The sequence below is a fragment of the Mesoplodon mirus genome, assembly GCF_964341445.2.
Source record: "Mesoplodon mirus genome assembly, chromosome: 7".
In the NCBI taxonomy this organism is placed as follows: Eukaryota; Metazoa; Chordata; class Mammalia; order Artiodactyla; family Ziphiidae; genus Mesoplodon; species Mesoplodon mirus.
The window spans coordinates 103838402-103980856 of record NC_138983.1 but is presented as its reverse complement, the minus strand read 5'-3'; the positions used below and the strand labels follow the sequence as shown (position 1 = coordinate 103980856).

The window sequence follows — 142455 nt, the reverse complement described above, 5'->3', positions numbered from 1 at the left end:
CTAGAAATGGCTGTTGAATTAATTAATTATAAATACCTAGATTGGTCTTATGTCTTCCACTATAACATCCTTAACTTCTAAGAAAATATTGACTTATACATGTGTAATATCTTATACGTATTTACTGGAGACAAGAAAGGGAGAAAAACAGTAGTTTTTTGTTTTGTTTTGTTTTGGTCTGCTTCTCCACTAGAATACAAACCTCATGGGAACAGACTTTGTCTTTCTTTGTTACTAATATATGCCCAAATCCCATACCAGTGCCTGGGCCATACTAAGTAATCAATAAATATTTACTGAATGAATGAATGAAAGATAATTTGAGATCAATGGTATTTCCTACCACTGTGGCTCATTCCATACAACATCATTGAGGGGTTAAAAAAAATGCTTGCTGAGTGGCAGTGAAAGGACAAATGAGGCTGGAGGGGATAAATACATCCACACAGTTAAGCTCTTTCTCTAAGAATACACCTAAGCCTTTTGTTTTCTGACAAACAAAAGAGAAGTCTGCACTTACCCAAGACGAAGGAAATTGCTAAATCACGTGAAAGGGACTCCGAGACAGGTACCGCAGGCCCCGCGGCTTCGCCTTCACCTTGGCCTTCACACCCACCACGCTGCCCGCGCCGCCCTCGCAGGTGCGCCAGAGCTACCACGCCGACTGCGAGGCCGCCGTCAACAGCCATTTCACCCTGCAGCTCCACGCCTCTTTCGTGTGCCTGGCCGTGGCCTTTTACCTCCACCGCGACGACGTGGCCTTGAAGCACTTCAGCCGGTTCTTCCTCCGCCACTGTGGGCCCAGGGCCTGAAGCGCCTGCAGAACCAGCGCGGGGGGCCGCCTCAACTTCCAAGACATCAGGAAGCCAGTCAGTGACGAGTGCAAGAGCGGCCTCAAGGCCATGAAGTGCGCCTTGTTCCTGGAGAAGCTAGCGACCCGGAGCCTGCTCCACTGCACCAGCTGGCCACCGACAAGTAAGACCCCCACCTGCTCCACTTCCTGGCAACTCACTACCTCAGCCAGTAGGTGGCGCTCATCAGACAGCTGGAGGGTCATGTCACCACCCTGAGCATGATGGGGGCCCCAGACATCGAGCTGGCAGGGTAACTCTTTGACAAGCTCACCCTGGGCGACAGCGACAAGAAGAAATGAGCCTGGACTGGACTTCCCCAGAGCCACGGGGTGACCAGAGCCCTGGTCACCATGCCTGCCATGCAGACGGCAAGAGTGCCCTTGCAGAAGAAGTTCACTTAAGTTTTGGTTTTGTTTTTTTTTTGGCAACAAGGGCAGGACTCTCTTTTCCTGGACTTTATTTTATCACTTAAGTTTTTTTCTTCCAGTTTTTCCGTTTCTTCCAATAAAGTTATTGGTTCATAAATAAATAAAGGTCTCTGGTTGATTCATGTGGGCAAATCTCTCATTTTTTAAGTTTTAAAACAGGTATCCAGGAGTTTCTGAACACAGCCATACCCCAACCAGATGCAGCTCAGGATCTCCACAGTGGGAGGGAGAAGGTGTTCCATGGGGCCCTGGAAAACACAAAATCAGTCTTCCCCTTATAAATAATGTAGGTATATGGGGGTAGACTGGGGTGGGGTGGGGTGAGGTAGGGGTACCTGGTGAACGTGGGTGCATGTGCATAGTGAAAGTATAGAACCATAGCCTGAAAATCATGATTGCAGTTGCCTCTGGGGAACAAGTGAAGGGAATGGGATTGGGCAGGGATTAAAATAAAGGGTGTCTGCAGTTTCACCTGAAATGTTTATGTGCATTAATTATGCAAATACTAATGGTTAAGTATGAGTAGCAAGATGGGGGGTGGAGGGGTTTGGAAGTCTGAATGGTGGAGTATCTCTTTGACAAGTTCACTCTGGGCAACAGTGATAATGGAAAAATGAGTGTTAGGCTGTCTTGCTCAGAAACACGGAGGTGACCTCCCATGGTCACCAATGCCTGGCATGCATGTTGTAATAACAAAACATCCACTTATATATGTTTTCTTTCTTTGTATCATATGTATATATGCATGCTTGTGTGTGTGTGTATACGTATATATATGTATAAACATATATATATATAGATATATATATATATATTTTAACTCCAACAAGCAGCAGAGCTCATTTTGAAGTTCCTTAGGAAGACGCCCTTTGTTGAAAAGCAGTTCGGCGATCACATTACTGGAAATGATATAGCTGCTTCCTAGACCTTTCCTGAGCCTGGCTGTATTTCTGCCCTTGGGTTTCACATATCCAACTTTGATTTAGTTTTTGTTATTTGCTACCAAGAGAACCTAAGCTAATATGTCTTATTATCAACACACTTTTACCAGCCTCCACTGTATTTACACTAGAGTAAATAGCTCTTCTAGGGTAGTAAATGACATTCTCCCCTTTATCCCTACTACAGAGTCCACTGAAAGGAAAAAGGATCAAGGGTGGAAGGGATCAAATAAGAACAATTTCCCGAATGGAAATACAGAATACTGAAGCCTGCTACCATATGCATCTCTTCTCACCTAAAAGTGTTTTCCTCATAATTTACAGAATTTTAATTCCTTAGATCAACCTTCCCAAGACTGTGTTCAGTATCAGCCAGTGCCTCAAAAACATTCACAAGTGTTCAGTGGAAAACTTGTATTAATCGAATTAGCAGGATTTTTTGGTTTGTTTTTTCAGTTTTTGTTTATTCTAGGAATTTTAGGTCTGATGTAAAAAATATACATTTTGAATGTATAACGTGGGGATAAAATATTCAGTGTTTCCCAAACATTCTGATCATGGGATTCTTTTTCTACCAAATCTCACAGAACAGTATTCCAAAGAAAATAGCTTTGGAACAACGTTAAAAGGTCCCACTGTGGGCTTCTCTGGTGGCGCAGCGGTTAAGAATCCATCTGCCAATGCAGGGGACATGGGTTTGATCCTTGATCTGGGAAGATCCCACATGCCGCGGAGCAACTAAGCCCATGTGCCACACTACTGAGCCTGTGCTCTAGAGCCCGCAAGCCACAACTACTGAAGCCTGTGCACCTAGAGCCCATGATCCGCAACAAGAGAAGCCAGCGAAATGAAAAGCCCATGCACCACAATGAAGAATAGCCCCCACTTGCCGCAACTGGAGAAAGCCCGCATGCAGCAACAAAGTCCCAACGCAGCCAAAAAATAAAATAATATAAAAATAAAATAAAATTAAAAAATAGGGCCCTTCGTGTGTTGTTCCAGAAGCACACACCTGGTAGCTAAACCTCATTCACTTTCACTTAGAGGTCATTATGAGGAACGGGAACCTTTGCTGTGAAGGTTTCAGCACAGTAAGCTTTAGACAGTAAGTGTAATGCAGGGCCCTCACCATGACAGTGGGTAGATATCACACACATCCATTTTGTTTCCTGATAGGTAACTCCCAACACTGTATTTTTCCATCTGTTCTAATTTCCATTTCTAAATGAATGGTCTCTGGGAATGATAACATTGATGTTTCTCCAGCACTTATATCAAAGTCAAGAGAAACTTTAAGGCTGCTAAGTAGTTTATATTCTTCACCTCCCTCTACCTATGCATTCATCTCACCAGCAGCAGAATTCTTCATTTATTTTCCAGACTAGATGGCTGAATTTTGGTCAGTAATACACCTTTTGGTCAAAAACAGTCTGTGCCTGCATCTTTTTGAAAATAAGATGACTGTTCCTCTCACCAAAGCATGCTGAAATTTCTCAGAATTCAGACATTTAACTATAAGAAAAGAAATAAGGCATACATACTACAAAACACTGTAGTAATAAAGTCCAAGATTGTTAAATAAATATATAATAAGTAATGTGTTTAATGTGTAGCATGTTTTTCCTCCAGCAGAGATGATCAACATTATTCACATCATTATTTGATTTTTGAATGAGCACCTTATGGCAATGCATTCCTCTTTAGGTTCAATGCAGGACTTATCAAGTTTCTCTCCAGCCCTAAAATACATGATGCAATTCTATAAATTGAAACTGCATGATTCCCAAACAATATAGTGGGCATGAGACAATATCAAAAATCTTGTATATTTTTAAAATTTAAATGTGTTCCCACAACAACCCTTAGGTATCAATTCTCATGACACCTCCACTGAATTTGATAAGGTGTCTATTTTATTCCCAGGCAGATTCAGCGTAATACAAAACTATTATTTTCTCAATATGAGAAATATTCTATCACATTAATACATGATTATATAAGGCTGGAAAATAAGAAGGTGATTAAAGCAAGCTTCTCAACAAGAATACTATTTCAGTCTGGCCCATCTTATTAGCCACAACTTTCATTTGTCTACTGTTTGGCTGATTAATTCGATTCAACAGGCATTCACTTTTTTTAAAATAAAGACCAATATTCTCGACTGTTTATTCTATTTTATTTTATTTTATTTATTTATTGGCTGCGTTGGGTCTTCATTGTTGCGCATGGGCTTTCTCTAGTGGTGGCGAGCGGGGGCTACTCTTCGTTGCACTGTGCAGGCTTCTCATTGTGGTGGCTTCTCGTTGCAGAGCAGGGGCTCTATGCATGTGGGCTTCAGTAGTTGCAGCACATGGGCCCTAGAGGGAACGGGCTTCATTAGTTGCAGCATGTGGGCTCAGTAGTTGCGGTGCACGGGCTCTAAGGTGTGTGAGCTTCAGCAATTGTGACTCACGGGCTCTAGAGCGCAGGCTCAGTAGTGTGGCGCCCAGGCTTAGCAGCTTCGCGGCATGTGGGATCTTTCCAGACCAGGGCTCAAACCCGTGTCCCTGCACTGGCAGGTGGATTCTTAACCACAGCACCACCAGGGAAGTCCCAAGCAGTTATTCTTAATAAATGAGTTTGTGCTGGGGAATCAAAGTTAAATAAGACATGTACTTGGTCCAGTTAAACTAAATAGATTAGCACTTTGCCAATTTTCTAAGAGGAAAATACAAGTCCAATATGAGGTTATTTTAATAAACAATTAAATCAATAGTATAGCTAGGGAGTGTTTTCATTTATTACTCTCCATTTTAGCTTTATAAAGAGGTATGCTACCCAGTCGTTCAACAAACTCACAAATGGGAATGCAGCAATTTTTAATAAGTATGATAAATAATGTAGGCCAGCTATTCTTCCTCTCTGAATGGTGGACTCTAAATGAATCTAAAGCATCATCAAAAAAAGTAAAATAAATCAAAAACAAATGAAGCATCATCATAATGACCATCATCTGGGTAAATTATGCTGTCGAAATAACATGTTAAGGAACTTCCTCTTCCTAATAATAAGGAATGTTACCTGATGGAGAGAGAGAATTTGGGGAAGAGCAATAATACAACATGATCAACAGACTAAATTTTAGCAAACAAGGACACTCATTTGTTTACATATTTTACACTGCTGTTCCCTACAGACAGAGGAGGCACCTGAAGGTATATTTTACTAGTGTGGGTCACATAGGAGTCTTCTAAGGAACTGGTTTAAAAACATCATTCCAAAACTAGTAAAAAAAAAAAAAAGTTATTTCCACTGTAGATTTGAACCTGTAAGTAATCTATAGGTAAATGTAATCTAAAAAATATTAGGGCAGCCTTAATGGCAGTTCTTTATATAAGAAAGAAACACATACTTGCTGAAAGCTTTTACAGCATCACTAGCTTGCATCCAATAATAAAAACAGCTTACACTTTTTATTTTTACATCTTTATTGGAGTATAATTGCTTTACAATTTGGTGTTAGTTTCTGCTTTATAACAAAGTGAATCAGTTATACATATACATATGTTCCAATACCTCTTCCCTCTTGCGTCTCCCTCCCTCCCACACTCCCTATCCCACCCCTCTAGGTGGTCCCAAAGCACCGAGCTGATCTCCCTGTGCTATGCGGCTGCTTCCCACTAGCTATCTATTTTACGTTTGGTAATGTATATATGTCCATGCCACTCTCTCACCTTGTCACAGCTTACCCTTCCCCCTCCCCATATCCTCAAGTCCATTCTCTAGTAGGTCTGTGTCTTTATTCCTGTCTTACCCCTAGGTTCTTCATGACATTTTTTTTCTTAGATTCCATATATATCTGTTAGCATACGGTATTTGTCTTTCTGACTTACTTCACTCTGCATGACAGACTCTAGGTCCATCCGCCTCACTACAAACAATTCAATTTCGTTTCTCTTTATGGCTGAGTAATATTCCATTGTATATATGTGTCACATCTTCTTTATCCATTCATCCGATGATGGAAACTTAGGTTGTTTCCATCTCCTGGCTATTGTAAATAGAGCTGCAATGAACATTTAGGTACATGACTCTTTTTGAATTTATGGTTTTTGAATTATGGTCTATGGTATATACCCAATAGTGGGATTGCTGGGTCATATGGTAGTTCTATTTGTAGTTTTTTAAGGAACCTCCATACTGCTCTCCATAGTGGCTGTACCAATTCACATTCCCACCAGCAGTGCAAGAGTGTTCCCTTTTCTCCACACCCTCTCCAGCATTTATTGTTTCTAGATTTTTTGATGATGGCCATTCTGACTGGTGTCAGATGGTATCTCATTGTAGTTTTGATTTGCATTTCTCTAATGATTAAAGATGTGGAGCATTCTTTCATGTGTTTGTTGGAAGTCTGTATATCTTCTGTGGAGAAATGTCTATTTAGGTCTTCTGCCCATTTTTGGATTGGGTTGTTTGTTTTTTTGGTATTGAGCTCCATGAGCTGCTTGTAAATTTTGTAGATTAATCCTCTGTCAGTTGCTTCATTTGCAAATATTTTCTCCCATTCTGAGGGTTGTCTTTTGGTCTTATTTATGGTTTCCTTTGCTGTGCAAAAGCTTTGAAGTTTCATTAGGTCCCATGTGTTCATTTTTGTTTTGATTTCCATTTCTGTAGGAGGTGGGTCCAAAAGGATCTTGCTGTGATTTATGTCATAGAGTGTTCTGCCTATGTTTTCCTCTAAGAGTTTGATAGTTCCTGGCCTTACATTTAGGTCTTTAATCCATTTTGAGCTTATTTTTGTGTATGGTGTTAGGGAGTGATCGAATCTCATACTTTTACATGCATGTACCTGTCCAGTTTTCCCAGCACCACTTATTGAAGAGACTGTCCTTTCTCCACTGTACATTCCTGCCCCCTTTATCAAAGAAAAGGTGACCATATGTGTGTTGGTTTATCTCTGGGCTTTCTATTCTGTTCCATTGACCTATCTTTCTGTTTTTGTGCCAATACAATACTGTCTTGATTACTGTAGCTTTGTAGTATAGTCTAAAGTCAGGGAGCCTGATTCCTCCAGCTCCATTTTTCGTTCTCAAGATTGATTCGGCTATTCGGGGTCTTTTGTGTTTCCATACAAATTGTGAAATTTTTTCTTGTAGTTCTGTGAAAAATGCCAGTGGTAGTTTGATAGGGATTGCACTGAATCTGTAGATAGCTTTGGGTAGTAGAGTCATTTTCACAGTGTTGATTCTTCCAATCCAAGAACATGGTATATCTCTCCATCTATTTGTATCATCTTTAATTTTTGACTCTTAATGGACATTTCGTTTGTTTTCAGTTTGTGCTAATGCAAATCATGGACAGGAATCCTGCTGTACCCGTTATTCTGGTGCATTTACACAGGGCAGGGGTGAGGGCTGCTGGCTCACAGGCTATTTATATACCTTCAGTTGATGGAGAGGGCTAAATGCTTTCCAAAGTAGTTGTGTCGATTTATACTCCAGTATAAGTAGGGTAGAAGATTCCCATAGTACTCGAGGTCTACAATACCTGATACTACCAGATTGTATGTATTTGTCCATCTCATTGGCATGTAGTTTCCTTGGTTTTGACTCACTTGTCTCTTATTACTTAACGAAGTCGTACGCTTTTCTCTGTTTACTGGCTGTTTGGATTTCCTTTTTTATGAGGTTTACATCAACTATTGTTATTTTTTATTATTATTTTTATTATTTTTATTATTTTATTATTTATTTATTTGTGGCTGTGTTGAGTCTTCATTGTTGCGTGCAGGCTTTCTCTAGTTGCGGCGAGCGAGGGCTACTCTTCATTGAGGTTGCTTCTCTTGTTAGGGAGCACAGGATCTAGGCGCACGGGCTTCAGTACTTGTGGCACGTGCGCTCAGTAGTTGTGGTTCGCAGGCTGTAGAGCGCCGGGTCCGTAGTTGTGGAGCATGGGCTTCGCTGCTCCGCGGCATGAGGGATCTTTCCGGACCAGGACTCGAACCCATGTCCCCTGCCTTGGCAGGCAGTTTCTTAACCACTGCGTCACCAGGGAAGTCCAACTATTGTTATTTTGAATTCTTCTCCATTTCCAAGTAATACTCTTACATGACTATTTTCTCACTAAATTGGAGGCATTATCTCTTCATTTTCTAACTTACTAATAAGTAAGGGTTTAGTTCCTTTACACTCTTTCCTATGTCCACACTGCTCAGTAAAGTTATGTCATCATGAGTTATTCCACTGCTCATGATCTCTTTGACTTGTAGTCATATACTTAAAAACCTACATTGTTGATCAACTAGAAACTCTCTCAACGTCACGCTTTGTAAAATGAGGACATTCATACCATCTTCCCTTTTTTCTACCTCCTGTCTACCTTCCAAACCTAGCTTTTACGTTGTCAAAGTTGAAATTTATATTCTGTTCTATGTGCAGTTAAGTCTTCTGTTATTTGAGAGTCAGTACGGAGTAAGGTTTAAGAGAACAAGCGGAGAGCCTGAACTCAAAGGCTCGATCCAACCTTAAATTAGGTACAGCCTGGGCAAGTTCCTTCCCTGACTTAGCTTCCTGTTCTCAAAAGTGGGAATGATATTAGCACCAACCTCATAAGGCAATTCAGAGAATTAAATGAGTTAATATATGCAAAAACACTTACAGCCTAATATATACTAAGTACATACCAGTATACAATACATTTCAGTACATACCAAGTTAATACTAATACATACTAAGTATAGTTTACTTTAGTTATTTGTGTTTACATGCAAATTGACAATAAAAGCTGAAAACCAAGACACTATTGCCATTATTACAATGAAATTAATATTGCCCACTGCAGATGTACTGTGTCTCTGTGTATAGACTACACCTCGTTCCGTACTGTGCCAGTGTCACTGCCCTTGTGCAGGGTGACCACATACCCCAAGCCGCCTTGGGCTGTTCCAGTTTATACCTGTTGTCCTGATGTTACAGCATTCGAGTGCCTCCTTACACTATTGAAGTGTAAGGAGTTTGGACAAGTTCCGGTTTGGACAACCAATTAGATAGGTGGTCATTACCCCTGTGTGTCACTGAAAAGGGGGACATCTATAGTGTCAGGTTGAAGTGGATTCTTCCCTTCCTCACCAATACTAGGTTAAAAATCAACCATAGTTTAGTGTGCTTCAAGTCTATGTCCGTATAGCCTTTTCTCCTCTGGAGTTCAAGTTCCTTCTCCTCTTCCTCTCCCTCCTCCCTTCCAACAGTGCCTAATACCTAGTAAGTACAATATGCCTCAAGGTGTTTCTATGCTCTCAATCACACAATCAATAGAAGCCTCTCCACTCTAGACTAGCTGCAATCTGCACTGAATCCCCTATTACCTTCCTTCTTGGTTTATTGCCTCATTTTGCTGGATTATTTCTATAAATAGCTTCAGGTGTAGCACAGGAGGTCAATTTTTCAAATTTCTTTCTGTACAAAATATCTTCTTCAGCCTCCACTTATGACTCATAGTTTGGCTGGATACAAACCCCTAGGGTGAAAAGTATGTGCCTGAAAAACTTTGGAGGTATCTTTCTAATGCCTTCCAGGATCCATGGTGCTCATGACAAGTATGATAAAGTCAGATTTAAAATTTTCTTTTTAGGTAGCCAGTATTTTTCTCTCTGGAATGGATGTATCCTCTCAGTATTTTATTCTATTTTAATTTATTTTTTCAGTATTTTAAAGTTTCACAAGGAAGGGTGCCTAGGTATGAGGCTATTCTTGCTCGTCTTGTATAACTATTTTCAGTCTGAGGCCTGATGTCTACTTTCAGCTGTGGGGAATTTTGTTGCCCTTTGATAGCTTCCCTCCAGTTTTTTTCTGGGTCTGGAGTTTCTAATAGTAACATGTGGGATCTCCCAGATGCAGCCTCTCTAACATATTTCTATCACATTTTCCATTGTGTCTTTCTTTTTTATACACTGAGAAATTTTTTAAATTCCTACTGAATTTATTTCAGCAACCATATTTTCATTTCCAGGAGACCTCTCTTGATTTCTGACCATTCTCTTTTTAATTAACTCCCTAGTCTTATTTTATAGTTTCTAGCTGTTTTTAAACCTCTCTCAGGATATTAATTAAGGTTTTTCCTTAAATTATTTTGTTCCCTAAATTGTCCCTGGTCCTACTAGGATATGTTTTCACTCTTTTTCCCCCTCTCTGATGTTGTAAGCTTTACTCAGCTATCAGGCAAATGACAGTTATTTTCTATTTAAGAATGAGTGCAGAGAGCTTCCCTGGTGGCGCAGTGGTTGAGAGTCCGCCTGCCGATGCAGGGGACACGGGTTTGTTCCCTGGTCTGGGAGGATCCCACATGCCGCGGAGCGGCTGGGTCCGTGCGCCATGGCCACTGAGCCTGCGCATCCGGAGCCTGTGCTCCGCGACGGGAGAGGCCACAGCAGTGAGAAGCCCCCGTACAGAAAAAAAAAAAAAAAAAGAATGAGTGCAGAAAGCTCCCTGAAGTCAACGATTGATTGGCTTCTTATGCAGGAAGAAGCGGGGAGTAACTGTAACAGGATCCCCCCCAAACACAATTTTCTCGGGTGTAAAAACTCACACTAGCTGCCCTAGATCTCGCCAGTTTCACTGTTTTCAAAATGAAATCATCTCATTTCAGGAGGGTGAGGGCGGGGCTGGGTGTCCACTCCTCCAAACACAACCCTTCAATGAGCTCCCCTATTTCAGTCACACTTTTAACTAATTCCACCCTCTCTCATACATGCGCATCAAAGCACAGAGATACTTCTGCAGGTGGGGTCAGAATCCTCCTCAGTTGCACGTGGTCCCTGTGCATGTTCTAGGTGATGCTTTTCCTCTGTTCTACTGCTTCAGTTTCACACTCTTCCACCTGTCTTCCGTCTTCCCAAACTATGTTGAAATCTCTTGATTGTTGTGGGCTTATATACTTAAATACTTTGATACCATCATTTTTGTGTCTTGTCAAAATGGAGAAGAGCTAAAAGGGTTCTCATGCATTCTGAATCTGCTATTCTGTGGTCCCAGTGTTTAAACTTCTTGGTCTTCCCCAGTGTCTATCACTGCTTTTAGAAATACAATCTCCTGGTCTACTCGTGAAGGAAATGAATACACCACATCTAAAATGACAAGGAATGCGGGTTACATGCTCTAGGGTCTTGTCGTACTCTGCCATTTACTAATAAACCACTTACGTGCTACAAATTGTAGGTGCTCATTTATAAAACAAAAGGGGGTAACTCTACATGAACTAAAGATTTCTCCTGCTCTAAATCATAATTTTCTAAGTTCTTTTCTTAAAATTTCTCTATATTATCATTAATTTTCATTAAAAAAATAAAAATCGGGCTTCCCTGGTGGCACAGTGGTTGAGAGTCTGCCTGCCGATGCAGGGGACACGGGTTCGTGCCCCGGTCCAGGAGGATCCCACATGCGGTCGAGCGGCTGGGCCCATGAGCCATGGCTGCTGAGCCTGCGCGTCCGGAGCCTGTGCTCCGCAACGGGAGAGGCCACAACAATGAGAGGCCCGCGTACTGCAAAAAAAAAATAAAATAAAATAAAAAAATAAAAATCTAACTTTCTCTTTTGAAAATCAAAGAGTAATTCCCATAGTCCTACAATAATGGGATAATTAGTTCTGAAACCTGTCAAGTTTCATGTTTCATATGAAAAGAAAATCACATTAAATAATTTTTAAATTTAAATAATTAAATTTAAATAATTTTTTAAAATTAAACATGGACTTTGTAGCACAAAGACAAGGTCCCCCCAAATGGTGTTGCTTTATTTACTAGAAGTGTTCAGCTCTGCATTGAAGTTGAAATAAAATAAATATATTATTTTTGAGGTGCAAAAATTTCTTATGAAAATCAATTTTTCTTTTCTGTCCATACAAACAAAAGTATGGAATGACATTAGAGGTCAGGTTTATTTGGTAATAGAATGTAGCTTCTTGATATTTTTGATTTTAGGAAAGGAGAATATCAACATCAAAACTTTTTTCAACTTTACTTTTATTTAAAATGAGGCCATATTTTCCTCTTACAAAAAGAGAGTTCAACTAGAACTGTCAATTTTCTCATCTGTAAAACAAGAGCACTGAATCAGCTGACTGTATTCATTCAGAACTCAATTTCCTTATCTTATGATCACTAAGGTTCTCCCTAAATCTAATATACTAAGGTTCTAAGCAAAGGAAAATATATTACTAATGACATGTTTTGATTTTCGTTTCTTAGAGTTCAAATGTCCACCATTCACCTTGGTCTAAGCTTAAGGAACCATTCAAGGGGATACAATGCAGGTGGGAGGAGAAAACAGAACCCTCACACAAGCTGTGCTGTGTTGCGATCAGCCTTCCGTTTGAAAAATCATCTTCTCTATAGCTTTAAAGTGATAACTTTGTACCTGCAATGCTTCTTGTTTCAAACGGATTTTCTCTGGCTCCTCCTGAACACGTTCTGAGGAATCGTCGACCTCTTCGATTTCTGAGGAGGAAGGACTCTCTACTGTCACAGTCACAGGAAATTCTGATGGACCTGAGTGTCACAAGAAGAAGATAGGAAACCACAGAGTTGTTAAACTAAAGTGCAAAGAAAGAAGACAAGATTGTATAAAAGACAACACAAGCCAGATACCAAATATCCAAATATTAGAGGATATTTAACAAAAGTGATCTGAGGTATCATTATTTATAAATGTCTCTCACTGCTCTTTAGTGTAAAACAGGCAATGACTAAGTAAAAGTACAGGAACTTATTTTTGCTATGTTACTGTACAGACCTCTGTTGTACGTGGTTAGGATTAGTAATGGGAATTGCCCATATTATTTTATTAAGCTTCTTTCACAGAAGCCAAGTGAAGATCCAAGGTAAACATTTCTTCTCAGATCAACTTTATACTGCAAATGAAAAATTTATTCTTCACCATCAGACAAAAACAGTCTGGAAGAAAATGTAGTTTTTCAGAGGAAAATACATCAGTAAAGGGACTGATGAATAATCAGGAAGTCAACATATCTAAGCTGTGAATAATAGACATTAGAATTTTAAAAGATAAATCACATACACACACACAACTAAAACTGACCCATCAAAAACTTCATCTTCTCACCACCCTTAAGCCAAAACTAGGGCAACAATTCTCCCAGCAAGCTTCACTGCCACTGCAGTGTTGTTCAAGAGGACATTTCCAAACATTTAAAACTGACCTGGCCACAACCCCATAAAAGTCTACAGATCATAAAGAACTGTGCTGGGATTATATAACCACGCAGAAGACAAGTCACTAGGACATCATGTTGACAACAAGCAGCAAACCCTGCAGCCTAGGAAAACCTTAACAGGAGAACGAGGTGCACACCCCTCTCTCCGGGAACGCAAGGCCAGGACTGACACCCAAGATGCTCTTCTCTCAACCTCAGCAGTGGTGCCTTTCACAGAGCAACTAGGCAGTCTCCCAAGACCACTGGGAAGGAGAATCTGATACTGACAGTATTCGCTTGCCACGAGGCCATAAGCGAGGGAACGTGTGTGGCCTTGGTGAGAGAGCAGAGGTTCAGGAGATGTTGCTTTATACTGGCTTTCAGATCAGGAATTTGTATATATAGCCCAGAAACAACGTTTCTTGAAAACATGTGAACATTCTTGAGTATGACAGCTCCATGTGAGGGGTCAGAAATGGCAGTCAAGTTCGTTTCACTGGGTAACAGCTGATTTACGGACTGGAAAACAGGCTTCCTTGTTTACAGACATAGCCACAAGGCTGCCCGTTGTGTGCCAAATCCACACAACTACACAGTTGCATTGGGAGAGCGATCAAACATGTTTTACATGGATTTATTTCAGAGAGGGAAATGCTTCTTGTAAGGCTCTGTCAGTTTAAAAAGCAAGAAGAATGACCATCCACCTTTCCCAATTCAAGCCCTATATATCATAAATGTGATAGCTACACACCAGCAACTGATTACATACATCACAAGCTTTGATGAATGGAAAGCCCCTAAAAAGATAGCAACAAGACGAAGTTAGATCTTCATGTAAATACATCACCAGTTAAACCCAGTTAATACAACTATTTAGTAGTATGAACAGTATCCATACAGAATTGTGTATAAAAATAAATAAGCTCAAAACAAGGACCTGGAGGGCTCTGCTACGGAGAAAACACAACAGAATTCAGCCTACTGGCTTGCTAATAACTCTCTGAACTGCTGAGAGGCCCCTTCAGCTCCTATGTTCAGGATGGTTGAGATTTCAGTCTCTCTTCTTTAAATGGTGATATTAATCGTTCTCTAATTTACCCCCCTGTGTGACGAGGATGGACCTGCGATTAAGTGTCTCAGGAAGAAGACAGGAAACCACAGAGCTGTGAAACTCAAGTGCAAACACTGGGGATTCAACACTATAGTTTATGCAACAGCAATTCACATTACCATTTGCAAAAAAGTAGTCGGTTGTCCAGTGGGGAGTAGAAACATCCATTTAACATGAGCAACTGAACAGATATTTTACACAGGAACTACTTCAAGTACTATTTAAAATCAATTCTCTTTGTTTTCTTAAGCAATTGTTAATCCCCAATTTCCTGATTACTACCAAGTAAGTCACCTGAAGATCATCTAGAGCCATCTATTTCACTTAGCAAGCCTAAAGCTATAATTCAACCATTTTATTTACTGTTCTGTGACAAAAATTACTATGAACAGCTATCCCCTGGATAAGAAATCAGGTAATGCTAGTTTGACTCACTAAATCTGATTTACTGAGTTAATAAGCCAGTTCATTTAGAATAGCTCTAATGCATATTTTTCATCCATTCTGCATTAAACTATTTCCCATGCCTAAAATGTCTTTTTTCCCATTCGTACGTATCCAAATTCCTACTTCTGTGCTGTAGGGCTTCGCTCAACTACACCTGCCTTTAATCAAACTTTTCTCACATGCACAATTGGTGATCATTTTAGTCTCCTCAAGACTCCCACGGAGTTACCTCTGTTGTGACACTTGAGAAACAACTTGAAACTCCCAATTACTTTTAATTTTTCTTCCTTAGAGGGCTCATTAGGCAGAAGCCAAGCCATGTGTGAGTTACCTTTTTTCCTCTACACAAAGCACCAGAGACCACCCACATAATACAAGTTCCAAAATAAAGAACTCTAAATGACTGAAAAAGACAGGGAATGCAAACAGCTTACCTGTTGCTTTTTGCACTTTCTGCAGGACACAATGGCCGGAAACCAGACACTCCAGGTGGTAGCGCTTCAGGAGGGTAGCATTCTTTACCAGCAGAGTGTTTCCTTCCATTACTTACAGGCTTCTTTGCGGCCAAGACTACGTTTGACAAAGCATGAAAAGAAGGAATCAAGATGCACCAAAGGTCTACAGAGCAACTGTCACACGTGCACACGTCGAAAGGAATCAAAAAGGCACTTGACAATGATGCCAAGCCCATTTAAAAAGAGGATCGGTTTTGTACAAAGGTTTTACATAAGCCAGCATTTTTTTTTTTTTTTTTTTTTTTTTTTTGCGGTACGCGGGCTTCTCACTGTTGTGGCCTCTCCCGTTGCGGAGCACAGGCTCCGGACGCGCAGGCTCAGCGGCCATGGCTCACGGGCCCAGCCGCTCCGCGGCATGTGGGATCTTCCCAGACCAGGGCACGAACCTGTGTCCCCTGCATCAGCAGGCGGACTCTCAACCACTGCGCCACCAGGGAAGCCCTAAGCCAGCATTTTTAAAAAATATAAGTTCTCTACAGTAACAAGTTATTTTAACTAAAACAAAAGTATTGACATGTGCAGAAATGCAAAAATAAAGTTTAAAAAAAGATCCCAAAGTATGATACATTTTATGTATCATGCAGAAACACTCAAGTTTCCTGAATCGTAGAACACCTTTGGCATTTCTGAATCTCAAGGACACAGAAACACAGATATACCCATGACTTCTGCCAAACAGAATCTTCAGAAGTAGACCAAAAGTTAAATTTAAGATGAATTTTTCTATGTAAAAACAATACAAGTTATAAGGCTGCAAGTTGCTGGGGGGTAGGTGAGTCAATTTTACCTTCCTATAAGCCTGTCAACCTTCACTGCTCCTTTGATTTCATATAGAAAACACAAAAAAACCAAATGAAACCCACTGGATGAAAGAGTGAAATGTGGAGACTTACCCTATATTTCAGTAGTAAAGAGGCAAGTATCTTTATATGAAACATTTGGTTGCAGAAACTAGACCTACGTGTTAATATTTTACTTAGAACAAGCCATATATTAAAATTCACATTTAAATATTTAATTTGAATTTACTGAAAACAAACATCATAGGTTAAAATGGTTATATTTATCCTTCAAAGCTACTATATTTTATTTTATTTATTTATTTTAATAGATCTTGATTGGAGTATAATTGCTTCACAATTCTGTGTTAGTTTCTGTTACACAACAAAGCGAATCAGCCATATATGCATACACATGTCCCCATATCCCACCCTCTTGAGCCTCCCTCCCACCCTCCCTATCCCACCCCTCTAGGTCATCGCAAAGCACCAAGCTGATCTCCCTGTGCTATGCTGCTGCTTTCTACTATATTTTAGCAGCATTAGGATGCAGGGTAAAATGGAGTGTATGTGGTAATATAGGACAAATATTTCATAGAGTGTAGCTTATTGATAATCACCACATGATCCTGTGTGATTTACATGCCTCTTAAAAATATATAGGAGCTCAGTTCATTTTGTGCTATTTTATTGTGTTTTTTAACTTCATTGCCATCAAAAAAAATGTTTGTATGCATATGGTTTGTATGTGTATACCCTTCCTTTACTTTCAGAAACTAATGCAAATACATTTGTATTAAAATTTTTTTAAATTACACTTTTCTTGTTAGGAGATTAAAAAATTTCTAATAAAAGTTCCCATCTTTTATTAGGCATACATAAGTACAATACAAATGTGACACAATTCACACCATTATTTCACTCCTATACTCACCTGGATCTAGGTATATACCCAGATACTGATTTGGCTTACCTCTATGTCTCCAAATAACTGAGGCAAATACAAAAAAAAGCCCAAGAAATAAAATTACTCTTAAAAGAGCTCAATGAGCTTGTATACTTCAGTTACATTTCCACTTTGTTTAATCATGCTAACTAAAAAAAAATGTTTAACTGTTCTCATTCCATGATGCCCTATTATTCTGTACTAATTTTACAGAATTCCTAATATGTTTTACATATACATGTTTTATTTATATATCTTTCCATTTCTAATATCATAGCAAAAGTCAGTGTAGCTATTTTAAGAATGCTTTACATAGGATATAAATTTTTAATAATAATATCTAATTAGTGTGATATCACAAATCTTAATTTCTTTGAATGTACTATTTGATTATTAAAATATCACTCTCTTGAAATAACAATTGGCAGACGATCGTAAGTTTTTTGACTTCATAAACACTCTTAACAACTTATTTAATACACTATTGTCCAAGCAAGTTAATAGAGAATCAAAAACATACAACTTGAAGTATAAAAAAAAAAAAGCTGTATTTATGAAGATGTTTACAATAGTTTATTTGAGGTTATTTCCAATTTTTCACCAATTTAAGAAACTGACCTACTCAATGAAACCTTGTGAATGCAATGTTAAAAAGTATAACTATGAATCACAGAATTTAAATTTAGTATGAAAAGAATGGCAAATTATATTGAAGCTATGTGGAATTATGTTTATAGACAGCAGGAAGAGAAAATTAAAATGTAAATATTGCTTGATAGGATAATGGGATTAGAGGTGGTCTTTTAAATTTTTCATTTTTATGCTAATACAATACCTTTATAAAACTCAAAAATCTTCAAACAACACATTTTTTTAAAATTGTGGTAGACTACACAAAACAGAAAATTTATAATTTTAACCATTTTAAAGTGGACCGTTCTGTGATATGAAGTCAACAAATTTTTAAAACTTTCAGAGGGCACCTGAATAAAAGATGTGCTGTCCACTGGTGATTTTAATGTATCTGGTATATAACTAAAGTCACCACAAAACTCTTTCTGGGAAATTGGCAGATCATAAAAATAAAAAATTTATTTTGCTTTTTATTAAACCTTATTGTTTTGCTGTTTCAAAATTCAAATTTACTCACAAGAAACAGTTTCATATTAGATTTGGTTTCACAAATGCTGCTCCTGCTATTCATTCTTATCACCAAAAAAAAAAGGCTATTTGTGACTAACGATAATATGTTACAGAAAATAAAAAGTTAAAAGGTTTTCAATCTGCATATCTGGGAACCTAAATTAAAGCATCACACAACATTTTCAAAAACAGAAAAGCCATTTGATTTGACTCAAATCTTAGTTTTAAGATGGCAGAAAGTACCTTGATAATTTTCTTTTAAGAAAGAAAGAAAACCAAGCCATTAAAGAGAAATTCTTCCGAGAGAACTGAAACATGTTATATAACTCTGACTTGGCACTCCTTCCATCTGGAGAACTTGTTTGGTAACTGTTTTCATCACAGAATGATCTAAAGTAAAATGAATTGAAATTAGAGTAATTATTTTCCAGTGAGTAGCTATTTCCATTTAAAACCAAAAGCCAACTAATTATTGCTTTTCCCATACATTTAAATATGAAATCTACATTATATAATTATACACTTATTTCCCTTTGTGTATTCTAATTTCTTCCTCAGAAACCTAAGATGCCATCTTGCAGACTGCCCACAGTGGCTACTATTTTGGCAGCAGCAAAGGTCAACTTGAAACATTTTGCATCTAAAGTGGCTTTGGCTACCTTTGGATACAAAGTACAGTCTGAGCACCGTCCAGACGCTTAGATACCTAAAGAGCATCTAAGATATCAAACCAGGGCATCCAAGATAACAAACCAAGTCCTGATATTCCCTCAAAAGCTGCTCCTCCCATCAGCCCCCTTCTTCTAAGGGATACTACCCAGTTGCACACATAATCATCAACGACTTGTCTCCTTGTTACTATTTCTTTCATACCTCACATCTATCTGCAGGTCTTGATAGCTACACCCTCAAAACACAACCTGAATTCAACCACTTTTCACTTGCTGCAAACTTCCAACCTAACCTAGGCCATAAACATCTCTTATTTGGAGCACTGGGATAGTCTCCTAACTGGTCACCCTGTTCCTCTTTTTTTTTTTTTTTGAGGTACACGGGCCTCTCACTGTTGTGGCCTCTCCCGTTGCGGAGCACAGGCTCAGGATGCGCAGGCTCAGCGGCCATGGCTCACGGGCCTAGCCGTTCCGCGGCACGTGGGATCTTCCCGGACCGGGGCACGAACCCGCGTCCCATGCATCGGCAGGCGGATTCTCAACCACTGCGCCACCAGGAAAGCCCCCTGTTCCTCTTCTTTATCCTCCCAAGTCCCTTCTCTATACCAGGTCACCTTATTCAGATACGATTTGCATCATGCCTTTTTCCAGTTCAAACCCCTCTACTCATTTAGAATAATCCACATCTTTACTCTGGCCTTCAAGACTTTACAAGAGCAGACCCCTGCCTAGCTCCTTGACCTCATGTCATACCACACTCTTCTTCACTCGGTACTCTGCCCAGATTGGCCTCCTTGCTTTTCCTTAAATACTCCACCCACCTACATGCCTACATACTCATTGCCTCCTTGTCCTGGAATGTGCTTACTCCACATCTTCCATGGCTTGCTCCTCTCTTCATTCAGGTCTCCGTTCAAATGCCACTTCTCCAGTGAAGCTGTCCCCTAACAAATCTATCCAATGGAGTCCTACCTGCTCTCCCTCACTCTCCTTACATTAAGATAGTTTTGCACTTCCTACTCTCTAAAATTATATGACTTATCTATTTACTCATTTCTATCTGATCTCCTTCACTAGAATGTAAGCTACATGAGGGCAAGACTTTTGTCTGTCTGGTTCACTGCTTTATCCCTAGTCCCTAAACCCGTCTCTGGCACACAGAAGATGATTACAAAATTACTTGTGAATCTGACAAATGAATAAAGTACTCCTGGCAAGAATTCAGAGGTTGCACAGGAAAGAAAGAATGCTCTTGGTGGAAGCAGGCTTAGTATCTAGGTTCACCTCTATTCAGAGTAGAGATAAGAAAAATTGACAAGTATAATTCACTTTAATTAGTACCTTAGCTGCTAAAAACATAAGGGAAGTGCAACACTAGAAAAGTACAGTTGAAACTTGAACAACATGGGTTTGAACCTCACGGGTCCACTGACACACGCATAGTTTTCAATACATATGTACTATCGTCCTACATGATCCAAGGTTGGTTGAATCCACACATGTGGAACCACTGACTATAAACTTATACCCAGATCTTCAACTGCGTAGGGGTCGACACCCCTAAGCCCACGTTGTTCAAGGGCCCACTGTATATGATGAGGAAAGATAAACACATTAAGTTTTAAAAAACTGTCAATACCTGAACAAATTTTTTGTTTTGCTATGTGTTTATCAATTTAAAAAAAGTGACCACATACCAACAAGCAGATTTTTTCTTATATCCAGAACGAGCAGAGTTCTGTTGGTTTCAAGGGCCTTTAGGAAAGTCTTTGCTCCTTCACTGGTGAGGCCGCACTGCTGCAGGTCAAGTGCTTTTCGATGAAAGACAAAAGGTCACTTGCTAACTCTACAGATTTAACATATAGAAAACTCTCATTTTCTCACGTGTGGAAGAGTCCTGCACAAGACAAGTCATGGCAGGTTTGTAATTTTGGGTATGGAAAAAAACAGAAACATATACGCACACACATAATGCATAATCCAATTTAAAAACCTCTTCTTGGATGTGCAATGATAACCCTGGCTTTAGTAACAATAAATCAGACAACATATTTTACAATTACAGAACTGAAGAATAACTGTATATAACCTATGAGCAAAAAGCATCACAAAATGAATCTCAGTTCATAATTAGCAAGGGCGGCAGGGGCGTGTAAACCTCACAAGCAAAACCTGGTGGAGCTCAGAAATGCACTGCATTCTTCTGATCATGATCTTCAGCTCCAAATCACACTTGAAACTAGTTCAAAGGGGAAAACAAAATAGAAGAAATGTAATAACTGTTAGTTTTAGAGGAAAAAAAGACAAGTCTAAGAGGATACAAATAATAAAAACTTTCAACAATGTGTGAATACAGAATACATACTAAAAACCTATCATGAAAGTATGATGGTCAAGAACCCTCGCAGTAAAAGGTCAGACAAAAACCAGAAAAACGGATCATGAATTCTAGTAGTTCTGGGGCTGAACAACCTACTCATTTAAACCAAAGGGATCATCACTAAAGCCCAGGGATTAAAAAATATTACATGAAAGGAAACTATCATGAGTCTTTTGTTTAAGTGTTGTGTGGACCATCACATTAAAATAACTGGAGTCTTTCAACACCCCCATGACACACAGAAATAGCAAGTCAGACATATGGATCTGACAGGATATGATACAACCCTTACAAGCTCTCACTACAGAAGAATGGACACAGGGTATAATTAACCAAATAGCCAAATTAATACAAACAGCCAGTAAACCTCACCAGTCAATCAAATGAATACAAAATAAAACACAATGTGGTTATTCTCCTATCAGATGAAGCCAAGATTCTGTAAGAAAAGCCTTTAAATAATGTCTATACCCTTTGGATCCAACAACTCTCTTTCTAAGAATTTAACCAAAAGAAATAGTCAGAGATATAGGTAAGGATATATATCAGAGTACTATTTGTAACTGAAAAACTGGGCAAAGCTTATATACAAGAATGGATAAGCTATGTGCACTGTGGCATATTCATATAATGGAATACTGAACAATCACAAAAAATGATGTAGGAGATGCAAATTTACTGACTTGCTAAAATGCTCATACTAAATTAATTGAAAAAAGTTATAAAATTGGGAGTAATCCCACTTGCATAGAAAATGGAGAGGTACTCATTTTTGTAGTTTTACATTTTTTTACAAGTGCTACAGGCCAGTGTTTGTGAGAGGCAGGCTTCGCATCTACTGTTGGGGTGGACTACAAATTGGCATAGCCTTTCTGGGTGGTAATTTGGCCATGTGTATCAAATGTCTTAAAAATAGGTCACACTTAGTCATTCCACTTGTAGTACCTTATTTTACAGAAGTAATCCCGATGGACACAGAGATGTATATACAACGTATTCACATTGTTTCTGACAGGGAAAAGCAAACTGTCTAAATAGAATTGCAAAGAATCGATTAAACTATGGGACATCAATACGACACAATACTACATGATACATCATTAAGTGAAAAAAGCAGGAATATGAAATAGCAGGTATACTACAATTCTATTTTTGTAATCCCTAAGTGTACATGTATATTTGTAGAAAAAAAAAGACTGAAAGTATATACGTCAAAATGAACAGTGATTATATCTGGGTATTAAAATTATAGGTAATTGTTCTCTTGTTACTCTGTATTTTCTATAAAGGATATATGCAACTCTTAGAGAAAGTTTAAAAGCAAAATAAAAGCTATCAGTACAATGAGGCTTTAAAAAATCCTATCACAATAGTATCATGCCAAAAGCTAAGCATATTTCATATTAAAAATTCAATATTTTCAATTTTAGAATTTCCCTCTAAGCCATAAATCCTCACTAAGAGATTCTGCCAAAGCACTTGCACCCAGGTCACCAATGAGCATGTTGCAGTTCAGAGTGATGCGCCTCAAACCAGTCATGCAGTCAAGATCACGTCTCCTGGAATGAAGACTCTCAGCCCAGGTTTCTTCATGCCTTCTGGTAGTCTGATACTTCAAAGATTTAATGGGATGAAATTAAGATGCTTGAATAAGGAAACAGGGTGTGCCTGAGTATGGCTTATTCTGTCAGAGATTTACACACACACACAGATCAAGCATATATGCCAGGAGCATCAACCTGAGAAATTCAACAGTCACTTCTGGTTTACGAGTCCAGTGACCCAGATTCTGCTCGGTCAGTGATTAGATTCTAGCCACTGCATTTCCTGTTTCTGAACACTTATGTAAAGTTGGACAACTCAATTACAGTCTATGAAATATTTTCCTTATCTTCTAAGTCAGGGAATTGGTTCTAAATCCTATCTTTGCTGAGGCCCTATATTTCATCATCCTGTCCTCCAATAGCCTCCAAACACCTGACTGGGCAAACCATAAGAAAACTTTTTAATATGCATCTTATTATATATAATATCTTATTATATATAATATGCATCAAATTATATACACAAAGTTCCATACATAGAATTTATGTACATGATAAACTACACAGATTTTTAAAAATAATACAAAGGTAAAAATGTTCTCATATTTTCTTTTCCTAACTCCTAAGGCATTATTTTATTTTATTTATTTTTTTATAAAGATTTATGTATTTATTTATTTGTTTGTTTGTTTGGCTGTGCCGGGTCTTTAGTTGCAGCATGCCGGATCTTTTAGTTGTGGCATGTGGGCTCTTAGTTATGGCAGGCACGTGGGATCTAGTTCCTCGAGCAGGGATCGAACCCAAGCCCCCTACATTGGGAGCACATAGTGTTAACTGCTGGACCGCCAGGGAAGTCTCAAGCATTATTTAAAAAACTATATTTACAAAATGTATCTCACATGCTACCTTGGGTGTGCACACAAGCTTTAGAGGCCTGGACTATGCAGAGCCAGTTTGATGTGCCTTGGGAAAATAATGGTTTGACATTTAAGCAAAAGTACTGTCTTGAAGACATTCAATTCTTTATGTTCATAAAGTAAATTTTGGTAACAGGGAACACTGACTGTCAATGAAAAAAGTCTTATTACATTCCTGAAAAAGTAAAAGACTCAAAGTGCCTTTGTTACTCTAAAAGGAAAATCATTAGTGTCATTTTTCTATTAACAATAACTTATTAAAGCTCCAAGCAGAAACAACAGCAATCACTTACACAGTGCTTAGTATGTGCCAGGCACTATTTATACAAATAAGTGCATTTAAACCTCATAATGAGGCATAGAGGTTAAGTGATTTGCCCATGGTCACTAGCTATGAAATGGGAGAAAGGAATTCACTCTGTCTACAAGAGGCGGGCAGGTCAGGCGTGGATCAAGGCCGGAGAGGACGACACCTCTAGGCCACAGCAAGTAAGGGCTGAGCGCGACGCCCCAACCGAAGAAAACTGCCCCACACCGAGCGGTCTCCTGACACCCCGAGCAGGTGCTGGCCTCCGAAAACACGTGTGGGAGCAGTGGGGACAGAGCTCCTGAAGCAAAAAGGAACCGCAGTTGATTATGGAAGATTCTCACAAGAATAACGCTTCAGAGACAGCACCTCAGTCTGGTTCAACAGTTCAGGGAGCTCATATTTCTCATATTCCTCAACAGATGTCATTAAGAGGATCTGCGCCAGTGACAATTGTACCTCTTCCTGGAGAGCAAGTACAGGTTCAGGGGGTCATCCAGACAGCTCAGTCTTCTGTAACTCACCCACCACACGTGCAAACGGTATCATCTTTATCAGAAAGTGAAGAGTCTCAGGACTCATCTGACAGCATAGGCTCCTCACAGAAAACCCACGGGATCCTAGCACGGCGCCCATCTTACAGAAAAATTTTGAAAGACCTATCTTCTGAAGATACACGGGGCAGAAAAGGAGACGGAGAAAATCCTGGAGTTTCTGCTGTCACTTCTATGTCTGTTCCAACTCCCATCTATCAGACTAGCACCGGACAGTACATTGCCGTTGCCCCAAATGGAGCCTTACAGCTGGCCAGTCCAGGCACAGATGGAGTACAGGGGCTTCAGACATTAACCATGACAAATTCAGGCAGTACTCAACAAGGTACAACAATTCTCCAGTATGCACAGACCTCTGATGGACAGCAAATACTTGTGCCCAGCAACCAGGTGGTTGTACAAACTGCATCAGGAGATATGCAGACATATCAGATCCGTACCACACCTTCAGCTACTTCGCTACCACAAACCGTGGTGATGACATCTCCCATAACCCTTACATCTCAGACAACTAAGACAGATGACCCCCAACTGAAAAGAGAAATAAGGTTGATGAAAAATAGAGATCCTGTAATGTGGAGAGCTGTGATTGGAACTAATAACATAGATGGGCGTCAGCCACACTCCAAGATGATGAAAGTTAAAGCGATCATTATCCATCCAGACTTCGATGTGGAATCTTATGAAAATGATATTGCGCTTTTTCATTTAAAGAAAGCAGTGAGATATAATGATTATATTCAGCCTATCTGTCTACCTTTTGGTGTTTTCCAAAGACTGAACCGAAACACGAAGTGTTTTATAAGTGGATGGGGAAGAACAAAAGAAGAAGGTAATATTACAAAAAAATTACACGAAGCAGAAGTGCATTATACTTCTCGAAGTTTTTGTAATTCTGACAAGAGCTATGGGGATATAATTCCTTACACTTCATTTTGTGCAGGTGATGGAGATGGAGTTTTTGATACTTGCAGGGGTGATAGTGGTGGACCATTAATGTGCTACTTACCAGAACGTAAACGATATTTTGTAATGGGAATTACCAGTTACGGATATGGCTGTGGTCGAAAAAATTTTCCTGGTGTCTACAGTGGGCCATCCTCCTACCAAAAGTGGCTGACAGATCACTTCTACCAGAACTGGAAGCAGGCTCTCGAAGAGATATTTGCACAGTCATGCTCATGGCAGCATTATTCACAATAGCCAAAATGCAAAAGCAACCCAAGTGTCCATCAACAGATGAATGGATAAACAAAATGTGGTATACACATACAATGGAACATTATTCAGCCTTAAAAAGTAAAGATATTGTGTCACATGATACAACATGGATGAACCTTGAGGACATTATGTAAAGAGAAATAAGCCAGTCACAAAAGAACAAATATTGTATGATTCCAATTATATGAGGATCTAGAGTAGTTAAATTCATAGAGACAAAAAGAATGGTAGTTGTCAGGTGCTGGGAAAGGGGGAGAAATGGAGAATTACTGTTTAATTGGTACAGAGTTTTGCATGATTAAAAGAGTCTGTGGATGGCTGGTGGTGATGGTAGCACAACACTATGCATGTACTTAATGTCCCTGAACTGCATACTTAAAAATGGTTGATTGTAAATTTCAAAAAAAAAAAAAAAAAAAAAGAAATGGGAGAAAGGAGATTTGAACCTAGGCCATTTGGCTTCCGCACCCAAGTTCCTGACTGTTTTCTACCTCAGGGGTCAATGGACTTGCCCTGTATAGGCTCAAAGAAGTTTTCAATTTTTAAAATCTAAATTTAAACATTTCCAGATTTGTGGGCTATACAGTTTCTGTTGCAACTACTCTGCCCCACTGGTGTAGGGTGAAAGGAGCCACAACTACCATGTAAACAATGGGTGCGACTCTGTTCCAGAAACACTTCCTTTACAAAGCCAGGCGACGGGCTGGATCTGGCCCACCAGCCAGAGTTTACCTATCCCTGATCTGCACCATCAAACTATTAAAAAGCCTTCATGTCAAATTATTAACTAACTTTAGGCCTAAATACAGTCATTATAACCACTGTAAAGTTGTTAAGGCATTATTTTAAAAACTGTATTTACAAATTGCTGATGTACTGACTTTTATTAGTCTAAAAACTACAACAGCTAATAAACACTTGATTCATTTAAGTCTTGAAGACTAGAATGGCATAGTTTCTTCACAGTATTACAATAAAAGTTTTCAGTAAAAAAACATACATAAAAGTATTATTAGGTATTATATATTAAATCTCTTATTTCTAAAATTAAGTGGACTATCTTTACTAAATGGTAGAATCCCAAACTGAAAACTGGTCATATTCTTTCAGCAAAATGAAAGCTGCGCTCACATGTATTAAAAGACAAAAATTAGGGCCTTCCTGGTGGCGCAGTGGTTGAGAGTCCACCTGCCAATGCAGGGGACGTGGGTTTGTGCCCCGGGCTGGGAAGATCCCACATGCCGCAGAGCGGCTAGGCCCGTGAGCCATGGCCGCTGAGCCTGCGCGTCCAGAGCCTGTGCTCTGCAACGGGAGAGGCCACAACAGTACCACACACACACAAAAAAAAAAGACAAAAATTAACTGCCCTCTGTATCAATATATTAATGTGCTTCAATCACATATGTTTTCATGAAAGTTTAAACATAAAATCACCTTTAAGATCTAGGCCATGGGATCTGCTCCATGCCATGTCAGAATACACCCCGTGAAGTTTACTTAACTTGTCTTAAGTGTGATAGAATTCTTTATACCTTGACAAATAACTAAAAGGAAAAAAAAAAAACCCACACACACAATAAGATGAAGAGCCTATACATTTGTCAATCTTGACTTATTTGCTTTTCTTGAGTCAGTTGGAGGTTTATAGCCACATTCTCAAAATCATTAACTACAATCTTCCCAAACAGGTAATTGACGAACAGATGCATTCTAAAACTTGTCAGTAACAAAGCGCTATTCCAGTTTACAGCAACAGTTTAATTCTACTTAGATACTAAAACTGAATACACTGAATACTGCAAACTTTATTCCCAACCACTCAGCAAAGTACTACATACCTTTTCAGATATAGGGAAAAAAAGAAAAAGCATACGATTCTTCCTATTTTCATTTCCAAAGATACATCCCAATCTTAATGATCAATCAGCGATTTAAACGTCAACTATAAACCCAGTATACTGCTGCTATGCAGTGTACTAGAGCAGTAGAAGAGAGAGGACCTCAAACCCTCTGTTCCCTCAAATTCAAAGGCAGGCTTCCTGACGCCTCCAGACCACTACTGGACACAGGGAAGGCACACTAATGTTTCAGGACCCCAACCAACAGTCACCTGCTTTGTGATTACTTCCATGACACACCCTCACCAACACCACTGAGTTTGCTGCTCCTACGGGACGTTACATGTATTTCCTATTTTAACACATACCACAGTGCATCATAATTATGATTGCAGATAGATGTTCTAACAATTGAAAGAGAATGATGACTTTTTTGCTCTTTACATCTTGCTATTTCCCGTCCCATAATATTTCTTGAAGCGAAACCATAAAATATAGACAAACACAGAAAACAGAAAATATACAAAACGTGTGCTTTGCACCTTAACGCAAACTTAAGTAAAATTAGTTCTGACAGTATCCAGCATGACAAACTTCCATGGTACAAACGAGAATGGACCAAGGTTTGAGCAGGTACAGGAGACAATCCAGGCATGAACAACACCAAGGCAAGGTAGACAGGAAGTAACATGGTGTGTAGGAAATCACGAGACCAGTCTGATGGGAAGAGACTTAAACAAGACTGAAACTCACTTTCTAAACCTCCATCTCCAACTGGACAATTCGCAGGACACAGGTGCACCAAAGTGGCCAATTTATTCAATCCCTTTAATATGGAGGAAGAGTTTAAAATTTTACTGGTTTAATTTGCCCCAAAAGCAACTCTCAACAGTTATGGCCTCTGTCGTCGGAGCTTTGTATGAAATTAAGTCAAAGTGTGGAGCTCCTTTGCCTTTTTTTTTTCTCCTTAAAAAAGAAAAGAAACAATTGTTCCGAGTAAAAACAAACATATTCCGAAGCATGTGTACATTGAAAAGTAAAGAAACTTTATTAACAACTTCATAAAAACTGACTTAAAATTTTAAAAAGAAAAAAACATGTTTTGAAGTCCTTCCGACTGGAGTCGTGTCTCATAGTGTCCTTTCTTTACAGAAATAGTCGTATTAGGACACATATGCACAAGGATTAACACCATGACACACTGTACACGGCGGGCCCCGGCGAGCTCACCAGTCGTCGTCTGAGTCCAGGTCTCTGGGGAGGATCCACTCCACGGATGAGCCCAGCAGAGTCTGAAGCTCGTTCGTGAACTCCACCAGATCTAAGAGCTCCTTACTTTCTGGATTACAGGACTCCAGGTCTTTGGGGCAAGAGAATAAGAGACTTGCTGACACTTGCCGGCAGAACTCGGCCTCCGCGATGGTGACGATTTTCACATTTGGGAAATTGCAGCGGAATATGCAGGAGGACATTTGCAGTTTCTTGAGCAGGTCTGAGAGCAACAGCCAGTTACGAGGCCTACACAAGAGAAAGGACAGTGGTTTGAGTTTCCGGCAAAATTAGAGGCGCTCCCAACTATGAACTACCCGTCTCCTGGCGGTGAAAGGGCCTGCTACTTCCACTTTGATTACCCCACCCCCACCCCACTTCTCACTGTCCTTAGAAGGTCTACTTCTTCTTCTTTTTCTTTTTTAATTTTATTTATTTATTTATTTTTGGCTGCGTTGGGCCTGTTGCTGCGCACAGGCTTTCTCTAGTTGTGGCTCGCGGGCTCTAGAGCGCAGGCTCAGTAGCTGTGGCGCATGGGCTTAGTTGCTCCGTGGCATGTGGGATCTTCCAAGACCAGGGCTCGAACCTGTGTCCCCTGCACTGGCAGGCGGATTCTTAACCACTGTGCCACCAGGGAAGCCCGGAAGATCTACTTCTAGCGGGGGAACTCTGGACTCATGTGCATGTGTTAAGAGGCCACCTAGGGCGGATCAGCCAACTTAGACAAAAGCAGGAGCAGCGCCCCTGAATGAGCCTCGTTGCAGGCCACCCCAGTGCTGCCTTGGCTCTGGTCACAACTCAGGTCACCCCTCTCCAAGTAAGTGCACCCCGTTCTAGTCACTAGGGAAAACCAGTCTGTATGCCAACCCAAGGGAGATGGCAAACACCTCTTTGACCTCTCCTCTCCTCCGGCCCTCACGGAGAGAGCATGAGAAACACTCGAGGTCACCTGGCTTTCCTTTCCTTTCCCACACCTCCAACCCGCCCCTCAATGCTGCCGGGAGTGAGGCTTTTTCGAGAAGGGAGGTGGTACAATCCTTCCTGATACCCTGCCACGCTTTATCATCTCTATCCCGAATAGAATGTCACCACAAAGGCAGACACATTCCCAGCCTCAGAGTCCAAGGAGGATGCTACTCCTTAAGCACCGGGGTCAAAACACAGCAGAGCAAGGTCTCCTGATGTGTTCACTCCGAAGGGTTGGTCATGGGGCACAGTGGCCCGACCGTGGGGACAAGACTCGATCTAAGCAAATCTGAAGACACATAAGATCCCAGGTGCCACATACGGCTTTCTCTAATCTTATACGAGAAGAGGGTACACATCAGTATCGTCCCGTGGACCTCACGCGCCTTGGAAGGCCCCTATGGTAGCCGTTTGGGGAGGATCCCTTCCCCAAGAGTTTACTGACTGAAACTGCAATTGCAGTCGCTGACTCCCGTGTCCTTTGGGCTCTAGGGGTGTGTTCCAATGAGGGCAGTTGGCTGGGGAGCCCTCCCACCCCCCAAACTTTTCTGGAAAAGTTCCACTGCATTATGTGAGGTCGGTGGACACTTGGTGAGGAATTCACTCACCCCCCAACCCAGCCACCCTCATCTGCTGAAGGGGATTTCTAACTCCTGCCACCCCACAGAGCAGCTGGGCTGGCTCTAGACCACACGCTGGCCACGCTCACCCCTGAGCGACGGACACCTGGACGTTATAACACGGCAAAAGGGGGTCTTGGGAAAATTCAGATTCCAATAGGTCACCATAGGCCTCGTTGCTGTCATCCTGGTCCTCTGGTCGTGGGGGATTTGCTAAAACATCGTAACCACTTTCATCATCTGGTTCTAAACGGGGGGGCAAACAAGAGAGAGGTCAGTAAGCTGGAGCAAGATTCCAGCTGTTCGCCAAAAAGGACTCTGGAAAAATTCTTTCCCAAGCAAGTCCTGCTCACAGCACCACCCCCACCCCCACAAGCCCAACTGAAACGAACAAGGCTGCTCAGCACACACACAGCTGCCAGAGAACTCCGAAGAGCAACCGGGGCTACCGTCGTCAGGAGCCTGCAGGTTATTTCAACAGTCTGGAGAGAGAAGGGGAGAGAGAGAGAGAAAGAGAAACAAGATAACGCCTGGTGGTAAGAGGCAAATGCTGCTGGAGTTCGGGAACATCTCACGCTGGGGCTGGTGTCACCTCCTGAGAAGTCCCACTGCACACGCCTCCAGGTATCTGACTGAAACCTCCCCACGCGTCCACCCGCCTTCCTGAGGGACTGCCCGCCTCACCGCCCCAGCCTGCCAAACAAAAGCTAGCCTGGCTAGCTAAGAGTTTTCCAGCCCCCCACCTTGCAAAACTCAAAGTATGTATCTCTTCTTTGACAGACTAACGTTGGGCCGCTTTTCCCAGTAAAGGGTCACTTAGAGTAAACGGGGGGTGGGGGTAGGGGGAACCCAGGTGAAAGGCTGTGAAGTCACCGTCTAGATGCTTGAACAAGACCGTGTCTTGACCTCTGCTGTACCTGTTAAGAACTTCTCCAGAAGTTCGCTGTGGCTCACTTTCTTGATGGTTCTACCTGAGTACGTAGCCAGGGTAGGATCGGCACCGTAGGAGAGGAGCAAGCAGACAATTTCGAGATGATCATTCTTGACAGCATCGTGGAGAGGCCTAGGAGAGGTGCGGGGGATTACACCTGTGCACGCGACGCTTGCTTCTAAGGACACGGGGCAAAATCGAGCGTGTGTGGCCAAGCCTCGTAGGCGCGCTATTTCACCGAGGAGGTGAGTGTACGGTCGCTGCGACAAATTACTCTGTTATTTCAACACATAACCCTTTACGGGACAGGTGAAGGGACCATCTCAGGCCTAATTCTTCAATGCAAATCTCTCTTAATGCATGGCCCAAGGAGGAACTCAGGCCACGATGAAAACGTTTCCAATGAACTAAATAGTGACAGACTGTAAGAAGGTAACATACGGCGGGGTGGGGGGGAAGAACCCCAGCATCACGGAAGCAGATACGACAAGCCATTGTTACACCATTACAAACAAAACCCAAAAAGTGCAGTTTGTAAAAGAAACTAGGGGCAAAGTGGAACCTCTCCTGAAACCAACTTGGAGATGAGTGATCAACCCTCTCGCCCAGAAGCAGTCGACAGGCAGGGTGAGTTCTCAGGAGGATACAGAGTCCTCCTGCTCGTGTCCGCTGGGGTCAGGAACACTGTTCACAGTCCCATCCAGAAAGGATGCTATTTGGAAACCATGAACCACCAAATACCTTACGGTTTTGCTCATTTTATGACCGTCAGGAAAGCCCCAGTGCCCTGCCTCGTGGTGGCATCCCAGGTACAACCAGGAAGATGCTTGGGCTGACTCAGACCTGGGCCTCTGGCCAATAAACCGAGGTCAAGGACAGAGTGGGGGCCAGGCCCGGGGATGTGGGTGGACGCGGCAGGTCCTATCAAGCCAGTTGCCACTGGACCTGTCTGTACTCCTGCAACTTTCAACTCACATATATGTTCAAGATTGAGATTCAACAGACGCTGGTGAAGAGTCCAGGGTCTTAAAAGAGAACACCCCTGATTATTCATGCAGGCTCAACATTTTCAGGGACTTCTGTCCATAAGAGCATCACAGACTTTTAAAGTTCTATGTAAATTTGCCAGAAAGATCTGTCCGATTCCATTCTAGAGGACTCCGCCACCAGTGTGCTTACATGGCACTCACTCTCCATCTTTCCTTCTGGGGTTCCCCGCACACCCTGAGAACCACTGCCTATGCCCCAGCAGGGCCAGGCCAAGAGCAAGACCGCCACTGACCCGGTTCCATCCTGGGCACTGCAGTTGACATCGGCGCCATATTCAAGGAGGTGTCGTACGATGTTGAGCCAACCTCTTGCACAAGCCTCGTGCAGGGCACAGTAACCTGCGTTGTCGCGGTGGTTCACATCACAAATCTTGTTCTCCAGGCAGTACAAGACCACTTCCTACGGGGAGAGGAGAGGAGAGGAGATACCATCAGACCACGATACAGTGAACCTTGTAAGCGTGAGCTCCCCATAGCTTGGCGGTGCCCACTTTCAAAGGCATACATCCTCGGGGCCAAAAGCCCACCATGGCGCGGGCAGGCGGCAGGCATCCTGCTGGGGGGCGAGAGTGCGTGAGAAGGGCTTGGAGATGCAGACAGTGTTGTCTAAGGCTCTGCTGCACCAGTGGCCTGGCCATGGGCAAGTTACCCTTGAACTTCTCCAAGCTTCCACAGGGCTGCTGAGAGGACGCATTCGGATAGCGATGAGAGCCCTCAGCCCAGGGGCCGACGTGACCAGTACAGAGGTGTCACGGCTGCTAACATCTTAGATGACACATTGCCAAGCACAGACCATTCTCACTTTGATGGGTCTGTTCGGTCAGTGGCAGTGGACGATAACACAAGTTTAGATAAAAGTATGGATGACCAACACTTAAAGAGAGCTTAAATCAGCCGGAGAACATTCCCCAGCTTAGAGAAGCAGGGACACCCAGGTCAGCTACATCCTCGCGCCCCTTGTTAAGACCCCAAATCAGAACCTGGGCCTCAGATGCTCTTGTCTGTACGTTAAGTAGAGTTAAAGAGAAGCTCTCTCCCTCCATCCTCGAGGAATGACACAAAATGCCTCCAATAACCCCACCCTCTATTTTGCCTCACTCCACCCTCTCGAGTAAATATGAAAATTTTAGACTGATTCTGCCCCAAGTTAATGACAGGAACCTGATACACCACAGGCTGCAACCTCCACATTTCAAGAATCAAATAAAACGGTCACCGCCCCACCCCCCACCCCGGAGATGTTCTGTGTCAACACTGTGCATTAGAATCACTGTTATTAACCTTCTTTCTTTGGCTTGTTAAAATATTAATATGAACCACTCCCAGTAAGCAGAGCAGGAACTTATTCAATGTTTTATTACCTTAAGAAAGTTTTCAGACACATCGAAAGCATTTGCCACCAGAAAACACGTTATACTGTTTATACTGGGTAAGTCGTGCCCAGCAGAGAGCCGGCAGGTTCTGAGAGCTGGGAGTAGGCAGAACGTGCATGTGGCCCAACACATGGTCTGCAGGGTAAGGGGGGATGCGATGGGGTCAGAACAGGCCTCCTTGTGACATCTCTCAGGTAACTCATCTGTTAAACCCAAAAAGGGCGTCATTCTAGCCGCCCATAAGTGCAAGATGGGTTCTGTAAAACCTTTTATGCCCTTTGGAGGACACGCCAATCAAAGGTGACCACTCACTTGGGAGAGAACTAGAATGTTCCATTTGCTTACCACGTGAACCCAATGGGGCATGCTGGTAAACCTGGCCATCAGTGCCCTGTTACTTCAGGTCACTGCAGCAGCTCCCTTCCAAAACAAGAGGAGGAAGACAAAAGGCACGCCCACGAATGCGTTTCTCCGTTTACATCCCAACCTGCCAGAAAGCCCACAATCCTCTGGGCTCCCAGGCCACCTGCCCCGAGCCCTGGTATCCAGGATACCGCATGAAGCTGCTGCTCTTTTAGCAGGCCCTCACTAGCCAGACTTGAGTGGACGGCTGCAAGCTAATGAGTTGTGTGCCCCAGCCAGGGAGAGGCCCTGTCACGTGGCTCTGGGATCAGGTCTGAACGCCACCAACTGCTGTGCACACATCAATTTACTCAACCCAGGGTTTATTTGCTGTGACAATCATGGCCTTCGCCTGGAAACCTTCATCACTACTAGGGCAGATTCAAGGGTACCTAGAAATGAAAGGCCGTCCAAGCTGGTGGGTAAGTCAACTCTCTTCTCCTGGAAGATGGCAGCAAAGGCAGCAGTAGCCCCACGGCCAGGTCAGACTTTTTGCCACGGGCTGTCCTAACTCAACCACGTTGATCCCACTATTTACACAGTGCTTCCCATTCCCCCAGATGAGGACGTCTTCTGTCACCCACAGGAACCCAGGAGATAGCAGGAAAGGAAGGTAGTACTATCCTCATTCAACACTTGGAAACTGAGGCCCAGAGATATTAAACCCCAAGTTCAATTAACATGAAGTACTAGACCTATAACTCAGGTCTTTGGTACCTGGTCAGCTGGGAAGATTCAAAAGGCCCAAGAGGGCCCCAGTTAGAGGGATGCAATCCAGCTGTGACGAGCATCCCACAGGCCTTCTCTGTTGGGGGTCAAGTGGGCTAACTACACTCTCCTAGCTAGGAGGGTGATGGCCTCTAAATGGATGGCAACCGTCGCCACCAACACTTTTTCTAACTGACAGTGAAGAGGCGGGGCGAGTCTGTCGACGCAACACATTCCTTGGTTTATTTTCTCCGCTAGAAATAAACGGGAGTGTCTGAAGGGCAGCCCAGCCATTCCCGAGCAAAGTCAAACTGCTTTTGTCTGACAGCTCTCTGTTTAGCGGCTATAAGCCGAATGCCATTACCCGCAAAATGTAACCATAAAGGCCATAAGCCCGACGTTGTTAGTTAATTAAATGCCTCATTAACTTTTTAAAAAACATGACTTATTCAATTCATAGAAAATTTAACCATCACCACTAAAGGCACAAGCATGTGGTTGCACACTGGCGTTTTAGCCTAAGAAATAGAAGCCTTTTTCCCAGGAGGGAAAGGTTTGAGGTCTTTGGCCACGCAAGTGATCTATTTAACGCGGATCTGAAGCCAGAGTGTGTTTCTAAACTTCCAGAACCACATTATAATGACATAAAGCTCAGACAGCCTTTGTACTGCACATGGTATCTTTGGCTAAGCAGAAGAAAATAACCAAGAATGCTAAAGACAAAACTTCAGGAAAACCCTCCCAAACCACACCCTTATCTGCTTAAGCAAACTGTCCTTCAATTTTAAAAGGTTTAAGCTGCCACATCTCCCAACTGGGCCATCATCCCAACATTTAAAATTCTGCCCAGAGAAATCCCAGAAAGTTGGATTCAAAGTTGAAAGCGTTCATCCACTTGTCACAATGTTCAGCATCAACACTGGTGATCTGTGGAATCTACATATTGAAATTTACATTTGAAGAAAAAAACAAATCCCACCGTAAACATTCCCAAGGCTTCCTGTGCAATCAAAGGCCAGGTAGCCTAAAAAAGTATGGATCAAGTGCCCCTTGGTCCAGGCCTCAGAGCCACCAAACCAAAATGGCAACTGTCTTAGAGGACCAACGAGGGTCTTTTGACGTCTCTGGTCCCAAAGGGAGGCTGCTGGAAATGATGCCAAGTTCACAGGTGGGGCTCGGAGCCCCGCCCTCCACGGCGGGTGCAGCAGCACCCCGCCACCCCCATCTCCAGCATTTGCTGGAAGCGGGAGTCTACTTTCTCAACCCTAACCCAAAAGTTGGGGTTAGGGGTCTCCCCCCCACCTCCAGCGTTTGCTGGAAGCAAGGAGACTATTTTCTCAACCACAGGGGGTCTAGCTCAACACTATGTGCAACATCTGCTCTGTCCTCCTAGGCGCCCGCTCTCAGCTCTTGGGAAACCAACCGGGTGCTCCTTGGACTTCACCTGCAAGTAACTGCGCTAACTACCAGAAAGTGCTCTCTAGCTAATGGAGAGGTCTCCAAGAGACGTGTAGATATAAACAACAGCACATTCAACCCACAACAACAACAAAACACCCCCAAACTAAGCATAGCCCTAGTGCTTCCAACTTCCCACCCACAGTCAGGCCTTAGGGCCAAGGCAGGCACACTTCCAAGGGCTCACGGCACTATGGACCGGGGTGGGGGGACACGACGGGAGACGGGGGACAGGGGCACAGAGCTGGCTGAGGGTGTGGGCGCCAGGGCTCCGGGCCAGCCTGGGTCCTGCCACCCCAGTGCTCAGCCACACCTCCACGCTCAGCCTGCTGAACCGCGTTTTACTGTCACCATTCAACTCCCAGAGGGCTGATGCCAGCACAGAAAAATGCCTTTGCCCTGTGGGCTATCACATCACAATTGCTACTGACGAGTATGGTGGGGGAACTGCACAGGGCATGGAGAGGCATCTGTCTCACAGAGGTTTTGAACTGTAAAAAGGGCAATTCCAGTGTGAGCCAGTCTTGCTGAGGAGCGTGGTGGGCTGTGGAGCACTGCTGGATTGCTACCTGTACGGGGATCAGCTAACCCCTCTGAGGCTCAGTTTCCTCATCCGAGAGTGGGCTAGTACTCGTTACTCCCAAGTGAAGATGTAAACAGGGTGAAAGGAGTTACTACAGATCACACGGGCTTAGGCAGATATCAGCTCTCTTTCTGTGTTGCTCTAGCAATAGAGGCTGTCACTGTCATCAGCCGTGCTGGGTTGGGATACAGCAGTGTGGACAGGGAGTTTTGTGCAAGGCTCAACCCCTGCTCCCCGCCCATCAGCCCTCGGCTCCCGTGCCCTCTCAGAAAGAGACTGCTCAGGTCTGCCCCACTCCCACCCCTACTCTGCACAGACACGTCCCACCCGCTACCCCACAGGGGCATCACTCTGCCCCAAACAGCACAAGTTAGTAGAGCTAATAACTACTCTCCTTCTTGCTATTCAGAATCCAAAAAGGGCTCATTAAAATTCCCCTGGTCGCCAAGCCCTGGGTTAGGTCAGATTTTATATCAGAGATAAGTGAGCCAGACTGGCCGAAGCAGCCTACCTGCCTGAACGGGAACAGAACATCAGAGAGGCCTGCCTTTCTTTTCACACCACGACTGAACAAGCCACCAAAGAGCCCGCAGTGTGAGCGGGGCCAACGCAAACACCCTGCTGGAACACCCAGCCCAGCCCGCCACGTGGAGGGGGCTGGGCTCTGAGACCCGCCCCCCATCCCCAGCCAGTGTGTCCCCCACCCAAGGAGCAGCAGCCGGCGGATCCTGATCCGGGGCACCCACAAGGATGCTCACCTCGTAGCCAAGCCAGGAGGCCTGCTGTAGGAGGGTCTCGCCCGCGTTCTTATTGACAATAAGTCTCCGCGCTTCCGGTGGCATCGGGTGGGACTGGGTGGTCTCTGGAGGGGAGCTTGAGCATGTCAGCTGCGAGGCCTGGGAAGCTGGTAACAATTGCTGCAAACGGTCCAAGGGCTTCTGGTCCTGCTTGGCTGGCGAAAGATCATAGTCGGAACTGGGCTCAGGCCGCTTTCAAAATCTCCGGACGGCCACCTATCACGAAACCAGGCAGCGCACACATTTCAGGCTGTCCTTCCAACACCCGCCTGGTTCGCCTCCTCCCTGAGTTACAAACCTGAGTGGAGGAAAGCACTTTTCCTCCTCTCTGTCTGGGGGAGGCGGGGCGCGAGGAAGGGGTTGCATTTTTACTAGCTGGAAACTTCACCACCACCCAGGAGACAGGTCCCCTAGGAAGGGGCAGGGACGTTTTGTGGGGAGGGGTTCAGGAAAAGGAAAGCTTTGTCCCCAGAAGCAGAGAAGTAAGCAGGCGGGATGTGCCTGCACAGGCCCGGGGAGCGGGGGAGAGCCAGGGGCAAGAGGTACCTTGCCATCCGCATTGTCCACGTAGGAGTCCCCTGGCAGCGGCAAGCCCCGCCTGGGCTCCTGAGGGATCAAATGCTTGGTTTTGCACGGTCGCTTCCCGGATGGTTTCTCGCTGTTGTCGGTGTATTTCTGCGGCAGGGGCGAAGGCTGCCGATCCATTTCTCCGTCCGTGCACAGCACATCTGTCAGGGGGAGAAGCAGCGGGCGTTACACAGTTGTAGCCGGTGAGGAAAGAAAAGCCCATTGTTAGCACTGATCGTTGGAGCAGCTTCAGTTTTTAAAGATATACTAATTATGTTTTCAAAGCACTAATATTTTAATCATCCCACATTCAACCGGCAAATAGGCTAACCCACGAAACGCCAAATGGCAAGTCGCTTCAAAGGGCCGCAAGAGAGGGCAGAAGCCAGCCCTTCTTGCGCTCCCGTCCCCACCCGTGGGGGGCCTGGGTGCTCGGGACAGGGCGACTGGCGACAGCCTGAGGCTGGAATGAGGGCACTGACAAGCGCCCGGGGTCACCCAAGACTTCCCTTCCTGCCCAGCCGCGGGCTGGGTGATGAGGAGCAGCCCAGGAAGTCGAGCTCCCGCCTCACTGTCCATTCCATAAGGAAGTGTGCAGGCTGAAAGGACCTCATGAAGAAAACTCCCCGCTCGCCACACGCTACTCTTGTCAACTTGGATGGCGCTCAGGTCCCCTCCAGGGCCGTTTCCCACAGAGGGCGAGTGATCCACCCTCCAGGAGCGCCCCCCGCCCCGTGTGTACCTTGTTCATTGTCACTGCATTTAAGGGACTCCTCCAACCAGCTGCTGTTGCTTTTGGCCTCTGCCCTTTTCCTGCCAGGTTTCTCTTCGGAGATGCTATTGCCCTGGGGGGTGACCGCAGGCTGAACCGCCTGGGTCACTTCCTTCCTGCCCTGCCGGCCAGGTTTGCTCTCTGCTCCCCCCGTTCTCTAAGGTGCAGCAAGCGGCGCTGCTTTCTGGGATGGAGCCCTGTTAATTCAATGCACACCTCAGGTTGGTCAGCTCACTATAATGTGGCTCTTCTAAGTGGTTAGAGGAACTGTTTGTCATTTCCCTCTCAGACCAGTCAGCTAATGGAGAAGTAACTACAAATTAATGAAGAAGCCCCCCGGGGCAGGGGTGGGGAACAAACTGTCTTACACATCACTAACAGGGGTGGGGGAGGGGACGGGTGTGGTCACTGTGTTGGCTGGAACTTGTCACCAAGTCTCGGGAGGGGGCCTATTTGCCTTTGGCCACCTTTGGGCTCCAGCCCCTGCACCTGGCTTTGGGGGGGTGGGGGGTGGGATGGGGGTGGGGGGTGGGGAGGTGTGAGTGGCTCCCCCCAGGGCTCCAGGGTGGGACTGGAACTTTCCACTGCTCCGCTCCAGGACTTCCGTAGGGTGCCCTGCGGGCCCGAAGCCAAACCAAGCTCACCTTTGGAGACCCGTCTCCGCTTGGCTTTCAGCAGAGAGTCCTCCGGGAGCCCAGTGGTCTCAGTGTGGTTCCTATCGCCAGACACCTTGCGCTTTCTGTTCAGCCGGAGGGTGGGGCTGCGTGACGCGTCCGGGGCCGCCTGGTCGGCGGGGGACTCTCTGGGGGGCTCCGTGTCCATGTCCTCAGGAAGATCACTGTCTTCTGGGGCTTCAAAGCGGTCAGCTTTGCTTCCATCATAACACTCCCCTAGGGGAGGGGAGACAACCCGGAAAGGAGGGAACAAAGGTCACCAGGAGCAGGCAGGACCCCCATGCCCAAGGCAATCTGCTACCAACAGACCGCCCCCCTTTGGAGACCAGGGGCCTCACACGCCGGAAGCACAAAACCCTCAGAAAGACATCCCGAAGGAAGGACAGCTGAACACAACCAGCAAAGAAAGCAGAAAATGAGGCGCGTAGTCCACTCACAATCCATCCTTCAAGGGTCAAGGTGAGGCATCTACACCATCCGTCTATAGGCATGTGAGATCACTCCCTAACTGCTTAACTCTCCAAGGTGGCTTACTTTTAAAGGGGGGTGAGTGACCTCACAGTAAGATCCAACCAATCAGGGCAGAGCTACAAATGACTATGGAAACAGCTGCTAGTAAACAAAAAAGGCTGATGTCATCAACAGACCAAATAGCCCCCAACTGCCATCTACACAGACATAGCACCAATGTTCACTTGGGTCAGCAGGGGCGAGGGTGAAGAAAAAGGGTAGGGAAAGAATGGTGGGAGGCTGGGAAGCTGGGGAGACCAAGGGAAGAGGAGCCTGGCAAAGGGAAAGGAAAGGCTTCCTGGTGCACACACAAGGGTCAACGGCAATTTCAAAGAACTCAACCAGATTGCTACAAGTCCGTCTGTCCTCTTTCCACACCCGTGGGGGGAAAAGCATTTCACTGCCATCGAGGGGCTGCTCCTATTTCCTGTCTAGGAAGAAGGCCCTCAGTGACACCAGTCACCCACCTGGCACGTCTCCACGCCTTCCTTCCCAGGCAACAAGCATCTAAGGACATTTCAAAGACAAGACTCCAACCCCCTTCATGGGGGTGGGGTGGGGGGGGTGCGGCGGGCAGGGCTGAACTGCTTACACCTCAGCTCCGCCTGTGTTGCTCCTGGCCCCTCTGCTCAATCTAGCATCCACTTGGGGCTTTTCCTCCAATCACCCCAGCCTAACATCACTCCTCACTTTTGCTCTAGCCAAAGAAACAGTTCAACTGCTTTGCTAGTCACATTGTTTCTAACACACAAAGAATTCCATAATGATCACTGTGCTGTTAAAGAGTTCCCCGAAGATGACCCTGTGTCCATCACCGGCCGGGGGTGGGGGTGGGTGTATGAGTTTGGTATTTCGTTAACACCTGAGCTAAGCTCCCACAGCCCGTTTTTCTAGATGAAATCATGGACACACCCCTCACATGCTGCTCGCATTTCTCCTCCTCTCCCTAGACCACTTCAAGTATCACTCCCACTTCTGCCCAGCCGGCTGGTCCCCTGATCAGCCTCTCTTGGGGGCATTCCCAGCATTTAATGGCAGCCAGTTGTGGGGATGAACCTCACCCTGGCCTGGGCTAGCCTGACCTGTGCTCTCAATGGTGGAACACACTTAGCTTTTCTCCAAGGGTATCCCAAGGTGGGGCAGATCCCCATCTACTCTTGCTGGAATGGTGGAATCACCCCAACCGCGAGGGTCTCCTGCCCCAAACTCCTGGCCTGTGCTTACGGGTGATGCAGCCCACGCTACCGCAGGCCCGGTGAAGACGGCGTGCTGCAACTCTCACTCCGGCTGCTCTGTGACCCTCTTAAACACTCGGGCAGGAATGGCGCCACTTTACAACTCGGCCCCCCTCACTTGTAAAGTGGGAATGTTACTGCTAGCCTCCCTCCAGGGGTGGGCTTCATAATCACGGGCCAGGCTCAGCACAGAGAAAGGCTGGAAAAATCCCTTTAACCAAAAGATGCCAAGACTTTCAGACCAGCCTGAATCTCAGGCCTGAAATGTAGGAAATTTTAAGAGGTGAGCCCTGCTGGTTACACCATTGGACTTCTCGGGTCCAATCTGGTCCAATCAGCCTTCCCTAAAAGCTCCGTGGGAGGGGATCCATGAAGGAATGGAAGGGCTACCTTAAGAACCCCCATGTCCAATTTGAAAGTTTCTTTTTCCAAACTAGGTCCATCCACCCTTCCCCCAACCCCGGAGCCTTTTAGGGCAAAGATCTCAATTCCCCTCAGCTAAGGCCCCCCAAGACCTTACGCTAGTGTGACCTTACCCAGGCCAGTAATAACCCTGAAGGACACCCACCCCGACTGCCCAAGATGCCCATGGTCACCAGCTATGGGGTAGAGGCTCCGTGTCACTTGGAGCTTCTCAAAGACTGTTCTAACCACGACCCACAGGAGGATGACCCTTGAGGGCAAAGGAGATGGGGAGATAAATAGATACACGGGGATCCTAACCATCAGGCTTTGCCATCATTGCTACTTTTGGCCCTTCTAAAAGTGGGAAGCCATGTGCCCTTGGTCACCCAGTCTAAGCAAGATGTGAACGTGGTCCCTGCAGCATGGTCCTATGACTCACAGCACCTATATCCCAAATGCATTATGGTTGTACCACAGCATCACCTCACAGAAGCATCACCACAGCAACATTTACAAGTCACTGTGGCAGCAAAGCACCCTCACCACTGTTGAGCCATGCCCAGTGAGGCCTAAACAAGGTGAGAGGGTTCTGAGTCGCTGGAAGGCTCCCCAGGATTAAAATCCCCTTCTCTGTAGCTTAACTATAGCACCTCCAGTCAGGGCTAACCTTGTTCAAAGTTACACCCGCTACACAAGGAGTGCAGGGGGTCTCTGTTCCAGAGTAGTTTACACACGTGCAGGTGCTCAGCTGGAAGAGAAGTTCCCTGAGCAAAGAAGTTTCATGAAGCCCCTCGACTGAGGCTTCCTCCAGCTCCTGGCCAGGCACTGCCACTGAGCAGGTCCTAGGCCTGTCCCAGCCAAGTGGTTGGCAAGGGAGATGGTTACTCCAAGTTTGAGAAGGAAGGGACCAATGCCTCCTTGCCCCGCCCCATCTTCAAATGCCACTGAGGGTTCCTAGTGATGAACTTCCAAGTCTGAGGAACCTCCCAACTCATTTGGTGAACTTCCAAAATAAAAATTTCACTCAGCCACCCATGTGATCATAAAGAATAAATGAGTATCTCGGCCACTGTGTTTTCAAGTTAATTTCTTTTTTAAACAAGCCCCTAGCAACAAGATGCACCCGCACCAGGACAACCAGGGCCACGCAAACAGCACCCACCACCTTGGAAGCTCCTGGTCCCTCCATGGGTAGGGGCTGCCTCAGAAGGGGGAAGGCATCTTGAAGGCATCCTGGACCCTCTCTGTGACCCGTGCCCGCCCCAAATCCCCGCCCCAGCTCCCATGTGCTCACAGCTCGGCTCTCGGCCACACCGACACCCATGAGAAGGACCTGAGCCCGTATCAGCTCAAGACATGATGGCCCAAGAACAAGAAGGCCCGTTCATATCCAGCTGAATGGAATGAACACCTGCTGTGCCTTGGATGTGGAGGCCGTGGTAAGAACAGTGGCCCCTTCAGGTGACCTTTCCTGACCAGCTAGTTACAAACCCCACGTCTCTACAAGACAGAGGGTGGGTGGGGAACCCACCTCCATTGCCCCAATCTTTCAAACGGAGCCCCTCACCTTCCCCAACCCTTCTCCTGCCCTCCCATGGTGGCGATTCATGGCTCACTGGGCCATGTCCCGGGTGCTCCAGGAAGAGACCTGTCGGTCGGTCTGAGATTGGAGGCAGGCGGTGGGGGGAGGGGGCTTTCGGAATCATCTGGGGCTCAGGCCCTGCTCCCCATCAGCCACACCGAGTTCTCATCTCCAAGCTCAGCAGGAAAGACTGGGAAGGACGCACACAAACGTCTCTGGGAAGAAGGGCGGGTGAGGCCACTGAGACGTGAAGGGCAGCGGCCACCCTGGGTTTGGCCACGTTGCTGGAGAAAAGGGCGAGAAGACTCGAGGCCGGTTAACTGCCCGCTCCCTTCCTCCAGCCTCCCTCACCGTCCACCCAGAACAGGCAGGTCCCCTCCTCAGAAAAGTGCATCCCCGTGAACTTGGCCTTGCCCACTTTTACCACGTCTCTCTGAGAAACTTCCCCAAGAGCTGAGTTATGAGGCCACTCAGGAGAGTAAGGGCTGCGTGTCAGCTGTGAGCACAGGCAAGGAGGGAGGCCTTCTTGCTGCTTCACTCCAGGGTGGCCTGGACCCTCCGTTTTTCATTCCAATCCCGAGGGGGAGGAGCTCGGAATCGTCTACTCCAGGCACATCAAGAGCCCCATCCCTCGGGTAAGGCCGCCACTGACTAGCCCCAGAAATCCCCTTCTACGGGAGCCACGTAGGACAAACCGGTCCCGGTGTGGCTTACCCAGAACCCTGGCCACAGGCCTTTGTCTGACCCCAAAGATGAGCTGGGGCAGGGCAGTGCTCCAAGCAGCACAGAGAAGCACACGCTGTTGCTGACCACAATTTTCCCGAACTGCATCAGGCACCCACGACCTAAGCATGCGGGCGAACGCCGACCCTACGACTGGGTCCAAGGGCCTGGGCCTCCCAAACGTGCCCACCACCCCCGACTGTCCCGTCTCAGGAGGATTTCACGCCCACCCTGTCCTCGACGTTCACCTAGGTGCCCTCACTCACCATCACCGGTGAGGTTTCTGGGGTCCGGAGCAGGCTGCAGGCCACAGGCCACAAGCACGCACACTGAAGAAAGCGGGAGAAAGACCTCCACTTGCTGCCAACACATCTCATTAGCCCAGGAAGTCTCGAGGGCAAAGCCCGAAGTCAACCCCAGTGGGGGAGCAGCTGATGGGACCGCAGAGTGTGACTCGAGGCAAACACTAGCTTTCTCTCCAATTTGGCCTCCAAAACAGAATACACCCCGTCTGGTAGGAAGAACGCCCTCGTTGATCCCACGCCCTTGGAGCGTGCTGTCAACTCCTAATGACTGCAAACAAGCCTGCCACAGAAAATAATTATGCTCATCTTTCTGGTGCCTTCATCAGCCCTCATCTCATTTGAACGAAACCTCTGCCTTTGGAGGGAGAATCCGAGTACTCTCCACTCCCTCCCATAGGAGACTGTCACTCTGGAGGGTCTGGCTCTGGCTGCGTCATTCCACTGCTACCAAAAACCCGTATCTGTACCTGCTACAAAACAGAACACATACCTGCTACGCTGGAGGTCTTGCACCGCCATTCCTCTGCTCTACTGTATCAGACTATTACTAACTACAGGACTAGCATTGCTCCGGAAAAAGGAGATGCGTGCCAGGAAACAACATTTCATAGGTGCTTCACTCCTGGATGCCGCAACGCTCAAAAGGACAACCAGCCTTGCAATCCACAGCTGGGAAGGGTGGCCAGAGCAGCCCGTTCTCCGAACAGCCAGCACCCAGACGCTGGGCCGTCGGAAGCGTATTGTTTCCTCTCACCTCCCTCGGCACTGGGGGAGGAACCGCCCCGTTCCCACCGACATGGTACCACACGCGAGCCGCCTGGGTTCACTTACATCTCTCACTGTCGTTCTGGTCGGCAATGGCCTCCTCCAGGGCGACCGACTTTGGCTTTTTGTCCTGACTTCCTTTCAGCCTTTCCCAGTCAGCGGGGCTGAATTTGCGCACCTCGGAGTCTTTGGTCGTCGGGTGGCCACCTTCTCGCTCTTTCATCTCCAACTCTGAGAAGCGCATCACTGCACGCTACAAAGAGAACGGAGATGGAAAAAAGACACACCTTACCACCAAAGCTATTTCACTGCCCTTACCTTAAAGGAAAGTATCTGCAAAGAAAAGTTTGCCCAAAACCAACCACAATTTATGATACAACTGAGATATTTTAAAATTGAACGATAAAAACGTAAGAGTGTCTATGTGTAACTAGTCACACACTCTTTATTCGTAAAGCCCTATGTATGTAGAGATATATGTGGTGTGTATGTATAGCCATACATACACTGTGGCATACAGACAGACATTCTCTTTCGAAGGTAAATAAAACAAAACAAAAATACAACGCAAAGAAAGCGAAACAAAAACACAACAGAAAAGAAAACAAATGCACAATGAATAAAGATGACCATGGCCCACAAACTTCCCTTTGTATATTTGGAAATGAAATTTAACTCAAAAGGTTTATGGAAGATTCTAGTAATAAAAATTTGAAGAACTGACCTCACAGTAAGCAGCGGGTAGACATAAAATACTGTCCTCTTGTAATCCTTCCATCTATGTCATTAAAATCGGCACTCAATGGATCATTTAGATAACTTCATTCATTTTTATAAGCATGAACCAATTTTTTTCTTAACATTGCAAAACAATTTGGCTTTATTTGTCTTTTAATTAAAAGTAAAATACCTTAAGGAAATTCCTATACAGCATCTATCATTCACTAGCAAGTTAAATACATACTCTATCCCTTTAAGCAAGGTTTGTGTTTTTGGTTTTTTTTGTTTGTTTGTTTTTTGGGTGGAAAAACAAAATTGCACGAATCTCACAGACATGCGGCCGCTACACACCTCCACCAAGTATCACGTAAGGCATTCTGAGCAGCGCTTTTAGGTATATTTGTTAACGTACAGTAACGGCAGAGAAATCAAAGCGACTGATAGGTAAACGTCACGCAGTCTTTTAGACATCCTTCGCAATAATTAAAACTTCCGTTATCAGCATTCGAGTGGAGTTCGCTTAAAATCTACAGAATAACTTCAAGTATCCACTTACGTCCCCTTACTGGACACATTTCAAACATTTAAATTATCCTAAGCTTCATTAACCAAATCAGCCCGGTGTCCTGCCCTATCATACCCCCGGCCCCCTCCTCTTCACACATTAAAAAAACCTGACAACTGGTCAGGCTCCTGAAATTCGGGTGGGGGGGGCTCACCTGCAATGCCCGCTGCTCCCGGCCGAGCTGACTGGAGTCTGCGTACAGTCCGGTAGCGACACACTTGAACCGGGCACCCACGTAACCAGCGGAGTTTGCGATTCTCTTTGCCAGCTTAGATGGCTTTGGTTTCAGAACTTTGCCATCGGTTGATCCTGCCTCGTCAGCTCCGTCTTTGGTGTAGGTGGGGGTGACGTCCACACTCGGTGGGGCACTGCCCACGCAAAATGGTTTGGGATCCTCTTGGGTTTTCCCGAAAGTGACCGCAGAGCCGTCGCTCCCCAGGGTCGGCTCCAGGAATGGAGTCGAGACCGGCGTCGCCAGGTTCTCCTTGTTGGTTACCGCTGGAACATTCTCCTTGCTTAAGCCGGAAACTGGCTGGCCCGGAGCCTGTTTGAAAGTATAGGCTTCGTGGAAGTCACTGATGCGCCCCAACTCCTCTCTCAGGGCAATGAAATCCCGCTGTGGCTGTAGGGCCACATTTTACTTTTTTATTTTTAATATATGTTCACATGTTTCCATAAAGGATCCAAGGTGCCCCATAACGTAAGGACACACAATATTAGCTTTAAAAAAACATGAAAAAAAAAAAAAAGGGAAATCATGATCCTGGAAATGGGTTGTATCCTTTTAAGGGGTGAGAATAACAGAATGAGTGAGCCAAAGATTTGGGAAAGGATCTCACATTTCCAAATGTCCAAATCTTAAAATTGCACCAAGTGGGAATGTAGCTGTGGCAGTATTAACCTGAGAGAGCTCTATGATCGTTGTCTTGACTCATCACTTGCTTGCAAGGTTATAAATGACAGGGTAAGTGAAGGAGGGCAAGTAGACAGATAAGAGTCATTTCCTCATTCTCAAAAGAAGGGGCATCACCTAGGGAAGGGGACTCCAAAATCCTACAGGAATCCTCTGGATATACTAAATTTTCTAGGTGGCAAAAGTATCTCATTTGACCCTAGCAGCCAGATGGAACTTAGAAAAGTAGTGAAAAGCTACTCAACTGAATGCACGTCATGTGACTACGAGCACGTCAGTGAAAAGTTCAAGGGAAGATGCTGTGGAAGAGCAGTTCACCTTGTGCTTGAGCGTCCTCAGAACGTGCAATGGGAGGTGCAGTACCTGCTCTGTCTCACAGGGACCCTCCAACCTCTAAACGCATCTTTCCTGGGAAGCTGAATTCAAAAAGTCAATTTAAAAACAAGATAGGGCTTCCCTGGTGGTGCAGTGGTTGAGAGTCCGCCTGCCGATGCAGGGGACACGGGTTCGTGCCCCGGTCCGGGAAGATCCCACATGCCGCGGAGCGGCTGGGCCCGTGAGCCATGGCCACCGAGCCTGCACGTCCAGAGCCTGTGCTCCGCAATGGGAGAGGCCACAACAGTGAGAGGCCCGCGTACCACAAAAAATTAATTAATTAATTAATTAATTTAAAAAGATAAAAGTCTCTAGTAGAGAAATTGTATCAGAGCCTAGTATTAAGAGCTGTAGAGCCACAAGTTTCCCATGATACAGCCTTAGCAGAGGCTGTTAAGGCAGTGACAGAAAATTTGTACCGAGGGAAGTAGCAGAAGAGTTTGCCTACAATTCACGAAAAGGATCCCTGCACTTGGCCTGAAGGAAATCAGCAAAATTTGTAACAGCTTGTGTATTTGTATGTGGGATTGAGAATGAATTTAATTTTTTAATTTCTCTGAATTATCACATAAGATTCAGAAGATGCTCTCTCTGCCTAGAAGCCACCCCACTGGGATAACTATGCCTACGGAGTTCCTTTGCCTATGACTCCTACTTGCTAACAGACTGGCAGCCTGGCCCCAGGGCCTGGTCGCTGCTCCCAGTGCAATGGTGGATATGGTGTCAACGGTTGCAAAATCAAAGCCCCTTACATCCTCTCCATGCCTCGGTCCCACCCCCCACCCCACTCACCATTGACGTTCAGGAAGGGGAAGGCGTCCTGGATGGGAACGTGGTGCTGTGACTGGTCCAGCTCATCTTCCTCATCTTCTTCATCCACATCATTATCTTTCTCATCCCAAGGAGCAGATCCAGTGGATCCTACCCGAGAAACACACACACACACACACAAAGGTCAAAAGTGAGGCGCTCACGTTGCACTGTCATCCCTGCAGCTGACCCACTGTTCAAGCTAGGCACTGCCAGCACAGAGGTTCCTTGGGTTCAGTGTGCACCCTCAATGCCAAAGAGTGGGAACCAAGGGTGTTCACCCCACTCCCAGCTCCTCCTACGGAGCCCCAGTGCAAGCTCTCATCCCCTCCCCTATCCAGGAGCTGCAGACCCTACTCCCTTCTCCTAGAAATCTTTTAATTCCTACTCTAAACCCCTTTCTACACATTCGCATCCCTTCTAAGGACCCAAGGAGCACAGCTTCTCTCCTTTATAAGCTTACTGTGAAGACAGACCCTTCCCTCATGGCAGAGCCTCACTAGATGCACTGGAGGTCAAGTCTAAATTATCTGGCTCTTAGTCGGAACTGGCTCAACATTGAGTAAATATAGGGATCAGGTGGTATTCTCCTAGGAAAAATACCATACAAATTAAATGATCACTTACCCATCATTTATAAAGAGAACTTAACAGCCTTCATAATGTCATGGCAATTGATTCTTAGAACAGCCTTTGAAATACGCAGGAAAGATGAGAACCCAGATTTTATAGTGGAAGAAGGTGAGGCTCAAAACGTTGAATGACTTGATTCAATGTCCCACAAGTAGTGAAATGGAAAGACCGAGGTTTATAACTCAGACCTTCTAAGTTTTAAGCCCTCCTTCTTCTAAACTACCTGGCCTCTCTTCTCAGTGTTGAGTCCCAAGAGAAGTTATTTTTTATAGAACTCAATACCCCCTCTTCTTTCTAATGCTTTACTGTTCCACTGGGTGGGCAGGAAGACTGTGCTGAGTTTATATCTTTTGTTCTCTGGGTTCTTTCTAGGGACAGGATTTCTTGCTTTATTTACCAGTCTTCAACATTGTAAGCGAGGCGACTTTCAAGTCGACTATCGCTTTAAGGGTCCAGCCCGGAACCTGGCACACTGTCCACCTTCTCCCCAGCAGCTGGGGCCTCACCTGGGTTAATGATAGAGCCCTGGGGCTGGGGGATGTCACACACTTGATATATCTTCACTGGGTTCATGGGCACCTCCTTGGTGCCGTCGTACATCAGGTTGAATTCCCTGCTCTTGTTGAGCGCACAGCGGAGCTGGGCCTTCCATTTAGCTGGGTCGGGGTCGTCCACCCCTTCCTGGTACTTCCCCTGTCTCCACAGCCCAGGCCTGAGGGATAGGAAACCGCAGTGCGTGCCTGCTTGTTGCCCAGAAACACTGGAAAGTGTGCCCGCCCTCCCTCATACAGACACAGATACACACAGCCCTGCCTGACCGCCCCATCACCCCAACTCCAATTTACAGAGACTGCAGCAGAAAACACCACGCTGGGGACCAGGCAAGGCAGGGCCTGAGACAAATTAAGCCAAATGCAAATACAGTATTTTAAAAAGAGGAGCCTCATCTCAAGTGCTTGTGCCAGCATCATCTGTCAACACTACAATGGCCTTAATGAAGGGTTGAAAATAAAGAAAAATCTGGAACAAGTATACACCAAAATACTAATGGTAACTTTTGGATAGCAAGACTTCAGGTAATTTTGTTTTGTTTTGCTTGCCTTATTTTTTTTTCACATGAATTGCTTATATAATAAGAAGAGAAAGGGAGGTGGCGTATGATATGAAGAATTTAGGCTTGCTGTTCCCTCTCCCTTCAGTCTTTAATCTGATGCACAAATAACTGTTGAAACCAAGTACCTTTAGGAGTAGCAGCCCATAGGAGGGCAGGAAGCACGCTCTGGGGGTTCAGCTGGCCTCAGTGCGAGGCTGAGGGCCTCAAGTCCTAATGAACTCACACCACCTGCCTTTCCCTGCTTCCTCAAACTCCCACATTGGGAACATTTTGCTGGGAACACCAGGGGCTGGTGGCCTGGGCCAAAACCAGTGGGGCCCCGCCTCTCTGGTTTTCAATTTCCAGGTCTAGCAGGCATTTATGTGTCTGTTCACGGGATATCAGCCCTCCCCCACTGTTAACGTATCTCAGATGTCTACACTTTCTTCAGGGCTGTGACGTACGTGCTGGTGCAGAAAAGGGGGATGTCTTTTGCAGAGGACTCAAGATCAAGAGAACGAGATGGACCGGCCAGACTGCTCCCACTTGATGTTAGGAAGATAAGGTGGCCGTGTAGTTAGAATTCTGCAGGGGAACATAGCCTATAGAGTCTATGGGTTTGCGGATCCACAACTTTTATTTTTTCAGTAATGCCAACCAAGCTCATAAGAGACTGACATATAATCCAGAATGCCAGTCTACTCGTTTTCAAAGGGGGATAAAGCTGGTCAGTGATCAGCATGGTTAAGTCCAATAACCTGGACATAACCATGTATGATCTCAACCAGTAACTCCTGTATCTGGTTTCTAATGATAATTCCAAGAACATAAGACCCACTCAACATTTAAATCCAAATTTTCAGATGACTCCAAAGCTAAATGGAAATGATTTGATATTGAACTCTAAATCTGCATTATCTAGACTATCTCTTACCCAGTTGGGTAACCCAGAATCGACAGTAAAAGGCTCCTGCTTTCCCAAAAATCACAGGGCGTAAGAATGAAAAGCACTGGAAAGGCAAGACCCCCAGTGAATTTGCAAAGCTGCTCTTGTGTCTTTTTCTTTTTGACCTTGAAGCCAGGAGAAATTCTAAAAATACAAATGTATTCATTTTTAAAACTTGACTTTACTATTGTTCAGATCCCCAAGCCTACAAAAATAATTTTATTTTTTAAAAAATGCTCCCTGCCCCAAAGGAGTTTACAATCCCTTAAAGGAGACAGATGAGTCCACAGATCAGAAATACAGATACTATGTGAACACCAGTAAAACTGCCTAATCCATAAAGAGTCGGGGGGTAGGTATGGTTGGCCAAGTTTATCAGAATTTATGATTCTAGGGCTGCATCTTGAACATGGGTAGAAGTTAACCAGGTGAGAAGCGTGGGTCACGATACTCTAAGCAGAAGAAGCTTTATGGGCAAAGGCAGAGGCTGAAAAGCACAGTGCTTAGGGGACCTACAAGCAGTTCAGCTTGCGTGGAGGCAGCATGAGATCAAAGTCTGGGCTTGTAAGTAGGAACCATGCCAAGGGGTTTGGACCTGATTCTTAGAACACTGAGAACCACTGAGAGATTTAAGCAGGTTGTGATGGGATCAGATTTAAGTTTTAGAAAGAACCCTCTAGCTGCAGGACTGAAAAGGGTTTGAAGGGAGGCAAGGCATGAAGATAACACATAGTCTCTATATAATCCATATAATAGTGTCACTAGGGTCTGAACTAAGGAGGTGGCAGTAGGGATAGAGGATACAGGTAACGAATGAGCCGTTAAAGACGCTGACTTGACAAAGCTTGATGATGAACTGATTCCTTGAAGAAGGTGAGAGAGAAATCAAGGATGATTCCCTGGTTTAGGGTTTGGGAGACTGGGTGGGTGGTGATGCTGGCCACTGAGATAGGAGCAGGTTTAGAAAGATGATTTCCCTTTGGAAATGTCGGATTTCAAATGCCTGTGGAAGGCCTAGGGGAGAATGCCCAGCATGCCCAGGGCAGTTTTTTATCCCCACTCACCTCTCACATCACCTGAGGGACTCTCCCTGCCTGCCTCCAGCCTGGAAGAAGGTCCACCAGATTACTGACATCTCTGCCCTGTGGGCAAGGACCAATTTCTTTTCATTTCTGTATCCCGGCTCAGGCTTTAGCACACAGTAGGTCAACGTGTATTTGTTGAATTGCCTCAAATTTACAGAAATACACTTCTTGGGGAATGAATAAGTTGCTATTACGGATGGAAGGCCAGAAAAACAGCTATGAGCAGAAGGCCAAGGAGACACTGCAGAAAGTGCTGGAGGAGAAAATGCGTGCAGGACAGCAACTGCAGAGCAAACAGGTGTGGGGATGCTCCATAATCCTTGGGGCTGGGAACCCTGGGGCAGTCTGGGTGGCAAGGGAGCCAGCTGCACAACCCCCTGGAACCCCCAAGGCACCACCCTCTCTTCTGATCTCCCTCAGCGGTCCCTGGCCCTGGCCGAGCACAAGTGTGAAGAGTGGAAGAGCCAGTACGAGAGCCACCCCCAGCATGCAACTGTCCCCTACCCTGCCAGCCCAGTAATCATGAATGCCGTCTTCCTTCTCTTTTTTACAATGTGGTACATATGGATTTCTTTTGAATGAGATTTAACCAGCTTTTCAACCTTTCTTCTTTCTAACAATATCAGTACTCTCTGACTCTCCAAATGCGCCTTTTCAAGTGGATTTAATTTATGGAAAAATCACCCTTCATACTTTCCCTTTCTTTTTTAAACCTCCCCATGGTAGTGTAATGTAGTAGAAGGAGATTTGGCCTGGGAGCTTGGACACCAGGGTTCTAGCTGCAGTAACCCACAGTTACACACGTTATATTATTAAAGAAAAAAGTAACTTACAGAAATGTATGAGGCCATTATGCACATACACACAAATATATATTCACTCATATATCCATAAAAAAGTAGTCTGGAAGGTTCTATAAAATGTTAAAGGTGTTCATCCCAGGGTGGAGGAGATATACGTTAACTATATTACCCTCTTAAATTTTTACAGTAAATGTATATTACTTTTATAATTTAAAAAGCCAAACTTTTCATTTTTAAAAACCTAAAACATGAAAGAAAACTGGAAAACCAACAAAATTAAAACAATCCCTAAGTCTGAGGCAACGATTTTTTTATCCGAGTACAAGTGATGAATGAAAATACTAAGAATGGTGTGTGACACCTTAAAGTATAGAAAAAAATACAGTAAGGCAAGTAGGCATTAAGATAATAGAATATAAAAAGTTACCCAGATATATTCAGACAACGGACTACTATTCCAGTAATAAAAAGAAATGAATTACTAATATGAGCTACACGGATGAGTCACAACAACATGAGGAGCCAAAGAAGCCACGTGCAAAAGGGTACTTGTTGTATGCTTCCATTCATATGAATTTCTAGAATAGGAAACACTAATACATAGTGAAAGAAAGCATGTCAGTGGTTGCCTGATGCCAGGCCTGGGAAACTGACTGTAAAAGGACAAGAAGGAACTTTTTGCAGGTATTGGAAGTGTTCTGTATCTTGACTTTGGCGATGACAATATAGATATACACATTTGTCAAGACTTATCAAATTACATGCTTAGAACGGGTACACCTTGTTGAATGTAATTCATACTTCAATAAAGTTGATTTTAATGTTAAATTAAAAAGTCACCTATGGGTGGGCTTCCCTGGTGGCGCAGTGGTTAAGAATCCGCCTGCCAATGCAGGGGACACGGGTTCGAGCCCTGGTCCGGGAAGATCCCACATGCTGCGGAGCAACTAAGCCCGAGTGCCACAACTACTGAGCCTGCGTGCCTAGAGCCCATGCTCTGCAACAAGAGAAGCCACCGCCATGAGAAGCCCGCGCACCGCAACGAAGAGTAGCCCCCGCTCCCTGCAACTAGAGAAAGGCCACATGCAGCAATGAAGACCCAACACAGCCAAAAATAAAATAAAACAAAAAATAAATTAATTAAACAAAAAAACAGCAAACCATTAAAAAAAAAAAAAAAAAGTCACCTATGGGGACTTCCCTGGTGGCACAGTGGTTAAGAATTCGCCTGCTAATGCAGGGGACGTGGTTTCAAGCCCTAGTCTGGGGAGATCCCACATGCCGCCGAGCAACTAAGCCCGTGCGCCACAACTACAGAGCCTGTGCTCTAGAGCCCGTGAGCCACAACTACTGAGCCCGTGTGCCACAACTACCGAAGCCCACGTGCCTAGAGCCCATGCTCCACAACAAGAGAAGCCACCACAGTGAGAAGCCGGCGCACTGCAACAAAGACACAATGCAGCCCAAAATAAATTAATTAATAATAATTTAAAAAACAATAGTCACCTAGATGTCTGAGCGAGACAGAGTCCCTTTAAGCTTTCAGTCCCAGCTCTTCTCTGAAGCCTCCCCTCATTCACCCTGGCAGCATGTGACCACTTTGCATCTCTTTAACACCTTATATTTATCGGTTCCATTCAGATTTGATGCTTGAAAAGTTTTGTATATTTTATGTCTATCTTCCATTAAACTTGGTTCCTCTAAGGCAGGAACAATAATCTCTTTCATAAATTGAGACCATTACAAAAACAGAATTATGTTCCCTTTCCTCCCAATCAGGGGAATTTGAAGTAGGATTGATGAAATCCTGGAAATCATAAGCAAAAATGTCATTTCTGCATTTTTATGGCCACAGGGTCCTGTGTTTTCATCAGATTCTGGAAGATATCACAGAGCCCAACAATGTTAAGAATCTCTGCTTTGAATCCATGTGCTTTCACCCAGCTCTGTGGTACAAGGCACCCTGCCCCTGGGGCAATCTGTCTGTGGTCCCTGCAAAGATGATAAACCCACATCAAAGACACTCACTCTTCTGCATGTCAGTGGACTCTACTGCCATCTCTTCCTCCACAATGACGTCACTATCGCCATCTTCAAGATTCATTTCTGTCTCATCTAGAACACTGTCTTCTTCCTCTTCCTCCTCCTCATCTTCCTTGGAGACATCCTTTAATGTGGCAAGTAGTCTGTTGTAACCAGAAACTTGTTCTGGTTCACTCTATGCTTCACTTTCAGAACTTGAAGTATCTATAAACTCTCTGACTAAAAGGAAAATGGGGATTTTAAAAACAAAAATTATACTGTTCTTGTTGCTACCCCACGACTATCATCAGGTCCACAGTGGAACCAAGTTCAGACTTTTCTAGATAAAAACTAGCTTTTCTGCAAATACGCAGTCCTATCTATTCAACCAAACCTAGCACCAAATTTGTTTAAAACAGCTAATCTAGCTATGATTCTAGAAGCGCTTCCTCTTCTTTGAACTGCTCATGTTCCACATGGGAAGACAGCAAACTAAACACATGGAGCTTTAGGTTATAAGGCGATCTAACCTATGTGTCAGACATTTGGCACCTTTAAAGGAGCAACAGGAAAACTTACAACAAAAAAGTGTACTTTATTTCTGAGTCTGTGGTAATGAAATAAGACCTTTGATGATTTTGCACTCTATTTTATGTTAAGCAAACACGACATTCCCTCTTAGGATTCACCAAGAGCCCTCTGGTAAGCCTCCTTAACAGGCTAATCTCTCAGGACAGTTTCATACTCTATACTATGTTAGTTATCACAATGGCATTTTAACAGACATCTGCACTTAAAACTAAGCAATATTACTAAAGTATAGCTTACATCTAAAATCAAAGAGAGTGGAAATGTAGCCAAACTTTAGTACCATATATAATCTTAAAAGTAACAGTCCAGAATCTACTATCATAAAGAAGGTATAAAGCATTACCAGTTGACAAGTCTGTGGTTTTGCTTCCTTTCTGGAAACCCTGAGAAGAAACAGGCAATGTTAAACTTTAACTACTAGTATGTAGCAATTAGGAAAAGTCTAATGATACAACTTTAAATGAACATGGCAGACTATACCGTTATAAATACATTATATCTATTGTCAAGTAAAAACTCCATATGCATTTGGACAGGTTTTGGAAGGATATGCCAAATAGATAATAAGAGACGAATGAAAAAGCCTAACAAGACCACATGACAAATACTACAGTCACACAGTAACAGGCTCTCATCCAAAAGATGGGAAATTTTGGCAAATAAAAGCCCTCGGGGTTCACCTTTTCTAGCAAGTTTCTTAAGTAGACTATCCCTCTAACTGTTGATAAAGCAGCCCAAAGGGGTGGGATGAGCACTAAGATCATAACTGAGAGTCTGGACACTTAGAGAGGAACCCACAACTACCCAAACATTACTTTCCTCATGGTCATTGAATAGATAGGTGATGTCGAGGGTCCCAAGCAATTCTTTTTTTTTTTTTTTTTTTTTTTTTGCGCTACGCGGGCCTCTTGTTGTGGCCTCTCCCGTTGCGGAGCACAGGCTCCGGACGCGCAGGCTCAGCGGCCATGGCCCACGGGCCCAGCCGCTCCGCGGCATGTGGGATCCTCCCAGACCGGGGCACGAACCCGTGTCCCCTGCATTGGCAGGTAGACTCTCAACCACTGCGCCACCAGGGAAGCCCCCAAGCAATTCTTTTTTTAACTTCTTTAATTTATTTATTTTTGCCTGCTATGGGTCTTCGTTGCTGCGCCCGGGCTTTCTCTAGTTGCGGCGAGAGGTGGCTTCTCTTGTTGCGGAGCAGGGGCTCTAGGCTCGCGGGCATCAGTAGTTGCACCACCCTGGCTCAGTAGTTGTGGCTCGCGGGCTCTGGAGTGCAGGCTCAATAGTTGTGGCGCACAGGCTTACTTGCACCGCGGCATGTGGGATCTTCCCGGACCAGGGCTCGAACCCCTGTCCCCTCCGTTGGCAGGCGGATTCTTAACCACTGCGCCACCAGGGAAGCCCCCAAGCAATTCTTTAAAAACATAGAAAACGAACACAAGCTTATAAAATCTCTGCCCAGTCGCCACACAGGAGGCGTGCCGTCTAGCATCAAACTACAGGCTCAACAAAGGGTAGGAAGACCGGCGAAGAACCCCATCTCAGGCGGGAAGCCGCCAGGATCCCCGGGCGAGCTAGGCCGGCGCCGGGGCAGCGTGGCACGCGGCGGGAGCTGCCCTGTCACTACCCCCGGGGCACCGGCGGACCAAACGCGGGGACACGCGGGCTCCCACCGGGAAAGGACGCCGGCAGCGCCGGTCCCAGCCTCGCCTCTCCATACCTGTCATAGAAGGGATGCTCCTCGCCGAAATCCCTTAGATGCTTCTTCTGCTTTTTAGTTAGGGAGTTGAGCAGCTGGCTCTGGCTCCGGCTCCGGCTCCGGCTCCCGCGTTTGACCATGGGGAAGACGTCAAGTCAGCCAACCTCCAAGAATCGCGTTTTTCACCTGGAAGTCGTCTCGTCAACCCACTCACGCGGGATTGCCAACGGCGCTTTACGGCGGAAGCAGGGTGCCATAAAGCAGACCCGCTTTACGTCGCGCTTGTACGACAGGCGTGGCTGTGAGAATCAGCCTGCATAAACGTGTAGTAACTGAGATGGTTGAATGCAGTGCCTTTCTATTATGCCATAATACAAATACCAACTAACATTTAAGGCTGCCGGTGCATCTCAACTCATCCTCACAACAGTAAACAAATAGGCCTTGTTAATAAGCCTGATATCGGAGATGAGAAAGCTGATGCTTACAAAAAGTTACACACACACTAGCAAGAGAGGAGATGGAAACCTAATTCTCTCTGATGCGACCACAGGCTTTTCCCACTAGGATCTGCCACGTGCGTGTGCTGTGTGAAGAATGAGGACGCAAGGCTGAGATTCCCGCCCTTACCCTACCCCCTCATTTTCTGAAAGTATTGCAAGGGCCCTTGGTAACACATCTGTTCTGGCATTTTTCATGTTATAAAAGCAAAAACACATCCAGAGAGGTAAAGTGACTTTCCTAAATCACCCGGAGAGTCGATGTTAGAGAAAGCAGTCAAACTCAATAAAGTGTCTCAAAACTGAATTGGGGCAAATTGGGATGGAAAACTTTTAAAGGGTAAGTAACTTTTCTATATCTGGGCCGTGGTGGTGGTTACACCTGGTATACAATTACCAAAATTAATCAAACTGTACCTTTGAAATTGGTACATTTTAATGCAAGTAAATAATAATCTCAATAAACAAAGAGGTCAAAACAGCGCAACTGGACTTAATACTCTAGAGACAGGCAGAGTGTGCAGGGATACTTAAAAACCACAGGATAGGGCTTCCCTGGTGGCGCAGTGGTTGAGAGTCCGCCTGCCGATGCAGGGGACGCGGGTTCGTGCCCCAGGTCTGGGAAGGTCCCCCGTGCCGCGGAGCGGCTAAGCTCGTGAGCCATGGCCGCTGAGCCTGCGCGTCCGGAGCCTGGGCTCCGCAACGGGAGAGGCCACAACAGTGAGAGGCCTGCGTACCGAAAACAAATAAACAAACAAACAAAACATGAAAAAGTCTCCAAAGTCTTTTGGAGGTGGGCAGCATCAGTAGCGAATCGGCTGCTCCAGGAAGTCGTCAGAAAGGAAGATTTAATGTCCTTGTCACCCATACAGACATCACTGTGATTTCGCTGAAGTCCAAATCGGTTCACATATCCCCCTTGCTTGAAATCCTTTAAGGGTTCCTCACCTTACATGGGATTGGGCCTCAATGCCCCAGCAAGGCATGCAAGGCCTTTAGTGGGCTGAATCCTCACCTGTCCGTCTCTCCAACCTCTCTACTCCCACCCCCCCACCTCAGCAACAGGGTCCACAGACAGTTCTCCAAACACATCTTTCCACCTTGCTCATGCTATTCCCTCTCCCTGGAACCTTCTTTCCCAGGAAACCCTGACTCAGTGCATCCTCTGTGCAACTCCCCATGACCTTTCCTCTCTCCTCCGCAGCAAGAGGAGCTTCTTTATCTTCTGGGTTCCTAAAACCCTTTGTAGACACCCTTCTAATCTAGCCCATGACAACATAATTATTTGTTAATTGCTTTGTCTCCCCCAACTAGACTATGAGGTCTTTCAAGGGGAAAGCCTGAGGTCTGAGCTTTTTAAATCATTAATGCCTAACATTATGACAGGAACATGGTAACTGTTTAGAAAATGTTTGATAAATGAATGAAGGTTTGCCTGCTAAGCCTCTGCCAGAAAAATGTGAAAAACAGAATGTAGTTACACCAACATTCCACTAGAGAGAGGGAGGTAAAACTTTATCCCCTCTAGTGTAGCATTTTAGCCTTGTTCTCAGTCAGGTGAATATAATCTGATAAAATATTTCAGTTTTAGGCTAGGCCTAATATAAAACAACCTCTGATAAGCTTGAGGAAACATAATTATTACAGGTCACTCTATGCCAGGCTCTGGGTTTGACAATGGATAGTTCTTCTGGGTACAGATGAATAGAAAGTGTAGGCACTATATATAATAGTGTTTTGCATTTTCAAGTTATGTAGAGTGCATTGAAATACATTACAAAGCTTTTCTCTTTTCAGACATAATCTCGTTATCTAAAACATGCTCCACCTAGAAAACTCATTGCTCCTTACACAATAAACGCTGTGGAATCCGATGACTACCCAGCTCTCTAATTTCCTGTTGCCCTATATCCCTCATACCCTGTCTTGAACACACACACATGCTGTTCATGAAGTCAGCTGAAACAACTCATACAGCCTAAAATCTAGAATCTAGATTAATCTCAAGTTCAATACCGATGTTCAATGAGCGTGACAGGCTGACAAACGCTCAAAGGCAGCAGATGACCCTCCCCCACCGGCCCCCAACCCCCAGCAGCACCAAAACTCTGACTGAGCTGCTTCCTTAGCACCCAGCATCTATCAGTTTAGCATTTATCACAGTGTATCGTAAGAGTCTGCATACTTATCCATACCTGGATGAGGCTGAGGGCTCCTTGAAGAGGCTGGAATGGATCTTATTCTTTCCCCCAGCCTCAGCTACTAGCACAGCACCTGGCACGTGGTGTTTAGTACATTTTTTTTTAATGAATAAACAAGCTCATTTCATTATACAGGTAGCGAGAGACTGATTTCTGCCAGCACTCTCAGGAAGAGGCTGGATGGCTTTGGGGTGTATACAGACATGTATGCATACATGTGGTGGAGGAGACTGTCTGATTTGAGGCATCTAGGAGGAGACAGATGTGTGGGTGCACACACACCTTCCCCAGAATCTTCCCAAATCAGTAGCTGAGGTGTCGGAGCTTTCATAATTAGAGAGTCATACCTTTGGATTATTTATGGCTCCCTGTCAACATATCTTGAACACATGTGCCCTTGTTACCACTTATATTATCACATAAATTTCAAAACTCAAACTTCCCCAGCATCTGATCTGTATCCTCAAATTGTGCTCCTTCCCCACCTTCCCATTCCTGCTCTGTTGAGAATCTCAGATAGACTCCTGTTTACTTCCTGTGGTTTGTATTAGGACATAGTTTGTCTTTTCAAATACATCACTATATGTCAAATAAGCTCTTTCAAATCATGTACACCATAATACTTGCAAGGGATTAAAACACATCAATTTGTATAATTCCATGAGTTCATAATGATACTAAAAATTAAAAAAAAAACTTGATTGGTCAACCTGAGAAGATCCAGTGAATTGACTCCTTGTGTTGAAAATTAGTAAATGAAGGGAGAGAATCAAGCATTTCTTCTGCTTTTCCTATACAAACAGTACCACTGGGTAAGCAAAATTTAGGGGAAGGAAAAGCTTGCCTTCATAAAAATAGTCCAGCAAGTAAGTGAAGAAGAAATGATAGAATTAGAATATCACCTCATGAGAGAATTAGAATGTGACCTCTAATGAATTAACGAATTTAGACATTGACTACCAATGACTGGTAACATCACAATATGAAAGACAACCAGACGGTATACGCCTCCTGATGGAAGTCTAAAATATCAGCTATAATGAAATCTGATCAAAGTTCTAAATCCCACAATGTATTCGCGAGAGACACAGAGAACAGCAGAACATGTTCAACTAACAGTGTAAAAAAAAAAAAAAAAGACGACATTTATGAGACAATCAGAAATCTGAATACTGACTGGTTACATGATGATATTAAATAATTGTTATCATCTTTTTTTTTTAGGTGAAATAGTGCCATTGTAGCTATGTTAAAGAAAGAACCCTTATCTTTTAGATATTTAGAAATAAATATTTACAGATAAAATAATACAATGTCTGGGATTTGCTTCAAAAATAATACAGGGGCGGGAGTTAGGGGTAGTGGGTGGGCATACCTTGCATTGAAGCCGAGGGATGGGAACATGGGAGTGTATTATACTGTTTTGTCTACTTTTGTATATACTTGAAATTTTCCAAAGAAAAAGTTTTTAATAAAGAAAAACTAACACTTTTCTGAATATTCTGACCATCTTGTCTTAAGGGACAGCCACCCCCCTCCCACCCCTTGAGATCGTTATCCTAGGGAGTCTCCCCGAATTGAAAATACCCAAGTAACATTAATTCATCAGCCTCTCTTTACAAACTAGTATAAAAGATTATTTCCTGGATTGTTTTTACCCCTGAAAATACTGAGTCCCTGAGGGCAAAGGGCAAAGAAAACCCTGCAGGAGGGAAAAGGAAGGGCTGAGCGTGAGAAGAAGAAAGGGAAGAACAAATTTTGCCTTTATTACAATTTTCCCAGGGCCTTCACTAGTTGGCACATGCATCCTCTTTGTGTGGGTTTTACTAAGAGAACTTTCACTGGAGGCATGAAAAATATGTTTCAATTCCGAACTCTCAGGTTAAAATTTCACAAAGCATCCCCTTTTATGTTGTCAAAGGCTAATATAAATATTTTCAGAAGCGGGCTCAGTGAGCCAATGATGAGAGCACTTGGGTGGAGCTAGGGCACAGTTGTGTCTGAACCTGGGAACAGTCTAGAGCTGTCCATAGGACTACAATGACATGGAAAGCAGGAGAGAGTAAAGAGTCACATCAAGTGCTCAAGAGTATAGCTTTTTATAGCAGATCTCTGGAAGAACACCAAGAAACTGGTTGCCTCTGGGGAGGGAAGCTGGGGCACTTGGAATAGGGTGGGAGGAGAAAAAACATTGTATGACTTTATTGTCATAGCCAGGTTATACTGTGGATGGTGCCTTAGAATGTATGATGACATTTGCAAACAGCCTTTTGTTTACGTAAGTGACTGTACTTTTTATCTTGAAATGAGACAGAAGACACATGTCTGTTTGTTTCTGGGTTCCTTGGCTGGGCCATCTGCTGGCACTACCTGCTGTTTGCATATTTTCTTTTTTTTTTTTTTTTTTTCTTTTTGCGGTATGCGGGCCTCTCACTGTTGCGGCCTCTCCCGTTGCGGAGCACAGGCTCCGGACGCGCAGGCCCAGCGGCCATGGCTCACGGGCCCAGCCGCTCCGCGGCATATGGGATCCTCCCAGACCGGGGCACGAACCCGTATCCCCTGCATCGGCAGGCGGACTCTCAACCACTGCGCCACCAGGGAGGCCCTGCATATTTTCTTGATACTCCCTCCCCTTGCCTCCGTACGCCACCCTAAGCTCCCAGAATCTAATTAGGAGTAGATGGTCCCCAGAACGACAAAACTAGGATTTTAAGAGTTGTAGTGCGACTTCTATAGGTGTGACATGGTATTGGACAAAGCTCCAATTCTCTCACAGACACTCCTCTAAGAGCAGAGGCAGTGAACACTATCTTTGATGGCTCCTATTTTACCTTAAATATTCAGGTGAATTCTGTGGTTTATGATTGACATTGTAAGTTACTATTAGAAAAAAAGTGTCTCTGTGTTTATCCTGTGGTTTTTGTTTTGTTTGTTTGTTTTCGGTACGCGGGCCTCTCACTGTTGTGGCCTCTCCCGTTGCGGAGCCCAGGCTCCGGACGCGCAGGCTCAGTGGCCATGGCTCACGGGCCCAGCCGCTTCGCGGCACGTGGGACCTTCCCAGACCTGGGGCACGAACCTGCGTCCCCTGCATCGGCAGGCGGACTCTCAGCCACTGCGCCACCAGGGAAGCCCTATCCTGTGGTTTTTAAGTATCCCTGCACACTCTGCCTGTCTCTAGAGTATTAAGTCCAGTTGCGCTGTTTTGACCTGTTTATTGAGATTATTATTTACTTGCATTAAAATGTACCAATTTCAAAGGTACAGTCTGATTAATTTTGGTAATTGTATACCAGGTGTAACCACCACCACGACCCAGATATAGAAAAGTTACTTACCCTTTAAAAGTTTTCCATCCCAATTTGCCCCAATTCAGTTTTGAGACACTTTATTGAGTTTGACTGCTTTCTCTAACATCGACTCTCCGGGTGATTTAGGAAAGTCACTTTACCTCTCTGGATGTGTTTTTGCTTTTATAACATGAAAAATGCCAGAACAGATGTGTTACCAAGGGCCCTTGCAATACTTTCAGAAAATGAGGGGGTAGGGTAAGGGCGGGAATCTCAGCCTTGCGTCCTCATTCTTCACACAGCACACGCACGTGGCAGATCCTAGTGGGAAAAGCCTGTGGTCGCATCAGAGAGAATTAGGTTTCCATCTCCTCTCTTGCTAGTGTGTGTGTAACTTTTTGTAAGCATCAGCTTTCTCATCTCCGATATCAGGCTTATTAACAAGGCCTATTTGTTTACTGTTGTGAGGATGAGTTGAGATGCACCGGCAGCCTTAAATGTTAGTTGGTATTTGTATTATGGCATAATACAAAGGCACTGCATTCAACCATCTCAGTTACTACACGTTTATGCAGGCTGATTCTCACAGCCACGCCTGTCGTACAAGCGCGGCGTAAAGCGGGTCTGCTTTATGGCACCCTGCTTCCGCCGTAAAGCGCCGTTGGCAATCCCGCGTGAGTGGGTTGAGGAGACGACTTCCAGGTGAAAAACGCGATTCTTGGAGGTTGGCTGACTTGACGTCTTCCCCATGGTCAAACGCGGGAGCCGGAGCCGGAGCCGGAGCCAGAGCCAGCTGCTCAACTCCCTAACTAAAAAGCAGAAGAAGCATCTAAGGGATTTCGGCGAGGAGCATCCCTTCTATGACAGGTATGGAGAGGCGAGGCTGGGACCGGCGCTGCCGGCGTCCTTTCCCGGTGGGAGCCCGCGTGTCCCCGCGTTTGGTCCGCCGGTGCCCCGGGGGTAGTGACAGGGCAGCTCCCGCCGCGTGCCACGCTGCCCCGGCGCCGGCCTAGCTCGCCCGGGGATCCTGGCGGCTTCCCGCCTGAGATGGGGTTCTTCGCCGGTCTTCCTACCCTTTGTTGAGCCTGTAGTTTGATGCTAGACGGCACGCCTCCTGTGTGGCGACTGGGCAGAGATTTTATAAGCTTGTGTTCGTTTTCTATGTTTTTAAAGAATTGCTTGGGGGCTTCCCTGGTGGTGCAGTGGTTAAGAATCCGCCTGCCAACGGAGGGGACAGGGGTTCGAGCCCTGGTCCGGGAAGATCCCACATGCCGCGGTGCAAGTAAGCCCGTGCGCCACAACTATTGAGCCTGCACTCCAGAGCCCGCGAGCCACAACTACTGAGCCAGGGTGGTGCAACTACTGATGCCCGCGAGCCTAGAGCCCCTGCTCCGCAACAAGAGAAGCCACCTCTCGCCGCAACTAGAGAAAGCCCGGGCGCAGCAACGAAGACCCATAGCAGGCAAAAATAAATAAATTAAATAAGTTTAAAAAAATGAAAAAAAAATTGCTTGGGACCCTCGACATCACCTATCTATTCAATGACCATGAGGAAAGTAATGTTTGGGTAGTTGTGGGTTCCTCTCTAAGTGTCCAGACTCTCAGTTATGATCTTAGTGCTCAACCCACCCCTTTGGGCTGCTTTATCAACAGTTAGAGGGATAGTCTACTTAAGAAATTTGCTAGAAAAGGTGAACCCCGAGGGCTTTTATTTGCCAAAATTTCCCATCTTTTGGATGAGAGCCTGTTACTGTGTGACTGTAGTATTTGTCATGTGGTCTTGTTAGACTTTTTCATTCGTCTCTTATTATCTATTTGGCATATCCTTCCAAAACCTGTCCAAATGCATATGGAGTTTTTACTTGACAATAGATATAATGTATTTATAACGGTATAGTCTGCCACGTTCATTTAAAGTTGTATCATTAGACTTTTCCTAATTGCTACATACTAGTAGTTAAAGTTTAACATTGCCTGTTTCTTCTCAGGGTTTCCAGAAAGGAAGCAAAACCACAGACTTGTCAACTGGTAATGCTTTATACCTTCTTTATGATAGTAGATTCTGGACTGTTACTTTTAAGATTATATATGGTACTAAAGTTTGGCTACATTTCCACTCTCTTTGATTTTAGATGTAAGCTATATTTTAGTAATATTGCTTAGTTTTAAGTGCAGATGCCTGTTAAAATGCCATTGTGATAACTAATATCGTATAAAGTATGAAACTGTCCTGAGAGATTAGCCTGTTAGAACCTGTTAAGGAGGCTTACCAGAGGGCTCTTGGTGAATCCTCAGAGGGAATGTCATGTTTGCTTAACATAAAATAGAGTGCAAAATCATCAAAGGTCTTATTTCATTACCACAGACTCAGAAATAAAGTACACTTTTTTGTTGTAAGTTTTCCTGTTGCTCCTTTAAAGGTGCCAAATGTCTGACACATAGGTTAGATCGCCTTATAACCTAAAGCTCCATGTGTTTAGTTTGCTGTCTTCCCATGTGGAACATGAGCAGTTCAAAGAAGAGGAAGCGCTTCTAGAATCATAGCTAGATTAGCTGTTTTAAACGAATTTGGTGCTAGGTCTGGTTGAATAGATAGGGTTGCATATTTGCAGAAAAGCTAGTTTTTATTTAGAAAAGTCTGAACTTGGTTCCACTGTGGGCCTGATGATAGTCGTGGGGTAGCAACAAGAACAGTATAAGTTTTGTTTTTAAAATCCCCATTTTCCTTTTAGTCAGAGAGTTTATAGATACTTCAAGTTCTGAAAGTGAAGCATAGAGTGAACCAGAACAAGTTTCTGGTTACAACAGACTACTTGCCACATTAAAGGATGTCTCCAAGGAAGATGAGGAGGAGGAAGAGGAAGAAGACAGTGTTCTAGATGAGACAGAAATGAATCTTGAAGATGGCGATAGTGACGTCATTGTGGAGGAAGAGATGGCAGTAGAGTCCACTGACATGCAGAAGAGTAAGTGTCTTTGATGTGGGTTTATCATCTTTGCAGGGACCACAGACAGATTGCCCCAGGGGCAGGGTGCCTTGTACCACAGAGCTGGGTGAAAGCACATGGATTCAAAGCAGAGGTTCTTAACATTGTTGGGCTCTGTGATATCTTCCAGAATCTGATGAAAACACAGGACCCTGTGGCCATAAAAATGCAGAAATGACATTTTTGCTTATGATTTCCAGGATTTCATCAATCCTACTTCAAATTCCCCTGATTGGGAGGAAAGGGAACATAATTCTGTTTTTGTAATGGTCTCAATTTATGAAAGAGATTATTGTTCCTGCCTTAGAGGAACCAAGTTGAATGGAAGATAGACATAAAATATACAAAACTTTTCAAGCATCAAATCTGAATGGAACCGATAAATATAAGGTGTTAAAGAGATGCACAGTGGTCACATGCTGCCAGGGTGAATGAGGGGAGGCTTCAGAGAAGAGCTGGGACTGAAAGCTTAAAGGAACTCTGTCTCACTCAGACGTCTAGGGGACTATTTTTTTAAAAATTATTATTAATTTATTTATTTTTGGCTGCATTGTGTCTTTGTTGCAGTGCGCCGGTTTCTCACTGTGGTGGCTTCTCTTGTTGTGGAGCATGGGCTCTAGGCACGTGGGCTTCGGTAGTTGTGGCACACGGGCTCAGTAGTTGTGGCTCACGGGCTGTAGAGCACAGGCTCTGTAGTTGTGGCGCACGGGCTTAGTTGCTCGGCGGCATGTGGGATCTCCCCAGACTAGGGCTTGAAACCACGTCCCCTGCATTAGCAGGCGAATTCTGTAACCACTGTGACACCAGGGAAGTCCCCATAGGTGACTTTTAATTTAACTTTAAAATCAACTTTATTGAAGTATGAATTACATTCAACAAGGTGTACCCATTTTAAGCATGTAATTTGATAAGTTTTGACAAATGTGTATATCTATATTGTCATCGCCAAAGTCAAGATACAGAACACTTCCAATACCTGCAAAAAGTTCCTTCTTGTCCTTTTACAGTCAGTTTCCCAGGCCTGGCATCAGGCAACCACTGACATGCTTTCTTTCACTATGTATTAGTGTTTCCTATTCTAGAAATTCATATGAATGGAAGCATACAATAAGTACCCTGTTGCACGTGGCTTCTTTGGCTCCTCATGTTGTTGTGACTCATCCGTGTAGCTCATATTAGTAATTCATTTCTTTTTATTACTGGAATAGTAGTCCATTGTCTGAATATATCTGGGTAACTTTTTATATTCTATTATCTTAATGCCTACTTGCCTTACTGTATTTTTTTCTATACTTTAAGGTGTCACACACCATTCTTAGTATTTTCATTCATCACTTGTACTCGGATACAAAAATCATTGCCTCAGACTTAGGGATTGTTTTAATTTTGTTGGTTTTCCAGTTTTCTTTCATGTTTTAGGTTTTTAAAAATGAAAAGTTTGGCTTTTTAAATTATAAAAGTAATATATATTTACTGTAAAAATTTAAGAGGGTAATATAGTTAACGTATATCTCCTCCACCCTGGGATGAACACCTTTAACATTTTATAGAACCTTCCAGACTACTTTTTTATGGATATATGAGTGAATATATATTTGTGTGTATGTGCATAATGGCCTCATACATTTCTGTAAGTGACTTTTTTTCTTTAATAATATAACGTGTGTAACTGTGGGTTACTGCCGCTAGAACCCTGGTGTCCAAACTCCCAGGCCAAATCTCCTTCTACTACATTACACTACCATGGGGAGGTTTAAAAAAGAAAGGGAAAGTATGAAGGGTGATTTTTCCATAAATTAAATCCACTTGAAAAGGCGCATTTGGAGAGTCAGAGAGTACTGATATTGTTAGAAAGAAGAAAGGTTTAAAAGCTGGTTAAATCTCATTTTTAAAAAATCCATATGTACCACATTGTAAAAAAGAGAAGGAAGACGGCATTCATGATTACTGGGCTGGCAGGGTAGGGGACAGTTGCATGCTGGGGGTGGCTCTCGTACTGGCTCTTCCACTCTTCACACTTGTGCTCGGCCAGGGCCAGGGACCGCTGAGGGAGATCAGAGGAGAGGGTGGTGCCTTGGGGGTTCCAGGGGGTTGTGCAGCTGGCTCCCTTGCCACCCAGACTGCCCCAGGGTTCCCAGCCCCAAGGATTATGGAGCATCCCCACACCTGTTTGCTCTGCAGTTGCTGTCCTGCACGCATTTTCTCCTCCAGCACTTTCTGCAGTGTCTCCTTGGCCTTCTGCTCATAGCTGTTTTTCTGGTCTTCCATCTGTAAAAGCAACTTATTCATTCCCCAAGAAGTGTATTTCTGTAAATTTGAGGCAATTCAACAAATACACATTGACCTACTGTGTGCTAAAGCCTGAGCAGGGATACAGAAATGAAACGAAATTGGTCCTTGCCCACAGGGCAGAGATGTCAGTAATCTGGTGGACCTTCTTCCAGGCTGGAGGCAGGCAGGGAGAGTCCCTCAGGTGATGTGAGAGGTGAGTGGGGATAAAAAACTGCCCTGGGCATGCTGGGCATTCTCCCCTAGGCCTTCCACAGGCATTTGAAATCCGACATTTCCAAAGGGAAATCATCTTTCTAAACCTGCTCCTATCTCAGTGGTCAGCATCACCCCCCACCCAGTCTCCCAAACCCTAAACCAGGGAATCATCCTTGATTTCTCTCTCACCTTCTTCAAGGAATCAGTTCCTCATCAAGCTTTCTCACGTCAGCGTCTTTAACGGCTCGTTCATTACCTGTATCCTCTATCCCTACCGCCACCTCCTTAGTTCAGACCCTGGTGACACTATTATATGGATTATATAGAGACTATGTGTTATCTTCATGCCTTGCCTCCCTTCAAACCCTTTTCAGTCCTGCAGCTAGAGGGTTCTTTCTAAAACTTACATCTGATCCCATCACAACCTGCTTAAATCTCTCAGTGGTTCTCAGTATTCTAAGAATCAGGTCCAAACTCCTTGGCATGGTTCCTACTTACAAGCCCAGACTTTGATCTCATGCTGCCTCCACGCAAGCTGAACTGCTTGTAGGTCCCCTAAGCACTGTGCTTTTCAGCCTCTGCCTTTGCCCATAAAGCTTCTTCTGCTTAGAGTATCGTGACCCACGCTTCTCACCTGGTTAACTTCTACCCATGTTCAAGATTCAGCCCTAGAATCATAAATTCTGATAAACTTGGCCAACCATACCTACCCCCCGACTCTTTATGGATTAGGCAGTTTTACTGGTGTTCACATAGTATCTATATTTCTGATCTATTGAATCATCTGTCTCCTTTAAGGGATTGTAAACTCCTTTGAGGCAGGGAGCATTTTTATTTTTGTATTTTTTGTGTTTTATTTATTTATTTATTTATTTATTTATTTTTTATTAGCTTCTGCTTTATAACAAAGTGAATCAGTTATACATATACGTCTGTTCCCACATCCCTTCCCTCATGCATCTCCCTCCCTCCCACCCTCCCCATCCCACCCCTCCAGGCGGTCACAAAGCACCGAGCTGATCTCCCTGTGCTCTGCAGCTGCTTCCCACTATCTATCTACCTTACATTTGGTAGTGTATATATGTCCATGCCTCTCTTTCGCTTTGTCACAGCTTACCCTTCCCCCTCCCCATATCCTCAAGTCCATTCTCAAGTAGGTCTGTGTCTTTATTCCCGTTTTACCCCTAGGTTCTTCATGACATTTTTTTTTTAAATTCCATATATATGTGTTAGCATACGGTATTTGTCTTTCTCTTTCTGACTTACTTCACACCGTATGACAGACTCTAGGTCTCTCCACCTCATTACAAATAGCTCAGTTTCGTTTCTTTTTATGGCTGAGTAATATTCTATTGTATATATGTGCCACATCTTCTTTATCCATTCATCCGATGATGGACACTTAGGTTCTTTCCATCTCCGGGCTATTGTGAATAGAGCTGCAATGAACATTTTGGTACATGTCTCTTTTTGAATTATGGTTTTCTCAGGGTATATGCCTAGTAGTGGGATTGCTGGGTCATATGGTAGTTCTATTTGTAGTTTTTTAAGGAACCTCCATACTGTTCTCCATAGTGGCTGTACCAATTCACATTCCCACCAGCAGTGCAAGAGGGTTCCCTTTTCTCCACACCCTCTCCAGCATTTATTGTTTCTAGATTTCTTGATGATGGCCATTCTGATTGGTGTGAGATGATATCTCATTGTAGTTTTGATTTGCATTTCTCTAATGATTAATGATGCTGAGCATTCTTTCATGTGTTTGTTGGCAGTCTGTATATCTTCTGTGGAGAAATGCCTATTTAAGTCTTCTGCCCATTTTTGGATTGGGTTGTTTGTTTTTTTGCTATTGAGCTGCATGAGCTGTTTATAAATTTTGGAGATTAATCCTTTGTCAGTTGCTTCATTTGCAAATATTTTCTCCCATTCTGAGGGTTGCCTTTTGGTCTTGTTTATGGTTTCCTTTGCTGTGCAAAAGCTTTGAAGTTTCATTAGGTCCCATTTGTTTATCTTTGTTTTTATTTCCATTTCTCTAGGAGGTGGGTCCAAAAGGATCTTGCTGTGATTTATGTCATAGGGTGTTCTGCCTATGTTTTCCTCTAAGAGTTTGATAGTTTCTGGCCTTACATTTAGGTCTTTAATCCATTTTGAGCTTCTTTTTGTGTATGGTGTTAGGGAATGATCTAATCTCATACTTCTACATGTCCCTATCCAGTTTTCCCAGCACCACTTATTGAAGAGGCTGTCCTTTCTCCACTGTACATTCCTGCCTCCTTTATCAAAGATAAGTTGACCATATGTGCGTGGGTTTATCTCTGGGCTTTCTATCCTGTTCCATTGATCTATCTTTCTGTTTTTGTGCCAGTACCACACTGTCTTGATTACTGTAGCTTTGTAGTATAGTCTGAAGAGGGAGCATTTTTTAAAAAATAAAATTATTTTTGTAGGCTTGGGGATCTGAACAATATTCAGTAAAGTCAAGTTTTAAAAATTAATACATTTGTATTTTTAGAATTTCTCCTGGCTTCAAGGTCAAAAAGAAAAAGACACAAAAGCAGCTTTGCAAATTCACTGGGGGTCTTGCCTTTCCAGTGCTTTTCATTTTTATGCCCTGTGATTTTTGGGAAAGCAGGAGCCTTTTACTGTCGATTCTGGGTTACCCAACTGGGTAAGAGATAGTCTAGATAATGCAAATTTAGAGTTCAATATCAAATCATTTCCATTTAGCTTTGGAGTCATCTGAAAATTTGGATTTAAATGTTGAGTGGGTCTTATGTTCTTGGAATTGTCATTAGAAACCAGATACAGGAGTTACTGGTTGAGATCATACATGGTTATGTCCAGGTTATTGGACTTAACCATGCTGGTCACTGACCAGCTTTATCCCCCATTGAAAACGAGTAGACTGGCATTCTGGATTATATGTCAGTCTCTTATGAGGTTGGTTGGCATTACTGAAAAAATAAAAGTTGTGGATCTGCAAACCCATAGACTATATAGGCTATGTTCCCCTGCAGAATTCTAACTACATGGCCACCTTATCTTCCTAACATCAAGTGGGAGCAGTCTGGCCGGTCCATCTTGTTCTCTTGATCTTGAGTCCTCTGCCAAAGACCTCCCCCTTTTCTGCACCAGCACATACGTCACAGCCCTGAAGAAAGTGTAGACATCTGAGATACGTTAACAGTGGGGGAGGGCTGATATCCCGTGAACAGACACATAAATGCCTGTTAGACCTGGAAATTGAAAACCAGAGAGGCGGGGCCCCACTGGTTTTGGCCCAGGCCACCAGCCCCTGGTGTTCCCAGCAAAATGTTCCCAATGTGGGAGTTTGGGGAAGCAGGGAAAGGCAGGTGGTGTGAGTTTATTAGGACTTGAGGCCCTCAGCCTCGCACTGAGGCCAGCTGAACCCCCAGAGCGTGCTTCCTGCCCTCCTGTGGGCTGCTACTCCTAAAGGTACTTGGTTTCAACAGTTATTTGTGCATCAGATTAAAGACTGAAGGGAGAGGGAACTGCAAGCCTAAATTCTTCATATCATACGCCACCTCCCTTTCTCTTCTTATTATATAAGCAATTCATGTGAAAAACAAATAAGGCAAACAAAACAAAACAAAATTACCTGAAATCTTGCTATCCAAAAGTTACCATTAGTATTTTGGTGTATACTTGTTCCAGATTTTTCTTTATTTTCAACCCTTCATTAAGGCCATTGTAGTGTTGACAGATGATGCTGGCACAAGCACTTGAGATGAGGCTCCTCTTTTTAAAATACTGTATTTGCATTTGGTTTAATTTCTCTCGGGCCCTGCCTTGCCTGGTCCCCAGCGTGGTGTTTTCTGCTGCAGTCTCTGTAAATTGGAGTTGGGGTGATGGGGCGGTCAGGCAGGGCTGTGTGTATCTGTGTCTGTACGAGGGAGGGCGGGCACACTTTCCAGTGTTTCTGGGCAACAAGCAGGCACTCACTGCAGTTTCCTATGCCTCAGGCCTGGGCTGTGGAGACAGGGGAAGTACCAGGAAGGGGTGGACGACCCCGACCCAGCTAAATGGAAGGCCCAGCTCCGCTGTGCGTCAACAAGAGCAGGGAATTCAACCTGATGTACGACGGCACCAAGGAGGTGCCCATGAACCCAGTGAAGATATATCAAGTGTGTGACATCCCCCAGCCCCAGGGCTCTATCATTAACCCAGGTGAGGCCCCAGCTGCTGGGGAGAAGGTGGACAGTGTGCCAGGTTCTGGGCTGGACCCTTAAAGCAATAGTCGACTTGAAAGTCGCCTCGCTTACAAAGTTGAAGACTGGTAAATAAAGCAAGAAATGCTGTCCCTAGAAAGAACCCAGAGAACAAAAGATATAAACTCAGCACAGTCTTCCTGCCCACCCAGTGGAACAGTAAAGCATTAGAAAGAAGAGGGGGTATTGAGTTCTATAAAAAATAACTTCTCTTGGGACTCAACACTGAGAAGAGAGGCCAGGTAGTTTAGAAGAAGGAGGGCTTAAAACTTAGAAGGTCTGAGTTATAAACCTCGGTCTTTCCATTTCACTACTTGTGGGACATTGAATCAAGTCATTCAACGTTTTGAGCCTCACCTTCTTCCACTATAAAATCTGGGTTCTCATCTTTCCTGCGTATTTCAAAGGCTGTTCTAAGAATCAATTGCCATGACATTAGGAAGGCTATTAAGTGCTCTTTATAAATGATGGGTAAGTGATCATTTAATTTGTATGGTATTTTTCCTAGGAGAATACCACCTGATCCCTATATTTACTCAATGTTTAGCCAGTTCCGACTAAGAGCCAGATAATTTAGACTTGACCTCCAGTGAATCTAGTGAGGCTCTGCCATGAGGGAAGGGTCTGTCTTCACAGTAAGCTTATAAAGGAGAGAAGCTGTGCTCCTTGGGTCCTTAGAAGGGATGCGAATGTGTAGAAAGGGGTTTAGAGTAGGAATTAAAAGATTCCTAGGAGAAGGGAGCAGGGTCTGCAGCTCCTGGATAGGGGAGGGGATGAGAGCTTGCACTGGGGCTCCGTAGGAGAAGCTGGGAGTGGGGTGAACACCCTTGGTTCCCACTCTTTGGCATTGAGGGTGCACACTGAACCCAAGGAACCTCTGTGTTGGCAGTGCCTAGCTTGAACAGTGGGTCAGCTGCAGGGATGACAGTGCAACGTGAGCGCCTCACTTTTGACCTTTGTGTGTGTGTGTGTGTGTTTCTCGGGTAGGATCCACTGGATCTGCTCCTTGGGATGAGAAAGATAATGATGTGGATGAAGAAAATGAGGAAGATGAGCTGGACCAGTCACAGCACCACGTTCCCATCCAGGACACCTTCCCCTTCCTGAACATCAATGGTGAGTGGGGTGGGGGGTGGGACCGAGGCATGGAGAGGATGTAAGGGGCTTTGATTTTGCAAGCGTTGACACCATATCCACCATTGCACTGGGAGCAGCGACCAGGCCCTGGGGCCAGGCTGCCAGTCTGTTAGCAAGTCGGAGTCATAGGCAAAGGAACTCCGTAGGCATAGTTATCCCAGTGGGGTGGCTTCTAGGCAGAGAGAGCATCTTCTGAATCTTATGTGATAATTCAGAGAAATTAAAAACTGAAATTCATTCTCAATCCCGCATACAAATACACAGGCTGTTACAAATTTTGCTGATTTCCTTCAGGCCAAGTGCAGGGATCCTTTTCGTGAATTGTAGGCAAACTCTTCTGCTATTTCCCTCGGTACAAATTTTCTGTCACTGCCTTAACAGCCTCTGCTAAGGCTGTATCGTGGGAAACTTGTGGCTCTACAGCTGTTAATACTAGGCTCTGATAAAATTTCTCTATGAGAGACTTTTATCTTTTTTAAATTAATTAATTAATTAATTAATTTTTTGTGGTACGCGGGCCTCTCACTGTTGTGGCCTCTCCCATTGCGGAGCACAGGCTCCGGACATGCAGGCTCGGCGGCCGTGGCTCACGGGCCCAGCCGCTCCGCGGCATGTGGGATCTTCCCGGACCGGGGCACGAACCCGTGTCCCCTGCATCGGCAGGTGGACTCTCAACCACTGCGCCACCAGGGAAGCCCTATCTTCTTTTTAAATTGACTCTTTGAATTCAGCTTCCCAGGAAAGATGCGTTTAGAGGTTGGAGGGTCCCTGTGAGACAGAGCAGGTGCTGCACCTCCCATTGCACGTTCTGAGGACGCTCAACCACAAGGTGAACTGCTCTTCTACAGCATCTTCCCTTGAACTTTTCACTGACGTGCTCGTAGTCATATGACGTGCATTCAGTTGAGTAGCTTTTCACTACTTTTCTAAGTTCCATCTGGCTGCTAGGGTCAAATGAGATACTTTTTGCCACCTAGAAAATTTAGTATATCCAGAGGATTCCTGTAGGATTTTGGAGTCCCCTTCCCTAGGTGATGCCCCTTCTTTTGAGAATGAGGAAATGACTCTTATCTGTCTACTTGCCCTCCTTCACTTACCCTGTCATTTATAACCTTGCAAGCAAGTGATGAGTCAAGACAACGATCATAGAGCTCTCTCAGGTTAATACTGCCACAGCTACATTCCCACTTGGTGCAATTTTAAGATTTGGACATTTGGAAATGTGAGATCCTTTCCCAAATCTTTGGCTCACTCATTCTGTTATTCTCACCCCTTAAAAGGATGCAACCCATTTCCAGGATCATGATTTACCTTTTTTTTTTTTTTTCATGTTTTTTTAAAGCTAATATTGTGTGTCCTTACATTATGGGCCACCTTGGATCCTTTATGGAAACATGTGAACATATATTAAAAATAAAAAGTAAAATGTGGCCCTACAGCCACACCGGGATTTCATTGCCCTGAGAGAGGAGTTGGGGCGCATCAGTGACTTCCACGAAGCCTATACTTTCCAACAGGCTCCGGGCCAGCCAGTTTCCGGCTTAAGCAAGGAGAATGTTCCAGCGGTAACCAACAAGGAGAACCTGGCGACGCCGGTCTCGACTCCATTCCTGGAGCCGACCCTGGGGAGCGACGGCTCTGCGGTCACTTTCGGGAAAACCCAAGAGGATCCCAAACCATTTTGCGTGGGCAGTGCCCCACCGAGTGTGGACGTCACCCCCACCTACACCAAAGACGGAGCTGACGAGGCAGGATCAACCGATGGCAAAGTTCTGAACCCGAAGCCATCTAAGCTGGCAAAGAGAATCGCAAACTCCGCTGGTTACGTGGGTGACCGGTTCAAGCGTGTCGCTACCGGACTGTACGCAGACTCCAGTCAGCTCGGCCGGGACCAGCAGGCATTGCAGGTGAGCCCCCCCCCACCCGAATTTCAGGAGCCTGAGCAGTTGTCAGGTTTTTTTAATGTGTGAAGAGGAGGGGGCCGGGGGTATGATAGGGCAGGACACCGGGCTGATTTGGTTAATGAAGCTTAGGATAATTTAAATGTTTGAAATGTGTCCAGTAAGGGGACGTAAGTGGATACTTGAAGTTATCCTGTAGATTTTAAGCAAACTCCACTCAAATGCTGATAACGGAAGTTTTAATTATTGCGAAGGATGTCTAAAAGACTGCATGACATTTACCTATCAATCGCTTTGATTTCTCTGCCGTTACTGTACGTTAACAAATATACCTAAAAGCGCTGCTTAGAATGCCTTACGTGATACTTGGTGGAGGTGTGTAGCGGCCGCATGTCTGTGAGATTCGTGCAATTTTTTTTCCACCAAAAAGCAAACAAACAAACAAAACAAAAAAACAAACCTTGCTTAAAGGGATAGAGTATGTATTTAACTTGCTAGTGAATGATAGATGTTGTATAGGAATTTCCTTAAGATATTTTACTTTTAATTAAAAGACAAATAAAGCCAAATTGTTTTGCAATGTTAAGAAAAAAATTGGTTTATGCTTATAAAAATGGATGAAGTTATCTAAATGATCCATTGAGTGCCCATTTTAATGACATAGATGGAAGGATTACAAGAGGACAGTATTTTATGTCTACCCGCTGCTTACTGTGAGGTCAGTTCTTCAAATTTTTATTACTAGAATCTTCCATAAACCTTTTGAGTTAAATTTCATTTCCAAATATACAAAGGGAAGTTTGTGGGCCATGGTCGTCTTTATTCACTGTGCATTTGTTTTCTTTTCTGTTGTGTTTTTGTTTTGCTTTCTTTGCGTTGTGTTTTTGTTTTGTTTTATTTACCTTCGAAAGAGAATGTCTGTCTCTATGCCACAGTGTATGTATGGCTATACATACACACCACATATATCTCTACATACATATGGCTTTACGAAGAAAGAGTGTGTGACTAGTTACACATAGACACACTTACGTTTTTATCGTTCAATTTTAAAATATCTCAGTTGTATCATAAATTGTGGTTGGTTTGGGGCAAACTTTTCTCTGAAGATACTTTCCTTTAAGGTAAGGGCAGTGAAATAGCTTTGGTGGTAAGGTGTGTCTTTTTACCATCTCCGTTCTCTTTGTAGCGTGCAGTGATGCGCTTCTCCGAGTTGGAGATGAAAGTGCGAGAAGGTGGCCACCCCACGACCAAAGACTCCGAGGTGCGCAAATTCAGCCCCGCTGACTGGGAAAGGCTGAAAGGAAGTCAGGACAAAAAGCCAAAGTCGGTCGCCCTGGAGGAGGCCATTGCCGACCAGAACGACAGTGAGAGATGTAAGTGAACCCAGGCGGCTCGCGTGTGGTACCACGTCGGTGGGAACGGGGCGGTTCCGCTCCCAGTGCCGAGGGAGGTGAGAGGAAACAATACGCTTCCGACGGCCCAGCGTCTGGGTGCTGGCTGTTCGGAGAACGGGCTGCTCTGGCCACCCTTCCCAGCTGTGGATAGCAAGGCTGGTTGTCCTTTTGAGCGTTGCGGCATCCAGGAGTGAAGCACTTATGAAATGCTGTTTCCTGGCACGCATCTCCTTTTTCCGGAGCAATGCTAGTCCTGTAGTTAGTAATAGTCTGATACAGTAGAGCAGAGGAATGGCGGTGCAAGACCTCCAGCGTAGCAGGTATGTGTTCTGTTTTGGAGCAGGTACGGATACGGGTTTTTGGTAGCAGTGGAATGACACTTGCAGCCAGAGCCAGACCCTCCAGAGTGACAGTCTCCTGTGGGAGGGAGTGGAGAGTACTCGGATTCTCCCTCCAAAGGCAGAGGTTTCATTAAAGTGAGATGAGGGCTGATGAAGGCACCAGAAAGACGAGCATAATTATTTTCTGTGGCAGGCTTGTTTGCAGTCATTAGGAGTTGACAGCACGCTCCAAGGGCGTGGGATCAACGAGGGCGTTCTTCCTACCAGACGGGGTGTATTCTGTTTTGGAGGCCAAATTGGAGAGAAAGCTAGTGTTTGCCTCGAGTCACACTCTGCGGTCCCATCAGCTGCTCCCCCACTGGGGTTGACTTCGGGCTTTGCCCTCGAGACTTCCTGGGCTAATGAGATGTGTTGGCAGCAAGTGGAGGTCTTTCTCCCGCTTTCTTCAGTGTGCGTGCTTGTGGCCTGTGGCCTGCAGCCTGCTCCGGACCCCAGAAACCTCACCGGTGATGGTGAGTGAGGGCACCTAGGTGAACGTCGAGGACAGGGTGGGCGTGAAATCCTCCTGAGACGGGACAGTCGGGGGTGGTGGGCACGTTTGGGAGGCCCAGGCCCTTGGACCCAGTCGTAGGGTCAGCGTTCGCCCGCACGCTTAGGTCGTGGGTGCCTGATGCAGTTTGGGAAAATTGTGGTCAGCCACAGCGTGTGCTTCTCTCTGCTGCTTGGAGCACTGCCCTCCCCCAGCTCATCTTTGGGGTCAGACAAAGGCCTGTGGCCAGGGTTCTGGGTAAGCCACACCGGGACCGGTTTGTCCTACGTGGCTCCCGTAGAAGGGGATTTCTGGGGCTAGTCAGTGGCGGCCTTACCCGAGGGATGGGGCTCTTGATGTGCCTGGAGTAGCCGATTCCGAGCTCCTCCCCCTCGGGATTGGAATGAAAAACGGAGGGTCCAGGCCTCCCTCCTTGCCTGTGCTCACAGCTGACACGCAGCCCTTACCCTCCCGAGTGGCCTCATAACTCAGCTCTTGGGGAAGTTTCTCAGAGAGATGTGATAAAAGTGGGCAAGGCCAAGTTCACGGGGCTGCACTTTTCTGAGGAGGGGATCTGCCTGTTGTGGGTGGACGGTGAGGGAGGCTGGAGGAAGGGAGCGGGCAGTTAACCGGCCTCGAGTCTTCTCGCCCTTTTCTCCAGCAACGTGGCCAAACCCAGGGTGGCCGCTGCCCTTCACGTCTTAGTGGCCTCACCCGCCCTTCTTCCCAGAGACGTTTGTGTGCGTCCTTCCCAGTCTTTCCTGCTGAGCGTGGAGACGAGAACTCGGTGTGGCTGATGGGGAGCAGGGCCTGAGCCCCAGATGATTCCGAAAGCCCCCTCCCCCCACCGCCTGCCTCCAATCTCAGACCGACCGACGGGTCTCTTCCTGGAGCACCCGGGACATGGCCCAGTGAGCCATGAATCGCCACCATGGCAGGGCAGGAGTAGGGTTGGGGAAGGTGAGGGGCTCTGTTTGAAAGGTTGGGGCAACGGAGGTGGGTTCCCCACCCACCCTCTGTCTTGTAGAGACGTGGGGTTTGTAAATAGCTGGTCAGGAAAGGTCACCTGAAGGGGCCACTGTTCTTACCGCGGCCTCCACGTCCAAGGCCCAGCAGGTGTTCACTCCATTCAGCTGGATATGAACGGGCCTTCTTGTTCTCGGGCCATCATGTCTTGAGCTGATATGGGCTCAGGTCCTTCTCATGGGTGTCGGTGTGGCCGAGAGCCGAGCTGTGAGCACATGGGAGCTGGGGCGGGGATTTGGGGCGGGCAGGGGTCACAGAGAGGGTCCAGGACGCCTTCAAGATGCCTTCCCCCTTCTGAGGCAGCCCCTACCCATGGAGGGACCAGGAGCTTCCAAGGTGGTGGGTGCTGTTTGCGTGGCCCTGGTTGTCCTGGTGCGGGTGCATCTTGTTGCTAGGGGCTTGTTTAAAGAAAGGAATTAACTTGAAAACACAGTGGCCGAGATACTCATTTATTGTTTATGATCACATGGGTGGCTGAGTGAAATTTTTATTTTGGAAGTTCACCAAATGAGTTGGGAGGTTCCTCAGACTTGGAAGTTCATCACTAGGAACCCTCAGTGGCATTTGAAGATGGGGCGGGGCAAGGAGGCATTGGTCCCTTCCTTCTCAAACTTGGAGTAACCATCTCCCTTGCCAACCACTTGGCTGGGACAGGCCTAGGACCTGCTCAGTGGCAGTGCCTGGCCAGGAGCTGGAGGAAGCCTCAGTCGAGGGGCTTCATGAAACTTCTTTGCTCAGGGAACTTCTCTTCCAGCTGAGCACCTGCACGTGTGTAAACTACTCTGGAACAGAGATCCCCTGCACTCCTTCTGTAGCGGGTGTAACTTTGAACAAGGTTAGCCCTGACTGGAGGTGCTATAGTTAAGCTACAGAGAAGGGGATTTTAATCCTGGGGAGCCTTCCAGCGACTCAGAACCCTCTCACCTCGTTTAGGCCTCACTGGGCATGGCTCAACCGTGGTGAGGGTGCTTTGCTGCCACAGTGACTTGTAAATGTTGCTGTGCTGATGCTTCTGTGAGGTGATGCTATGGTACAACCATAATGCATTTGGGATATAGGTGCTGTGAGTCATAGGACCATGCTGCAGGGACCACGTTCACATCTTGCTTAGACTGGGTGACCAAGGGCACATGGCTTCCCACTTTTAGAAGGGCCAAAAGTAGCAATGATGGCAAAGCCTGATGGTTAGGATCCCCGTGTATCTATTTATCTCCCCATCTCCTTTGCCCTCAAGGGTCATCCTCCTGTGGGTCGTGGTTAGAACAGTCTTTGAGAAGCTCCAAGTGACACGGAGCCTCTACCCCATAGCTGGTGGCCATGGGCATCTTGGGCAGTCGGGGTGGGTGTCCTTCAGGGTTATTAGTGGCCTGGGTAAGGTCACACTAGCGTAAGGTCTTGGGGGGCCTTAGCTGAGGGGAATTGAGATCTTTGCCCTAAAAGGCTCCGGGGTTGGGGGAAGGGTGGATGGACCTAGTTTGGAAAAAGAAACTTTCAAATTGGACATGGGGGTTCTTAAGGTAGCCCTTCCATTCCTCCATGGATGCCCTCCCACGGAGCTTTTAGGGAAGGCTGATTGGACCAGATTGGACCAGAGAAGTCCAATGGTGTAACCAGCAGGGCTCACCTCTTAAAATTTCCTACATTTCAGGCCTGAGATTCAGGCTGGTCTGAAAGTCTTGGCATCTTTTGGTTAAAGGGATTTTTCCAGCCTTTCTCTGTGCTGAGCCTGGCCCGTGATTATGAAGCCCACCCCTGGAGGGAGGCTAGCAGTAACATTCCCACTTTACAAGTGAAGGGGGCCGAGTTGTAAAGCGGCGCCATTCCTGCCCGAGTGTTTAAGAGGGTCACAGAGCAGCCGGAGTGAGAGTTACAGCACGCCGTCTTCACCGGGCCTGCGGTAGCGTGGGCTGCATCACCCATAAGCACAGGCCAGGAGTTTGGGGTTTCTCCTGCTGCCATGGCAGGAGACCCTCGCGGTTGGGGTGATTCCACCATTCCGGCAAGAGTAGATGGGGATCTCTCCCACCTTGGGATACCCTTGGAGAAAAGCTAAGTGTGTTCCACCATTGAGAGCACAGGTCAGGCTAGCCCAGGCCAGGGTGAGGTTCATCCCCACAACTGGCTGCCATTAAATGCTGGGAATGCCCCCAAGAGAGGCTGATCAGGGGACCAGCCGGCTGGGCAGAAGTGGGAGTGATACTTGAAGTGGTCTAGGGAGAGGAGGAGGAATATGCGAGCAGCATGTGAGGGGTGTGTCCATGATTTCATCTAGAAAAACGGGCTGTGGGAGCTTAGCTCAGGTGTTAACGAAATACCAAACTCATACACCCACCCCCACCCCCGGCCGGTGATGGACACAGGGTCATCTTCGGGGAACTCTTTTTTTTTTTTTTTTTTTTTTTTTTTTTTCTTTTTGCGGTATGCGGGCCTCTCACTGTTGTGGCCTCTCCCGTTGCGGAGCACAGGCTCCGGACGCGCAGGCCCAGCGGCCATGGCTCACGGGCCCAGCCGCTCCGCGGCATATGGGATCCTCCCAGACCGGGGCACGAACCCGTATCCCCTGCATCGGCAGGCGGACTCTCAACCACTGCGCCACCAGGGAGGCCCCGGGGAACTCTTTAACAGCACAGTGATCATTATGGAATTCTTTGTGTGTTAGAAACAATGTGACTAGCAAAGCAGTTGAACTGTTTCTTTGGCTAGAGCAAAAGTGAGGAGTGATGTTAGGCTGGGGTGATTGGAGGAAAAGCCCCAAGTGGATGCTAGATTGAGCAGAGGGGGCAGGAGCAACACAGGCGGAGCTGGGGTGTGAGCAGTTCAGCCCTGCCCGCCACATCCCCCCACCCCACCCGCATGAAGGGGGTTGGAGTCTTGTCTTTGAAATGTCCTTAGATGCTTGTTGCCTGGGAAGGAAGGCGTGGAGACGTGCCAGGTGGGTGACTGGTGTCACTGAGGGCCTTCTTCCTAGACAGGAAATAGGAGCAGCCCCTCGATGGCAGTGAAATGCTTTTCCCCCCATGGGTGTGGAAAGAGGACAGACGGACTTGTAGCAATCTGGTTGAGTTCTTTGAAATTGCCCTTGACCCTTGTGTGTGCACCAGGAAGCCTTTCCTTTCCCTTTGCCAGGCTCCTCTTGCCTTGGTCTCCCCAGCTTCCCAGCCTCCCACCATTCTTTCCCTACCCTTTTTCTTCACCCTCGCCCCTGCTGACCCAAGTGAACATGGGTGCTATGTCTGTGTAGATGGCAGTTGGGGGCTATTTGGTCTCTTGATGACATCAGCCTTTTTTGTTTACTAGCAGCTGTTTCCATAGTCATTTGTAGCTCTGCCCTGATTGGTTGGCTCTTACTGTGAGGTCACTCACCCCCCCTTTAAAAGTAAGCCACCTTGGAGAGTTAAGCAGTTAGGGAGTTATCTCACATGCCTATAGAGGGATGGTGTAGATGCCTCACCTTGACCCTTGAAGGATGGATTGTGAGTGGGCTACGCACCTCATTTTCTGCTTTCTTTGCTGGTTGTGTTCAGCTGTCCTTCCTTTGGGACGTCTTTCTGAGGGTTTTGTGCTTCCGGCGTGTGAGGCCCCTGGTCTCCAAAGGGGGGTGCGTCTGTTGGTAGCAGATTGCCTTGGGCATGGGGGTCCTGCCTGCTCCTGGTGACCTTTGTTCCCTCCTTTCCGGGTTGTCTCCCCTCCCCTAGGGGAGTGTTATGATGGAAGCAAAGCTGACCGCTTTGAAGCCCCAGAAGACAGTGATCTTCCTGAGGACATGGACACGGAGCCCCCCAGAGAGTCCCCCGCCGACCAGGCGGCCCCGGACGCGTCACGCAGCCCCACCCTCAGGCTGAACAGAAAGCGCAAGGTGTCTGGCAATAGGAACCACACTGAGACCACTGTGCTCCCGGAGGACTCTCTGCTGAAAGCCAAGCCGAGACGGGTCTCCAAAGGTGGGCTTGGTTTCGCTTCGGGCCCGCAGGGCACCCTACGGAAGTCCTGGAGCGGAGCAGTGGAAAGTTCCAGTCCCACCCTGGATCCCTGGGGGGAGCCACTCACACCTCCCCACCCCCCACCCGCATCCCACCCCCCACCCCCCCAAAGCCAGGTGCCAGGGCTGGAGCCCAAAGGTGGCCAAAGGCAAATAGGCCCCCTCCCGAGACTTGGTGACAAGTTCCAGCCAACACAGTGACCACACCCCTCCCCTCCCCCACTCCTGTTAGTGATGTGTACGACAGTTTGTTCCCCGCCCCGGGGGGCTTCTTCATTAATTTGTAGTTATTTCTCCATTAGCTGACTGGCCTGAGAGGGAAATGACAAACAGTTCCTCTAACCATTTAGAAGAGCCACATTATAGTGAGCTGACCAACCTGAGGTGTGCATTGAATTAACAGGGCTCCATCCCAGAAAGCAGCGCCGCTTGCTGCACCTTAGAGAACGGCGGGAGCAGCAGGTGTCGGCAGCAGAGAGCAAACCTGGCCGGCAGGGCAGGACGGAAGTGACTCAGGCGGTCCAGCCTGCGGTCACCCCCCAGGGCAATAGTATCTCCGAAGAGAAACCTGGCAGGAAAAGGGCAGAGGGCAAAAGCAACAGAAGCTGGTTGGAGGAGTCCCTTAAATGCAGTGACAATGAACAAGGTACACACGGGGCGGGGGGCGCTCCTGGAGGGTGGATCACCCGCCCTCTGTGGGAAGCGGCCCTGGAGGGGACCTGAGCGCCATCCAAGTTGACAAGAGTAGCGTGTGGCGAGCGGGGAGTTTTCTTCATGAGGTCCTTTCAGCCTGCACACTTCCTTATGGAATGGACAGTGAGGCGGGAGCTCGACTTCCTGGGCTGCTCCTCATCACCCAGCCCGCAGCTGGGCAGGAAGGGAAGTCTTGGGTGACCCCGGGCGCTTGTCAGTGCCCTCATTCCAGCCTCAGGCTGTCGCCAGTCGCCCTGTCCCGAGCACCCAGGCCCCCCTCGGGTGGGGACGGGAGCGCACGAAGGGCTGGCTTCTGCCCTGTCTTGCGGCCCTTTGAAGCGACTTGCCATTTGGCGTTTCGTGGGTTAGCCTATTTGCCGGTTGAATGTGGGATAATTAAAATATTAGTGCTTTGAAAACATAATTGGCGTATTTTTAAAAACTGAATCTGCTCCAACGATCAGTGCTAACAATGGGCTTTTCTTTCCTCACCGGCTACAACTGTGTAACGCCCGCTGCTTCTCCCCCTGACAGATGTGCTGTGCATGGACGGAGAAATGGATCGGCAGCCTTCGCCCCTGCCGCAGAAATACACCGACAACAGCGAGAAACCATACGCGAAGCGACCGTGCAAAACCAAGCATTTGATCCCTCAGGAGCCCAGGCGGGGCTTGCCGCTGCCAGGGGACTCCTACGTGGACAATGCGGATGGCAAGGTACCTCTTGCCCCTGGCTCTCCCCCGCCCCCCGGGCCTGTGCAGGCACATCCCGCCTGCCTACTTCTCTGCTTCTGGGGACAAAGCTTTCCTTTTCCTGAACCCCTCCCCCAAAAATGTCACTGCCCCTTCCTAGGGGACCTGTCTCCTGGGTGGCGGTGAAGTTTCCAGCGAGTAAAAATGCAGCCCCTTCCTCGCGCCCCGCCTCCCTCAGACAGAGAGGAGGAAAAGTGCTTTCCTCCACTCAGGATCGGCCTGAGCCCAGTTCCGACTATGATCTTTCGCCGGCCAAGCAGGACCAGAAGCCCTTGGACCGTTTGCAGCAATTGTTACCATCTTCCCAGGTCTCGCAGCTGACATGCTCAAGCTCCCCTCCAGAGACCACCCAGTCCCGCCCGATGCCACCGGAAGCGCGGAGACTTATTGTCAATAAGAACGCAGGCGAGACCCTCCTACAGCAGGCCTCCCGGCTTGGCTACGAGGTGAGCATCCTTGTGGGTGCCCCGGATCAGGATCCGCCGGCTGCTGCTCCTTGGGTGGGGGACACACTGGCTGGGGATGGGGGGCGGGTCTCAGAGCCCAGCCCCCTCCACGTGGCGGACTGGGCTGGGTGTTCCAGCAGGGTGTTTGCGTTGGCCCCGCTCACACTGCGGGCTCTTTGGTGGCTTGTTCAGTCGTGGTGTGAAAAGAAAGGCAGGCCTCTCTGATGTTCCGTTCCCGTTCAGGCAGGTAGGCTGCTTCGGCCAGTCCGGCTCACTTATCTCTGATACAAAATCTGACCTAACCCAGGGCTTGGCGACCAGGGGAATTTTAATGAGCCTTTTGGATTCTGAATAGCAAGAAGGAGAGTAGTTATTAGCTCTACTAACTTGTGCTGTTTGGGGCAGAGTGATGCCCCTGTGGGGTAGCGGGTGGGACGTGTCTGTGCAGAGTAGGGGTGGGAGTAGGGCAGACCTGAGCAGTCTCTTTCTGAGAGGGCACGGGAGCCGAGGGCTGATGGGCGGGGAGCAGGGGTTGAGCCTTGCACAGAACTCCCTGTCCACACTGCTGTATCCCAACCCAGCACGGCTGATGACAGTGACAGCCTCTATTGCTAGAGCAACACAGAAAGAGAGCTGATATCTGCCTAAGCCCGTGTGATCTGTAGTAACTCCTTTCACCCTGTTAACATCTTCACTTGGGAGTAACGAGTACTAGCCCACTCTCGGATGAGGAAACTGAGCCTCAGAGGGGTTAGCCGATCCCCGTACAGGTAGCAATCCAGCAGTGCTCCACAGCCCACCACGCTCCTCAGCAAGACTGGCTCACACTGGAATTGCCCTTTTTACAGTTCAAAACCTCTGTGAGACAGATGCCTCTCCATGCCCTGTGCAGTTCCCCCACCATACTCGTCAGTAGCAATTGTGATGTGATAGCCCACAGGGCAAAGGCATTTTTCTGTGCTGGCATCAGCCCTCTGGGAGTTGAATGGTGACAGTAAAACGCGGTTCAGCAGGCTGAGCGTGGAGGTGTGGCTGAGCACTGGGGTGGCAGGACCCAGGCTGGCCCGGAGCCCTGGCGCCCACACCCTCAGCCAGCTCTGTGCCCCTGTCCCCCGTCTCCCGTCGTGTCCCCCCTCCCCGGTCCATAGTGCCGTGAGCCCTTGGAAGTGTGCCTGCCTTGGCCCTAAGGCCTGACTGTGGGTGGGAAGTTGGAAGCACTAGGGCTATGCTTAGTTTGGGGGTGTTTTGTTGTTGTTGTGGGTTGAATGTGCTCTTGTGTATATCTACACGTCTCTTGGAGACCTCTCCATTAGCTAGAGAGCACTTTCTGGTAGTTAGCGCAGTTACTTGCAGGTGAAGTCCAAGGAGCACCCAGTTGGTTTCCCAAGAGCTGAGAGCGGGCGCCTAGGAGGACAGAGCAGATGTTGCACATAGTGTTGAGCTAGACCCCCTGTGGTTGAGAAAATAGTCTCCTTGCTTCCAGCAAACGCTGGAGGTGGGGGGGAGACCCCTAACCCCAACTTTTGGGTTAGGGTTGAGAAAGTAGACTCCCGCTTCCAGCAAATGCTGGAGATGGGGGTGGCGGGGTGCTGCTGCACCCGCCGTGGAGGGCGGGGCTCCGAGCCCCACCTGTGAACTTGGCATCATTTCCAGCAGCCTCCCTTTGGGACCAGAGACGTCAAAAGACCCTCATTGGTCCTCTAAGACAGTTTGCATTTTGGTTTGGTGGCTCTGAGGCCTGGACCAAGGGGCACTTGATCCATACTTTTTTAGGCTACCTGGCCTTTGATTGCACAGGAAGCCTTGGGAATGTTTACGGTCGGATTTGTTTTTTTCTTCAAATGTAAATTTCAATATGTAGATTCCACAGATCACCAGTGTTGATGCTGAACATTGTGACAAGTAGATGAACGCTTTCAACTTTGAATCCAACTTTCTGGGATTTCTCTGGGCAGAATTTTAAATGTTGGGCTGATGGCCCAGTTGGGAGATGTGGCAGCTTCAACCTTTTAAAATTGAAGGACAGTTTGCTTAAGCAGATAAGGGTGTGGTTTGGGAGGGTTTTCCTGAAGTTTTGTCTTCAGCATTCTTGGTTATTTTCTTCTGCTTAGCCAAAGATACCATGTGCAGTATAAAGGCTGTCTGAGCTTTATGTCATGATAATCTGGTTCTGGAAGTTTAGAAACACACTCTGGCTTCAGATCCGCGTTAAATAGATCACTTGTGTGGCCAAAGACCTCAAACCATTCCCTCCTGGGAAAAAGGCTTCTATTTCTTAGGCTAAAACGCCCGTGTGCAACCACATGCTTGTGCCTTTAGCGGTGATGATTAAATTTTCTATGAATTGAGTAAGTCATGTTTTTTTAAAAAGTTAATGAGGCATTTAATTAACTAACAACGTCGGGCTTATGGCCTTTATGGTTACATTTTGCAGGTAATGGCATTCGGCTTATAGCCGCTGAACAGAGAGCTGTCCGACAAAAGCAGTTTGACTTTGCTTGGGAATGGCTGGGCTGCCCTTCGGACACTCCCGTTTATTTCTAGCGGAGAAAATAAAACCAAGGAATGTGTTGCGTCGACAGACCCGCCCCGCCTCTTCACCTTTCAGTTAGAGAAAGTGTTGGTGGCGACGGTTGCCATCCATTTAGAGGCCATCACCCTCTTAGCTAGGAGAGTGTAGTTAGCCCACTTGACCCCCAACAGAGAAGGCCTGTGGGATGCTCGTCACAGCTGGATTGCATCCCTCTAACTGGGGCCCTCTTGGGCCTTTTGAATCTTCCCAGCTGACCAGGTACCAAAGACCTGAGTTATAGGTCTAGTACTTCATGTTAATTGAACTTGGGGTTTAATATCTCTGGGCCTCAGTTTCCAAGTGTTGAATGAGGATAGTACTACCTTCCTTTCCTGCTATCTCCTGGGTTCCTGTGGGTGACAGAAGACGTCCTCATGTGGGGGAATGGGAACCACTGTGTAAATAGTGGGATCAACGTGGTTGAGTTAGGACAGCCCGTGGCAAAAAGTCTGACCTGGCCGTGGGGCTACTGCTGCCTTTGCTGCCATCTTCCAGGAGAAGAGAGTTGACTTACCCACCAGCTTGGACGGCCTTTCATTTCTAGGTACCCTTGAATCTGCCCTAGTAGTGATGAAGGTTTCCAGGCGAAGGCCATGATTGTCACAGCAAATAAACCCTGGGTTGAGTAAATTGATGTGTGCACAGCAGTTGGTGGCCTTCAGACCTGATCCCAGAGCCACGTGACAGGGCCTCTCCCTGGCTGGGGCACACAACTCATTAGCTTGCAGCCGTCCACTCAAGTCTGGCTAGTGAGGGCCTGCTAAAAGCGCAGCAGCTTCATGCGGTATCCTGGATACCAGGGCTCGGGGCAGGTGGCCTGGGAGCCCAGAGGATTGTGGACTTTCTGGCAGGTTGGGATGTAAACGGAGAAACGCATTCGTGGGCGTGCCTTTTCTCTTCCTCCTCTTGTTTTGGAAGGGAGCTGCTGCAGTGACCTGAAGTAACAGGGCACTGATGGCCAGGTTTACCAGCATGCCCCATTGGGTTCACGTGGTAAGCAAATGGAACATTCTAGTTCGCTCCCAAGTGAGTGGTCACCTTTGATTGGCGTGTCCTCCAAAGGGCATAAAAGGTTTTACAGAACCCATCTCGCACTTATGGGCGGCTAGGATGACGCCCTTTTTGGGTTTAACAGATGAGTTACCTGAGAGATGTCACAAGGAGGCCTGTTCTGACCCCATCGCATCCCCCCTTACCCTGCAGACCATGTGTTGGGCCACATGCACGTTGTGCCTACTCCCAGCTCTCAGAACCTGCCGGCTCTCTGCTGGGCACGACTTACCCAGTATAAACAGTATAACGTGTTTTCTGGTGGCAAATGCTTTCAATGTGTCTGAAAACTTTCTTAAGGTAATAAAACATTGAATAAGTTCCTGCTCTGCTTACTGGGAGTGGTTCATATTAATATTTTAACAAGCCAAAGAAAGAAGGTTAATAACAGTGATTCTAATGCACAGTGTTGACACAGAACATCTCCGGGGTGGGGGGTGGGGCGGTGACCGTTTTATTTGATTCTTGAAATGTGGAGGTTGCAGCCTGTGGTGTATCAGGTTCCTGTCATTAACTTGGGGCAGAATCAGTCTAAAATTTTCATATTTACTCGAGAGGGTGGAGTGAGGCAAAATAGAGGGTGGGGTTATTGGAGGCATTTTGTGTCATTCCTCGAGGATGGAGGGAGAGAGCTTCTCTTTAACTCTACTTAACGTACAGACAAGAGCATCTGAGGCCCAGGTTCTGATTTGGGGTCTTAACAAGGGGCGCGAGGATGTAGCTGACCTGGGTGTCCCTGCTTCTCTAAGCTGGGGAATGTTCTCCGGCTGATTTAAGCTCTCTTTAAGTGTTGGTCATCCATACTTTTATCTAAACTTGTGTTATCGTCCACTGCCACTGACCGAACAGACCCATCAAGTGAGAATGGTCTGTGCTTGGCAATGTGTCATCTAAGATGTTAGCAGCCGTGACACCTCTGTACTGGTCACGTCGGCCCCTGGGCTGAGGGCTTTCATCGCTATCCGAATGCGTCCTCTCAGCAGCCCTGTGGAAGCTTGGAGAAGTTCAAGGGTAACTTGTCCATGGCCAGGCCAGTGGTGCAGCAGAGCCTTAGACAACACTGTCTGCATCTCCAAGCCCTTCTCACGCACTCTCGCCCCCCACCAGGATGCCTGCCGCCTGCCCGTGCCATGGTGGGCTTTTGGCCCCGAGGATGTATGCCTTTGAAAGTGGGCACCGCCAAGCTATGGGGAGGTCACGCTTACAAGGTTCACTGTATCGTGGTCTGATGGTATCTCCTCTCCTCTCCTCTCCTCTCCCCTTAGGAAGTGGTCTTGTACTGCCTGGAGAACAAGATTTGTGATGTGAACCACCGCGACAACGCGGGTTACTGTGCCCTGCACGAGGCTTGTGCAAGAGGTTGGCTCAACATCGTACGACACCTCCTTGAATATGGCGCCGATGTCAACTGCAGTGCCCAGGATGGAACCGGGTCAGTGGCGGTCTTGCTCTTGGCCTGGCCCTGCTGGGGCATAGGCAGTGGTTCTCAGGGTGTGCGGGGAACCCCAGAAGGAAAGATGGAGAGTGAGTGCCATGTAAGCACACTGGTGGCGGAGTCCTCTAGAATGGAATCGGACAGATCTTTCTGGCGAATTTACATAGAACTTTAAAACTCTGTGACGCTCTTATGGACAGAAGTCCCTGAAAATGTTGAGCCTGCATGAATAATCAGGGGTGTTCTCTTTTAAGACCCTGGACTCTTCACCAGCGTCTGTTGAATCTCAATCTTGAACATATATGTGAGTTGAAAGTTGCAGGAGTACAGACAGGTCCAGTGGCAACTGGCTTGATAGGACCTGCCGCGTCCACCCACATCCCCGGGCCTGGCCCCCACTCTGTCCTTGACCTCGGTTTATTGGCCAGAGGCCCAGGTCTGAGTCAGCCCAAGCATCTTCCTGGTTGTACCTGGGATGCCACCACGAGGCAGGGCACTGGGGCTTTCCTGACGGTCATAAAATGAGCAAAACCGTAAGGTATTTGGTGGTTCATGGTTTCCAAATAGCATCCTTTCTGGATGGGACTGTGAACAGTGTTCCTGACCCCAGCGGACACGAGCAGGAGGACTCTGTATCCTCCTGAGAACTCACCCTGCCTGTCGACTGCTTCTGGGCGAGAGGGTTGATCACTCATCTCCAAGTTGGTTTCAGGAGAGGTTCCACTTTGCCCCTAGTTTCTTTTACAAACTGCACTTTTTGGGTTTTGTTTGTAATGGTGTAACAATGGCTTGTCGTATCTGCTTCCGTGATGCTGGGGTTCTTCCCCCCCACCCCGCCGTATGTTACCTTCTTACAGTCTGTCACTATTTAGTTCATTGGAAACGTTTTCATCGTGGCCTGAGTTCCTCCTTGGGCCATGCATTAAGAGAGATTTGCATTGAAGAATTAGGCCTGAGATGGTCCCTTCACCTGTCCCGTAAAGGGTTATGTGTTGAAATAACAGAGTAATTTGTCGCAGCGACCGTACACTCACCTCCTCGGTGAAATAGCGCGCCTACGAGGCTTGGCCACACACGCTCGATTTTGCCCCGTGTCCTTAGAAGCAAGCGTCGCGTGCACAGGTGTAATCCCCCGCACCTCTCCTAGGCCTCTCCACGATGCTGTCAAGAATGATCATCTCGAAATTGTCTGCTTGCTCCTCTCCTACGGTGCCGATCCTACCCTGGCTACGTACTCAGGTAGAACCATCAAGAAAGTGAGCCACAGCGAACTTCTGGAGAAGTTCTTAACAGGTACAGCAGAGGTCAAGACACGGTCTTGTTCAAGCATCTAGACGGTGACTTCACAGCCTTTCACCTGGGTTCCCCCTACCCCCACCCCCCGTTTACTCTAAGTGACCCTTTACTGGGAAAAGCGGCCCAACGTTAGTCTGTCAAAGAAGAGATACATACTTTGAGTTTTGCAAGGTGGGGGGCTGGAAAACTCTTAGCTAGCCAGGCTAGCTTTTGTTTGGCAGGCTGGGGCGGTGAGGCGGGCAGTCCCTCAGGAAGGCGGGTGGACGCGTGGGGAGGTTTCAGTCAGATACCTGGAGGCGTGTGCAGTGGGACTTCTCAGGAGGTGACACCAGCCCCAGCGTGAGATGTTCCCGAACTCCAGCAGCATTTGCCTCTTACCACCAGGCGTTATCTTGTTTCTCTTTCTCTCTCTCTCTCCCCTTCTCTCTCCAGACTGTTGAAATAACCTGCAGGCTCCTGACGACGGTAGCCCCGGTTGCTCTTCGGAGTTCTCTGGCAGCTGTGTGTGTGCTGAGCAGCCTTGTTCGTTTCAGTTGGGCTTGTGGGGGTGGGGGTGGTGCTGTGAGCAGGACTTGCTTGGGAAAGAATTTTTCCAGAGTCCTTTTTGGCGAACAGCTGGAATCTTGCTCCAGCTTACTGACCTCTCTCTTGTTTGCCCCCCCGTTTAGAACCAGATGATGAAAGTGGTTACGATGTTTTAGCAAATCCCCCACGACCAGAGGACCAGGATGACAGCAACGAGGCCTATGGTGACCTATTGGAATCTGAATTTTCCCAAGACCCCCTTTTGCCGTGTTATAACGTCCAGGTGTCCGTCGCTCAGGGGTGAGCGTGGCCAGCGTGTGGTCTAGAGCCAGCCCAGCTGCTCTGTGGGGTGGCAGGAGTTAGAAATCCCCTTCAGCAGATGAGGGTGGCTGGGTTGGGGGGTGAGTGAATTCCTCACCAAGTGTCCACCGACCTCACATAATGCAGTGGAACTTTTCCAGAAAAGTTTGGGGGGTGGGAGGGCTCCCCAGCCAACTGCCCTCATTGGAACACACCCCTAGAGCCCAAAGGACACGGGAGTCAGCGACTGCAATTGCAGTTTCAGTCAGTAAACTCTTGGGGAAGGGATCCTCCCCAAACGGCTACCATAGGGGCCTTCCAAGGCGCGTGAGGTCCACGGGACGATACTGATGTGTACCCTCTTCTCGTATAAGATTAGAGAAAGCCGTATGTGGCACCTGGGATCTTATGTGTCTTCAGATTTGCTTAGATCGAGTCTTGTCCCCACGGTCGGGCCACTGTGCCCCATGACCAACCCTTCGGAGTGAACACATCAGGAGACCTTGCTCTGCTGTGTTTTGACCCCGGTGCTTAAGGAGTAGCATCCTCCTTGGACTCTGAGGCTGGGAATGTGTCTGCCTTTGTGGTGACATTCTATTCGGGATAGAGATGATAAAGCGTGGCAGGGTATCAGGAAGGATTGTACCACCTCCCTTCTCGAAAAAGCCTCACTCCCGGCAGCATTGAGGGGCGGGTTGGAGGTGTGGGAAAGGAAAGGAAAGCCAGGTGACCTCGAGTGTTTCTCATGCTCTCTCCGTGAGGGCCGGAGGAGAGGAGAGGTCAAAGAGGTGTTTGCCATCTCCCTTGGGTTGGCATACAGACTGGTTTTCCCTAGTGACTAGAACGGGGTGCACTTACTTGGAGAGGGGTGACCTGAGTTGTGACCAGAGCCAAGGCAGCACTGGGGTGGCCTGCAACGAGGCTCATTCAGGGGCGCTGCTCCTGCTTTTGTCTAAGTTGGCTGATCCGCCCTAGGTGGCCTCTTAACACATGCACATGAGTCCAGAGTTCCCCCGCTAGAAGTAGATCTTCCGGGCTTCCCTGGTGGCACAGTGGTTAAGAATCCGCCTGCCAGTGCAGGGGACACAGGTTCGAGCCCTGGTCTTGGAAGATCCCACATGCCACGGAGCAACTAAGCCCATGCGCCACAGCTACTGAGCCTGCGCTCTAGAGCCCGCGAGCCACAACTAGAGAAAGCCTGTGCGCAGCAACAGGCCCAACGCAGCCAAAAATAAATAAATAAATAAAATTAAAAAAGAAAAAGAAGAAGAAGTAGACCTTCTAAGGACAGTGAGAAGTGGGGTGGGGGTGGGGTAATCAAAGTGGAAGTAGCAGGCCCTTTCACCGCCAGGAGACGGGTAGTTCATAGTTGGGAGCGCCTCTAATTTTGCCGGAAACTCAAACCACTGTCCTTTCTCTTGTGTAGGCCTCGTAACTGGCTGTTGCTCTCAGACCTGCTCAAGAAACTGCAAATGTCCTCCTGCATATTCCGCTGCAATTTCCCAAATGTGAAAATCGTCACCATCGCGGAGGCCGAGTTCTGCCGGCAAGTGTCAGCAAGTCTCTTATTCTCTTGCCCCAAAGACCTGGAGTCCTGTAATCCAGAAAGTAAGGAGCTCTTAGATCTGGTGGAGTTCACGAACGAGCTTCAGACTCTGCTGGGCTCATCCGTGGAGTGGATCCTCCCCAGAGACCTGGACTCAGACGACGACTGGTGAGCTCGCCGGGGCCCGCCGTGTACAGTGTGTCATGGTGTTAATCCTTGTGCATATGTGTCCTAATACGACTATTTCTGTAAAGAAAGGACACTATGAGACACGACTCCAGTCGGAAGGACTTCAAAACATGTTTTTTTCTTTTTAAAATTTTAAGTCAGTTTTTATGAAGTTGTTAATAAAGTTTCTTTACTTTTCAATGTACACATGCTTCGGAATATGTTTGTTTTTACTCGGAACAATTGTTTCTTTTCTTTTTTAAGGAGAAAAAAAAAAGGCAAAGGAGCTCCACACTTTGACTTAATTTCATACAAAGCTCCGACGACAGAGGCCATAACTGTTGAGAGTTGCTTTTGGGGCAAATTAAACCAGTAAAATTTTAAACTCTTCCTCCATATTAAAGGGATTGAATAAATTGGCCACTTTGGTGCACCTGTGTCCTGCGAATTGTCCAGTTGGAGATGGAGGTTTAGAAAGTGAGTTTCAGTCTTGTTTAAGTCTCTTCCCATCAGACTGGTCTCTTGATTTCCTACACACCATGTTACTTCCTGTCTACCTTGCCTTGGTGTTGTTCATGCCTGGATTGTCTCCTGTACCTGCTCAAACCTTGGTCTATTCTCGTTTGTACCATGGAATTTTGTCATGCTGGATACTGTCAGAACTAATTTTACTTAAGTTTGCGTTAAGGTGCAAAGCACATGTTTTGTATATTTTCTGTTTTTTGTGTTTGTCTATATTTTATGGTTTCGCTTCAAGAAATATTATGGGACGGGAAATAGCAAGATGTAAAGAGCAAAAAAGTCATCATTCTCTTTCAATTGTTAGAACATCTATCTGCAATCATAATTATGATGCACTGTGGTATGTGTTAAAATAGTAAATACATGTAACGTCCCGTAGGAGAAGCAAACTCAGTGGTGTTGGTGAGGGTGTGTCATGGAAGTAATCACAAAGCAGGTGACTGTTGGTTGGGGTCCTGCAACATTAGTGTGCCTTCCCTGTGTCCAGTAGTGGTCTGGAGGGGTCAGGAAGCCTGCCTTTGAATTTGAGGGAACAGAGGGTTTGAGGTCCTCTCTCTTCTCTTGCTCTAGTACACTGCATAGCAGCAGTATACTGGGTTTATAGTTGACGTTTAAATCGCTGATTGATCATTAAGATTGGGATGTATCTTTGGAAATGAAAATAGGAAGAATCGTATGCTTTTTCTTTTTTTCCCTATATCTGAAAAGGTATGTAGTACTTTGCTGAGTGGTTGGGAATAAAGTTTGCCGTATTCAGTGTATTCAGTTTTAGTATCTAAGTAGAATTAAACTGTTGCTGTAAACTGGAATAGCGCTTTGTTACTGACAAGTTTTAGAATGCATCTGTTCGTCAATTACCTGTTTGGGAAGATTGTAGTTAATGATTTTGAGAATGTGGCTATAAACTTGCAACTGACTCAAGAAAAGCAAATAAGTCAAGATTGACAAATGTATAGGCTCTTCATCTTATTGTGTGTGTGGGTTTTTTTTTTTTTTCCTTTTAGTTATTTGTCAAGGTATAAAGAATTCTATCACACGTAAGACAAGTTAAGTAAACTTAACAGGGTGTGTTCTGACATGGCATGGAGCAGATCACATGGCCTAGATCTTAAAGGTGATTTTATGTTTAAACTTTCATGAAAACATATGTGATTGAAACACATTAATATATTGATACAAAGGGCAGTTAATTTTTGTCTTTTGTGTGTGTGTGTGTGGTACTGTTGTGGCCTCTCCCGTTGCGGAGCACAGGCTCTGGACGCGCAGGCTCAGTGGCCATGGCTCACGGGCCTAGCCGCTCCGCGGCATGTGGGATCTTCCCGGACCGGGGCACGAACCCACGTCCCCTGCATTGGCAGGCAGACTCTCAACCACTGCGCCACCAGGGAAGCCCTAATTTTTGTCTTTTGATACATGTGAGCGTAGCTTTCATTTTGCTGAAAGAATATGACCAGTTTTCAGTTTGGGATTCTACCATTTAGTAAAGATAGTCCACTTAATTTTAGAAATAAGAGATTTAATATATAATACCTAATAATACTTTTATGTATGTTTTTTTACTGAAAACTTTTATTGTAATACTGTGAAGAAACTATGCCATTCTAGTCTTCAAGACTTAAATGAATCAAGTGTTTATTAGCTGTTGTAGTTTTTAAACTAATAAAAGTCAGTACGTCAGCAATTTGTAAATACAGTTTTTAAAATAATGCCTTAACAACTTTACAGTGGTTATAATGACTGTATTTAGGCCTAAAGTTAGTTAATAATTTGACATGAAGGCTTTTTAATAGTTTGATGGTGCAGATCAGGGATAGGTAAACTCTGGCTGGTGGGCCAGATCCAGCCCGTCGCCTGGCTTTGTAAAGGAAGTGTTTCTGGAACAGAGTCGCACCCATTGTTTACATGGTAGTTGTGGCTCCTTTCACCCTACACCAGTGGGGCAGAGTAGTTGCAACAGAAACTGTATAGCCCACAAACCTGGAAATGTTTAAATTTAGATTTTAAAAATTGAAAAATTCTTTGAGCCTATACAGGGCAAGTCCATTGACCCCTGAGGTAGAAAACAGTCAGGAACTTGGGTGCGGAAGCCAAATGGCCTAGGTTCAAAGTCCCTTTCTCCCATTTCATAGCTAGTGACCATGGGCAAATCACTTAACCTCTATGCCTCATTATGAGGTTTAAATGCACTTATTTGTATAAATAGTGCCTGGCACATACTAAGCACTGTGTAAGTGATTGCTGTTGTTTCTGCTTGGAGCTTTAATAAGTTATTGTTAATAGAAAAACGACACTAATGATTTTCCTTTTAGAGTAACAAAGGCACTTTGAGTCTTTTACTTTTTCAGGAATGTAATAAGACTTTTTTCATTTACAGTCAGTGTTCCCTGTTACCAAAATTTACTTTATGAATATAAAGAATTCAATGTCTTCAAGACAGTACTTTTGCTTAAATGTCAAACCATTATTTCCCCAAGGCACATCAAACTGGCTCTGCATAGTCCAGGCCTCTAAAGCTTGTGTGCACACCCTAGGTAGCATGTGAGATACATTTTGTAAATATAGTTTTTTAAATAATGCTTGAGACTTCCCTGGCGGTCCAGCAGTTAACACTATGTGCTCCCAATGTAGGGGGCTTGGGTTCGATCTCTGCTCAAGGAACTAGATCCCACGTGCCTGCCATAACTAAGAGCCCACATGCCACAACTAAAAGATCCGGCATGCTGCAACTAAAGACCCGGCACAGCCAAACAAACAAACAAACAAATAAATAAATCTTTATTAAAAAAATAAGTAAAATAAAATAATGCCTTAGGAGTTAGGAAAAGAAAATATTAGAACATTTTTACCTTTGTATTATTTTTAAAAATCTGTGTAGTTTATCATGTACATAAATACTATGTATGGAACTTTGTGTATATAATTTGTTAATAAATAAGATGCATATTAAAAAGTTTTCTTATGGTTTGCCCAGTGAGGTGTTTGGAGGCCATTGGAGGACAGGATGATGAAATATAGGGCCTCAGCAAAGATAGAATTTAGAACCAATTCCCTGACTTAGAAGATAAGGAAAATAATTCATAGACTGTAATTGAGTTGTCCAACTTTATGTAAGTGTTCAGAAACAGGAAAAACAGTGGCTAGAATCTAATCACTGACCGAGCAGAATCTGGGTCACTGGACTCGTAAACCAGAAGTGACTGTTGAATTTCTCAGGTTGATGCTCCTGGCATATATGCTTGATCTGTGTGTGTGTGTAACTCTCTGACATAATAAGCCATACTCAGGCACACCCTGTTTCCTTATTCAAGCATCTTAATTTCATCCCATTAAATCTTTGAAGTATCAGACTACCAGAAGGCATGAAGAAACCTGGGCTGAGAGTCTTCATTCCAGGAGACGTGATCTTGACTGCATGGCTGGTTTGAGGCGCATCACTCTGAACTGCAACCCGCTCATTGGTGACCTGGGTGCAAGTGCTTTGGCAGAATCTCTTAGTGAGGATTTATGGCTTAGAGGGAAATTCTAAAATTGAAAATATTGAATTTTTAATATGCTTAGCTTTTGGCATGATACTATTGTGATAGGTTTTTTTAAGCCTCATTTTACTGATAGCTTTTATTTTGCTTTTACACTTTCTCTAAGAGTTGCATATATCCTTTATAGAAAATACAGAGTAACAAGAGAACAATTACCTATCATTTTAATACCCAGATATAATCACTGTTCATTTTGGTGTATATACTTTCAGTCTTTTTTTTTCTACAAATATATATGTACACTTAGGGATTACAAAAATAGAATTGTAGTATACTTGCTATTTCATATTCCTGCTTTTTTCACTTAATGATGTATCATGTATGTAGTATTGCGTCGTATTGATGTCCCATAGTTTAATCAATTCTTTGCAATTCTATTTAGACAGTTTGCTTTTCCCTGTCAGAAACAATGTGAATACGTTGTATATACATCTCTGTGTCCATCGGGATTACTTCTGTAGAATAAGGTACTACAAGTGGAATGACTAAGTGTGACCTATTTTTAAGACATTTGATACACATGGCCAAATTACCACCCAGAAAGGCTATGCCAATTTGTAGTCCACCCCAACAGTAGATGTGAAGCCTGCCTCTCACAAACACTGGCCTGTAGCACTTGTAAAAAAATGTAAAACTACAAAAATGAGTACCTCTCCATTTTCTATGCAAGTGGGATTACTCCCAATTTTATAACTTTTTTCAATTAATTTAGTATGAGCATTTTAGCAAGTCAGTAAATTTGCATCTCCTACATCATTTTTTGTGATTGTTCAGTATTCCATTATATGAATATGCCACAGTGCACATAGCTTATCCATTCTTGTATATAAGCTTTGTCCAGTTTTTCAGTTACAAATAGTACTCTGATATATATCCTTACCTATATCTCTGACTGTTTCTTTTGGTTAAATTCTTAGAAGAGAGTTGTTGGATCCAAAGGGTATAGACATTATTTAAAGGCTTTTCTTACAGAATCTTGGCTTCATCTGATAGGAGAATAACCACATTTTGTTTTATTTTGTATTCATTTGATTGACTGGTGAGGTTTACTGGCTGTTTGTATTAATTTGGCTATTTGGTTAATTATACCCTGTGTCCATTCTTCTGTAGTGAGAGTTTGTAAGGGTTGTATCATATCCTGTCAGATCCGTATGTCTGACTTGCTATTTCTGTGTGTCATGGGGGTGTTGAAAGACTCCAGTTATTTTAATGTGATGGTCCACACAACACTTAAACAAAAGACTCATGATAGTTTCCTTTCATGTAATATTTTTTAATCCCTGTGCTTTAGTGATGATCCCTTTGGTTTAAATGAGTAGGTTGTTCAGCCCCAGAACTACTAGAATTCATGATCAGTTTTTCTGGCTTTTGTCTGACCTTTTACTGCGAGGGTTCTTGACCATCATACTTTCATGATAGGTTTTTAGTATGTATTCTCTATTCACACATTGTTGAAAGTTTTTATTATTTGTATCCTCTTAGACTTGTCTTTTTTTCCTCTAAAACTAACAGTTATTACATTTCTTCTATTTTGTTTTCCCCTTTGAACTAGTTTCAAGTGTGATTTGGAGCTGAAGATCATGATCAAAAGAATGCAGTGCATTTCTGAGCTCCACCAGGTTTTGCTTGTGAGGTTTACATGCCCCTGCCGCCCTTGCTAATTATGAACTGAGATTCATTTTGTGATGCTTTTTGCTCATAGGTTATATACAGTTATTCTTCAGTTCTGTAATTGTAAAATATGTTGTCTGATTTATTGGTACTAAAGCCAGGGTTATTGCACATCCAAGAAGAGGTTTTTAAATTGGATTATGCATTATGTGTGTGCGTATATGTCTCTGTTTTTTTCCATAGCCAAAATTACAAACCTGCCATGACTTGTCTTGTGTAGGACTCTTCCACACGTGAGAAAACGAGAGTTGTCTATATGTTAAATCTGTAGAGTTAGCAAGTGACCTTTTGTCTTTCATCGAAAGCACTTGACCTGCAGCAGTGCGGCCTCACCAGTGAAGGAGCAAAGGCTTTCCTAAAGGCCCTTGAAACCAACAGAACTCTGCTCGTTCTGGATATAAGAAAAAATCTGCTTGTTGGTCTGTGGTCACTTTTTTTAAATTGATAAACACATAGCAAAACAAAAAGAATTTGTTCAGGTATTGACAGTTTTTTAAAACTTAATGTGTTTAACTTTCCTCATCATATACAGTTGGCCCTTGAACAACGTGGGGTTAGGGGTGTCGACCCCTATGCAGTTGAAGATCTGGGTATAAGTTTATAGTCAGTGGTTCCACATCTGTGGATTCAACCAACCTTGGATCATGTAGGACGATAGTACATATGTATTGAAAACTATGCGTGTGTCACTGGACCCGCGAGGTTCAAACCCATGTTGTTCAAGAGGTGAACCTAGATACTAAGCCTGCTTCCACCCAGAGCATTATTTCTTTCCTGTGCAACCTCTGAATTCTTGCCAGGAGTACTTTATTCATTTGTCAGATTCACAAGTAATTTTGTAATCATCTTCTGTGTGCCAGAGACGGGTTTAGGGACTAGGGATAAAGCAGTGAACCAGACAGACAAAAGTCTTGCCCTCATGGAGCTTACATTCTAGTGAAGGAGATCAGATAGAAATGAGTAAACAGATAAGTCATATAATTTTAGAGAGTAGGAAGTGCAAAACTATCTTAATGTAAAGAGAGTGAGGGAGAGCAGGTAGGACTCCATTGGATAGGTTTGTTAGGGGACAGCTTCACTGGAGAAGTGGCATTTGAACGGAGACCTGAATGAAGAGAGGAGCAAGCCATGGAAGATGTGGAGTAAGCACATTCCAGGACAAGGAGGCAATGAGTATATAGGCATGTAGGTGGGTGGAGTATTTAAGGAAAAGCAAGGAGGCCAATCTGGGCAGAGTACCGGGTGAAGAAGAGTGTGGTAGGACATGAGGTCAAGGAGCTAGGCAGGGGTCTGCTCTTGTAAAGTCTTGAAGGCCAGAGTAAAGATGTAGATTATTCTAAATGAGTAGAGGGGTTTGAACTGGAAAAAGGCATGATCCAAATCGTATCTGAATAAGGTGACCTGGTATAGAGAAGGGACTTGGGAGGATAAAGAAGAGGAACAGGGGGCTTCCCTGGTGGCGCAGCGGTTGAGAATCCGCCTGCCGATGCAGGGGACGCGGGATCGTGCCCCGGTCCGGGAAGATCCCACATGCCGCGGAGCGACTGGGCCCGTGAGCCATGGCCGCTGAGCCTGCGCGTCCGGAGCCTGTGCTCCGCAACGGGAGAGGCCACAACAGTGAGAGGCCTGCGTACCGCAAAAAAAAAAAGAGGAACAGGGAGACCAGTTAGGAGACTATCACAGTGCTCCAAATAAGAGATGTTTATGGCCTAGGTTAGGTTGGAAGTTTGCAGCAAGTGAAAAGTGGTTGAATTCAGGTTGTGTTTTGAGGGTGTAGCTATCAAGACCTGCAGATAGATGTGAGGTATGAAGGAAATAGTACCAAGGAGACAAGTCGTTGATGATTATGTGTGCAACTGGGTAGTATCCCTTAGAAGAAGGGGGCTGATGGGAGGAGCAGCTTTTGAGGGAATATCAGGACTTGGTTTGTTATCTTGGATGCCCTGGTTTGATATCTTAGATGCTCTTTAGGTATCTAAGCGTCTGGACGGTGCTCAGACTGTACTTTGTATCCAAAGGTAGCCAAAGCCACTTTAGATGCAAAATGTTTCAAGTTGACCTTTGCTGCTGCCAAAATAGTAGCCACTGTGGGCAGTCTGCAAGATGGCATCTTAGGTTTCTGAGGAAGAAATTAGAATACACAAAGGGGGAAATAAGTGTATAATTATATAATGTAGATTTCATATTTAAATGTATGGGAAAAGCAATAATTAGTTGGCTTTTGGTTTTAAATGGAAATAGCCACTCATTGGAAAATAATTACTCTAATTTCAATTCATTTTACTTTAGATCATTCTGTGATGAAAACAGTTACCAAAAAAGTTCTCCAGATGGAAGGAGTGCCAAGTCAGAGGTATATAACATGTTTCAGTTCTTTCGGAAGAATTTCTCTTTAATGGCTTGGTTTTCTTTCTTTCTTAAAAGAAAATTATCAAGGTACTTTCTGCCATCTTAAAACTAAGATTTGAGTCAAATCAAATGGCTTTTCTGTTTTTGAAAATGTTGTGTGATGCTTTAATTTAGGTTCCCAGATATGCAGATTGAAAACCTTTTAACTTTTTATTTTCTGTAACATATTATCGTTAGTCACAAATAGTCTTTTTTTTTGGTGATAAGAATGAATAGCAGGAGCAGCATTTGTGAAACCAAATCTAATATGAAACTGACTCTTTCTTGTGAGTAAATTTGAATTTTGAAACAGCAAAACAATAAGGTTTAATAAAAAGCAAAATAAATTTTTTATGTTTATGATCTGCCAATTTCCCAGAACGAGTTTTGTGGTGACTTTAGTTATATACCAGATACATTAAAATCACCAGTGGACAACACATCTTTTATTCAGGTGCCCTCTGAAAGTTTTAAAACTTTGTTGACTTCATATCACTGAACGGTCCACTTTAAAATGGTTAAAATTATAAATTTTCTGTTTTGTGTAGTTTACCACAATTTTTAAAAAATGTGTTGTTTGAAGATTTTTGGGTTTTATAACGGTATTGTATTAGCATAAAAATGAAAAATTTAAAACACCACCTCTAATCCCATTATCCTATCAAGCAATATTTACATTTTTATTTTCTCTTCCTGCTGTCTATAAACATAATTCCACATAGCTTCAATATAATTTGCCATTCTTATGTTTTCATGCTAAATTTAAATTCTGTGATTCATAGTTATACTTTTTACCATTGCATTCACAAGGTTTCATTGAGTAGGTCAATTTTTTAAATTGGTGAAAAATTGGAAATAACCTCAAATAAACTATTGTAAACATCTTCATAAATACAGCTTCTTTTTTTCTACTTAAAGTTGTATGTTTTTGATTCTCTATTCATCAACTTGCTTGGACAATAGTGTATTAAATAAGTTGTTAAGAGTGTTTATGAAGTCAAAAAAAAGCTTATGATCGTCTGCCCATTGTTATTTCAAGAGAGTGATATTTTAATAATCAAATAGTACATTCAAAGAAGTTAAGATTTGTGATATCACACTAATTAGATATTATTATTAAAAATTTATATCCTATGTAAAGCATTCTTAAAATAGCTACATTGACTTTTGCTATGATATTAGAAATGGAAAGATATATAAATAAAACATGTATATGTAAAACATATTAGGAATTCTGTAAATTTAGTACAGCACAATAGGGCATCATGCAATGAGAACAGTTAAACATTTTTTTTTAGTTAGCATGATTAAACAAAGTGGAAATGTAACTGAAGTATACAAGCTCATTGAGCTCTTTTAAGAGTAATTTTATTTCTTGGGCTTTTTTTTGTATTTGCCTCAGTTATTTGGAGACATAGAGGTAAGCCAAATCAGTATCTGGGTATATACCTAGATCCAGGTGAGTATAGGAGTGAAATAATGGTGTGAATTGTGTCACATTTATATTGTACTTATGTATGCCTAATAAAAGATGGGAGCTTTTATTAGAAATTTTTTAATCTCCTAACAAGAAAAGTGTAATTTAAAAAAATTTTAATACAAATGTATTTGCATTAGTTTCTGAAAGTAAAGGAAGGGTATACACATACAAACCATATGCATACAAACATTTTTTTTGATGGCAATGAAGTTAAAAAACACAATAAAATAGCACAAAATGAACTGAGCTCCTATATATTTTTAAGAGGCATGTAAATCACACAGGATCGTGTGGTGATTATCAATAAGCTACACTCTATGAAATATTTGTCCTCTATTACCACATACACTCCATTTTACCCTGCATCCTAATGCTGCTAAAATATAGTAGAAAGCAGCAGCATAGCACAGGGAGATCAGCTTGGTGCTTTGCGATGACCTAGAGGGGTGGGATAGGGAGGGTGGGAGGGAGGCTCAAGAGGGTGGGATATGGGGACATGTATATGCATATGGCTGATTCGCTTTGTTGTGTAACAGAAACTAACACAGAATTGTGAAGGAATTATACTCCAATCAAGATCTATTAAAATAAATAAATAAAATAACATAAAATACAGTAGCTGTGAAGGATAAATATAACCATTTTAACCTATGATGTTTGTTTTCAGTAAATTCAAGTTAAATATTTAAATGTGAATTTTAATATATGGCTTGTTCTAAGTAAAATATTAACACGTAGGTCTAGTTTTTGCAACCAAATGTTTCATATAAAGATACTTGCCTCTTTACTACTGAAATATAGGGTAAGTCTCCACATTTCACTCTTTCATCCAGTGGGTTTCATTTGTTTTTTTTTCTGTTTTCTATATGAAATCAAAGGAGCAGTGAAGGTTGACAGGCTTATAGGAGGGTAAAATTGACTCACCTACCCCCCAGCAACTTGCAGCCTTATAACTTGTATTGTTTTTACATAGAAAAATTCGTCTTAAATTTAACTTTTGGTCTACTTCTGAAGATTCTGTTTGGCAGAAGTCATGGGTATATCTGTGTTTCTGTGTCCTTGAGATTCAGAAATGCCAAAGGTGTTCTACGATTCAGGAAACTTGAGTGTTTCTGCATGATACATAAAATGTATCATACTTTGGGATCTTTTTTTAAACTTTATTTTTGCATTTCTGCACATCTCAATACTTTTGTTTTAGTTAAAATAACTTGTTACTGTAGAGAACTTATATTTTTAAAAAATGCTGGCTTATGTAAAACCTTTGTACAAAACCGATCCTCTTTTTAATGGGCTTGGCATCATTGTCAAGTGCCTTTTTGATTCCTTTCGACGTGTGCACGTGTGACAGTTGCTCTGTAGACCTTTGGTGCATCTTGATTCCTTCTTTTCATGCTTTGTCAAACGTAGTCTTGGCCGCAAAGAAGCCTGTAAGTAATGGAAGGAAACACTCTGCTGGTAAAGAATGCTACCCTCCTGAAGCGCTACCACCTGGAGTGTCTGGTTTCCGGCCATTGTGTCCTGCAGAAAGTGCAAAAAGCAACAGGTAAGCTGTTTGCATTCCCTGTCTTTTTCAGTCATTTAGAGTTCTTTATTTTGGAACTTGTATTATGTGGGTGGTCTCTGGTGCTTTGTGTAGAGGAAAAAAGGTAACTCACACATGGCTTGGCTTCTGCCTAATGAGCCCTCTAAGGAAGAAAAATTAAAAGTAATTGGGAGTTTCAAGTTGTTTCTCAAGTGTCACAACAGAGGTAACTCCGTGGGAGTCTTGAGGAGACTAAAATGATCACCAATTGTGCATGTGAGAAAAGTTTGATTAAAGGCAGGTGTAGTTGAGCGAAGCCCTACAGCACAGAAGTAGGAATTTGGATACGTACGAATGGGAAAAAAGACATTTTAGGCATGGGAAATAGTTTAATGCAGAATGGATGAAAAATATGCATTAGACCTAAATCAACTGGCTTATTAACTCAGTAAATCAGATTTAGTGAGTCAAACTAGCATTACCTGATTTCTTATCCAGGGGATAGCTGTTCATAGTAATTTTTGTCACAGAACAGTAAATAAAATGGTTGAATTATAGCTTTAGGCTTGCTAAGTGAAATAGATGGCTCTAGATGATCTTCAGGTGACTTACTTGGTAGTAATCACGAAATTGGGGATTAACAATTGCTTAAGAAAACAAAGAGAATTGATTTTAAATAGTACTTGAAGTAGTTCCTGTGTAAAATATCTGTTCAGTTGCTCATGTTAAATGGATGTTTCTACTCCCCACTGGACAACCGACTACTTTTTTGCAAATGGTAATGTGAATTGCTGTTGCATAAACTATAGTGCTGAATCCCCAGTGTTTGCACTTGAGTTTCACAGCTCTGTGGTTTCCTGTCTTCTTCCTGAGACACTTAATCGCAGGTCCATCCTGGTCACACAGGGGGGTAAATTAGAGAACGATTAATATCACCATTTAAAGAAGAGAGACTGAAATCTCAACCATCCTGAACATAGGAGCTGAAGGGGCCTCTCAGCAGTTCAGAGAGTTATTACCAAGCCAGTAGGCTGAATTCTGTTGTGTTTTCTCCGTAGCAGAGCCCTCCAGGTCCTTGTTTTGAGCTTATTTATTTTTATACACAATTCTGTATGGATACTGTTCATACTACTAAATAGTTGTATTAACTGGGTTTAACTGGTGATGTATTTACATGAAGATCTAACTTCGTTTTGTTGCTATCTTTTTAGGGGCTTTCCATTCATCAAAGCTGGTGATGTATGTAATCAGTTGGTGGTGTGTAGCTATCATATTTATGATATATAGGGCTTGAATTGGGAAAGGTGGATGGTCATTCTTCTTGCTTTTTAAATTGACAGAGCCTTACATGAAGCATTTCCCTCTCTGAAATAAATCCATGTAAAACATGTTTGGTCGCTCTCCCAATGCAACTGTGTAGTTGTGTGGATTTGGCACACAACGGGCAGCCTTGTGGCTATGTCTGTAAACAAGGAAGCCTGTTTTCCAGTCCGCAAATCAGCTGTTACCCAGTGAAACGAACTTGACTGCCATTTCTGACCCCTCACATGGAGCTGTCATACTCAAGAATATTCGCATGTTTTCAAGAAACGTTGTTTGAGGGCTGTATGTACAAATTCCTGATCTGAAAGCCAATATAAAGCAACATCTCCTGAACCTCTGCTCTCTCACCAAGGCCACACACGTTCCCTCGCTTATGGCCTCGTGGCAAGCGAATACTGTCAGTATCAGATTCTCCTTCCCAGTGGTCTTGGGAGACTGCCTAGTTGCTCTGTGAAAGGCACCACTGCTGAGGTTGAGAGAAGAGCATCTTGGGTGTCAGTCCTGGCCTTGCGTTCCCGGAGAGAGGGGTGTGCACCTCGTTCTCCTTTAGGGTTTTCCTAGGCTGCAGGGTTTGCTGCTTGTTGTCAACATGATGTCCTAGTGACTTGTCCTCTGCGTGGTTATATAATCCCAGCACAGTTCTTTATGATCTGTAGACTTTTATGGGGTTGTGGCCAGGTCAGTTTTAAATGTTTGGAAATGTCCTCTTGAACAACACTGCAGTGGCAGTGAAGCTTGCTGGGAGAATTGTTGCCCTAGTTTTGGCTTAAGGGTGGTGAGAAGATGAAGTTTTTGATGGGTCAGTTTTAGTTGTGTGTGTGTATGTGATTTATCTTTTAAAATTCTAATGTCTATTATTCACAGCTTAGATATGTTGACTTCCTGATTATTCATCAGTCCCTTTACTGATGTATTTTCCTCTGAAAAACTACATTTTCTTCCAGACTGTTTTTGTCTGATGGTGAAGAATAAATTTTTCATTTGCAGTATAAAGTTGATCTGAGAAGAAATGTTTACCTTGGATCTTCACTTGGCTTCTGTGAAAGAAACTTAATAAAATAATATGGGCAATTCCCATTACTAATCCTAACCACGTACAACAGAGGTCTGTACAGTAACATAGCAAAAATAAGTTCCTGTACTTTTACTTAGTCATTGCCTGTTTTAGACTAAGGAGCAGTGAGAGACATTTATAAATAATGATACCTCAGGTCACTTTTGTTAAATATCCTCTAATATTTGGATATTTGGTATCTGGCTTGTGTTGTCTTTTATACAATCTTGTCTTCTTTCTTTGCACTTTAGTGTAACAACTCTGTGGTTTCCTATCTTCTTCTTGTGCCACTCAGGTCCATCAGAATTTCCTGTGACTGTGACAGTAGAGAGTCCTTCCTCCTCAGAAATCGAAGAGGTCGACGATTCCTCAGAACGTGTTCAGGAGGAGCCAGAGAAAATCCGTTTGAAACAAGAAGCATTGCAGGTACAAAGTTATCACTTTAAAGCTATAGAGAAGATTATTTTTCAAACGGAAGGCTGATCGCAACACAGCACAGCTTGTGTGAGGGTTCTGTTTTCTCCTCCCACCTGCATTGTATCCCCTTGAATGGTTCCTTAAGCTTAGACCAAGGTGAATGGTGGACATTTGAACTCTAAGAAACTAAAATCAAAACATGTCGTTAGTAATATATTTTCCTTTCCTTAGAACCTTAGTATATTAGATTTAGGGAGAAGCTTAGTGATCATAAGATAAGGAAATTGAGTTCTGAATGACTACAGTCAGCTGATTCAGTGCTCTTGTTTTACAGATGAGAAAATTGACAGTTCTAGTTGAACTCTCTTTTTATAAGAGGAAAATATGGCCTCATTTTAAATAAAAGTAAAGTTGAAAAAAGTTTTGATGTTGATATTCTCCTTTCCTAAAATCAAAAATATCAAGAAGCTACATTCTAGGGCTTCCCTGGTGGCGCAGTGGTTGAGAGTCCGCCTGCCGATGCAGGGGACACTGGTTCGTGCCCCGGTCCGGGAAGATCCCACATGCCGCAGAGCGGCTCGGCCCAGTGAGCCATGGCCGCTGAGCCTGCGCGTCTGGAGCCTGTGCTCCGCAATGGGAGAGGCCACAACAGTGAGAGGCCCGCGTACCGCAAAAAAAAAAAAAAAAAAAAAAAAAAAAAAAAAGAAGAAGCTACATTCTATTACCAAATAAACCTGACCTCTAATGTCATTCCATACTTTTGTTTGTATGGGCAGAAAAGAAAAATTGATTTTTATAAGAAATTTTTGCACCTCAAAATTAATATATTTATTTTATTTCAACTTTAATGCAGAGCTGAACATTTCTAGTAAATAAAGGAACACCATTTGGGGGGGACCTTGTCTTTGTGCTACAAAGTCCATGTTTAATTTTTTAAAATTATTTAATATGACTTTCTCTTCATATGAAACATGACACTTGACAGGTTTCAGAACTGATTATCCCATTATTGTAGGACTACGGGAATTACTCTTTGATTTTCAAAAGAGAAAGTTAGATTTTTATTTTTTAATTAAAATTAATGATAATATAGAGAAATTTTAAGAAAAGAACTTAGAAAATTATGAAATGTTAGGGTAGGAGAAATCTATAGTTCAAGTGGAGTTACTCCCTTTCGTTTTATAAATGAGCACCTACAATTTGTAGAACGTAAGTGGTCTATTAGTAAATGGCAGAGTATGACAAGACCCTAGAGCATCTAACCCACATTCCTTGTTATTTTAGATGTGGTGTATTCATTTCCTTCACGAATAGACCACGAGATTGTATTTGTAAAAGCAGTAATAGACAGTGGGGAAGTCCAAGAAGTTTAAACACTGGGACCACAGAATAGCAGATTCAGAATACACTGAGAACCCTTTTAGCTCTTCTCTGTTTTGACAAGACACTACAATGATGGTATCAAAGTGTTTAAGTATATATGCCCACAACAATCAAGAGATTTCAACATAGTTTTGAAAGAGAGAAGACAGGTGGAAGAGTGTGAAACTGAAGCAGTAGAACAGAGGAAAAGCATCACCTAGAATATGCACAGGGACCACGAGCAACTGAGGAGGATTCTGACCCCATCTGAAAAAGTAGCCCCATGCTCAGGTGCGCATGTAGGAGAGAGGGTGGAGTTAGTTAAAAGTGTGACAAATAGGGGAGCTCATTGAAGGGATGTGTTTGGAGGAGTGGGCTCCCAGCCCCGCCCTCACCCTCCTGAAATGAGATGATTTCATTTTGAAAACAGTGAAACTGGCGAGAACTGGGGCAGCTACTGTGAGTTTTTACACCCTCGAAAATTGTGTTTGGGGGAGATCCTGTTACAGTTACTCCCCGCTTCTTCCTGCATAAGAAGCCAATCAATCGTTGACTTCAGGGAGCTTTCTGCGCTCATTCTTAAATAGAAAATAACTGTCTTTTGCCTGTTAGTTGAGTAAAGCTTACAATATGAGAGAGGGGGAAAGAGTGCAAACATATCCTAGTAGGACCAGGGACAATTTAGGGAACAGAATAATTTAAGAAAAAACCCTAATTAGTATCCCGAGAGAGGTTTAAAAAGAGCTAGCAACTATAAAATAAGACTAGGGTATTAATGAAAAGGAGAATGGTCAGAAAGCAAGAGGGGTCTCCTGGAAATGCAAATATGGTTGCTGAAATAAATTCAGTAGGAATTTAAAAAATTTCTCAGTATATAAAAAAGAAAGACACAATGGAAAATGTGATAGAAATATGTTAGAGAGGCTGCATCTGGGAGATCCCACATGTTACTATTAGAAAGTCCAGACCCAGAAAAAAAATGGAGGGAAGCTGTCAAAGGGCAACAAAATTCCCCACAGCTGAAAGTAGACATCAGGCCTCAGATTGAAAATAGTTATGCAAGATGAGCAAGAATAGACTCATACCTAGGCACCCTTCATTGTGAAACTTTCAAATACTGAAAAAATAAATTAAAATAGAATAAAATACTGAGAGGATACATCCATTCCAGAGAGAAAAATACTGGTCACCTAAAAAAAAAGGTTAAAATCTGACTTTATCATACTTGTCATGAGCACCATGGATCCTGGAAGGCATTAGAAAGATACCTCCAAAGTTTTTCAGGCACATAATTTTCACCCTAGGGGTTTGTATCCAGCCAAACTATCCGTCATACGTGGAGGCTGAAGAAGATATTTTGTACAGAAAGAAATTTGAAGAATTGACCTCCTGTGCTACACCTTAAGCTATTTATAGACATAATCCAGCAAAATGAGGCAATAAACCAAGAAGGAAGGTAATAGGGGATTCAGTGCAGATTGCAGCTAGTCTAGAGTGGAGAGGCTTCTATTGATTGTGTGATTGAGAGCTTAGAAACACCTTGAGGCATATTGTACTTACTAGGTGTTAGGCACTGTTGGAAGGGAGGAGGGAGAGGAAGAGGAGAAGGAACTTGAACTCCAGAGGAGAAAAGGCTATACGGACATAAACCTGAAGCACACTGAACTATGGTTGATTTTTAACCTACTATTGGTGAGGAAGGGGAAGAATCCACTTCAGCTTGACACTATAGATGTCCCCCTTTTCAGTGACACACAGGGGTAATGACCACGTATCTAATTTGTTGTCCAAACCGGAACTTGTCCAAACTCCTTACACTTCAATAGTGTAAGGAGGCACTCTAATGCTGTAACATCAGGACAACAGGTATAAACTGGAACAGCCCAAGGCGGCTTGGGGTATGTGGTCACCCTGCACAGGGGCAGTGACACTGGCACAGTATGGAACGAGGTGTAGTCTATACACAGAGACACAGTACATCTGCAGTGGGCAATATTAATTTCATTGTAATAATGGCAATACTGTCTTGGTTTGCAGCTTTTATTGTCAACGTGCATGTAATCACAAATAACTAAAGTAAACTATACTTAGTATGTGTTAGTATTAACTTGGTATGTACTGAAATGTATTGTGTACAAGTATGTACTTAGTATATATTAGGCTCTAAGTGTTTTTGCATATATTAACTCATTTAATCCTCTGAATAGCCTTATGAGGTTGGTGCTAATATCATTCCCACTTTTGAGAACAGGAAGCTAAGACAGGGAAGGAACTTGCCCAGGCTGTACCTAATTTAAGGTTGGATCGAGGCTTTGAGTTTAGGCTCTCCGCCTGTTCTCTTAAACCTTACTCCGTACTGACTCTCAAATAACAGAAGACTTAACTGCACATAGAATATAAATTTCAACTTTGACAACGTAACAGCTAGGTTTGGAAGGTAGACAGGAGGTAGAAAAAAGGGAAGATGGTATGAATGTCCTCATTTTACAAAGCGTGACGTTGAGAGAGTTTCTAGTTGATCAACAATGTAGGTTTTTAAGTATATGACTACAAGTCAAAGAGATCATGAGCAGTGGAATAACTCATTATGACATAACTTTACTGAGCAGTGTGGACATAGGAAAGAGTGTAGAGGAACTAAACCCTTACTTATTAGTAAGTTAGAAAGTGAACAGATAATGCCTCCAATTTAGTGAGAAAATAGTCATGGAAGAGTATTACTTGGAAATGGAGAAGAATTCAAAATAACAATAGTTGGACCTCCCTGATGGCGCAGTGGTTAAGAAACTGCCTCCCAAGGCAGGGGACACGGGTTCGAGCCCTGGTCCGGGAAGATCCCACATGCCACGGAGCAGCGAAGCCCGTGCACCAGAACTACGGAGCCTGTGCTCTAGAGCCCGTGAGCCACAACTACTGAGCCCATGTGCCACAACTACTGAAGCCTGCACGCCTAGATCCTGTGCTTCATAACAAGAGAAGCCACCGCAATGAAGAGTAGCCCCCGCTCGCTGTAACTAGAGAAAACCTGCACGCAGCAACGAAGACCCAATACAGCCAAAAGTAAATAATAATAATAAAATAATAAAAAATAACAATATTTGACGTAAACCTCATAAAAAAGGAAATCCATACAGCCAGTAAACACAGAAAAGTGTACAACTTCATTAAGTAATAAGTGAAAAGTGAGTCAAAACCAAGGAAACTACATGTCAATCAGATTGACAAATACATAAATAAAAAGTCTGGTAGTATCAGGTATTGTAGACCTGAAGTACTATGGGAATCTTCTACCCTGTTTATACTGGAGTATAAACCGACACAACTACTTTGGAAAGCATTTAGCCCTCTCCGTCAACTGAAGGTATATAAATAGCCTGTGAGCCAGCAGCCCTCACCCCCGCCCTGTGTAAATGCACCAGAATAACGGGTACAGCAGGATTCCTGTCCATGATTTGCATTAGCACAAACTGAAAACAAACCAAATGTCCATTAAGAGTCAAAAATTAAATAAATGATGTGTATTTGTACAGTGGGGAAACTATCCAGCAATAAAACTGAATGAACTAGAGCTACAGGCAGCAATGTGGATGAATTTTTTAAACCAATGTTGAGAGAAAGAAATAAGATAGAAAAGACTTCATATCCTATGATCCTGTACATAAAGTTAGATGTTGACACAACTAAACTCTTTTGTTAGGGATGCATGCAGGTTAAAGGAAATGACTGTCAAGAAGTGAGGTTGGTGTTTAACCGGGAAGAGGGAAGGAGCTTGTGATGAGAAAAGGATATGGGGGGTTTTTGCGATGCTGACAAGTATCAATACTTTCAGATTCGAGTAGTGCTTATGTAAGTATTCTCTTTTTATTTGTCACATTCACAGTTTTGTTCTGTGCACTTCTCAGTATACATATCGTATTTTACAATTAAAAACTGCGTAAAGAATCGGTCGCTTCTTGAGTGCTGGATGTGGGAGTGGGATGAGACCGTTTCATTTTAAGCCCTTCACTACTGTTTGCATTCGCATGTTCATTCATTCAGCATTAATTGCACATATTCTATGTACCAAGCACTCTTCTAATTTTATATGTGTTTTAACTCATGTAATTCTCACAAGAGCTCTGTAATATGGGAGCTTATCTCCATTTTATAGATGAGGAAGTTGAGGCCTAGAGTTATAGAACTTGTCCAAGGTTCTGTAGCTAATGGGTAGTGCCAGGCCCATTTGCCTCAGAGAATCTGAATATTTACAATATAATCTAAAAGAGAAATTTAATGACTAATTATAAGCAAAAAAATTGCACATTAAAGAAGATGACAAGTTTTCATCTATCCAGTTAGAGAAAAACACACAGTCTGTCTTTCACACACGTACATCTTATATGTACGTGTGTGGCAGGGATTCTCCTTATTAAGCAATTATTTATTGACCGTCTACGTTGTGCTAGGCACAGGTGCTGGGGATAGACACTTAATAAAATACACCCCCTATCTTCAAATAACTTGCACTCTAAGTGAGGAAGTAAGCCAACAGTTATAGTAGAGGTTATATACCAAGTGATACATCGCTGATGGCAGTGTAAAATCTCAGAAATCTTTTGGAAAGAAGTCTGGAGGTAGGTACCTCAGAGCCTTAAAAATGTTCATTTGCTTTGATCTCAAACTCATTTTTATGGATTTATTGTAAGAATGTAATTCTCAATATGGAAAAAGGCCTTCATGCATAAAAACGGTTATTTTGTCTGATAATACTGAAAAGTTGGAAAGAATTTAAATGTGTAAAATGGTTAACCAGTAAACCCACTCAGTGGAATATTTTGTAGCCCGCACAAAAAAATCAAGGTTATGAATCCCCTGATTATATGAGAAATGATTGATTTCAATGTTAAATGGAGAAAAGTTGAACATAAAATTTGATATCCAATATGATGGGAGCTTTGTCCCAGAAAAATCACCCTAGCCGGTATACAGAAGGGTGGAATGGAGAGCAGATGGCAGGAAGGAAAATTATTCCAAAGCCTTATCATTAGTCTTACTTAAGTAATAGAATATCAAGCAATTTTACTTTCTAACTTTTTTGGTTCCATATTTCCATGTAAGGGACATGAATTCTGAATACTTTGTAGGAGGAGGGTACACTTTTTCACAAAAATTGAACACTGTGTTCTAATTCCCTCCATTAGAGGGAGAAACTGTTGCATGTAATTGCAATTTGATGTGCTATTTAGAACCAGTCAGGAATTTTAGTGTAGCTTCCTCTGACCGTGCTGAGGGTTTTTTGTTTTTTTGTTTATTTGTTTAGAATTTCTTTGAAATCAGTTTTAGAAGATTGATTAAACCATTATATTAAAAGTAGAGGAATTTTGCAATTTTTTTCCCTTTTTCCCCATTGAAAACTTGACTGGCTTTAGTAATGAACCATTAAAGAATTTGAAGTTCTTAGACTCTCAATTTTTTAAACATGTTCTGAATATAAAAATATATGTTCATTGAGCAAATGTTTGAAAACAATGAACAACTTCTTGAAGGAAATAAAAGCCACCTCTGCATGTACACACACCTAATCTGCTCTTTTGTCTTAAAAAAGTATCCGAAATATTTTGCCATGTCACTAACTACTCTTCTACATCAGAGAATTTGATTAAGCTTATGCATCATCTCCCAGGAAAAACGCACAGATATATTTGGAATGTAGCACTCCTGAAGCCCATTCATGAACTCTGGTTGAGACCTCTTGTCATTCTTAGTGGCTTCATAGCGCATTCCTTCAGACGATGAGCTGTTTTTATTTAAACCAGTCCCAATTCGGAGGCTCTTAGCTTTCTTCTAGGGTTTGGTTATAAACAATCTTATGACATCATGTTGGTAGATAAATCTTTGCCCACATCTTTGATTTCCTTAGGGTAAACTCCTGATGTAGGATTGTTGTTAGGTACCAAAAGCTACTGTCCAGACAGTGATACCAGCTCCTCTCCCAATGATGACAGGTAATAGAGTTCCTCATTCTTTAAGTGATTGTTCAAAGCAGTTAACATGTATAAATATACCTTACTGTTTTCATAAGTATAGGTATTATGATTGTTTATCACTGCATAAGAAACCACCCCAAAACAGTGGCCTAAAACAATGACAATCATTTATTTTGCTCACGAACCTGGAGGTTGAGTAGAATATTAATTCTTTTACTACATTCTTACTGACTGAAAACAATACCTATTTGACTAGCTCAGAGTTCTGTAGGTCAGAAGTCCAGGCACAGCGTGACTGGGCTTCCTGCTCAGATACACACGGGAACTTGTGGGTTCCCTCCTGAGAGTGTTAAAGCACGTGAAATTTAAGTGTAAGATATTGAGCCCCAAACGTTGGATGTTCACCATAGTTTGTGTGGGCCACAGAGCTGAAATCAAGATGTCAGTCTGGCTGTGTTAGCGTCCAGAGGCTCTGGGAAAGAATGCCTACAGGCTTCTTCTGGCTTGTTGGCATAATTCAGATTCTGCAGTTGCAGGACAGAGGTCCCCATTTCCTTGCTGGCTGTCAGTCGGGGGAGTGTTTCAGCTCCTAGAGGCCTCTCGCTTGCCTTCCCTGCCGCAGCATTGGACTTCTTCAGAGCCAGCAATGGAGAGTCTCCCTCTTGTCCCTTTTGTACTTCAATTCAGGAAGAGTTCAGGTCCTTTTCATGGGGTGCCTGAGTAGGCCACATCCACCTAAAATAATCTCCCTATCTTAAAAGATCAATTGATTTTGAACCTTAATTCCATGTGCAAAATCCCTTCACTACAGCACCTACATTTAGAGTTTGATTGGATAAGTGGAAGGTTTGTGTACTTCAGTAAGTGGTCATCTTGGGGGCTCTGTCAGAATTCTGCCTATTGCAAGCAGTGTCCCCACTTCAAGGACCGAAGTGTCTTAGTTCCTAAAACTCCTAAGATAGTTTATCAGTGTTCATTTTACTTCAGTGACCTTGGTGACGGGAAGACTACCACCTCCGTGAGCAGGAATGGCAGCCAGCTTCCTGAGTCCACAGTGTGGCTCTGCTACTTAGTGGTGTGACCTTGGCTGTGCTGCTCTACTTACTCTACTTCTCTGCCTCTGTTTCCCTCATCTGTAAAATAACATGGAGTTAGTGATTGTTCTTTCCTCGTAGGGTTTTTTGTTTTATAAATTTATTTTTGGCTGCATTGGGTCTTTGTTGCTGCTCGCCAGCTTTCTCCAGTTGCGTCGAGCGGGGGGCTACTCTTCGTTGCGGTGCGGTGGCTTCTCTTATTGCGGAGCACAGGCTCTAGACGCGCAGGCTTCAGTAGTTGTGGCACGTGGGTTCTAGAGCGTAGGCTCAGTAGTCGTGACGCACAGGCTTAGTTGCTCTGCGGCATGTGGGTTCTTCCTGGACTAGGGCTCGAACCCGTGTCCCCTGCACTGGCAGGCGGATTCTTAACCACTGTGCCAGTAGGGAAGCCCCCTCTTAGGGTTTTGATGATTCGATTATTTAATACCCAGGGAACTCCAGGAACAGTGCTTGACTGTAAATTGCTTTAAAAGTGATTACTTTTTTATTTATTTATTTATTTATTTATTTATTTTTTTTTTTTCCCGTACGCGGGCCTCTCACTGTTGTGGCCTCTCCCGTTGCGGAGCACAGGCTCCGGATGCGCAGGCCCAGCGGCCGTGGCTCACGGGCCCAGCCGCTCCGCGGCATATGGGATCCTCCCAGACCGGGGCACGAACCCGTATCCCCTGCATCGGCAGGCGGACTCTCAACCACTGCGCCACCAGGGAGGCCCGTGTGATTACTTTTTTAAAACATGCTTTTGAATCTGCAATTATGCAATTCAGGTATGCTAAGCAGGTTCGTTAATAGGACTTCCTGCTCTAAAGAGACCCACAAATAAAAATAGAATTTTTCTTTCTTGGTCGTAACTTCTTATTTCTGACTTACTATGTTATATGCATATGCCTTTTATGGTGGGCTGCCACAAATTTATGTTGGAAAGAGTGGAATTTAAATAAATCTTTGCAAATTTGATAGATTTTGATCATTCATTTCACTGGCATGGTATGATATGACCAGTAGCAGACTAAAATCTGAGTTCACTTCTGGCTCTGCCCTTAAATCCTGATGAGACCAATAGCTGGAAAGGCTTTTGGATATTATACTATGAATTACTTATAATATTGACTCTGTTTGTTTAGGAAACCCTGGAGGAGTGCCTAAAGCAGTTAAAGGAGGAAAGAGTAATAAGACTGAAGGCTGATAGACGAGTCAGTGAGGTAAACACGTTTCATCTGCTTTTGAGAGTGTTTTGGTTTTATTTTGATTTGATTTTAAGCCATATACACATATTTTGTAAGCTTTAGAACTGTAATATGTTGCAAATTGGTTGTATCATATGGACTTTTGCATTTACTAGTATTTAGTGATGATATGATCTATATTCCAGAAAGCATGTTTTTAAAGATGTGAAAATCTGGTTTTGTGTATGTGTGTGTGCTTTTATATGACATTAGCTTATTTCCTGTTCATGATTCTTTGATTCAAGAAGGCACCTTCTGTGCATGTATTGTATATACAGTAACATAAAAGACATGATGAGACTCTCCTGGCAATGAATTAGGAAAGTGAATCATTTAAATAAATTTAAGATATTGGAAAACTTCTAAGAATGCAATGAAAGATAAAAATATATACTATGAGAATTACATTAGGTAATGTGCATGAAAACAGGGCATAATCTAAAAAGTTCTATCTAAATATAATTTATCACAGGGTGCGTGTAGGGAGGAATTTTTGAAAGTGCATCCACTGGATTGGCAGACACTCATTCAATAAACGTTGAGCACCTGCTCATGTAAGGCAAAAGGGGCATCATGAACATTAACGGCCTTTCTGAGAAATACGAGAGTTGAGCTTACAGGGGGTTTTAAGTGCGTAGATGATGAGCGGAAGGGGAAGAGTGCACGGGGGTGAATATGTTCAAGAAGCCAAAGAAAATATTGGTGATGGTACATTTAATAAATTGGGTTGGGTATGATTTAGGACTTTTAAACGTAAGCATTAGATATTTTACTCACTAAAGTTAATTCTTAACATTCAGCAGAGTTGTAATATGTTTTGTTCAAATCAGATTCTATAATTCACTTTCTACTTTAAGGGAAACTTAAAGCAGGTCATTTTCTAATGTGGAATGAGGCTCCATTATGAATTGAACCAGTTAGAAATGTGATCTTTTGTGAAAGATCATTAATAAAACGGTAACTTTGGTTTATTTATATACCACCTAAGTGTTATATAGGAAACTTTGTTGGGTGCCTGTGGGTTTTGGTTATTATGTGATATGGTCTCTGTCTTTACTGGCAGAGGGTTACATTAATTACAAATTAATTACATTTTGAGTGTTTTAGTTTTGTTCCTTGAAACTAGGCAAGACTACTTTTTGTTTGTTTGTTTGTTTTTTGTTTTTTGGGTTTTTTTTTGCGGTATGTGAGCCTCTCACTGTTGTGGCCTCTCCCGTTGCAGAGCACAGGCTCCGGACGCACAGGATCAGCGGCCATGGCTCACGGGCCCAGCCACTACGCAGTATGTGGGATCTTCCCGGACTGGGGCACGAACCCGTGTCCCCTGCATCGGCAGGCGGACTCGCAACCACTGCGCCACCAGGGAAGCCCAAGGCAAGACTACTTTTGATGACAATGAGAAAAAATCATGTCAGACGTTTTCACTCTTCTTGTGTAGCTGGAACATGAAAATGCCCAGTTAAGAAACACAACTTTCTCTTTGTCTGAAGCCCTTCATGCCCACTCATTGACAAGCATGATCCTGGATGATGAAGGTGTTTTGGGCAGCACTGAGAATTCTTTTCAGAAGTTCCATGCTTTCCTGGTTCTCCTTATAGATGCTGGGTTAGTTCATTTCTCTTCATGGCATTCTTCTCTTTGCGACTCTAATGGTAGTTTGCTGAGGAACTGGAGCAATTTTCATCACTTACGTGTCTATATTTAGCCAAATTTAGTGTAATTATAGGTAATATAGTTGACGTTTTAAAATGAGGAATTAAATTTTTTAAGAAATGCAAATAGGGAAGCCTGCTTTGGTAGAGTGGGGAACCCATTATAAAAGAGTAACCTGTAGACAGAGTAATTAGTAGGTATAGTTGTTTTGTAAAGACTAAATTAAAGGCAGTTTTCATTGAAAATAGTCGGGAATGCATAAGAATTTTCCTATCTTTCACTTCTTTTGCTTGTTTGATAAGTTTGAATTAAAGTTATCTTTGCCTTAGACATAAAAATGATTATTAATCTGCAGGGGAGATATAGGTCATTGGTTCTCAACCGGGAGCAATTTTGCTGAAAGAGGGAAGTGGAGATTGATAGTTGATGGAGCGGTGTTTTGTCAGTGAATGAATTGGTGTTGGTGTTGGGAAGGAAGGAACAAACACATTCTTGGAAACTGGAGGAAAGGTGGTAAAGAAGTGTGGGAATGGAGGTGTGACAGGCAGTGGACAGGGTGCACGGTACATATTGAAGCTGCTAGTGAGACAGTGGGATGTCTCCTAGAGGATGAATCTGGAAAGGGCTGAGGATTTGGGGGAGAGAGAGGCTTGTGGTCTGGAGTAGGATGTTGGCTTTTAAGATTTTAGAAGTGGCGAAGTGGTTGAGAGTCCGCCTGCCGATGCAGGGGCTACGGGTTCGTGCCCCGGTCTGGGAGGATCCCGCATGGCGCGGAGCGGCTGGGCCCGTGAGCCATGGCCGCTGAGCCTGCGCGTCCGGAGGCTGTGCTCCACAACGGGAGAGGCCACAGGAGTGAGAGGCCCGCGTACCGCAAAAAAAAAAAAAAAAAAAAAAAAAAAAAAGATTTTAGAAGTATTTCATGATTGTAGGTCTGGGGAAATCTAAACTGCTCTTCTGTGATTATAATCTTTGTCTTTTCTCCGTTCCTCCTCTCGTCTAGGCTTGGGCAGTTGGCCACAATGGCTGGTATAGATCAGTCATATTTTCATTTACTAGGTCGTCCCCAGGTGAATTCTACTGTTAGTAGTCCACCTAAAGAAGAAAAGAAGGCACTTGAAGAAGGAAAATCAGAATCAAAACAGGGTGCCCCATAACAAATGCAAAATAGCCAAGTAAATGGACAGAACAGCACTTAATGATTCTAAGAGTGATTAGCAAAAAGGAAATGACCAAGTCAGGGAGAAAACAATAATGATCAGTCTCTAATAGTTCACATGCTCGGGAGCTAGAAGACTCTGGAGTCCTTTCCAAATCTGAGATTAGTAAATGTGTGCCCATTTCATGATACTGTACTTTTGTAAATAAGGAGACTGGAAGTTCTTGAGAAAATTTATGAGTTAAAGCAAACTATCCTTAATGAAGAAAGAAGACATTAGAGAAAATATTCCAGATTTTAAATTGTATAAATGCCTATTCTGTTCATATTTTATCTAGGTTTCTATTTGTATGCAGTCAGCTTACAATGAAGGAACACTAATGAAGGTACACATACTGATATAATTTTTAAAATAAGTAATCCAGACATAGCTAATAGGTAACATATTAGAGTGAATCACCTGGTTATGGGAATGGGAGGGGAAAACCTGTCAGCTTTTCCTCTAGCCTTACTTGGAGCCCCCATCAGCCAATCTCAGAGTGGTCTTGGGAACTGACAGCTTGAGAACACAGTCTGGTCACAAACTATATACGGTTTACATGTGCCTGGAGGATAGAAAAGAAATTAATTATCTTACAGAATAGGGTTTTATTTTTAGTGAGGGAAAGGAAATGGGTAATAACTACCCCAATCACCAAAGTCTGAAAACGTAGCGGACATAGCCTTGGTTATAGCTAGGTTAAGCTGAGAATCACTTGGCAAGATATAATTACAAAAAAAAACTGGCTCTGAAATCTTCTGATTAATCAATGGACTGTGTTAATAATAAGATTACAGAGTAACATTGAAGTTTTGAACTCTACTTTTTAATGGTTGGCTTTGTTCATCACTGAATTTTTGTCTTGTCTTTTGTCTTCCCCTCCACTTTCCGAAAATTACAGGTGATGCTAGGATTCCTTTGCCTCTCGACTCCTTCCATGTCCCAGCGTCTACTCAGGAGGCCTTAGAAACTTCCAAAGACAACCTGGGGGTCGCAGTCACAGAGCAGCGGCAGGAGTCTTTTGAAGATTTCATTGCTAGAACATGTTCTCCTTCAGCAGACGTCATTTCTGGAACTGGAAGTCAAAGAAAAGAAGAAGAATTATCTAGAAATAGCAGGTCTTCTTCAGAGAAAATGAGCAAAGCAGGTGAATAGACCAAAAACTACTCTGCTAAGAAACAACCTGGGAAGGACCTGCATTCCTGCTCTGACTCACCTGTAAAGCAGAAAAGCAAAGGAATTGGGCAAAATAATTCTTTGGTTAATAAACCAATTAAAAGTGAGTCTTCGAAAAAATACATTTCTGTTAAGAAAGAGAGTAGAATAGTGACTGTTTCATCAAAGACAACTAAAAGTAAACTCAGTCTACTAGAACAGTCTGAAAGTGATACTCTTGGATCTGATTGTGAATTTCAAGAAAGCATCCATACTCTATCACGCCTAACATAGGTCTAAATATTTTTAAATTATGCTTTTGCCTTCAAATTTTAATAAATTACTTATGTTTTTATTATAGCATATGGTGTTTTCAGTTACTTGACTGGAAGCCATTAGAGAAAGATTTTTTTATCTATACTTTTTTATTATAATGAAAGTTTGGGTGTACTTTTCCTTGTAACACTTTGCACCATTCATTCAGCTAGTGTATACTGAGGGCTTCATATATACAGTACTTTTCTGGGTGCTGTTGCTTTCAGCAGTGAACAAAATAAAGCCTTTACTCTCCTGGAACTAGCACTCTGTGGTGGGAGAAAACATAAACAACAAAGCAGGCTAAGGGTTAAAAAGAGATGGGAATAATAAATGGAATAGTTTTACCATTTGGTTAAACATCAAACTATTATATAAATCACACGGCCAGAAGCCATTGACATATTTTAATTCATAATAACCAGAGAGCCTCAAACATTTACCAAGGCACTTAACCGTGTTTATGGATTACAGCAACGCTCTGAGGTAGGGAACTCTTACCATCCCCATTTTATAGATGAACAGTCTGAGGAGACATTATGTGAGTTGCCCAGAATTGCACAGCTATAAGTAAGTGGGAAGTTGCAATGTGACCCGAACCCATGCTCTTTTTTTTTTAATGTATGGACTTTATTATCTTTCATTTGTTTCTGATTTATGTGAATTTTTTCTTTAAAGATTTTTTCTGATGTCAACCATTTTTAAAGTGTTTATTGCATTTGTTACAGTATTGCTTCTGTTTTATATTTTGGTTTTTTGGCCTCAAGGCATGTGGGATCTTAGCTCCCCCGACCAGGGATTGAACCCTCACCCCCTCCATTGGAAGGCAAAGTCTTAACCACTGGACCACCAGGGAAGTTCCCCTTACGTGACTATTTTTCTGGCAATTTTTTTAAATTTTATTTTTTATTGACATACACTTGAATTACAGTGTTGTGTTAATTACTGCTGTACAGGAAAGTGACTCAGTTACACATTTATGTACATTCTTTTTCATATTCTTTTCCATTACGGTTTATCACAGGATATAGAATATAGTTCCCTGTGCTCTACAGTAGGACCTTTTTGGGGTTTTTTTAAATACATGCACTTTTTAAAAATAAATGTATGTATGTATGTATGTATGTATGTATTTTTGGCTGTGTTTGGCGTTTGTTGCTTCACGCGGGCTTCCTCTAGTTGAGGTGCACATGCTTCTCATTGTGGTGGCTTCTCTTGTTGCAGAGCACGGGCTCTAGGTGCCTGGACTTCAGTAGTTGTGACATCCGGCTTAGCTGCTCTCTGGCATGTGGGATCTTCCCGGACCAGGGCTTGAACCCATGTCCCCTGCATTGGCAGGCGTATTCTTAACCACTGCGCCACCAGGGAAGTCCCATGTAGGACCTTTTTGTTTCTCCATCCTGTATATACACCAGTTTGCATCTGCTGATCCCAAACTCCCAATCCAACCCTCTCCCACCCCCTCCTCCTTGGCAACCGCCAGTCTATTCTCTATGTCCTTGGTTATGTTTCTGTTCACACATAGGCTGTAACCAGGCTCTTAATTACTTTGTTATCCTGTTTCCTTGTTAAGAGAAGAAGGGTTTAAGGAAGGCACTGAGAGAAGCCAGTGACCAGTAGAAGTGCAAAAACAGTGGGGCTGTCAGAAAGCACACCTGTCTCCTTCCCCCATCGTGAGCAGAACTTTTAAATGGCAGAGTATGTAAGAGTATGTGATGACACATCTCTGGATTAAATGATGTCTCCCTGGTAAAACATGTACAGATAAGTCTTTAGTTCAATCAGAGTGAAAGGTGAGATGAGAGAAAAGCTGGAGTGTCAGATTTCTGGTAGAAGGTCCTGCCTGATTGTTACTAAGAGGGCTACTACAGTACTAGTTAGTTCCTTAGTCATGGGTTGAGTGTTAGAGGAGTGAAACAACGAGCAAGATGTAGTGTTGGCCCTTTAGCAGTGGAGTGAGAGAGGAAGACGCACAGCAGATGTCTCATCCTGCACGTGACCTGCTGTGACGGGTATATTCAGGGCGTTTAGTCAGTGTTTGTGGAAGAAGAGGGGGAGCCATGAGGCAAAGAAAAGTCATCAAAAGAGGCAGTCCCTAAGCTAAGTCTTAAAGGACTCGTGAGAAACTGGTGAGTCAGCTGGTGAAAGGCAAGGATACTCAAGGCAGAGTGGACAGCGGAAGTCCAGAGCCGTGAGTGTGCGAGGGGTGTGTCACAGAGCCACAGGCACAGGCTCTGGAGGATCAGTGCAGTGTCCCCAGGCAGCGGCAAGTGCCCCTAAAGGAGGCAGCGAGGAGGAGGAGAGCGGGTCTTAACCACCCATGTGTGTGGAGCTGGTTTCCTCAGAAAATAGCTAAGAATGGAAGGGACAAGTTCAGGTGGCATTTTAGACCACTGACGTCAGTATGGATGAGGAATCTGAAGAAGCCTGGAGATAATTATGCCCCACTCTTCTGAGGAGCAGTGCTTTATATTTTCAAGTGGGATTTTCACGCTGCCACCTCCTCTCCTGTCCCTACTGAAAGGTTTATAGGCCGGCAGAAGGGAGAACCTGGCTTAAGTAAAGTTAATCAGGTTCCTTTACTGTACAGCTTCTCGGGGCTGCTGTAGGCTAATGTTCATTCTGGATCGTCACAGCAGGCGTATGGTACACAGCCATCCTCAAAGCTATTTGACCCTAGAGTCCTTTTCTAATAGAATGTCTAACAACTGGTTCCACCAAACAGCAATTTCGTAACTTCTAGACCAGGTAACGGCAAGAAGAAAGGGGTCTGAAATAAGGTATAGATGAAGGGAGGAAATAAGTTCTAATTGTATTTAGGAAATTACCAGCAAGACTTGACCTTGGGAAGTAAGGAAGAAGTAGGAGGCGGAGGCTGAACCCCCATCTGTGTGACTAAGGTTGGGTGGTGGTATCATTGAGTTTGGAAATAGGGGATAAAGAACTGAAGTGGGGAAAAGACTTTAGTTCTGGACATGTAGAATTTGAAAGCACCTGTAGAATTCAGAAGACAAACTGGTAGATAACTGGACATGCACGTGAAGACATGGAAAGATAAAAATTTGAATGTCACCAGCACATAGCAGCCATTAAAATCATGAAAATGGATGAGATTTCAGAGAATTGTGAGTACTGACAACGTTTAAGTAATAAGCAGAGAAAGAATTCTGGGAAGGAGAGAGGTGATAGAGTTTCAAGAAGGAGGAAGTAGATGACAGTGTCATCCTTCAGAGAATGTGAGTGTCCATTGGATTTGGGCAGTTAGGTCCCCAGTGACCTTAGAGCAGTGCAGTGAAGTGGTGGACGAAAAGCCAGATGGCAATAAACTGAGGGTGTAGGGCTGCCTGTCGGGGCCAGGCGGGGCTAGTGAGGACAGTGGGAATAGGCTACTCTCAAGGAGTTTGGATGAAAAGAGAAAATAATTAGCAAAAAAGAATTTTTTAGAATGAGAAGGACTTCTATTTTATATGTTGAAATGAAGGAACCAATAAAGGAGATCCTGAAGATGTAGACAATAATTTAGAGAATTGGGGAAACATGGACATATGAATAAGAAAAAAAAAACCTTGCACAGTATATAAAAATCACTTGTATCCTTCGAGCTGGATGGATACTGGTAAGTTTGGGAGGAAATAAAGGTAAGAAGAGATAGAAGTTAAAGAAGTTTATACTGATAGCCTCAGTTTTCTTTGACACAGATTTTTCAGAGACACATATATACGCATACATAATTACCGTTTGAAAATTCTTTCATAGTTACATGTTTTATTAATCACGTCTGAGAAAAGTCACTGATTTTCATTTTGTACAGCATTATCTTGTAAGGACAAGATACAGTGACAACTTCCATGCTTTTTGCATATCAGAGCTGACACTGAAAGTATCTGCATAATTGAATTTTCACTTCTTATTTGTAATAAGTTTATCCTTAGGAGGATACTTTCATAGTGTTTGATCACAGATGAGTTTGGGCATTGCTATCACTCAATAATGTTAAGCATCTGTCAGGTTCTCTCCTATACTATATATTAATTTTTTGTCCCTTAAGCAAATATTTATTGGCGGCCTGTGGGAGTAAGATACACCTAGGTCCTCTTTCCTTGGTATATTCACAAAAGCCTCTGAAACTAAATTTCCAAGTCAGGCCATACTAAGGCCTGGCATAATAAGTTTTCATTGTTAACAGTTTTTTTGTGTTTGTGGGGGTTTTTTGTTTTTATTTTTTTGAAGCAAGGATAAGACACTGTCTTAACTCAGTAGTTGTCCATTCATTAATAAGTCAAAGAAGACATTGATGAAGCATGGTGTTTTGAATATCCTTTCCACAGAATAGGTAATGGGCCATCCTGAAACTCTGGTGAGATGCTTATCATTTTCAGATTTTGGAGTGGCTGAGAAAACCCTATTACACCTTGAATTATCACTAGAAACATGAATTCAGCCAAATAAAAACAGTGCCTCTGCCTACTGAGGTGGTCAATTTCCATCTCAACAAAAGTGACCATTTCTCCTTTAGATTAAAATCAAGAAAATCCCCTCTGTCCAGGATGCAATAATGGGGTGCACGAAAGAGGAAAACTGGAGCTATTCCCTCTTTACACCTGAACAGTGAATTCATTCTGATATCAAATATTTGTTATGATTCTGTTATGACCAGGTGCTTTATTGTTTAGAGATCAAGTTACTGTTCATTCTTGGTAAGTAAGAAAAATCCACGTTTTAGGACTCTGAATAGTAACTTTATATATATTATATATATATATTAAAAATAAATATGTATATTATATGTAATATATATTCCACCTATTCAACAAAATTGTAACTTTCATCATCTCTTACGAATGATGAACTGTATTCACTCTTTGGAAAGGGCTTATAGGGAATTAAAGTCTCCATATACTTTTTATATAAGACCGTGGAAACCAAATTCTCAACTGGGAGCAAACTTAGGTTTTGCTATGAAGGTTTATGCTTGCCTGGCCTTAGAGTGGTAGGCCAGGAACTCAAGTTTTTTTCCTCTAAGTTACTTTCATTGATGCCACCCTGAAAAAATTTGGAGGGAGTATTTTTGAAATAGCTTTATCTCAGTAACCCTTTAAAAATGCTTCAGGGTATGGGGAACATAACTGTCAAAATGTTCAAGCAACTCTTGTTGATTTAAGTGTAACTGATCAGGAGCAATACAGGAAGGAGCTGAGTACAAAAGACAAAAGGCGTGAGGCTATTTCATGTATTGTTTTTGGCTTATTGTCCAAAACAGAGAAAGTCTCATACACTGGCGCAGCCAAGGTCCCCTACTGTTCTCTCCTTTTAGTAGAAATAAAAGAGAGCTCGTTTCTCAATAGCAGCATTCTATCCTTAAGTGGGTACACAGTGATATTCTGATGGTCTCTGGAGCAGAGAATAATTCCGTGGCAGCTCTGACCTCCAGTCACCGGGTCCTCTGTAACTTAGTCTTTCATGGCCAAGGACTATAATCATTATTTCAATTTATATTTAGCATCTCAAAATGGAAAGGATTCCATGGACAACAAAGCAGGAAGTGATTTCATGAAGTGTTTTAGTATGGATAAAACAATAAACTATAAAAATACAAATCATCAGTAAAGCTTTTTCTTTCCAGAGAACTATATTCAGAAATTAATGTAAGCCTCTAAGGTGCGCATGTGTGTTTTTTCACCCATGATCATGTCTGTATGTGTGTGCATTCCACTGCTACAGGAGACATGCACAATGATATCAGATTTGTACTGGTTTCTCCCAAGAACTGTGTGCTCGCAGGGTTCGTTCAGGAAGGTGAGTGCCCTACCACCACATCACAGTCATATCTCATCACCTTCGGCAGGAATAGTTTAAACTTTAACCTCATATGCAGGCTTATTAAATTAGTGTTACTCATCAGAACTTGCTTACTAATAAAACAAGCTGAATTAGCCACTGCAGAATCATATTTGGAAATTCAATGAAAATTTTACATTTTTAATAAAGGCCCAGAAATATTATTTCAGAGCAGGTGGTACAGAAAACTGGTCAAATTTGACATTCATTCATCACTGAAGTGTGGAACGTGACAGGTGAAAATTGATATTGATTTCTTTCCTCTAATATTTGGAAGAGTTCTAACAGGTAAATCAAATGAGATAACAAGACATATCAAGTCTCACTCATTTCTATGATCACATCCTCCCCACATATCACTCCTTCGCCTGCCATGTTTTGAATAATTCAATGCCCATAGTCTTTCCAGTCCAGTGTATTATAAGACACACTCAAGCTGGGTTTCAATCATATCAGACTGAAAGCTGAACATTTTAGGAAGGATTATTTAAAACCAAATGCGTCTTGAGCCCAACAGCCTTTGAAACCAAACAATCCTGGGAGTTCAGTTGGATTCAGAAAATTCAGTAATCCTATTTGATGTATGTTAACTGTATCAATATTAACAACCTTCTGCTGGATTTCAGCACTGATTTGAGAGCTGAGTTACTACTGGTCTTGTATTTTACCTAGTTGTGAAAGCACTGAGAGAGTTGTTCTTGGGTTGAACTTGACCCGCCTCTGGGAATGCTCTCTGTTCTATCCATCTTGAAAAGCTTTATTCAAGTGCATTTCTCGGCCTTCCTTCTCTTCCCTTGCACCCCTTGGGAAAACGAAAGATGCTCAAATATAGATGTGAACACGGCAGGTGCTCTGCTTGGCAATGGTGTCTTTCAGCTTCCCAATAAAAAATTATATTGCTGACCACCCATTTGACTGAAAAGTGACGCATTTTACTGACAGATATCTGGATTGAGATGCCAAAAGAAATAGGTCATTTCAAATTTCCTTTTTAAGTCATAGCTTTGTGTTGCCACACTACTTGTTCAAAACTTAGATCATGAAGGTTCCTTCCTATGACCTGCAAATAATGAAAATGTTCTTCAATAGGCTCTATGAAAAGCAAGCAGAGGGGCTTCCCTGGTGGCACAGTGGTTGGGAGTCCGCCTGCCGATGCAGGGGACACGGGTTCGTGCCCCGGTCCGGGAGGATCCCACATGCCGCGGAGCGGCTGGGTCCGTGGGCCATGGCCGCTGGGCCCGCGCGTCCGGAGCCTGTGCTCCGCAACGGGAGAGGCCGCAGCAGTGAGAGGCCTGCGTACCGCAACAACAACAACAAAATAATAAAAAAAAAATAAAGCAAGCAGAATATTCCTAATTATCAATCTTTCTCTTGAGTCATATAGTTCTTGTAATTTCAAGGAAGAGAAACTCAAATGTAAAGTGTTACAATAGCCAAGCATACCGGCACTATTATCTAACCATTCAGCAATTTTCTCTGCCAAGTCACTCTGAACCTTAGACTACTGAGGTTGTCTTCTTAATTAATTTTTAAAGTTCTCCTCTTTTGAGTTAAAAATGGCCACAATTTTATAAGTAAAATTAAAGAAAAATACCAAATAGAACATCTGAGATGTTTCCATTAGGCATTATATATATATACATAAATTTAATAGATATACATATATAAATGCACTGGGATAAATCTCCATCTTCTGTGTCAGTCGGACATAGGTCCGTTTTCTTAGGAATAGGGAACTCCTTTCACAATGGAAGTGAGGAAATTGGCAAATGTACACCATATAAGTACTTTTGGATGGTAGTGACCAAGTTCTCAAGACACACACACACACACACACACACACACACACACACACACACACTGAAGAATATCAGAACACTTAACATTTCAAAGACACAGGAAGAGAAATGCAAGTTTCCCCTAGAAAGCCTTTTGTTTTTTTGAAGTCAGAATTCTGAAAAGACGTTTTTATCAAGCCAGCTTTTTCTAACTTAACTGCATATGCAATAAAAGAGTCCTATCTTAGTCATTTTTAGGGCAAGATTTTCTTTAAGTCCCAAGAAAGTAAGCACTTGTAAATGTAAATTTTGTATGGACATAAACCTGGCCAGGATATCCGTTGGAAGCTGGAAATCTGTTGTTGTTCCTTTTCCTTTTGTATTGAAAGCTAAGTTCCCCATTCTGAGTTCAGTTTGTGAAGATCACTTTTATTTTGACAAACTCTATTAAAGTAGCCAATTCAAGGAAGACAGGTTAGTCTTCCACCTAATTACCCAGTCCAACTTTTACTCAGTGTCTTTCACCTGAGCAAAGTCTCCCCAGTCTTCCAACTGAGGATAAACCACGCAGTGTCTAAACTGAGCAAGATCTTCCCAGTGTCTTTTAAGTGAGGCTAACCCACTTGAGCAAAAGTCTTCCCAGTGTTTTTCTACCGAGGTTAAACTCTCAGTGTTTAAACTGAGTAAAAATCTTCCCAGTGTCTTTCACTGAGGATGACCCAGGTACTTCTTCTTGAAACCAAGTTTCAAGGATAACCTACTACTCAAGAGAAGAGTTTAACACCACTGAATAAAACTTAGGATCATCAACCAAAACTGGAGATCCAAGAACCAGGAGATACTCACCCAAATTCGTCTGGACTCTCTGAGAAAGCGGACAGGCCCAAGAAGCCTCTGCTGGTGCCAGGACTCTGGATCCTCATAGAGTTCAGGCAAAGAAGAAAAGTCTGCTCTGGGCCCCTTCATTGGTTGCCAAGACTGCTGACTGAAAAATATGCACAACCCAAAAGGAGAATTATGTTTTATTTGGCAGATTTTCTGAGGACTTAAGCCCAGAACACAGCCTGTCAGATCACTCTGAGGAACTGCTCAGAAGACCTAAGGGAGCAGTCAAGAAAAACCAGGTAGTCAGAACATCAAAAGATTACTATTAATTAAAGAAAATTAGACCTCTCAAGTTAAGGACTTTAGCATTTTTCTATGTATGAGAAGATGAAAGAATCTGGGCTCCGTGAAATCATTCCTTTGATATGCACCTTAACTCTAGAACCAGTACCCTGTTTTTCTCCATCCCGAATCCCCTCAAGGTGCACAGTTGAGGGTTCCCGCTTTGACGTCTGACTTGATGACTGCAACATCCTTTGTCTACTGATATGGCAGGGAACATTTTTCATCCACGGGTAAGAAATTGAGAAAATTAACATAATTCAAGATATAAAACCATTACAATACTAAAAATTCCCAAATGTCAAACAAACATAAGTACCCTTGACCTGTAAAATGGAAGATGCCAAAGAAGGGAAAAAAAGAAACAATAAAGAAAATGTAGAAAATAAAGCATAAAATAAGATGGCAGAAATCAATAACAGTAGAACAATAATTAAATAAATCAAGGTAAATGTTATCATAAGATTTTTAAATTTCAAAAAAAAAACCCCATCAAACAAAACATATTGAAAATAAAGTAATAGAGAAAATTTAGAGAGCAAATATGAATGCAAGGAAGACCTGTTAGGTAGTTAGTCAGACATTAGCAGCAAGGAGGTGACAGTGGTGAGAAAGACAAGAAGAAGAAATTGAGTCACACCCAGCCATCTGGGGACTCTCCCTTGACTCCACCCAGAACGGGAGAAACTATGGTCGGGTGGTGGGCAGCTTATCCTGTTAAAGAGAGGCACAGTAACACAAGGGGACTTCTCCAGGCTGTGCATGCCCAGACCAGACAGGCGTATAACCTATAGTAAATCCAAACTCATTATACCATAATTACAATAAACTACATGTGGTTTTGCCCCTCCCCCCACCCAGTAGGCATTTCTTGGGGATTCAAGGATGAGAGCATGCGCAGCAGAAAACTTGTTCCATAGCTCAGGACTGTCAATCAAATAATGATCCTTGTCACTCACCCCCACCTCTCTGCAAAATGCTCCTTAAAAGCGCTCGTAAGCCTTTATAGGAATGCTGCTTTCAATTTGCAGAAACAGTACACCCATCCCCCCCCACCCCGAGAGTGTACCTTTGCTTCGATATACTTTGCTTTGGGCTTGCTTCACTTCGCTGAAATAGCCTGTTCTCAGAAACAGCCTGCTCTTTCTCTCTCCTTCTCTCTCTCCCTCTCTGAGAGTGTACCTATGCTTAACTAAACTTTGCTTTCTGCTTAAGCTTAACATGGGAGTTTGCGATCCTTTGCTTACTATCATGGAACCAAGATAGCTGGTCCAGGCCTTCCACTGACCTCCTCGGTTGAAGCTATTTTGTTACAAAGCATGTCCACATGGTGACAGACCTAAGTCTAAATTTTGATAAAAGGTGGAATTAAGGTGAGACTATCATATGGGAGGAAAAGACTGTAGGAAAAATAGTAGATGTAGGAGATATGTTTGTGAAAGTGCACATTCATGGCAATATAGCCAAATAAACTCACATGCCCACGTTCCCACTAAAACTGTATAAAATTATGACCAACAAGCAGAGAATACACATTATTTTAAAGCCCTCATGGGGCATTAAGACATATTTACCATGTGAATCCTTCAGTGAATCTTGTGTTACTGCTAAGGGGTAGGAAGTGGTGTCATAAGGGAGTTTTGTGTAAGACTCAAAGCTCCCTTTCTATATGGTTCAGGCTGGACTTGAAGCTTCAGGGGCCTGGGAGGATGGGGCAGGAAAGGCAAGGCACACTCAGAAAAGAGAATACATACATAACACACTAGGGATATCTGAAGAGGCTGCTCAAGACCTGGCTCAGCCCCAAGGGTTTGACCCCTAGTCCTACTCTTCACCCTACAGCCCTTTAGGGTCAGGACCTTGGCTCACCCTAACCCATTCCTAGCTTCCGGGTATAGAATGAGTGCACATATCTGAATGTTAGTGTTCTCTCAAAATTTACATGTTGAAATCCTACCTCTTAAAGATAGGAGGCCGGGCCATGCAAAAGTGCTTATGAGCTTTCATGAATGGGATTAGTGCCTTATAAAAGAGACTCCAGAGATATCTCTAGCCTCCTCCCATCATATGAGGATACAGAGAGAAGGCTCCAGCTGTGAACCAAGAAGAGAGCTCTCACTACGAGGTGGCCATACTGGTGACTTGATCTTGGGCTTCCCAGCCTCCAGAACTGTGATAATAAATGTCTGTTGTCTTTAATCTACCCAGTCTATGGTATATTGTTATAGCAGCCCTAATGGATTCAAAATTTATCTGGAGAGTGGGGACTGTCTTATCGTTGCAAACTAAGAAGTTGGGTTGAGACAACATATGAAAGATTTTTTTAAGTAGAAAATTATGGATTATTGGATTTGAAAGTACTAGATTGGTTAAGGAAAATGAGTACGTGTGTGTGTGCGTGTTTGCAGTGTGTCCCAAAAGTTTTTGTGCAGTTTAAAGATTTACTAACTCCAGAGTTATAAACACTACAAACTTACAAAAATATCATTTGAAGGTTTAACTGTTACCAGATGCAAGTCTGTGTGCCTGATGCACAGTGAGGCTAAATACTGAAACATCAGAGTTTGGAGCAGAGAAAGGTTTACACAGTGCCATGCAAGAAGACACGTGGCTCATGCCCAGGAAAAACCCCAAACTCCCTGAAGGCTTTCAGCAAAGCCTTTTTAAAGGCAAGGTGAGGGAGGGGCATGGCTAATTGTTGCAAATATCTTGGTGTTGGATCCTTTGTTCTAGCAGCTGGCCAGATGGGTCAGATCCTGGTCAGGTCACGTGTTCCTGTAAACCTCCAACAAAACAATTATTATTTTCTGTTCTGCAACTTTTTATCTCCAGGAATGGGCTCTTAAAAGTCAGAGCCTTAGAAATAGGCTATCCTGTATATTTCAGGCTCTAGGCAACATTGTTTTACAAAAAGTGCAGAGCCAGCCTGGGTCACAGGGATGGACAGAGTTAGCTCAGGCAACAAAGCATAAAGATTAAAGTAAAAAAGATCTGATGTGGAGTCAGATTTGTTCTTCCCTATTATATAACTATTTATAATTCTTTCATACTTATGAATTTTGAAAAATAAATTATTTTAATTTTTGTGTGTAGTTCCCTCTGATAGAAAATGAGGCAAAACATACACTATTCAAAATTCACAAAACTAAATAAGTGTAAAAGAAATTCAAGTTCTATCCCTGGGTTTACACAAGACACAAACATGACGTGGGAAAGTTGGAGCTGAGGACAAAGGAAATCCTGAGTAAAAATGTCTGTGAAACAGCCAGTCTTCCAGGGTCAGCTTAAGATGTTCAAGAGTTATCAAGTTGGTGGGCCTCAAGTAAAGGTCTCTAATGGATGAAGGAACCAGGTTCCAGATGGAATGAACAGAAAATTGACTAAGGTCTCTCTGACAGGATGAGAGTAGTTGGAAGGAGGGATCTGGAAGCCCCAGGAGGGTGCAGGTGTCTGTGGGTCTGGATGGGAAGGAGGGGCAGTGATTCAGCCTCTTTCTCTTATTGCCCCTCCCCCACACTCAGGAGCCCTCTGTGACAAGGCCACAGCTCTGTGATGCAGGCCTGGGGTTCTGCCATCAAGTGAACTCCCAGTGCTCTGTTGCCTGAGGGCAGCAATGCAGTTCAGAAGATGGAGAATCTCTTTTCTTTGAAAAACACGGTTGCTATCTGGCTGAGATCCAGCCCAACTTCCTGGGTGATTGATATCATCCTTGGGTTCCTGTGTGGACTGGGGCTCTTCCTAATGTTACTCCCCTGCTTCCAGAGTAATCCATTCTTAGCACCACCTAGGAAACATAGAAACATCAGGAAGGTAAGAAACCTTTGGCTTAATCCCAGCAGAGATTATCTCTTTTTTTCTTATTCTTATTTCCACTTTTCTAAACCACCTAGAGAGACTCCTGAGATGGGAACTCTCAGAAAAGTAGAGAACATCATCCTTCTAGGGAAAAGCCAGGCCAGAGAGGGGTTAGAGTGGGCATGAGGATTTCTAGCCTAAGATCGTAGACCAGGAGTTCAGGTATGGTAGAGGGCTCCAGGGCAAGTCCCCAATGCAGTGACTAATGGTTAAGGACTGGATTACTAAGAGTTCAATCTCTGCAGGAAGGCTGACCCCTGAGCCCTGGTTCACCAGCCACCTTCCCACAGCGGGTGTCTCAAGTGAGACCTTCCTCTGTGTTGGGGCTGATCTAAGGGCAATGCTGAGCCCCTGAGAGCCTGAGAGAAGAGGCTGGAGTGGAGGTCTGGCCTTGGGAAGCAGAATCCTATCTGACAAAGCTCACGTGGGCATTTAGGTCTGAGAATGTGTGTGTTTCTTGATCAGAGGAACAGTGACAGAAGAAATCTATGGTGATTAAAACTTAAAAAATCCTTCTTGGGCTACCCTGGTGGTGCAGTGGTTGAGAGTCCGCCTGCCAATACAGGGGACGTGGGTTCGTGCCCCGGTCCGGGAGGATCCCACATGCCGCGGCGCGGCTGGGCCCATGAGCCATGGCCGCTGGGCCTGTGCGTCCGGAGCCTGTGCTCCGCAACGGGAGAGGCCACAACAGTGAGAGGCCCGCGTACCGCAAAAAAAAAAAAAAAAAAAAAAAAATCCTTCTTTGCACTCTTCAAAGAAGAAAAACTGAAAATATTTTTATCCACTTTAAAAATAAGTAAAAGGGGAAAAAAACCCACAGAGTTTTAGTTAAATGTAGAAAGTCATGTTGTTCATGAACACAGCTTGCCTAGATAGATGACAGTGAGAGTTGGGTGTTAGCCCCTCATTTCTTCTTCTCTCTCAGCATCAAGTAGAGCTGAAGGGGAGGAGCAGGAGTAGGAAGAAAAGTGGATCTTTGAAAGGTAAGCCTTTGCCATTCAGTCCTGCGTGCCCCCGAGAGTTAGCTTCCATCTCTCCTAATCCTGAGGGCCCAGCTTCACGGTCTCTGAGGATGCCAGTGGCAGAGCTTATTCTTCAGGAAACAGAGCCTTGGGAAGGCTCGTTGGAAGGAGATCAGAGCCCAGATACTTCCCAGAAATTTGTGCTTAGAATGAAGCCATGAGGACCTAGAAATGGGGTGTGTGGACTGTGGTGGACCATTGGTGCCTGGGTTGGGAAGTGGGACCTCCAAGTCCAACTGTGGACAAGTTGTTTAACTTTGCTCAGATTCCTCTGTGTGATGACCACTGACCTTTCTCCCCTACACGGCAGTTGTAAGGGCTACAGGGGTTAATTAACGTGAAGGCACTTTGCAAAGGACAAACCCTTTTCAAGTGAGACTTACCATCACTGTCAGGGACATGTGGCCTTGGACACTGATACTTGGGCTCCAGAGTCTAATCCTCCAAAGATTTCCCTTAAAGGGCCATTGCACTCAGCCTCCTGAAAGACTCTTAGGCCTCTGCCTTCACCACCATGACCCAGTCTCCTGATTTCCAGCTTGCAGAGATTGCCTGGAAGAACTGGAGGGGACTCACAACCTGGTTTCACTTCTGCAAAGGTAAAGAATCTTTCCCCTTCTCTCCTGGGTCGTCCTTCCTCCCAGAACCTATAATGTGACCCCAGCCCTGGGAGGGGGAGCCATGGGAGGGCATGGCTAAAGCCCTAGGGTGAGGGAGAGCAGGAGCATTATGAAGTCAGTGTGGGGGCAGAGGAGGGTTCTTGGGCTGCAGGTGCCCACCCCTGCCTGTCCTGTCCAGCCATCCTGGCCCCATCTGCTCTCCTACAGCTGCCTGGGGAGGCTTCCTGGCAAGGGCAACTTTCATCAGCTCTCATGTCAAGACCCTCCTGGTGAGACGTGCAAAGCAGTGCCTGCTGGAGCCTGTGGAAGATACTGCTTGAAGGGTTGGGAACCCTGCATGAACACCTCCTGTAGGGTTTCCTTCCTTGATCCAGACACTCGAGAGGTGCTGGAAGCACACATTAGAAGGTTTTGGGTAAAGCACAGGTGGACCCTCCCCCTCAAGGTCCTCAAGCCCATAAATCTCTTGAAGCGGAAAAAGCTCCAACCCTCCACCGTTCTGCAGTTTGCCTCTTCCCCTTCAGCCACCTGTGTGTCTGGGTCCCACTCAACAGTCAAGTGTGCTGAGTTCCTGGAGAAACCTCCTCAGGCTCATTCAGGAGAGAAGGTGATAACAGAAGAGTCAGTTCCTACCCTGAAGAGGCCTCTCCTTGTCCCCTCAACTGTGTGTAAGGAAATCCAGAGTGCCCTGGGAGCGATTCCATCTGCTGACTACCATGGGCCCTCAAAGGCTTCTCTGACTGGACAGGAGGGCAGGCCACCTTCTCAGTCCCTCACACTCAGCCTTGTGGGCAGAACCTGGAAGAGTGAGACTGTGGAATGGGTCAAGAGGGACAGCCTAGAGCCAGGTCCAAGTTCAGCAATGGTCAGGAATGAGCCAACAGAGGAGAGTGGTGGTCAGGCCTCAGGAGACCCCTGCCATAGGGTAACAGTGATGGAGGTGAACTTAGGATCCCAATCTTTGAGAGGTGAAGAGGCCAGGGAGGCTGTGGAGGCCAAGGAGTCTCCTGCTCTTCAACCACAGTCTAGTGTTATCTTGGAAACCAAAGTGTTGACAAAATCCCAAACCACAAATGTACATATGAGGAGTTTAGAGGTGCCAGGGGCCAGTAAACGTTTCCTACTACCTAGAATGTCTGTTTTCCAACATCCAGGTGAGCCATGCCTTAACATAGGGGTTGCCAGTGAGTTTAACTCCAAAGTAAAGGTACAGTCAGACAACCAGCTTCAGGACTTTCCCAAACACATGTTCCTTGCTGCAGACAACTTGGCTTCTCAGGTGCCTCAGTGCCATCCCCAGAGAGTCCCCACCAGAGACAGGTTAGCTTCCCAGGAGCCAAGTGGCCTTATGGAAGCCCAAAGGAGCAACCTAGGGCAGCAGGAGCCCAAAACTTCAAAACTCCAAGACTCATGGAAGAGCCAGAGCAAGATGATTGCCCCTACTTACAAAAGAGAGGACTGTAGGAGGCATAAACCAGGCGAGCATGAAGAAAGGTTTAAAGAATTAGGGACCTCTCAAGCTGGAAGTATGAGCCACCCTGCCCAGGTCAGGGGAATAACAGACTCTATTGGGAGCAGATGTCTCCAGCTCATGCCAGAGAAGAAACATAGCCCTCCAGAAAGCCTCTTCAGAAAAAGGATGAGGCTATTTTTAAAGTGGATTTTCCCCAATAAAAAAGTCAATGGTCGAGATGCTCTGCAAAAATTCAAGCCCATATCAGCCACTGCCCAGAGTCACGGATCAGTCAAAAGCAGATCAATCTTGAAGAGTGAGACTGCTGAGGGTCAGGCACTCATGACAGCTGTTGGACAGATCCCAGAAGAAAAAAGAGCAATTCACCATGGACTTCATGCCACAAAGTTAAATGAACACAAACTGGAATTCCAAGTCCCAGTATGTGGGTGTTTCTGCTGCCATAGGCTTACCTCCTACCCAGAGCAACGGAGAATGATGGGTTATACAGCCTGCAGTCATAAAGCCACCTCCAAGGGCCAGAGTTGTTCTATCAGGGAAAGGGAAGTCAGACACCAACATAGTTTGAAAAGTGTAAGGTTCGACGATGAGCAGCTGGGCCTAAGGTGCCTCCCATCCTTGCCCCCCAAGAAGAGTTTGTTTCCAGTTAGTACCTGCCAGTATGGGCCAAGGATTCCAGGTGCCCCAGCCCGCCATCAACACTGTCCAAGGCATTGTCATCTTTGGGGAGGTGTCTTGCCTGGTCGACAGTAAAATCCTTCTTTAGTCTTCCCTTTAGTAGGAAGACATGTCTCCAAGTCAACATTCAGTCCATGTAGAGAAAATGATTTTCTCCTTAGCACGTCCAAGGTATTTAATGTTCCCCAATACATGTATATATATATATATATATATATATATATATTTTTTTTTTTCCTAATAAAAGCATAGTGTAATGGCTGCTGTCTGTGCCGTGCACTTTGTCTTCTAGAAGGGAGGGGCATGGAGGGAGGTGGACAGTAGCATCACAAGCTTGCTCCTTGTCTCGTGTCCCTTCATTGCACCTTATGATACTGTCATTACACAGACCAAAATTACTCTAACAATGAGACGGGAAAAACCTATGAAACCCACACCCAAGGATCTGGTTCAACCAGTCTTTCTCCTCCTTCTATGCTACTTTGAACTTTATGCAACTGTAGTGGATAGGTTTACACGATAGGGCCGGACATTCCAATTCAGGCTCCAGGAAGTGTCAGAGCCAAGTGGATGGAAGTTTGGGGGGAATAGAGTATGGGCTCTGAGTTCAGAAACAGGAGAAATCTTGCCCCTGGATCTCTTGGTAGGGAATATACAACATCTGCTCTTAAGAGTTCCTTCTCTCTCTGATGAAGGTTGGGATTGAGGTATGCCCTATGAACCCCTTTTAGCTTAGCCATAATAAAATGTACAGCATCACCCTCCCCCACCTCTGTTTTTCCTACACTTTAGAGCAGCAGCAAGGATGGCATTTCCAGCTCTGTGTGTGTAGGTGGGGGGAGTATCAGGGAGGCTGCTGAGGGCTGTGTTGAGTCCAGTCCCATATAAATGAATGGCTGCGTTCATGGGTCACCTACCTTCCACTCTATGTTAACCCCAGAGAAGGAGTTTTGGATGAATGGAATAGGGGTGTGACTGTGGGTAGTAACTATCTGATGGTCAAACACTGTGAATTTAGGGTGGGATGTAGGTGTAGAAAAATCCTGGGATCCAAGGAAGGAGGCAAAGTGGTACCAGATTCCCATAAATTGCAGTTCTGAAAGAACAGCCCCCTGACATACAACCACCATCTAAAGGCCTAAAGGGGAGGAAAAGTTAAGGGTCCAGTAGCTCACCATGGCCCCACGCCAGGGTCTCTACTCTATTCCAACTCTAAGATCACAGACCTAGAGAAACCACCTTTAGGTCAAAACAGAAGGTCAAACTTATAGAAGTAAAGCAAATCAGGGAAGGTGAATCTCTTAATACTATATTTAATAAGCTTACACATCATCACCTCTTGACTTTTAGAAAGGATAACTTAACAATAGGTGTAAAAGCCAGGACTAGGGAACTTGGGATGTGACTCCTAGTCTGGTGACCTTCACATAAACACATGGCCCAAGGACTGCTCCAGGGGAGAGGTGGGGACTGGCTTGTGATTGTGTAGTAAGCCTTGCCTGTCTCCCAGTCCTTGATCACCCCAGAGCCTGGCAGGTGAAGAAGCAATCAGACAGGATTCGTGGTGGTGTGGAGGTGACCTGTGCAAAGTGGATGGGGCAGGGTGCAATCCAGGAGTGTTCCACTGATCTGCTTCTGGCACAGCTTTTCTTGTCTCCTGACCCCTGTCCATATGGAAAAGCAGGGAGATGAGGAAGAATTTCTCTAGTGATTTGGTATTTTCTGCCATGTGCAGGGCGCATGGTGGACACAGCTCTAGGTGGTGTCTTTCTCATTGTGGAGATTTCGGTTCCAGCTGATGCCCCTGATCCAGATGACAACAGAAATGGACCCCATCCCCCATACCTGTCAGGCCCCTCAACACGTGGAAATGCTGTGACCTGGGGTGGAGGGGGCAGAGTGAGCACAGGACTGCTCACACCCCTGGTTTCTCCCTGGAGCCAGGCCCTACCTCTGGGCCCCGATTCCCAAGGCAGCCTCCAGAATGGGCAGAGCAGTGAGAGTGAAGCCAGGACTTGTGGGAGGGGTCGGTACCCAGAGGAGAGAGTTGACAGGGCTGGGACCTGAGCCTGGCTGCTGCTGGGTCCTCTCAGGGGCACCCAGAAGTGAGTTCTGGGAATATGGGGAAGCTGGACTTGGACCCCCCTGGCTCCTGCTGGGAGAGTGCCACAGACAGGTGATGCTGATGGAACAGCAAGAAAACAGAAAGAAGCAAGTCCCTTTGCCCTTCTCTTGCTGCTCCGTCTTCCATAAGGTACAGTAAGACAAGAAATTGAGAGACCAAAAGAAAAAAAGAAATGGAGAGACCCAGAGACAATACACAAAGACTTCACGGACACACCTCTCGAGAGACTTCTCACGCAAACACCTTTCTCAGAGATCACATACTGAGACCTCACACAGGGACCTCATGTTGCTTCACAGACCCTCAGACAGAAACCTAGCACAGATTTAACAGATTTCCCAGAGATACCTTCCAAAGGGACCTCATACAGAGACTTCACACAGAGATCTCACCCAGAGACAACACACAGAGACCTCACAGAGACCTCACATCTATTCTTCAGTATCCATTGACAAGTCTTTCTTAGTGAATATGAAACCACTTAGCAAACTGGCAGCATGATAAATATATTATCAGTTGTGCCCCTCTGAGATCCACCAGACACTCACTGTCAGCATTACTCTAAATGGGGAAATGTTGGAGAAGTTTTGTTCTTTTGGAATGTCACTGCCTCTGAACAAAAGAATTATACATTCCAAATGTAGATTTTCAAATTTCATTCTTAGGTGTTCATTAGCTTGAAGATCACATATTACATTATTTTATTTTTATTTATTTTAGAAGAATGAAGAAAATAATGTTTATTTCTTAGAAATGCATGTAGTACTCTATTTTTTTATTTTAAAAGATTTTTATTGGAGTATAGTTGAGTTACAAATTTGTGTTAGTTTCAGGTGTACAGCAAAGGGAGCCAGTTATACATGTACATATGTCCACTTTTTTTAAAGATTCTTTTCCCACAGAGGCCATTACAGAGTATTGAGTAGAGTTCCCCGTGCTATACAGTAGGTTATTATTACCTATTTTGTATATAGTAGTGTGTATATGTCAATCCCAATCTCCCAATTTATCCTTCCCCCCTTATCATCTCCTGGTAACCATAAGTTTTCATTTGTACTCTTTTTTTAGGAGAATCACAAATTGTAAGCACAGCTAAAACACTGTCAGTCTCCAGTGAGAGAAAATATTTGTCCAGTTTAGTTATCATCCAGTCAAATGGTATCTGGCACATTTTTTACTTTATTGAGGACAGAACTTAAACTTGAGATGGCTTACTTGTTTCCTTTGGAAACATAAGAAAAACCTGCAACAAAGGTACTCTAGGAATGAAATAAACCAAGAAAGAAGCATCCGGACTCACATTCACTTCCCAGAGGGCTGTGTAACTAGCACGTTATTTTGCACATAATAGCTTGTATCAGGTTTGTGGGGTTTGCTTTAGTTTTTAACAGGCCAATAATCATGTGAGGATTTTTCACAAGTCAAATTTCTGGTTTTAAATTTTACATTCTGGCAAAATTATGCTTCTGAATATTATTTTATTTCTTAAAATGTGGTAATGC

General features: G+C 44.3%; 8 protein-coding genes and 1 pseudogene across 12 annotated transcripts in view; 6 read left to right on the top strand and 3 right to left on the bottom strand.

Moving 5' to 3' along the window:
- LOC309808266 (uncharacterized protein) overlaps positions 1-15937 on the bottom strand; it is a 203569-nt gene extending 187632 nt beyond the window's left edge. The window contains exons 1-3 of one of the 2 annotated variants that reach the window (XM_082628369.1): positions 15400-15937; positions 12612-12742; positions 840-1530 (exon numbers count right to left, since the gene is read on the bottom strand). In XM_082628369.1, coding sequence (XP_082484495.1) covers positions 1426-1530; positions 12612-12742; positions 15400-15508 — 345 coding nt within the window. In that variant the 5' untranslated portion in view covers positions 15509-15937 and the 3' untranslated portion in view covers positions 840-1425. Of the gene's footprint in view, positions 1-839; positions 1531-12611; positions 12743-15399 lie in introns of those variants that run through there. The other variant, XM_082628370.1, reaches the window with a different exon arrangement.
- Positions 15938-24288: 8351 nt separating this feature from the next.
- On the top strand, positions 24289-25924 carry LOC309808931 (uncharacterized protein; the record flags this gene model as incomplete). The annotated part of the gene is made up of 1 exon (XM_082629497.1): positions 24289-25924. The coding sequence occupies exon 1, from the start codon at positions 24497-24499 to the stop codon at positions 25922-25924; it is 1428 nt and encodes a 475-aa protein (XP_082485623.1). The 5' UTR covers positions 24289-24496.
- Positions 25925-28482: 2558 nt separating this feature from the next.
- Positions 28483-47396, bottom strand: LOC309808930 (BCL-6 corepressor-like; the record flags this gene model as incomplete). Its single annotated transcript, XM_082629496.1, is given in 14 exon segments — positions 28483-29298; positions 30725-30881; positions 32679-33015; positions 37898-38131; positions 38135-38152; positions 38483-38670; positions 38673-38734; positions 39197-39425; positions 39428-39493; positions 39496-39573; positions 39920-40165; positions 45541-45727; positions 46199-46252; positions 46914-47396. Coding segments are annotated over 14 exon segments (2631 nt in total), but the record flags the coding sequence as incomplete, so codon positions are not given.
- Positions 47397-48512: 1116 nt separating this feature from the next.
- LOC309808264 (interferon regulatory factor 6-like) lies at positions 48513-57953 on the bottom strand. The gene is made up of 3 exons (XM_082628367.1): positions 57751-57953; positions 49997-50202; positions 48513-48968 (listed from the first exon to the last, which is right to left on the bottom strand). The coding sequence occupies exons 1-3, from the start codon at positions 57867-57869 to the stop codon at positions 48796-48798; spliced, it is 498 nt and encodes a 165-aa protein (XP_082484493.1). The 5' UTR covers positions 57870-57953; the 3' UTR covers positions 48513-48795.
- Positions 57954-64328: 6375 nt separating this feature from the next.
- On the top strand, positions 64329-76453 carry LOC309808262 (interferon regulatory factor 6-like). Of its 2 annotated transcripts, none has more exons than XM_082628365.1 (4): positions 64329-64584; positions 73175-73379; positions 74408-74536; positions 76075-76453. In XM_082628365.1, the coding sequence occupies exons 2-4, from the start codon at positions 73235-73237 to the stop codon at positions 76299-76301; spliced, it is 501 nt and encodes a 166-aa protein (XP_082484491.1). In that variant the 5' UTR covers positions 64329-64584; positions 73175-73234; the 3' UTR covers positions 76302-76453. The 2 variants fall into 2 exon arrangements, with proteins under 2 accessions (XP_082484491.1, XP_082484490.1); XM_082628364.1 differs by lacking the exon at positions 64329-64584 and adding an exon at positions 66301-66683.
- Positions 76454-77656: 1203 nt separating this feature from the next.
- On the top strand, positions 77657-100945 carry LOC309808929 (BCL-6 corepressor-like; the record flags this gene model as incomplete). The annotated part of the gene is given in 11 exon segments (XM_082629495.1): positions 77657-77834; positions 83447-83692; positions 84134-84376; positions 84958-85139; positions 85436-85621; positions 90509-90675; positions 91826-91982; positions 92544-92639; positions 92642-92799; positions 94226-94990; positions 100463-100945. Coding segments are annotated over 10 exon segments (1905 nt in total). The 3' UTR covers positions 94518-94990; positions 100463-100945.
- On the top strand, positions 100603-118320 carry LOC309808265 (centrosomal protein of 78 kDa-like). 2 transcript variants are annotated; one of them, XM_082628368.1, is made up of 5 exons: positions 100603-100661; positions 102532-102595; positions 105521-105656; positions 108308-108438; positions 117976-118320. In XM_082628368.1, the coding sequence occupies exons 3-5, from the start codon at positions 105548-105550 to the stop codon at positions 118138-118140; spliced, it is 405 nt and encodes a 134-aa protein (XP_082484494.1). In that variant the 5' UTR covers positions 100603-100661; positions 102532-102595; positions 105521-105547; the 3' UTR covers positions 118141-118320. The 2 variants fall into 2 exon arrangements, 1 of the variants encoding a protein (XP_082484494.1); XR_014294717.1 differs by lacking the exon at positions 100603-100661 and adding an exon at positions 113489-113637 and having other exon boundaries at positions 102276-102595.
- Positions 118321-121748: 3428 nt separating this feature from the next.
- LOC309808928 (centrosomal protein of 78 kDa-like) lies at positions 121749-122375 on the top strand (annotated as a pseudogene). Its single transcript has one exon. The product of its transcript is annotated as a centrosomal protein of 78 kDa-like (transcript).
- Positions 122376-136785: 14410 nt separating this feature from the next.
- LOC309808927 (spermatogenesis-associated protein 31A6-like) lies at positions 136786-138970 on the top strand (the record flags this gene model as incomplete). Its single annotated transcript, XM_082629494.1, has 1 exon — positions 136786-138970. One exon carries the CDS (start codon positions 136786-136788, stop codon positions 138901-138903), a length of 2118 nt encoding a protein of 705 aa, XP_082485620.1. The 3' UTR covers positions 138904-138970.
- Between the last annotated feature and the right edge of the window lie 3485 nt (positions 138971-142455).

Coding starts and splice junctions, on each gene's coding strand:
- LOC309808262 (XM_082628365.1), top strand. CDS start 73,235: ATGGAAGGCCCAGCTCCGCTGTGCGTCAACAAGAGCAGGGAATTCAAC. Junction 73,380..74,407: donor GGGCTCTATCATTAACCCAG/GTGAGGCCCCAG, acceptor TTTCTCGGGTAG/GATCCACTGGATCTGCTCCT. Junction 74,537..76,074: donor CCCCTTCCTGAACATCAATG/GTGAGTGGGGTG, acceptor ACTTTCCAACAG/GCTCCGGGCCAGCCAGTTTC.
- LOC309808264 (XM_082628367.1), bottom strand. CDS start 57,869: ATGGTCAAACGCGGGAGCCGGAGCCGGAGCCGGAGCCAGAGCCAGCTG. Junction 50,203..57,750: donor GAGCATCCCTTCTATGACAG/GTATGGAGAGGC, acceptor CCTATCCCTCAG/GCCTGGGCTGTGGAGACAGG. Junction 48,969..49,996: donor GGGCTCTATCATTAACCCAG/GTGAGGCCCCAG, acceptor TTTCTCGGGTAG/GATCCACTGGATCTGCTCCT.
- LOC309808265 (XM_082628368.1), top strand. CDS start 105,548: ATGGAAGGAAACACTCTGCTGGTAAAGAATGCTACCCTCCTGAAGCGC. Junction 105,657..108,307: donor GAAAGTGCAAAAAGCAACAG/GTAAGCTGTTTG, acceptor TGTGCCACTCAG/GTCCATCAGAATTTCCTGTG. Junction 108,439..117,975: donor TGAAACAAGAAGCATTGCAG/GTACAAAGTTAT, acceptor CTGTTTGTTTAG/GAAACCCTGGAGGAGTGCCT.